Genomic DNA, 144179 nt, shown 5'->3' on the forward strand with positions numbered 1-144179 from the left:
CACCTTCCACCTAACAGACTGCTCCAGATGACCACTGGCTATTTCCATGGGGATGGTGGTGGAGCAGAACAGAGTTTCACATGTCTGTGCTCTGAGCTCCAGTTCCTAACCTCACAGTTAATTCTCCAGGGTGTTTTGTTTTGTTCTGTTTTGTTTTGTTTTTGGGGGGGGCGGGAGCAGAGATTTAAACTATTGGAGCTGTGGATATTAATATAATCTGAGATTTGAAAGATGAAAGAGGTAACCAAACTGATTTAGAACTGAAGTCTGTTCAAAGGGAAAGTATGTGGAGACAATGCACTGAGAAGAAAAGAGGAACCAACAACTAGAAAGAGTCACATGTTGCCACTTTCCCTGATAATTTTCCACTTCTAGTGACTAAATCTAAAGGCATGCCCCCACAAGTTAAATTTCAGAATGGTGTGTTTCTGTTGCAAAATTGCAGCTACATTCCTTTAAAGGCAGAGTTGCCATTCAGGTTGCTCAAATGTTTTGATTGGGTTAAAATAAAAACTTTTGGAAACAAATCTATTTACAAAGTCCATGGAATCCTTCAGATGTGTGTTCTTTTTCTCTCTCCCTCACTCTGCTATTTTTTGAAAGGCAATGCCTTGTAGTGCCTTTTTCTGAGAAAAAAAAAAAATCAATGATCAACAACACTCCAGCACTCAAGAACAACCTAGGAATAACAGATCAGTCTGTGTGTGTGACAGAAGAGGAGAGTGTATGTGGTGAGAAAAGCAGCTCCTTTTTCAGACTTCCACAGGGCAATTTTAAGGAACAGTGCAGAAAATATGATTGGAAAAAGGTGAGGGAAATGCCAATTCCACATAGAGTTGTGAGGACCCTGGAATGTATATGCAGCTGACATGAACTCACTCTCTCTTTGTGGACAGCTCTGCTATTCTCCTAGCCTCACTGACACTGAGCAGACCAACCTGTCTCTCTACTATAGCATGGGGCAGGGGTGGGCAACCCCTGGCACGTGTGCCAAACATGGCACTCCAGTAACTTTTGCTGGCACGCAAAACCCTCTCTCATAATATTCCATTTACAATTTTTTTCTTAATATTGACTTTTTTATTTTTCAGATAAATTCAGTGTAGGTGCATCTTAGATAAATAAATAATTTTACATAACAAGTTATCTTAAAGACCATAGACATGGATTGACGAGAGAGGGGAAGAGCAATTTCTATGCCTCTGCCTTAACTCTCCCTGCCTTCCTAGATCTGACCAGTGTTTTGGTTTCATCCACATACACTTGTGAATCTTTGTTCTCAGTGATGCATTTTGTTAAGTCTTGTAATAGGAGTAGCCTGACGGATAAAAGTAGTAGCTCGTGCATATCTCTGAAGGTCACGAAATATAAACCGGATGTAAAATCTCTGTCATCAGTGATGCAGCAGCAAAAGTCCCACTGATAATATCAAACAGAGTCATAAAGTTTTCTGTCGGACTATCAGTGTACATGTATACATTAAAAAATAAATGTATTTTTCATCATCATATACTGTTTTTGTCACTTGAATGAACTTTATTATTTCTTCAAGGTTCTTCACATACGTACACCTTAAGAGATATCAAGTAGGCATAACATGCTCTCAAAAAATTAGGGTTGGCACGCAGAAGAATTTTGAGTCAGAGATTTTGCTGGTTTTGGCACGCACTCACAAAAAGGTTGCCACCCCTGGCATGGGGGCAGGAGGCTGGCCTGCTAAGAGATAGGAGGCAGCAGCTACTAATGCTTGACTTGAAGTTCTTCAAGTATAAGTGGCTAGACACTATGGTTTATAACAAATAGCAAAACAAACCCAAGTTCTCTTCAGACAATGAAAAAGACCTAGACTTGAAAGTCAAATAGCTGTGGTTTGTTTATTTATAAACTATTTTATTGCTTGATATTTAAACAGTTGTATATATTTGATGGCTACAACTTGATGAGTTTGGAGATAAGTATCTATCCATGAAAACATGATCAAAATCTATGCCATAAACATATCCATCACCTACCAAAATTTTCTCCTGCCCCCTATTTTATTCTTGTTATTATCTGTGTGTGGCGGGAAGCAGAACCTTAAGAAACTGAGATAATGCTCCAGGGAATGGTGGGCTACATTTGTATTTATACATTGCAATCAAAGGACGGATGTAGGTGGGTTACATGAAATCCATTGGTGATAGACTAAGGAGGTGGGATAAAGCAAAGCAGGGGAAACCCCTGGGATTAGATAAAAAGTAAAATGATGGACACATACTTAGGTGGGTGCAGGAACAATTAACATGATAATGAAGGAATTTGTGGTATCTGTCCTGGCGCCCAACACATTTGTTTGTGCCCCAGGGGCTCCAGAAAAAGGGAAGTTACAAGTTACCCAGACATTTCAAGGGTATGTTATCATAGATGCAAAAAGACAGATAGGCTCACAGTTAAGGTAAAGGTTGACCTTGTCAGTGAAGATACAGACCTAGGACGTAACTACCCATCATAACTGCTTTAGTTAAAATTTAATTTCAGGATGCTTTGTGGTTACTTTAGGTCTCTGAGTTTGCAAGACTGCCATACAGGCCTCCCCTGAGCTTGTCAGGTCAGCATGTGGCCCTTTTTGTCCACAGTTTTGAGATAAGTATATATCCATGAAAACATGATCAAAATCTATGCCATAAACATATCCATCACCTTCCTAAATTTTTTCCTGCCTCCTATTTTATTCTTGTTATTATTTGTGTGTGGGTGACTTACACTTGACATAAGATTTACACTCTTAGCAAATTTTAAGTATACAATACAGTATTATTAACTACTAGTAGCCTGGTGCACAAAATTTAGGCACATTAAAAGGGAATTAATTGCCCTAACCGGTTTGGCTCAGTGGATAGAGCATCGGCCTGCAGACCCAAGGGTACCAGGTTCGATTCCGGTCAAGGGCATGTACCTTGGTTGTGGGCACATCCCCAGTGGGGAGTGTACAGGAGGCAGCTGATCGATGTTTCTCTCTCATCGATGTTCCTAACTCTCTATCCCTTTCCCTTCTTCTCTGTAAAAAACCAATGAAATATATATTTTTTAAAGGGAATTAATTAGCAGAGATATTTTATATTGCTATTTGCACTTTCTGTATAATAGAAGTGTGAGAGATGAAAGGAAATTAGTAAAATGTATATGAAAATAATATATAAATTTTATTAGTAAATAGTAACAAAAGGATAAACAACAGAGGCATGATATAAAAATGGCAAAAACATGATTGAAAACAACGAAAGCATGATATGAAAACAACAAAAACATGATATAAAAACAGTGATGCAAACAATGACTGATAAAGTGATTAAACTTATTCTAATATCTCCCTGTACACCACTTTAAGAGTGAAAACACTTTCAGAGTGCTTAACTAATTTTCCTTGTGATGAAGTATTTAGAACTTAAACTGTAATGTCACATGCTCTTCAAACTCGAGAGAAAGCAACTTATAACTGACAATGTGAGAAAAGGGGTCAGGTAGGAATATTCCTACTCTGTCTAGAGTTTGTCCTTGTAATTTATTAATAATCATCGCAAATGCTGGCATCATGGGAAACTGTCGTCGAATTAATTTAAATGGGAGGCCAGTATCAGATGGGAACAAATCAATTCTTGGAATCAGAACAACCTCTCCCTCTGCAGATCCTGTTAATACTTCAGCTTTGATAATGTTAGGTCGTAATCTTTTGATAATAAATCTGGTACCATTACAAAGACCCCATTTACTATTAAGATTTCTCAATAGCATGATGATTGCATCACTTTCAATTTTAATTTATGACACAGCATTCCTGAAGGAGTAATACTATTAAGAAATTTGATGGCAAAATTTTCCTTTTCAGCATCATCTGTTGAATCAATGGAATCATCACTCAAATATGTGTGAAAATCTCCATTGAGTATATCCAAAATTTCTTCATTTAATTTTTGAATGTGCTCATTTTTTGGACAAAGAATTGCATGTTTAGATATATTTTTAATATTATCTATAGATACACTATTTCCAAAGGTAGCTTCAATGATAGATCCATTACAAATCATTTCACAGGGGATTTCAATAATATCCATTCCTAAATGAAAACTGCTATCAAGTTTGCCATCTCCAAGTTTTACTAACTATTCACTATACGCAGAACCCTCTGATCTCACATTTGCTTTATGAGACAATTTATTGAAACATCCCCAAACATTACAGTACTTTAAACTCGTTTGTACTATGGCTGATCCCATAGCATGCGGTATAATACTGAGACATTGTCGAAAATCCTCTCCAAGAAGGAGAACTTTCCCACTAAATACAACATTCAAATTCATAATTTCTCTTAGTAATCTGTCTATGGCATTTATAGCATGACTGGATGCCATGATCCATTCATCAATAATGAAAAGTTGGGCCTTTTTAATAGTTTTAGCAACTTCACTGTTTATATTGAGTCTAGAAATTAAAGTTTCATTTAATGGAGTTGATCATTTATATTGGGAATGAAAGGTTCTTCCACCGAGAAGTAAATTTGCAGCAATTCCTGTAGACGCTGTGGGTAAAACAGTACCACCACAACCTCTAATATAATGTATTAAAACTTTATTGTGGGGAGCTGCTACAGTGTTTTGGACAGGTTCAAGCCTTGGACTGATGAGAGGGCACAATCCTCTCACTGCCACGTGCAAGTCCCAGCTTACTCCCAACTAAGCCAACAGCTATAGTTGTAAGCTTGAACCTATGGTCCAAACACGTGGCCCCACGTGCCTGAGTGATGTAGGCTTGATAGAGTTCAGGTGCATGTAGTTGAGTACGATTGAAATCCAGGAGAATGTTGTAAATATCTTGGTCACACCCTTACTTTGCCTCGTGGCATCTGCTATAAAGACACAGCTGTGGGCGTGGTCACGGTCTCTCAGAGAAGCAGCGTCCCACGGAGAACCAACTTTCATTCTCGTCTGTCTTTTCTAAGCCTTTCAGCCACCCCCACTCAGGTTCACCCTTGACCATGCTGGTGCAGCATACTTTATAAAGATATGCCTCCATGCTCCGAGGGCGGGTTCCTGCCTCAAACCACACCCTTACAGAAAACAGCTCCAGGAAACAGCTTGGGGGAAGGGTGCAGCTGTTTCCAAGACAACCCCTGCAAGACTGACTTCCTTCCACTTGGTCGCGCTTCTGGCCATGATGTTACACCCAGAATTTTTATATAAGTAGATAGCCACTATGTTATACAGTAGAGCTTTAGGATTTATTCATATGTAGAACTGAAACTTTGTAGCTGTGCTTTGTAATCCAAGTTTACTAGCATAGCCTTAGTCTAGTGTCTGAACTCCTCTGTGTCTATAGTCTCATATGTGGGAAAGAAATTAATCACACACATATTCTTGTGAGAATCACATCAGGTAATGTGCATAAATAATCTAGCAAGATGGCTCGTACAAAATAGGTACTTATCATGCCAGTCACCAGCCCCTCAACTCTTCCCCTCTAACAACTGTCAGTCTGTTTTCTGTATTTATGAGTCTGTCTCTATTTTACTTGTTTATTTTGTTCATTAGATTCCGCATATGAGTGAAATCATATGGTACTTGTCTTTGTCTGACTGGCTTATTTCACTTAGAATAATGTTCTTCAGGTCCATCCATGCTGTCACAAAAGGTAAGCGTTCCTTCTTTTTTACGGTTAAGTAATATTCCATTGTGTAAATGTACCACAGGTTTTTAAATCCACTTATATACTGATGGGCACATAGCTGCTTCCAAATTTTGCCTATTGTAAATAATGTTTCAATGAAGATAGGAGTGTATATATTCTTTTGAATTAGTGTTTTGGGTTTCTTCAGATATATTCCCAGAAGTAAGGATTTCTAGTGGATAGCTTCTATTCACCTGGCTCCTTGGCCTACTCCAGCGGTTCTCAACCTTTGGGTCGTGACCCCTTTGGTGGTCAAACAACCCTTTCACAGGGGTCACCTAAGACCATCCTGCATATCAGATATTTACATTATGATTCATAACAGTAGCAACATTACAGTTATGAAGTAGCCACGAAAATAATTTTATGGTTGGGTCACAACATGAGGAACTGTTTTTAAAGGGCCAGAAGCCTGAGAACCACTGGCCTACTCTGTCTTTTCTTCCTTAATAATTACTCTCTAATGCTCCTGGGAAGCCTGTACTAATTTTCCTTCAAAGTATTAATCACACCTTTCTTCATTTACCCAAAGCACACTGCCTATATTTCTGTCATGGCCAGCCAGAATAGTTTTTTCATATTTTTAAGCTGCTGGAAGATGGTCAGATCTCTTCTGAAAACTTGTGAAAGATAAGGACCAGAGATTATCACTGTTCCTTTCACAGTACTCAATATGTGCTTGGTAGACAGCAGGTGCTCAATAAATGTGCACCCAATTAAATGGAATGATGATGATTATTTTATATTTAAAGTTCCATCATCATTCCAATGGAATTGGCCATCTACCAAGCTTGCTTTATAGTTTATAAAGCTATTTTTTTCTAAATACTTGCCATATTATCAAGTTATTTGCATTTCAAAAATAGATTAAAGGACAGAGGCCATAATGAGTTTAGATAAAATTTATCTGGCTTATAAAAATAAATATAAAGCAACTTATGACTGTGATTTTAGTTACCATTGTAGCACATTAATACATTAAACCAATTTAGCCTCTACAACAGACACACTGAGATTGTTGGTTCTTGGCATAAAATTCTTCTGGTTACATAACAAACAATTATCTTCTTAAAACACTTTGAACTGACATAAAAAAATAAGAATGTGGTTAAATATAGGGGAATGTTCTTGGTCTTTTAAGGATTAAAGGACCACCAGGCAAAAGATGCCTAATGGGAATTTATAGTATTTCTCTGGCATGTTTAGGAAGAGCTGTAAGAAGAGTAAGCTATGATGACTATGGGAAGAAGAAAGGAGAGGTGACATTGCAAAAAGAGAAACAATTAAAGTCTCCCCTGAGTCTTCAACAGGAGGCTGTGAGGGAAACATGAAAGACAAAGATAACTCAAGGAACAGAGAAGATGGTGGCAAAGGGCACTTGCCTGTGGTTCTACTAGTCTTCACTCAGATTATGGATGACCCCAGAAAAAGTATGAACACTTTATTCATGTGAGTGAGGTACCATGCAAAGATCTGATTTCAGACCATTTGGTATTACGTAAAATGCAAACATTATTTTAATTACAAATTATTTTGTCATGTTACAAGTTTTTGTTGAGATGACAACGCATTCATAAGATCAGTCCTGGATTTTAGGTATTTCCCGGAATGTTGCTGGACTGGGTGGTTAGGGAAAAGAACTAAGAAAACAATTACAATATTATCTGAAAATAAATCCCATGGAATTGATGTTGACACAAATGCTGTGCTAGTTTCACAAAGCACCATGGATAAGTTGAAGGAAGGACTGACTTTATTTTGATGCTCTTTACTCTCCAAATTTGCTTTAACTCTTCTACCAGAAGTGTCCTCTTTATTTTATGTCAGTCAGATTGTCTCAGTAGTTGTGCTCACACCTCTAAATCATCAACAATTCCACATCACTGTGGACATATTTTCCATTTGATATTGAAGTATTTCCTAAGCACAGTAGTAAGATACATCCAGGGCTCACAAATGGCAGAAATTCTAAATAAAACCAGCAAAGTATATCCTGGATACTTTGTTCCATTTCAATGACACTTGGTTTTTCAGGTATTGCTTCATTCTTCTACCACATCTTACTTTCAGGATAGGATCTAGAGTTAGACTTTAAAAATGAGTTTGAGACTATGTTCATGGACATCACTGATTTTTAGGTATGGAAATGATTGCAAATGTATCCTAGTTCAATCTCCATGTTTTAGATATAAGGAAACCATGCCCCACAGATAAATTTCAGGTGCCACAGCAAGTTAATGGCAAGCCAGGGAGCCTGGAGTTCAGGTTAGAACAGTTATTTCATTATTGAGATTGTATTTGGTTATAAACAAGGGAAAACTCCATGTAACCTCATTTAAGAAAAAGAAAAAAGAAAACATGTGCTGGGGGATAATCAGCTAGCTACAATCATTGACTAGGAAAAAGTGGGAAAGTATATGGTGTAGTTCTGGGCATTTCCCTTACAAGTAAATTCTAAATTCCATTCCCAGTGTTAGCGATGGCTTCTTGGAAACTATTAGAGCATTACTTGATGAAATATATGGGGCTATTAAATTGGTGAGTTAATTCAATAAAGCAAGATTGACCACTCAGAAAGCAGGACTCCTCAGGAACCAGAAACCATTTATGATGGTAGATAAACCGCAGGAAGCAAATGAGGGAGGACAGATGGGAAGATTATACTTTGAGGTGGAGCTTTGGGCCAAAATATAAAAATGAAGAAATTGTGATAGAATGTTACCATAGAAACATCAATATTTCTGATAGTTACCTTAAATTCCAGTTTTCCAGAACAGTATAAAAAATAAGCCAAAACAATAAATTACTTCTTTCACCAGTGATTTTAAAAGGGAGAGCCCTGGGTACACTGAGAGGATGATCTCCACTGGTTACAGAGAGATATTGGGCTGGTAACTATAACTGTATGCTTATTGCAGACAATGAGGATGGGCAGGATTGACACCCAAATCCCATTTTCTGTAAAGCCCTGTCACCCACTTAGACAGTGACCGTAGCTCCCAAGGACTCCAAGCCTGTGTGCCTCTTTGGGCTGCACAGTGCACCCACTGCTGCCTTCAACCATTGTCGCCTCCCTTTGATGTTTTGTGTGCTGTTAATCAGAGAACTAGATTCTATACCCAGGTTGGCCCACAGGTCAGGTTGCTCTCAGGGTTTCCCATTCTCCTTCTAACTTGCCCCTCTTTTCAAGCCTCTAGGCCAGCGGTTCTCAACCTGTGGGTCGCGACCCCTTTGGGGGCCGAACGACCCTTTCACAGGGGTCGCCTAAATACATCCTGCATATCAGATATTTACATTATGATTCATAACAGTAGCAAAATTACAGTTATGAAGTAGCAACGAAAATAATTTTATGATTGGGGGTCACCATAACATGAGGAACTGTATTAAAGGGTCGCGGCATTAGGAAGGTTGAGAACCACTGCTCTAGGCAAAGGCCAGAGGGTGAAATCAAAAGTAGCAAAGTACTTGCTGTTTGAATTACTTCTTAGTCCCTGGCTCTTCCTGGGCTTTTCACAACTGCTTGGACCCTATATCTGTGAACAAAATCCCAAAGCTATGCACTTGTATCTCCATACCTGAAACACACAGGGTTTTAAATTACATGCACTGACGAAGTCCTCACTCTCCTGTCCATTCCAAAAGTCTCTTGATTTCCACTTACCCAATTGTTTATTATTTTCCCCCCTAATCCCCAAATTTCCCACCCAGAACTATGCCCTACAGTACTACCATTTGTGGTTCCAAATATCCTTTCAGGAGTCATTTCTTCGAGGCATATATCTCCTGCATTATCGTTATGGTCACCTACCTAATTCTGTAGACAAGGATGGTGAGACCCAGAGAACTTAAATGACTTCTCTAAGGACATATGCCCAGTAAGTGGCAGAGCTTGCTAAGTCTCTAAATGCTAATTGTTAGCTTAATACAAAAATAAGAGAAACGATTCTTAAATTACTAAACCACTTAAAACCCAGCACACATTGATTGCTTTGATCCTAGCAATACTTAGCATAACTTCTAAATACACGACTTAGAGCAATGGAGGAGAAAGGGTGGATGTTAGTCACATGATACAAAACAAGAGAAAGTTGATGATCTATTATCCTGAGTATTTGCTTTTTAGGGAAACTGTCATGAAGTCAGATAATTACAACAACATTATGAAAGTGTGACTCAAAGTATTTTTCTTTAAATTTAATAAATAAAAAAATCAATTATACATCTCTGACTTCTCCTTTGTTTTCTTGTTTCAAGAAGTAGTACATCTTTGGGGAAATGTTCTATATTAGGAGTGACTGACAAAAATTTCCCAATGAATTAACTGGCCCCAATGTAAACATGTTCTTACAGAAAGGAATGAATGTCAATGAAGACTGCACTATAATGAAATAAGAGTCCGATTTTAACTGGATAACAAATTATGTTTAAAAAGGTGTTTTCTGACCCTGAATTTAGTATTCAGGAGCTCAAACATCTAATTTTGAGTACTAGAAAGACAGTCTCATGCAGATCTGTAAAATATCTTATTGGAGAAATCACAAAGTGACCTCTTCAAACTGAATTATTTTTATTTAAGTTCAATACTGGAAAAAAATGATTTAGGTGAAGAAATGGTCCTGGTTTATTATTACATTCCATTCCACTCTAAATCAACCCGATTTTTCAGTTAAAGACTGATCTTTGGAAGTTTATCAAAACCACTTAAAAACCTCCCCCTTCACTTGGGCTTTAAATGTTTCTTAGTTGTATTGCACAATGGCTTTGATTAGCTGATATTTAGTAATTCTTAAAATTTTGACTTGAAAGATGATAATTGCTAGCATAATACTGCCATTAGTTTATCAGAAAAAAATAAAGTCAAAATACTGTACTTTGGATTTTTCTAGAATATTATTTTTTTCCACCTTGGCAAAGCTTTTCAAATCCTGTCTTCAAGCTGATCTCAGTAATTAAAGGAAGATTTTTTAAACTTTCAAAAAGGATTATGCATACTAAAATTCATTAAAATGCAATATTGATGAAACAGGATAATTTATCATAACTGTATGTGGAGAAAAATTTAAAGTATATTAGGTGCTTCCTCCACAACCATTGCCCATGTGTGTTTTTATTGCAATTTAGTTGTAGGACTGAAAACCTGACACATTAACATGACTATTAGCTCAGTTTTTCTTTTGAGACTTGAGGAAAGGAGAAAAGAATGAAAATCAAGAGGAAGAAAAACCTTATCTGCTAAACTTCTCCTAGAACAATAGCCATTTAATTTTCATGAAAGTGGTATGTTCATGGCTAATGCAGCTATTGCACTGGTGAACAAAACTAGTCCATTGTCATGATCTGATACAAAACCATTTAATTAAAAAAAAAAAAAAGGATTACATCTAACCTTAAAAGACGTTGTTGTAATTATGCTAAGTGAAATAAGTCAGTCAGAGAAAAATACATATAACATGATCTCACTCATATATCGAGTCTAATAAACAAAATAAGCTGATGAACAAAATAGATCTAGAGACATAGAAATATGGAACAGACTGATGAATCTCAGAATGAAGTTGGGGGTGGCAGGGTGGGTGGGAAATAATTAACCTGGAAAAGTATTTATGCATGTATGCATAGCCCATGGACACAGACAAGTGTGTGGTGTAGGCCTGGGAGGGGTGAGGATAGGGAGGAAGGGGTTATTGGGGGAAAAAATGGACATCTGTAATACTTTCAACAATAAAAATAATTCTTTAAAATATATTTTTATTGATTTCAGGGAGGAAGAGAAAGGGAGAGATAGAAACATCAATGATGAGAGAGAATCATTGATCGGCTGCCTCCTGCATGCCCCCTAGGGGGGATCGAGCCCGAAACCCAGACATGTGTCCTTGACGAGAATAGAACCTGGGATCCTTCCGCAGGCCGACATTCTATCCACTGAGCCAAACCAGCTAGGGCAGGATAAATTTTAAAAAATAAAAATACATTAAAAAAAAGAGGTCACTGTAATCAAACAAGTAGGAGAGTCATTCATATAAGTCACTGGGCATTATGGAAATATAGTAACTGGATAATTGATGGAATATCCCCCAGTCTCAGACAGTTGTCATGGTGATACAATCAAAGTGAGTCTTCCTGTAAACTTGGCACAAAACATCCCTTGCTAAGCCAGGCTGCCAAAACCTGGGTGCCACCTGTCTGTAGCCACCCCTGGGAAATGATGAAACAGGTAAGAAATTCTCACTGAGACCTATTTCAGAAAAACTTGGATAAAAGTAACTGTAAGAGGAAGGAGGAATTAGGAAGGGCATCCCAGGATATCTCATTTTAAAAATGCTACAAAGTACATGATAAGTTACTTAGTAACATAAATGGAAATCATGTTAATAGTTGATCATTTCTCCTAGTTAATATTAGTAATAATTTTAACAAATTAATGTTCAGTCTGAAAATTCCATTTGATTTAAAACCAAATCTTTTAATCATGTTCCAGCTTGTGACATATCTTAGCACTTTACCTTAATGAAATTTTTGTGTTGTTCTGTAACATTTTTTACTATTTATATCTTGTCTTCCCAAATTGACTAATACCACCTAAAGAATAAAGACTCTATATAATCCTTCTTTTGTCCCCGAGATATCTATTTCTCCTACTCTGTAGGCTAAGTAAACATTTGCTGATTTAATTGTGTTTAATTGTATGAGGCATTTCAGACATGTCTGTCAGTACCTTTTTCTCTTCATGACATACACTTCTGATTTCCGTATTGCCTCAGCTGCCTTCAGACCAAGGACCTGCCATATTCTTACCAGTCACCCATATACAAATAGAGCCTGGTCCAAACCCCAACCTCGTGACTGAGTTCCCACGGTCTACTCAGCATTTGCTGACAATGATTCTAACTTTAATAGTAACCTGCCCTGAACTGTTGTTTTTTTTCAATCTCTGGATCCACCATTCATCTGAAAGACACTATTCTCTTTAGACTGGCTTTACACACACCCTCACATCAAGTAGCTGGAACTACATAAGAATAGTCCATACTATTTCTTCTTATTGGAATGTTCTTCTTCTATTCTTTATCGAGCCAAATTTTCCACAGCCTGTGTTAGCTTCCTCTTTCCTAAGCATTCTGTACCTCTTAGTCCAAATTTGGCCCACCTACAGTTCTTTCTCATAGCATATTATTCTTTCATACTTATTACAATTTATAATTTTACTAGAGGCTCGGTGCACAAAATGTGTGCACTGGACGGGGGGGTATCTCTCAGCCTGGCCTGTGCGCTCTTACAGTCCGGGACCCCTCGCTCCTTACCACCTCACTGCTTTGTGCTCCTTACTGCTCACTTGGCATGCTGCTCTTTAGCACTGCTGCAGAGGCGAGAGAGGCTTCTCCCACCGCGGCTGTGCTCGCCAGCCGTGAACCCGGCTTCTGGCTGTACGGTGCTCCGCCTGTGGGAGCACAGTGATCACCAGGGGGCAGGTCCTGAATTAAGCGTCTGCCCCCTGGTGGTCAGTGTGCATCATAGAGACTGGTTTTTCTGCCATAACAGTTGCTTAGATTTTTATTATATAGACTAGAGGCCTGGTGCACAAAAATTTGTGCACTCGGGGTAGAGGGAGGGTCCCTCAGCCAGGCCTGTGCCCTCTTGCAGTCTGGGACCCCTCGGGAGATAACGACCTGCTGGCTTAGGCCTGCTCCAGGGTGGCAGAGGGCAGGCCCAATCCCTAGGTGCAGCCCCTGGTCGGGCTCAGAGCAGGGCTGACTGGGGAGTTGGGGCGCCACCCCCTGTCATGCACAGAGTAGGGCAGATCGGGAGGTTGCGATGCCACACTCCGTCACGCTCAGGGTAGGGCCGATTGGGGGGTTGAGGCACCTCCCCCGTCACACTCAAGGCAGGGTCCATGGGGAGGTTGTGGTGCCACCGCCTGTCACGCACAGAGCAGGGCCAATCAGGGGGTTGGGGTGCTACCCCTGTCACACACAGAGCAGGGCCCATCAGGGGGTTGGGGCTGTGTACCCTGTCACGCACAGAGCAGGGCCCATCAGGTGGTTGGGGAGCTCCCCCCTGTCATGCACAGAGCAGGGCCCATCAGGGGGTTGGGGCGCCGCCCTCTATCACCCACAGAGTAAGGCCTACCAGGGGTTTGGGGCGCCGCCACTCTCACACTCAGGGCAGGGCCGATGGGGAGGTTATGGCTCTACCCCATCACACACAGAGCAGGGCCCGTGGAGGGGGAGTTGGGGCGCCGCCCTCTATCACCCACAGAGCAGGGCAGATCAGGGGGTTGGGGCGCCTTCCCCTGTCACGAACAGATCAGGGCTGATAGGGAGGTTGTGGCCCCGCCCCCTGTCACACATAGAGCCGCAGGGTGATCAGGGGGTTTGGGCGCTGCCCCCTGTCACACTGATCCCGGTGCTGGGAGGCCTCTCAGCTCTGCTGATCCCTGTGCTGGGAAGCCTCGCGGCTCCACTGATCCTGGTGCTGGGAGGCATATTACCCTTTTACTATATAGAATGGAGGCCTGGTGACGGATGGGGGCCGGCTGGTTTGCCCTGAAGGGTGTCCTGGATCACGGTGAGGGTCCCCATGGGGTGCCTGGCCTGCCTGGGTGAGGGGATGATGGCTGTTTGCAGCTGGTCACACACCCTTCAGGGTGGGGGTCCCCATAGGGTGCCTGGCCAGTCTGGGTGAGGAGCTGAGGGCTGTTTTCAGGCTGGTGGGTGACTGAAGCTCCCAAGTGCTCCTTTTTTTCTTTTTTTTTTTTTTATTCTGGGCCAGCTTTAGCTCTGGCTCCAGCTCTGAGGCCTGTGCTGCTGAAAACAGGTATCTGGTTTGTTTGGGTTCTATAATCGAAACACTGTATCAACTCCAACTCTGAGATCCCGGGCGGGCTGAAAGCAGGTTTCTGGGGTTTTGTTTAACTTCTATATTTTTAACAATGTTTCAAACTGCAAGTTCAGAGGCCGGCAAGACAGGTGGGGAACGTTGGAGTCCTCCGTCACTGAAGCAAGCAAGCCTCATGTTAGTTTCAAGCTGCCTGGCTGCCGGCACCATCTTGGCTGGCAGTTAATTTGCATATCTCGCTGATTAGCCAATGGAAGAGTAGCAGATGTATGCTAATTACCATGTTTCTCTTTTATTAGATAGGACTAGAGGCCCGATGCACAAAAATTTGTGCACTCGGGGGGGAGGAGGCGGTTCCTCAGCCCGGCCTGTGCCCTCTCGCAGTCTGGGACCCCTCGGGAGATAACGACCTGCTGGCTTAGGCCTGCTCCCGGGTGGCAGAGGGCAGGCCTAATCCCTAGGTGCAGCCCCTGGTCGGGCTCAGAGCAGGGCTGCTTGGGGAGTTGGGGCGCTGCCCCCTGTCATGCACACAGCAGGGCAGACTGGGAGGTTGCAATGCCACCCTCAGTCACACTCAGGGTAGGGCCGATTGGGGGGTTGGGGCACCGCCCCGTCACACTCAAGGCAGGGTCGATGGGGAGGTTGTGGCGCCACCCCCTGTCACTCACAGAGCAGGGCCAATCAGGGGGTTGGGACGTTCCCCCTGTCACGCACAGAGCAGGGCCCATCAGGAGGGTTGGGGCTCTTTACCCTGTCACGCACAGAGCAGAGCCGATCAGGGGGTTGGGGAGCTCCCCCCGTCACGCACAGAGCAGGGCCCATCAGGGGGTTGGGGAGCTCCCCCATGTCACTCACAGAATAGGGCCAATAGGGGAGTTGGGGCACCGCCCCCTGTCACACACAGAGCAGGGCAGATCAGGGGGTTGGGGCGCCGCCCTCTATCACCCACAGAGCAGGGCCGATCAGGGGGTTGGGGCGCCGCCACTCTCACACTTAGGGCAGGGCCGATGGGGAGGTTATGGCTCTACCCTGTCACACACAGAGCAGGGCCCGTAGGGTGGGGGGGTTGGGGCGCCGCACCCTGTCACACACAGAGCCACAGGGCGATCAAGGGGTTGGGGCGCCTTCCCCTGTCAGGAACAGAGCAGGGTGGATAGGGAGGTTGTGGCCCCACCCCCTGTCACACACAGAGCCTCAGGGCGATCAGGGGGTTTGGGCGCTGCCCCCTGTCACACTGATCCCGGTGCTGGGAGGCATATTACCCTTTTACTATATAGAATAGAGGCCTGGTGCATGGGTGGGGGCTGGCTGGTTTGCCCTGAAGGGTGTCCTGGATCAGGGTGGGGGTCTCCACTGGGGTGCCTGGCCAGCCTGGATGAGGGGATGATGGCTGTTTGCAGCTGGTCACGCACCCTTCAGGGTGGGGGTCCCACTGGGGTGCCTGGCCAATCTGGGTGAGGGGCTGAGGGCTGTTTTCAGGCTGGGACTGAAGCTCCCAACTGCTCCTTTTTTTCTTTTCTTTTTTTTTAATTCTGGGCCAGCTTTAGCTCTGGCTCCAGCTCTGAGGCCTCAGCTGCTGAAAACAGGTATCTGGTTTGTTTGTGTTCTACAATCGAAACTCTGAATCTACTCCAGCTCTGAGATCCCAGTGGACTGAAAGCAGGTTTCTGGGGTTTGTTTAGCTTCTATATTGTTACAATGTTTCAAACTGCAAGCTTAGAGGCCGGCAAGGCAGGCGGGGAACGTTGGAGTCCTCCGTCACTGAAGCAAGCAAGCCTCATGTTAGTTTCAAGCTGCCTGGCTGCCGGCACCATCTTGGCTGTCAGTTAATTTGCATATCGCCCTGATTAGCCAATGGGAAGGGTAGCGGTCGTACGCCAATTACCATGTTTCTCTTTTATTAGACAGGATGTTTTTTATGATTGTTTTAAAAAAACTTGATTTCCTTATCAGACTAAAAGAGAACCTAAATATGGTTTATGACTACTGTGTTTATTTCAATATCCACTGTGCCTAGGGGAGTATCTAGCACAGGCCTGGTAAATAGTTTTTATTCAATTAATTGATGAATAAGGATGATTTATCAATCAATAAATAAATAAAGTAAACCATTTTTACTCTTATTTATTTCATGGCAAAGTTTTGTTTAAGTTGACCTATTTTTCAGTCTAAATCTTATTTTCCTTTATATCCTCCCAGCTTCTGACATCATTATTTTTTTCCTGCATATGATTTTCAAGTAACCAACATAAATCTAATTATTCCCCATCTGAAATTTTTCACTGCCTTGACATGCCCTCCATATTGCAATTACTGGATCTCAAGTTTGAATGAACCATATCTAAATTCAGTACGATCTCTGACTCTTCTCTGTGTGGGTTGCTAAATCAACTGCCTTTACCTGGCATGAGAGTGGTCAACAGATCAGATTTTCCAGCTGCATACTATGCTTCAGCACATTTACATGCCTCCAAGCCCTGTGTTGCCCAGCCTCCGCTTTGCCCAATCCTGATCACCTGCCACGGTGACACAGGTGGAAGATGACTTTTCAAATGAAATTCAAGAAATCACCAAACCTTTGGAAAAATGCGTTTCACAGCAGAGGGAAAAAGAAAAGCTACATGAGCAGCAGTGATGGAGTAGGAAACTCCAAAAGTCTGTCCTTCAAAAAGCAGCAAATAAACTAGCTAAATTGTCAGAATCAACTATTTCTGAACTCTGGAAATTAGCCAAAAGTCTGATACTATCTGAAAAATTTTTAGTCAAGGAAAAACAACAGTTGAATCTAAGTAAGAAAGCTTTGTGACTTTCTAATTTATCCTGAATTCATTCCCCTAAATTACCCTTCAAAATGAAGAAAAATTAAGAAATTTACAGTTTGTTCCTAGTGGATCTGTTACAAGCAATGCTACAGAGAATCCTTCAGGCTGAAATACAAGAACACTAGACAGTAACTTCAATCCACATGAAGGAATAATGAGCAAAGGGAAGGTACCAACATAGGTAAAAATCAAAACTAATATGCTTTGGGGATGTACCATAACTTTTTGTTTTGTATGACTTAAAGACAACTATATAAAATAATATAAATCAATATTGATGGTTTTATAATGTATAAATATAATTTGTTACAATCACAACATAAATGGGGGTAGGATTATATATGATCAAAGTATTTGCTCACCATTAAAATGAAATTTAAATGAATCTGAACTAGATTATTATAAAATAGAAAAGTAACTTAAATATTTATAAAAAAATTTAAGTTGTTCGCTAGGAAATATTTATTTTACACAAAGAAGGCCATAATAGAGACAATGAAGAGCAAAATACCTATAAGACATAAAAAACAAATAGCAAAATGGCACAAGTAAGTACTTCCTTGTTAGTAAGTGCATTAAGTGTAAATAAACTAAACTCTCCAATTAAAAGGCAGAGATTGGCAAAATAAATTTAAAAATATAGTCCAACTATATACTGTTTACAAGACACTCACTTTACATGTATAAACACAAATAGGTTAAAAGTGAAAGTCTAAGATATTTCAAGCAAAAAAGAGAATAATGTCTATACTAATATCAGACAAATTAGACTTAAAGATAAAATTGTTAAAAGAGATAAAGCAGATATGGACATTATATGATCATATATGATCAATCAACTTAGAAGATATAACAATTACAAACATACATACCTGACAACAGAGCCCCCAAATATATGAATCAAATAAAGACAGAATTATGGGAGAAATAGGCAGTTCAACAATAATAGGTGGAGACTTGAATTCTCAACTTATAATAATGAGCAGAACAATATCTACAATAATTTATAATAATAAAAGCATACTATGCTAATTAGACTGGATGTTCTTCTGGATGACCTTCTGGACAAAGCCACGGCAGGCAGGGGTGAGGCCACCGCTGCAGCAGCGGGGACTGTGCCCCTTGCATGAATTTCATGCACCGGGCCTCTAGTAGAAGATAAACAAGGAAGTAGAAGACTAGAATTAGACAATAAACCAGATAGCCCTAACCGAAATATACAGAACACTCTACTCAATAACAGAAGAATACACTTTTTCTCAAGTGCATATGGAGCATTCCCCAGGAAAATCTACATTTTACAGCACAAAACAAGCCTCAATAAATTTAAAAAGACTGAAATCATACAAAGTATCTTCTCTGACCTCAATAAAATAAAATTAGGTATCACTAGCGAAAAAAATATTAAAAATTTTTAAAAATGTGAAACATTAAGCAATTTAGTAGTAAATAAACAATAGATCAAAGAATAAATCACAAGATAGAGTAAGAAAATATTCTGAGATAAATTAAAATAAAAACATAGCATAACAAAACTTATCAGATGCAGAAAAATTAGTTCTCAGAGGGAAATTTAAAGGTATAAACACCTACATTAAAAAAAGAAGACTATAAATCAATAGCCTAAACTTTCACCTTCTAAAACGAGAAAAAGAACGACATCCAAAGCAAAGAGAAGGAAAATAATAATAAAGATTAGAGTGGAAAATAACTGAAATAGAGACTAGCCAAAATAGGAAAAATCAACAAAACCAAAATTTTTTTTAAAGTCATAAAAATTGAGAAACCTTTAGCCAGAATGACCAACGACAAAAGAGAAAAGACTAGTAATTTGAATTATGTACTAAAATTAGGAATTCATTGGGGGATGTTACTAATGACCTGATGTAAATTTTAAAAAAAATCAAGAGAGTACTTAAATAAGTGTATCCAAATTAAAAAAAAAAAAAAGAGTGAATTCCTAAAAAAGCACAAACTATCAAAAACTGACTAAAAAATAAAATAAAATGTAAATAAGCCTTTAACAATAAAAATATTTGAATCAATAATCTTTTTAAAATGCCAAACAAAGAAAAGCCCAGAACTAGATGGTTTACTGGTAAATTTTACCAAATGAAAAAGAATTATCACCAGTATTTCTGAAATTTCTCAAAAAATAGAAGTGAAAATACTTTCCAACTCTTTTTCTATAAAGCTGATACTAGAGCCATAAAACATCACAAGAAAACTACAGACCTATATATCTGATGAATATACATCTAAAACTTCAACAAAATAATACAAAACCAAATACAGCATCATATACACTGAGTGGCCAGATTATTATGACCACCTGACGTTTGTAGGCAAATGAGCTATAATTTCGCGCTGAAGTTGCTAGAGGGCCAGATCGTTATAAACATCTGAATAGCACAACATACCTAAGTATCGCTGCTGATCAAGTTCATCCTATCATGTTCCAACAAGACAATGCACCATGCCACGGTGCAGGAGTGGTTTCAAGAACATGAGGGAGACTTTACCTTGCTTAGGTGGCCCCCACAATCACCAGATCTCAATCCAATTGAGCATTTGTGGAACGAAGTTAAAAGAGCCATCAGGCAGCTGGTTCCACAACCATCAAATCTCATAGAACTGGACAGTGCTATTCATCAGTCATAGTGTCAGATTCCTTGCATCACCTTTCAACAACTCATGGAGTCAATGCCAAGAAGAATCGCTGCAGTACTGAAGGCAAAAGGTGGCCCAACGAAGTACTGATGGGGTGGTCATAATAATCTGGCCACTCAGTGTATAAAGAATTATATACCATGACCAAGTAGGATTCATCTAAACAATGCAAGGGTGTCTTGACATATGAAAATCAATCAATATAATCCACAATATGAATATACTAGGGGGTGGGGAAGCACATTATTATCCCAGTTGGCACAGAAAAAAAGCTTTTGACAAAATCCAATACCCTTTTGCTATAAACAACTGTCCAAAAAAACTAGGAATTGAACGTGTGCAGTAAAAGGTTATCAACATAGGCCTAGATTGATCAAACTCTGTACATTCTTGAGTAAGGTCTGTCTTCAGGATTAGTTCTTTGATTACTGAGATGAGCTTTAGCACTTGGAATATTCTGTCTGATAAGAGTGTGTTTGTATTTCTGAGGCTTTGGGCCACACAATGTCAATTTAATGAGATAGTTTATACTAACAAATGTGATTTATAGTGAATGCCTATTTTTTTTACTAATAAATTATGATTTTTATCATTTGTATACCAAAAGACAAAACCTCACTTAAAATTTAGTTCAGTATAAACAAAAAGGATGACAACAATTATCTTTCCCCTTTATTATCTTGACAACAGGGAAAATTATAAATTTGTTGGGAGACGATCGACACTTTAGTAGGTTATGACATCACCACAAAGTTTCCTAAACAGTGTTCAGTCAGTCAGGTTTTTAACACTGATGGCTTGACTTGGAAGCGGATGTCTTCTAGAACTTGGCTGTGTTAAAATATTTTAATTCAACACTTTCAACTGTTTTTCTCGAACTCTCTTTCCAATGAGCCCTTGACTGCAACAACTGCTATTTTGTTAACCTTGCTGTCAAAGGATTACTGTACCTGAAATTGGAACGAAACTGAAAAATCTAGGTTGTTACCTCAGTTAACATTTGAAAGTCAGCATTTGGCTTCCTCTAATTACATTTGTTAGGACTGACCACTAGACAGGAATATATCTTTTTTTTCAAACTAGTTCTTCACTTTAATTTATCTCCCTTCCCCAATCAATCCCCTCAGATAAAAACAGGCTCTTCCCATTCATATAATTTAAAATCTATATTCTATACAGTAAATACCTAAAAAGAAGGAATGTTATTAAATCCAGTTGCCTATTAAGTAATTCCAGTATAGGCTAAGATTGGGTAGGTAAAAAATATTCAGTTTTCTTCACAATCAAAACTGAGAAATTCTTCGTATCAAAATTAAGATACAAAGGTGTAAGGGTGTAGATACAAAGATAAAGGGGAGTAGGTACAAAGGCAGGAAGGTATGGTTTTAAAGCCCAGAAAAACAATACCACCTTATTTTGAAATTTCTAAAATTGATGTAAGTTTAGTAAACATTTATAGAGTGCCTACTGTGAGTCAGGTACTGTGCTGGGAGCTGAAGCGACGAAGATTAAATGAGAGATGTGAATGCCTATTTTTGCTCTGAGCTCTGGAATCTGAGTAGCTGAGGTCAGTATACGCAGGAGGATGTATGCAGATATAACTGACCCTCAATAAAAACTCTGGAAATCAAGTCTCGAGTGAGCTTTACTAGTTGGCAACACTTCTTACATCTTGGCAACAGTACACATCATTGCTAGAAAAATTAATCATGTTTTTTTTTTTTTATCACTACAAAAGAAGACCTAGAAGCTTCTTCCAGGTTTCTCCTATATTTTTCCCCATGTAACATGTTCCTTAGATGATTTGAATTTGTACTGAAAACTGTAATAAACTAACTGTGATTATACCAGCTCTGAGCCTTATGAGTCTTGCTAGCAAATTATCTTGCATAATAGTGGTCGTGGACATTGGCACAATTGACATCAGAAGTAGGAAAGAGTAGCAGACTCTGACTCACTTAAACCTTTGTTGGGAAAAGTATCAGTTGGGAAAATGAGAGCTAATGGGATGGAGAATTACCCTTCTTCATATTGCATGACTACTGAGTTACCCTGGTATGAGACAACAGCTGCCCTGTAATCAGTTACAGGAGTAAAAGTTACCAATGGAACTTAAAAATGATAGACTCAACTCATAAGAAATTGTTCACTAGATACATAAGAGGATGTAAAATAATGAAAATTATGTTGAAATACACAATACCTTGATTATGCTTATCTGCAATAGTTAAAATTAAAGTGAAGAAGAGCATTGGGACACATCCTGGCACTGTGCCAAGCTCAGATTTCAGCCAGTCTAAGCTATAACCACTAGCCATGGGCCACTACCAAAGGGAAAACTTATGCTGGAACAGCAGATAGTGCCTTTATAATCTCTGATCAACAAAAATGTAGTCTAACTCATGGGAGCACAAAGCCAAGGAACTATTGAAACCAGTAGTTACACTGTGATGGAGTTGTCTAATTTTGTGGATTGATATAATCAGTTCCTGAATAATCTTTATCAAAATGGATTGTGAGAGTGACTAACTTAGAAACAGTCTTCATGATTTTAACTGCAGCAGATTGGAGAGAAGCATATTTGGGTTGATTGATGCAAGTTGTACAGCTTACTACTGACAATTACAGATGACTGTTCATGATCCAAACATACAGCTGCTTTTCTTTCAGTGACTGCTAGCTTGGTGAACTAGATAAAAAGTTAATGTAGTTTTTGTTTTGTTTTTAACCCTGAGAAGGGTAATTGTCATTGTAATGCCACGTGGAACTTTCCAGAAAAATGTGGCTGATATGTTGCATATGACAGCCATGCTGGATTTATGATAATATAATTTTCACCCACCTAATATGCCTCTTACGAAGGTCATAGTAAATGCTTTGGTTAAGGCATCCCTTTGCAGGAATATCTCATATCACCTTACTGCTGAAAAACCAACAAGGATTCAAGAAGTCATATCAGCTTCATTGTCTCAGATTCCCCTTATAGGTATTACAGGTGCTAAGAAAATTAGAGTAATTTAAAAGAGTATATGGAAAGAAAAAGTGGATATCAAGTCCCTTGATATCGTACAGTTAAAGACTTTAAACTGCTATTAAAGAATGGTGAATAATGTGGATATTGATGGAATCAATACAAAGGTCTTAAAGTAACACTATCAGAGGTTGGGTACACTGATGGGAGCCCCTGATTGTTGCTCAACATTCAGCTCTAAACAAATCCACTCTATTTGTCTTAGTTTGGAAGAATGTACAAAGTTGGACAACTAAGTAACAAGGATAAACCTAACCTTGAAATGCTGGTGTCAATGATCTGGCAATTATAATTAAGATGGAGACTGATGAAGAGACCAAGGTCTATGGGTACAACTCCTGGCTGAGGACCCAAAGTCATATGAATGGATAAAGTGGCCAAGAGTGAAGAAGAAACCTTTCCGGTGCTCCTTAGCACAGAAACATAATGCACTGTATTCCAAAACTGATGGTGTCTTCCAAAGGGCTACAATTACAATGGGGGATACAGGGATACAGTAGGTGATGGGATTTAGGTAAAAGTTTGGATAAAAATTGGAATCTTTTCACAGAATTTATGTGAGGTGGTTGTGTCTCATTTATTTAAATATAGTATTGATATGGAAATTATGTCTGACTGGTGAACACTTCCCCTACCCTATTATTGTAATACTTTGGTCAGTATTAATTGGACATGCTAATTGGGAAGCTTTAGAATTGCCTGAGTCCACACAGGTTGTTAATTTAAAACAGTATTGGATAACTACTGGGCAAAAAGGGATTATCACTTTAATTAATGACATGTTAGAAGTTGGAGTAATGGTACCAACAAATTGCTCTATGTAGCCCATGGAAAAGGAAAGGGGCTCATGGAGGCTAACAGTATATATTCAAAGCTTGACTAAAGCAGTACTTCTAGAGCATTTGAAGACAATGATGTGAATTCAATAGTGCAAAAAAAAAAAAAAAACCCACAAAAATTTAAGAGACTGGTACTCAGTTATTGGTCTTACAAATGATATTTTCTCAATTATGATCTTGGAAAAGAGCCAACTGCAGTTTGCCTTCATGTGTAAAAGATCCCAATTTACATTTAATACATTACACAGGATTATTTGAATTCACCAATTTCTATCATCGTTTTATTAGAAGGGATCTGAACTTAATGCAGGTCCCCAGTGTGATAATTCACTACATTTTGATGCTATCATATTAGAAACTGAAGAACAATAGATAATTGACTTAAATGAAATAATGACACACATGACTAACAGCGGCTGGTTAATAAGTTTAGTAAAAATACAAGAGTCTGCCCAAATGGTGAAATTCTTAGAATAACCTGGCTAGAAGCCATCCAGGACAGAAAATCCACAGGCAACTAAAATTAAACTACTGTCATTGTCTGTCCCTGGACCTAAGTAAAAAGGACTTGGTCAGGTTGTTTGGATTTTGAGGATATATATTTCATATCTGGGGATATTGCTACCTCTTTCTTATCCATAAAACAACCTGAAAGACATATTTGAATGGGGACCTGAATAACAGGAAGCTATGTCAGAATCACAAAAAGTGGTGATTCAGTCAATTCCTTTGGGCCCTTATGATTAACACTCAAATTAATGTGAAAGAATCTGCAACTCGCACTTATAATAATTAGCGCTTATGGCAAAAATCTGTGAGTGCTGCCCAGCAGTGACCACTGGCATTTTGGTCCAGAGCATTTTCACATGTGGCAGTATGGTACACACCATTTGAGGGACAATGGCTTGTTACTGGGTGGGCTTTAATTCAAACTGCCCATATGACTAAAGGCCAAAAATAGTCTTAAAACAGAAAATACCCATAACATCATGGATAATATTTCAGAAAACACTCTAATAATAAAGGAAGTGCCAAGAAGAGTTCCATAATAAAATGTGGGGGTTTATATAGGAACATGGCACTGGAAGAATGCAAGGTGGTACTCATAGTACTCATGAGTATGTAGCTTTTTCTCTTCTAGGACTGATTTTTAAACCACCTGAGGTGCTTTCAGATCCATTTTCATATGGGCAGTGTCCTATTAACAAGCCTTGATTGACCAAAACAATTGATTGATTTATAGATGGAAGTTCTAAAGTGGACAAAAAGCATCCTATTCAGAAGAAGGCTACCATACTATCAGACTGATGGAAAAATTCTGATTGGTGAAGGTAAGAACAAACCATCTCGGTGGGCTAAATTGCATGCTGTTTTCCTCGCAGTGATGGAAGAATGAACAATAATAACAGTTCTAATGTTGGGGTGTAAACAGACTTATGGATGGTGAACAATAGTCTAGCCATATGGTAAGGCAGATGAGCAATGGAATACTGGATTATGAAAGACATGCCTGTATGGGCACAGTCCTGATTGAAACTAATATGGGAATTTAAGAGACTCATTCAAGTAGAACATATGGATGCCCAGCAGATGTATCCCCTTCCAGGATCGTTTGGAACCAGAAAGTGGATATTCTCCCGCACTTACTTCAGGCCACCTGAGTCCATGCAGTGAGTGTACCTGGGGAACTTCAGCAATGTCAAGATGAGGGGATCGTCGACATATGCTTCCTGCACTTTCTAAGGCCAAAATATGAACAAGAGAGACAGAAACTGCAGATGGCTATGGGACAGATTCCCCAGAGGGGAGGGCGCTACACATGGCTGGCACATAGATGCCATTGGATCACTACCAGTAAACCTAGGAAATTATAAGTGGGTCCTGACAGTAAACAGACATTTACTCTGGGCTGGAATTTGCATAGTCAGTGACAGATTAAAATTTTATTAGTTCGAGTTGCTATAACAAAATATGACAGACTGGGTGGCTTAAACAACACAATTATTTTTCACTGCTCTGATATATAAGCAAAGGCTGATTCTGTTGGAAAGGGATGACAAATCCCTCTGTGATTCCTACTGAATAATTCTTTATTAAAACTAAATTGTACCCTGGCCAGTTTGGCTCAGTGGATGGGGCATCAGCCTGTGGACTGAAGGGTCCCGGGTTTGATTCCGGTCAGGGACATGTACCTTGGTTGCGGGCACATCCCCAGTGGGGGTGTGCAGGAGGCAGCTGATCGATGTTTCTCTCTCATCGATATTTCTCTCTCTCTATCCCTCTCCCCTCCTCTCTGTAAAAAAAATCAATAAAATATATATTTTTTAAAAAGCCTTTAAAAACAAACAAAACAACAACTGAATTGTACCATAACCATATTGTGATATGGCATAACATTGGTGTTTTGGTAAGACTCCACTCATGTACATAAGTTAAATGGAAAAGTGGTGATCAAATTTATTGAGAGATTGAGATAAAGCCTCCTCAGATGTCGTGCTAATGGAAAATAAATCACCTGAAGAACTAAGATTTAGCTTACCAACATCTAGTTTCTATTTTAAATAGCTCTGCACAAGTTTATCATGGGGTACAAATAATAGTAAATCAAGAGAGAGATAAGTATCAAATTAGTACAAAAACATGAAAACATTTGTAATAGCTTTTCAAGGATGGATTATTTGTTTCCTTAAGTCTGTCTCCACACTGACTCTTCCAAATGTTAGGAAATACTCATGCAAATGCTATTGGTGTATTAGATATATAAATGCTATGTCAGAGAAAAATATAATCATTTTGCTTTAAGAGAATCTAAGCCAAAGCCTAAGAGGGTAGACTGTGTACAAATGGGTTAAGTTAGCTGGCATGGATTGCTCAAATTCTGTATATCCCCAAGTAAGGCCTGTTTTTAGGACTGGCTCTTGGCTAACAAATGTGATTTATAGTGAACATTTGCTTTTATATGCCTGAGGCCTTGGGCTATATGGTACCAGTCTGATGAGATAATTTATGCCAATAAATGTGATTTATGGTAAATTCTTGCTCTTCTCTGAGGGGCTAGAGCCTTAGTAGCTGTAGTCAGTCATGTAGGCATTACAAGCCTTTGTGAATGCCTGCCCCCAATAAAAATCTTAGGCCCAAGGCTTGGTTGAGCTTTCCTGATTGGCAACACTTTGCGCGTATTGCCATTCATCATTGCTGAGAGAATTAAGTATGTCCATGCTATACTACTAGGAGAGGACAACTGGAAGCTCGCATCTGTTTTTTTCTGAATATTGCCCATGCATTTGTTCCCTTGGCTGATTTTAATCTGTATCATTTCGATTAATGAACCAAAACTCTGAGTATAACAGCTTCTGAGTCTTCTGAGTCCTCCTAGTGAATCATGAAGCCTGAGTGCAATCAATGATACAGACAGGAACTTCCTAAACCTAATAACGGGAATCTGTGAACACCACAAAGCTAACATCATAATTAATGATAAAAGACTGAAAACTTTCCCCATTAATTAAGAATAAGATAAGGATATCTGCTCTTGCCACCTCTATTCAATACTGGAAGGTCTAGCCAGGACAATTAGATACAAAAAAGAGAAACAAATACATACAGGTTGGGAAGAAATATTGGAAAGAAGTGCAACTATTTTTAACTGCAGATGACATGATCTTATGTATTGACAATCCCAAAGAACCCTCTTACCCATCCCCCACAAAACTATTAGAGATAAATTCAGCAGTTTCTGTATACTAGATCAATATACAAAAGTCTTTGTATTTCTATATAATATCAATGGCCAGTCTGAAAGAAAACTAAGAAAATAAAACCATTTACAATAACATTAAGACAAATAAAATACTTAGGAATAAATTTATTCAAGCAAGTTCAAGACTTGTGTAGTACAAATCTTATTTAAAAACTGAAAAAAAATATTGAAAGAAATTAAAGGAGACATAAGCAAATGAAAAGACATTATGTGTTCATGTATGGGAAGACTTAATGCTGTTAAAATGGCAACACTCTCCAAATCAATTTACAGATTAAATACAATCCCTATTAAAATTCCAAGTCATTTTTTGCAGAAATGGACAAGATGATTCTGAAATTGTTTTAAATTGCAAGGGACCCTAAGTAGTCAGAGCAATCTACAAAAAAAAGCTATCAAAACAGCATGGTATTGGCATAAGAAAAGACATTCAGATCAACAGGGTAGAATTGAGAACACAGTAATTAAATCATATGTCTATGGTCAATTGATATTTTATTTTATTTTATTTTTGCTGAGGCTGTCATGGGCAGACAATGGGGTAAAATTGGCCCTTTCAACAAATGGTGCTAAAACAACTGGATATTCACATGCAAAATAAATAAGTAGATAGATAGATAAATAAATCCTATCTAATAAAAGAGAAAGATGGTAATTGGCGTACGACCGCTACCCTTCCCATTGGCTAATCAGGGAGATATGCAAATTAACTGTTAGCCAAGATGGCGGCCGGCAGCCAGGCAGCTGATGCGAACAGGGAGGCTTGCTTGCTTCAGTGATGGAGGACTCCAACATTCCCTGCCTGACTTTCCGGCCTCTCAGCTGCAACTCTAAGCAACTATGTTGCAAAAATAGAAGCTAAAAAAACCCCAGACCTGCTTTACTCAGTCGGGCTTCAGCCAGCCAGACCGCAACATTGTATCAAATACAGACGGTAAACAAAGGCCAGAAACCTGTTTTCAACAGCCGAGGCCTCAGAGCTACAGCTGGCCCAGAATAAAAGAAAAAAAGGAGCGGTTGGGAGCTTCAGTCACCTGTCAGCCTGAAAACGGCCCTCAGCCAGACTGACCAGGCACCCCAGTGGGGATTCCCACCCTGATCCAGGACACCCTTCAGGGCAAACCAGCCACCCCCACCTGTGCACCAGGCCTCTATTCTATATAGTAAAAGGGTAATATGCCTCCCAGCACCGGGATCAGCGGAGCCGTGAGGCCTCCCGGCACCGGGATCAGCGTGACGGGGGCAGCACCCAAACCCCCGGATCACCCTGCGGCTCTGTGTGTGACAGGGTGCAGCACCCCAACCCCCTGATCCGCCCTGCTCTGTGTGTGATGGGGGGCGGTACCCCAACCCCCCTGATGGGCCCTGCTCTGTGAGTGATAGTGGGGAGCTCCTCAACCCCCTGATCAGCCCTGCTCTGTGTGTGAGAGGGTACGGAGCCCCAAACCCCTGATGGGCCCTGCTCTGTGCATGACAGGGGGCAGTGCCCCAACCCCCTGATCCGCCCTGCTCTGTGTGTGACAGGGGGCGGTGCCCCAACCCCCCAATCGGCCATACCCTGAGTGTGACTAGGGGTGGCATCGCAACCTCCAGATCCGCCCTGCTCTGTGCATGACAGGGGGCGGCGCCCCAACTCCCCAATCGGCCCTGCTCTGAGCCCGACCAGGGGCTGCACCTAGGGATTGGGCCTGCCCTCTGCCACCCAGGAGCAGGCCTAAACCAGCAGGTCGTTATCTCCCGAGGGGTCTCAGACTGCGAGAGGGCACAGGCAGGGCTGAGTGACCCCCTCTCCCCGCCGAGTACACAAATTTTTGTGCACCGGGCCTCTAGTAAATAAGTAAATAAATAAAATGAAGTTGGACATATATCTCACATCATATACAAAAATGAACTAAAAATGGATCAAAGACCTAAATGTAAGAATTAAAATTATAAAACAGAAGGAAATATAGGAGTAAATATTCATAAACTTGCATAGGTAACATAACAACTAATGTATGGTAACATGAAAAAACAAGGTGGACTTCATAAATTAAAAATATTTGTGTTTGGAAGGACACTATCAAGAAAGTTAGCCTTAGCCAGCCTGGCCCAGTGGATAGAGCGTTGGCCTGTGGACTGAAGGGTCCCGGGTTCGGTTCCGGCTAGGGGCACATGCCTGGGTTGCAAGCTCAATCCCCAGTGGGGTGCGTGCAGGAGGCAGCCAATCAGTGATTCTCTCTCATCATTGATGTTTCTATCTCTCTCTCCTTCTCCCTTCCTCTCTGAAACCAATAAAGAAATATATATATTCTTAAAAAAAAGGAAGTTAAAAGACAGCACACAGAATAAATATTTCCAAATCATCTATAATAATAAAAGCGTAATATGCTAATTAGACCGGACAGCCGAACGACATTCTGGATGTCCTTCCAGACGAACTTCCAGAACAACTAGTGGGCTGTGGATGGGGCAAGCGAGCCTGCATTGCCAGGCCAGCCAGGTGGTCCCAGCGCCCCCCTTTCCACAGAGGCAGTGGGAGAGGCGGCTTGGCATGGGCCTGGTCCTGGTCCGGCACCACCCCTTGCATAGAGGCAGTGGGAGAGGTGACATAGGGACTGGTCTCACGTCACCGCCCATCCCAGCGCCGCCCCTTCCACAGAGGCAGTGGGAGAGCCTGCTGCGCACCTGGTCCTGGTGTTGCCCCTTCCCCAGAGGCCAGAGGTGGCAGGAGAGGGGGCTGCAAGGTCCAGGTCCTGGTGCCATGCCTTCTGCAGAGGCAGGGAAGGGCAGGGGGCAGCACTATCCCACAGCCTCCGCAGAGGCAATATGGGGCACAACCATGGTGCCTCAAGTTCCCATGGCCTCTCCCTGGCCAGCCTGGCCCCAGATTGCCACCACCACCAGTGGGCAGGGGGAAAGGCCAGTGCTAAGGAGCAGCAAGCCCAGCTTCTGGTTGAGCGGCATCCCTCCCCCCCCCCCCCCCCCGACCCTCTGCTCAGACAGAAGCTGGGCTTATGGTTCATGAGCGCAGCTGAGGTGACGTAAGCCTCTCCTGTCTCCGCAGTAGGCGGGTAATAAGGAGCAAGGGGTCCTGGACTGCGAGAGCCCCAGAATGCAAGAGGGATATCTGAGTGCCAGCTTAGGCCCGATCCCTGGGGAGTCCTGGACTGAGAGGACACAGGCCAGGCTGAGGGACCTCCCCCTCCAGTGCATGAATTTCGTGCAATGGGCCTCTAGTATATCTAATAAGGATCTAGTATCCACAATATAGAAAGATTTCTTGAATCTCTTACAACAACATCAACAAAAAAACCCAAATAAAAAATAGAGAAAGGCCTAGCCAGGCTCAATGGTTGAGCCAGGAGGTCACAGTTCAATTCCTGGTCAGGGTACATGCCCAGGTTTCAGGCTTGATCACCAGTAGGGGGTATGTAAGTGCAGGAGGCAGAGATTGATGATTCTCACTCATTACTGAAGCTTCTATTTCTCTCTCCGTCTCTCTGAAGTAAAAAAAAACATATTTTTAAAAAATAAGAAAGGACTTGAATAGATATTTCCTCAAAGAAGATGTACAAATGGCCAAAAAGCACATAAAAATAAGCTCTCCATCACTAACCATTAAGAAAATGCAAATCATAATTAAATGCCACCTCAAACTCACTAGAATAGCGATATTAATCCACACTAATAAAAGGGAAACATGCAAATTGGTGTCACTCCACTATGCCCACCAGCCAATCAAGATGAGTATGCAAATTAACCCAATAAAGATGGCAGTTAATTTGGCAGGCACAGAGCAAAGACTGAAGACTGAAGAGGCTTGGCTTCTCTGCTGCGGCCACAGGGGAGAAGTCTAGCCTCCAGGCTTGGTTTCTCCACTGCGGCCGGACCAAAGGCCTGGGTCCTGAGTGCTGGAGGAAAACCGGTGCTGGCAGCCAGGGGAAGGAAGGCCTACTGCACAAATCTTTGTGCAATGGGCTTCTTGTCTCTCTATATATAAAAGGCTAATATGCAAAGTGTCCCCTCAGGAGTTTGACCAGGAGATAGGAGTTCAATTGCTCGCTATGACGTTCACTGACCACCAGGTGGCAGCACAGAACGAAGGAAGTCCCCGGCCGGCAGCCAGAAGGCCTTGATTGGCCCTGACCTCTGGCCAGGCTTAGTGACTGTTATAATAATGCTATGGTCATAAGGAAACCCCTCTAATGTGTGATATAATTATTGTGTGAAATGTTTGCTGTGTGGAGACCCCAATACTTTGTAACTTCCAAATTGGTGAACACCCCACTATCTTGATGTGAACACTCTAAGCCCTTAAAGTGTAAAGGCCCTGCTCTTAGCATAAGGCACACCATCTGGCCCACACCGATAAGACACAAGTTGTTTACGACCGGCAATATAAGCACCGGACCTTCCTTAGTCGACATCTCCTGCCTGATGAGAGGACGACTCCACGTCACTCCGTGAGACAAGCCCCTGACTGACTGCTCTGCTGTGCGAGCCTCAACCACCTGTGGCCGCCTGTCTGTCTTCGTCTGCGTCGTCCTTCTTTCGGTGTGCATTGCCAGGTGGCCTTTGCTGGAGCCTAGGACCCACTAGGAATAGGTAAATAAACCCTGTGTGATTGCATACTAATTCTGTCTTGTGTGTTCATGTGTTCTGGTTGGCTCAACTTTCTAGACATTGAAGTAGCAGGGGATAGGCCGTTATTGCTGACCCCTCGTCACCTGCGTATGTCCCACTAAATCTAGGGAGAAAATTAATTAATTGGCACAAGTGTTGGCAGGGATGTAAAAATTGGAACTCTCATATTGTTAGTGGGATTGTAAAATGGTAAAACTGTGGAAAACAATTTGGTGATTCCTCAAAATGTTAAACGTACCATGTGACACAAAAATTCCACTCTCGGGTATTATCTCCAAAAGAATTAAAAACAGAGAGTCAGATATGTTTTATACTAATGTTCATAGAAGCCTTATTCACAATAGCCAAAAAATAAAAACAACTAAGAGTTCATCAACAGATGAATAAATTAAACAAATGTGTTATATACATACAACGGAACATCATTCAGCCATAAAAGGAATGAAACACTAAGATATTCTACAACAGGAGTAAATTTTGAAAACATTATGGCAATTTAAAGAAGCCATACACAAAAAGTCACATATTATATACTACTATTCATATGAAATCACCAAAATAGGAAATTCATTGAGACAGAAAGTAGATTAGTGATTGCCAGTGCTTGGAGGGAGGGAGATTAATGCATCACTGGGTAATGGTAACAGAGTTGTGTTTTTTTTTTGAGTGATAAAAATATGCTGGAATTAGATAGTGGTGGTGGTTTCATAATACTGTGGATGTACTAAAAACTAGAGTTGTATAATTTAAAATGGTGAATGTTATCTCAATGGAAAAAAAAATAGAAACAAGGAATCTGGCCTATTGTAAGTAAGTGTTCTGGTGAAGCCTAGTAAGAATCCAGCAGGGTCAGGTGGTGTTTCTGATATTGTTATAAAGACTATAGGTAAGTTATTTAGAAAATCCTTAAGGAAATTAGAGACCATATCAGTAATTCCCATGAAATCAATAACAACAATGCAAGAATGTATACTCCAAAAGCAATGACAACAACAGACTTGTAGTAACAATAACTTCTTTTGGTATTACCTTTTATCTGAATCTCATTCTATGTTTGAGTCTATGACCTAGCCTCGGTACACCAGTCACACTTGGTCTGGGTTTTGAAGCAGGATTCAGGGCAGGATATATCCTGCCTGGCAGCAGTGGCAGTGATGTCATCAGGCTCTGATGGTCACAAACATGTGGTATGAGTCACAACCTAGTGTTCAGCAACTGAGGTGACATTTCCCCAGGGGATGATTTCTGCACTGTTGATGTTGGCTACAGTCTCGAGTTTTCACTTTATTCCTGATCATTTTTCAGAATTGCCAGCAAATCCATGAGATATCTGATATCCTTTCAAAATATCCCTTTGCTGCTTAAACCAGACAGCAATAGTTTGTTGTTTCTGACAAATAACTCTGGCTGTGACAAAAAACTTTATTCAAGCCATCTAATAATACTAGATGGACTCCTTGAACCCTAGTCTGGGGCTAACTTCCTAAAGCTTTGAGGCCGTTGGTCTGGCATCCAGTGTCCCAATCAAATGCTTTCATCCTAGGAATTTTCCCCACAGTCATTTCTCACTAACATCTGTATGGGTCATTTCTTAAAGCAAATAATTCAACCAAATAATTTGACTCTATATATTCCACAAATACTTTGTGTTTTATTTATAATATTTACTTTCCCCTTTTATCTTTACTGGTCACATCCATCAAAACCCAAGTGAAATTCCTCTTCTTCAGAAAAATCTATTTAGTCCACTCTTTAAACTTGTCCTCTCCTATCTCAATGTTTGTTATAGATGCTGAATCCAATCTGAATCTACATTTCTACAGAACTGCTCTTATATGTCTTTATCTTTCCAGCTAGCATATTAACTCTGGAGTTTCTAAATTTCTTCAACAAGTTCTTCTTTTAACACTTTAGTGTACAGATAGACCTGCGCCCTACATTTGATATTTTTAATTTCCAATTATCAAGGACAATTGTTTTATTTTTTGGTCAATCCTCACCCGAGGACATTTTCCCATTGATTTTTTTAATTTCTTTATTAGTTAAGGTATTACAAATGTGTCCTCATACCCCCATTAACCCCCAACCTTCCCCCCGCCCCCACACTCATGTTCTCATCCCCCTGTTGTCCATGTCCATTGGTTTGGCTTATATGCATGCATACAAGTCCTTTGGTTGATCTCCTCCCCTTACCCCCACCCTCCCCTCCTTTCCCTCTGGGGATTGATAGTCTGATTGCTGTTTCTCTGTCTTTGGATCTGTCCCTGTTCATCAGTCTATGCAGTTCTCTATATTCCACAAATGAGTGAGATCATGTGGTATTTATCTTTCTCTGACTGGCTAATTTGACTTAGCATAATGCTCTCCAGGTCCCATTGATTTTTAGAGAGAGTGGAATGGAGGAGGAGAGGCAGAGAGAAACACATCAATTGGTTGCACCCTGCACGGGCACCAACCAGGGCAGGGATTCTAGGGATTGACACACTGAGGTAAGTGTCCTTGACTGGAATCAAACGCATGGCCCTTCAGTTCAAGGGCCCACACTCTATCCACTGAGCCAAACTGGCCTGGGCAAGGATAATGGTTTCTGTATGAGCAAAACTGTGTGTAATGATCTATCCAAACTGAAATCTAATTATGTCCCTATTGCCCATGAGATAAAGAGATAATCCTTAGTGTCACTTGAATGTCCCTCCATGTCTAGTCCCAAAGACTTCTGTAGTCTTTTGTGGCCACTCACCCTCTTTACCTTGATGGGTTCTTGGAAAGCCATCTTTTAGCACATGTCTCCCTTCACCTATGTGGTTTTACTTTTTCACATATTTTCCTTTTCCTAATCATGGATATTTATTTCAAGACCTAGCTTAAAGTTCTCCTCTCTGAAGTATTTTCTTAACTCAAATAAAGTTGGTCAAATGGAGAGCAGGAAGCATACGTTGTGGTCCCAACTTGGACACTGTTTGTACCCAGGCTGGTGCCACCTAACCTTACTGGGTCTGTGTCTCTCCTCAGTATCATGCTTGTTCACATCACTCTAAACAAGTCACAGTGGGGAGACACTAATACGACAAAGAGCTCAGAAATATCTCTGTCTATAACTATTGTTTCTAAGTTTACTCAATATTCTTCATTTTTTGCAGTTAGAACCACCAACTAGCATATAACTTTGTAAGCCCTGGGACGCAATTTAATTCTGAAACCATGGGGAATGCGTCCCATAATACTCCCCCCACCCCCTTTACACACACACACACACACACACACACACACACACACACACACTGGAAAGTGAACAGTCACAAGGCTAGAATGATCATGGGCCCCAGAGACTGGAAAAGAAGCTTATGTCTTATGGCTCTGACCAGGGAGAATAGGAATTTGGCAAAAGTAGAAAAGACAGATGACAAATTTGGAAGCTGTGTGCATGAGTGCTAAGTGCCTGTGGGGAATACACAGTAGCATATTGCCTGTGTACTCTTTCTGGAGCAGTTGTTGCCAGCATGGGCAGACAAAGCCTATTTACGAAGAGCATTGTTTCAGCTTCCCTACAGCTCTGTGACAGCACATCCAGGCTTCTGAGTCCACCTAAAGCTATCTATTCAGGAAGAATGGTCTGCAGCCTTCAATACACACCCTTTTCAGAACATGGAAAGACAAAACACAAAAGACTCTTGCAGAATAACCTCTGGTAAAATGAGACTGAATTCTGCTTTAAGTAATCGAATATGGCCTTTGTTACTGCAGGTTGGATGGATGCTGGGTATCTGGAAAGCAGAATAGGGGAGAAGATGAGAGAGGTAAAAATTTCTGATTAGGCAGACCACTATATTTAGCTTGGCAGGGGGCAATATTAAAATAGTTTGTGAATTTTGCAAAGCATGCTGTAATATTTTTCATTAACACTCCCTTTAGCTTTAATGGTAGGTAATAACTGCTGACAGATGACAGCCATTGTAGTTGTCTGCTAGTACAGTTTATTCCATGGAAAGCAGAGTAAATGTGAGAATTCATTCCACTTAAAGTGGAATACCTGGGGTGAATCAATTTGGTGGGCAAAACATGAGCTCTGGAGGCTGGTCATCCAGTGGTCCCTTATGCTTTGTTTTTAATAACCTAGGTAATTTATTAACCTCAATAATTAGATGAAATGTTTCTGGGACTGGAATTCCCTCAGTGGTTATGGCATCTGTCTATCTGATCACTAAAGGGAAAGTGAACACACACTCTCTGGCATACAGCATCTCTTAAAGCTTTTTCACATCATGCTATATGCTGGCATCTTGAGATCAGGGAAACTGACTACTTAACCAGCTCCCATAACTATATTCACAAATTAGTATAAATCAAATCTCTTTTAATATAAAAATATCATTTTTATTGTTCTCCAAGGTCTCTCCCTCCTCTGCCATCACAATGACCAACAGAACTAGAAAACAAGAGCCGAGAGAACAGGAACCTTGCCTGCTTCGCTGTTTTCTCTTTACCTGATGGCTAACAGTCTCTGGCACATTAGAGGCACTCTATAAATATCAGTTGGATGAAAGAGTACCCCATAATAAGCAATGTGATATTCTATAAATGGACATGGAAAAACAACTGTGCAAAAGTGATCTTCCCCAGATTTGAAGGTTGTTTGACTTAATTATCTCCTCTGGTGGTGAAGTCTTTTTTCTTCTGGCCTCTGGCCAGTTAGATCCACGTTTTCACTAGAGGTAATTCTCAGAATCATGTGTCCTCCCAACGACATTTCCATATGTCCAATAAGATGAACACTAATATACAGAAAAACATACCAGAATAATATTGAAAATTTCTGTATCTGTTAACTATATCTTATTTTTGTTTGGGAAGAAACTTTTGAGATCTCTACTGAAGTAACGTGCCCCTGATCAGGTTTTCAGCCATTTAGTTCCTTCATATCCTAGTTGAGTACTATGCCTTTTAACTTTTTAGAATAACATAAAAACAAGGAAACAGCAGTAAAAACAATCTTTTTATTTAAAGTAAAAATATTTACCAGAACCCCCTTAACCCCCTTAAAAAAAAAAGCTGCTGGAAGAATGAAATATCTGGAAATGGAGTAAAATCTGGGAAATTAAAAAGACTTAGCTATTGTTTGGTTTGGGTGGGAGTGGGTAGATTATCAAACTTTAAAAACATTGCAGCCCTCTGAACTTCATCATTCAGATCATGGGCCAGACATCAATTAATTCTAAACCCTGTGATCAAAACAAAAACAACTGACACATTGTCTCAATTTACTTTTTGTTGTTGTTGTTGTTTGGGGACAATAGGTAAACCTTCTGATGCTCTGTGGGAGCAGGCAGGCTGGGTAAGGCCTGAGAGGACAAAATTCAGCCTCTAGGTTCCTGGGCCAGTCTTTGCTGTAGAGGCCTGGCCTAAGTGCATAGTCCTGCAAGCCTAGATCTCCCAGTGACAGACAGAATTTTGCAGATTCTTAAACCACACTAGCATTCATTGTGAAAATTTTACAAGAGACAGAATATACAAGAGCCCTGATACAAATGAAGCAAAATCATGTCTGTCTACCTGGTTGATTACATTGACAATAGACAGCAAAATGACTCCATTTATAGCTCTCCTCATTCTACTTGAAATTTAGTCCTAATGGTCTATGCTTTTTGGAGCAGCTCTTCAAAGCAGAAAGAACAGGAAATAATCTACTGAGCATACTTCCTTTTTATTTTTTTTCCTGCTTTATGCCCTTTGGTAGCTATGCTTACTTTTGTTTTCCAATAGTGATAACCTTGAAAAAGATAAAAAATGACTTCTCAGACTGAAGCCAAGCCAAAGATAAACTGAGGCCACAGACTGCATGATTCATCACTCTAATTGCCAGACTCCTAGAAAATGATATTGTGGGTAAGTTTTGAGGAAGTGGCCAGTGATGGAAATCACAAAGCTTTCACGGCATGTAACAGAGACTTGATCTAGAGCAGAGCTCCTTAAACTTTGTTGTGCAAAAGACTCACCTGGAGTTTTGTGAAAGTACAGGCTCTGATTCAGCAGCTCCGGGCCCAAGAGTCTGCATTTCTAACTTGCTCCCAGGTGATGCTGATGTTGCCGGTTCCCAGACATCCTTTAGTTAGCAAGAGTCTAAAGTAGCAATTTTCAACCGGTGTGCCACGAGAGTTTTTAAAACATGCAATACCTGATTATTTAGTGAGGGACATTGACCTCTTTCCCTTAGATTGTCAAATTAAAAAAAAAAAAAAAAATGACAACAGCCAACACAACAATAGCCATCCAGTGTGAATGAATCAACATTATACCTATTTTTGTCATCAGTTCATTAAAAAATATATTTTTGGTGTGTTGCAGAATTTTAGTAATTAGTTTATGTGTGCCATGAGATGATAAAAGCTGAAAATCGCTGGTTTAGAGACATACCTCTAGGATTTACTAATCTGTGTTCAAAGCAAGCACTTAAACTCTGGGAAAATCAAGTTTATTTATTTCTAAATTAGGGTTAATAATATCAATAAACTGAATGCCTATCTCATAAGGATGTTGTAAAAAAATCAAGAACTACATGAGTTTACATGTGTATGTACATGTATATAGCATATATTATAATGCTTTATATAAATACTAGAGGCCCAGTGCACAAAATTCGTGCACGGGGGCGGGGGGGGCGGTGTCCTCAGCCCAGCCTGCACCCTCTCCAATCTGGGATCCCTCTCGCAATCTGGAACCACTGGCTCGTAACCGCTCACCTGCCTGCCTGCCTGATGCCCCTAACTGCTCCCCTGCCAGCCTGATCTAACTGCTCTCCCCTCCTTGCCTGATCCCCCTAACTGCCTAACTGCTCTCACCTCCTGGCCTGATCCCCCTAAGTGCCTATCTGTTCTCCCTTCCTCTCTGCGCCCTTCGGATCCCTGGCACAGGCATGCTGAGAGCGCTCTCTCCACTGCCCCTGTCCTGATAGGTAATTATGTGACAGCATCCCGGACTATTTGCATATTCCTCTATTATGACTAGAGGCCTGCTGCACAACATTTGTGCACTCATGGGGGGGAGTCCCTCAACTTGGCCTGTGACCTTTCACAGTCCAGGAGCCCTCAGGGGATGTCCAACTGATGGCTTAGGCCCGCTCACTGTGGGGAACGGGCCTAAGCCATCAGTTGGATATCCTTAGCATTGCTGCCGAGGTGGGAGAGGCTCCTGCCACCGCCGCTGAACTCGCCAGCCGTGAGTATGGCTTTTGGCTGAGTGGCGCTCCCCCTGTGGGAGCACAATGATCACCAGGGGGCACCTCCTGCATCGAGTGTCTGCCCCCTAGTGGTGAGTGTGCATCATAGCGACCAGTTGTTCTGCTGTTTGGTTGATGTGCATATTACCCTTTTATTATATAAGAAGATTACGGATTAATCCCTACTCCATATCTATTCTTTATCACTATCATAATTATGAAAAGGGTAATTGGAATCCCTTTCCACACTTAACCTTTTGTGATTTCTCTTTCTCTCTAAAACAGCCTCTACTGTTCCCATTAACAGGATTTTTATCTGACAAAAACCCAGGAGGAAAGTGATTGGCAGATGAGGGGCAGTGGACACAAGCAGACTTTCCCTGACCACAAAGACCATCACACTTCACATGGGAAATTTCAAGATACAAAGCTCTTGGGAAATCTTAACTTTAGTGACATTGGAATTGCCATATGATTGTTGTTGCAAAAGAATGACTAGATAAGACTGGAGATTTTAAAAACAGCTGAGAAGCAAATGAAAGTAAAACAAAATAGCACTCCCTTGGTATTAAGATGTTATAAACTGAACAAGCACCGCTGTTGTGTTCAGCTGAGCTTTGTGCTTCTATCTATTTCTCTAACTTCCATGAGCAGAATCGGGTTCTGAAATCATGGTCATCTGTCCAAGTTTCTGATTTGTTTTCTCCTTGAAACTGAGCATCTAGTGTGTGGGTTATGTTGACAAAGATCACTCCTTCTCTCCCTCTCATCCAATGTGGTTAGCTCCTAACTGAAAATCTTTCCTGTAAGAAACCAGAATGCATAGTTGAAAGAAATCCTGAATCTTTATTTTTCAATTGCAAAGAGATTAAATATTTTTCCTTCAATTATCAATTCAGTTTTTAATTTAAATTCTTTATTGTTTAACGTATTACGTAAGTTTCCTTTTTCCCCCATTGACTTCTCCCCAGCTGCCTCCACCCCCCAGCACATATCCTCACCTCCCCACCCTCAAGTCTGTGTCCACTGGTTATTCTCATATGGATGCATGCAAGTTCTTTGGTCAATCTCTTACCCATCCCACCCCCAACCTTCCCTCATGGGTTGGACAGACTATTCGGTGCTTCTATGACTCTGGTTCTATTTTTGTTCATCAGCTTATGTTGTTCATTATATCCCACAAATGAGTGAGATCATGTGATATCTTTCTCTGACTGACTTATTTCGCTTAGCATAATGCTCTCCAGTTCCATCCATGCTGTTGCAAATGGTAAGAATTCCCTCTTTTTTACAGCAATGCAGTATTCCATTGTGTAGATGTGCCACAGTTTTCTAATCCACTCATCTGCTGATGGGCACTTAGACTGTTTCCAATCTTAGTTATTGTAAATTGTGCTGCTATGAACATAGGGGTGCATATACCCTTTCTGATTAGTGTTTGTTTTCTTGGGATATATTCCTAGAAGTGTGGTTACTGGGTCAAATGGAAGTTCCATTTTTAATTTTTTGAGGAAACACCATACTGTTTTCTTTCCACAGTGGCTGCACCAGTCTGCATTCCCACCAGCAGTGCAAGAGGGTTCCTTTTTCTCCACATTCTCACTAGTACTTGTCGTTTGTTGATGATAGCCATTTGAGATGATACCTCATTGTTGTTTTGATTTGCATCTCTTGGATGATTAGTGACTTCGAAGAATTATCAATTCTTTAAGAGAACTGCAATACTATTGAAGGCTGGGCAAGTTCAGACAGTAAAAGGAACTTAGTCATTGACTTGAATGTGACCAGACAAGAACAGATGTTAACAAAGCTCTGAAAATAATGATAAGCTTTAGATACTTTGATTCAAAAGAGTATGTTTGGAGATATAATGAACAAGTTTGAATTATCAATAGGGTTAAAACAGGAATGACCTTCTGTGTCATGTTTCAGGGCAAAATCTTTATGAATAGAGAATCTCCTGAATCCATATAACTATAGAACTATTAGCGGTGAAAAGGTACCAGAAGGTTACCAGCAATTGGACCTCGGTTCAGCAACCTTGGTACTTGAATTCTGGTTAAGAAATAATTCAGAGGCAAGACTCAAATACAAGAAAAAGTTTATTTAGAAAGCCACGAGGTAGAAGAAGTGAGCCAGCTGGGCTGCATGGGCTCAGGAAACAAGTTACAGGGGCAAAAAAGGGCCCTTGGAACTTAGGGGAAAGAAAACAAGGGTCTATGTGCCTGGAGTGAAGGAGGGGGGGGGGGGAGGCCTGGGCATGCTTTAGAGCAGTGGTTCTCAACCTTCCTAATGCCTCGACCCTTTAATACAGTTCCTCATGTTGTGGTGACCCCCAATTTCATTGTTACAAATTGAACATAATGAAAGCATAGTGATTAATCACAAAAACAATATGTAGTTATATATGTGTTTTCCGATGGTCTTAGGCGACCCCTGTGAAATGGTTGTTCGACTCCCAAAGGAGTCTCAGCCCACAGGTTGAGAACTGCTGCTTTAGAGAGAGCACTTGTGCTGGGAAAAGAAGGGGGTGGGGATTTTAGAGGAGGTCCCAGGGGAAGGTCTCAATAGACTATTCATCAGCTTCCAGATTTCAGTGTCATGGTCTGCACTAGGTCAGGGGGAAGAAGAGGGTCCAAACTGCATGACCAACAATATACTAGGGGATGGAAGGTCACCCTGAGGGTGAGGTACCCCTCTACAATTTGTTGGGAGGCACCGGGGCTTTCCTCCTGGTGACCTTCAATACCTGGCCCACAATCCTTGCTCTGCTCATGCCTGTCTAGCTGCCTACTTAGAATTAAACAGAGGCCAACTGTGTCAAACTGACTTAACTCTTGACCAGAAAGGTAAGGCTGTAAAGCAATAAAAGTTCACTATTTGCTTCAGGGAATTTCTGTGAATCAATTTATGGGAACAAATAATTTGCTCATCTGGGTAAATAGCTTTTCTATCAGGATAAATAAATTGTTCCCTTGGGCAAATAGCTCACTTATCCAACAAAGAATTTCCTTATCAAGATTGACTTTAAAACCATCACCTCACAGTGCTCATCAATCTTAAAATATCATGTAAATATACCTTATGCAAATCTATGATTTCTTGCCTTGAAAGATCTTCCTTAACTGACAAAACCCTTCAAATATCTTTCCCTGAACTTTCTCTTCTGAGACACTATTAAGGCTTTTTTAGGGTTGTATCCTCCAGGGCTGAAGCCAGCCAAATAAGCAGGCTTGCTCCATCTGTACATTTTCTGTGTTCTCTAGGGCAGCAGTCACCAACCAGTGGTCCGTGGAGTCTGAAAGGTTGGCAACCGCTGCTCTAAGGGAGTCCAGGCTTGACTCTCTCACTGTTCCTCCAGGTGCTGCTACTGACACCATTGTAAGGTAATTTTTCCACTGCTGAAAATCTCCAAGATAGGCAGGACAGATGAAAGACTAAGCATAATGAATGGGTCAAGTGAGGGGTGGCATGATCCTGTTATCCTTGTCAGATATCCTTCTGAAAAAGTCGGTCTCAAATTAGAGAGTGATAATTCCTCCAACTTATTTTTAAGGCAGCTCAGACAGGTGTTAATGTAAATAATATGTAGGATTTTCTATAAAATAAAAATTTTCATATTTTTACCCTATAATTGACAGAACAAAAACCTCAAAACGTCAGATTCCTAAACATTTAGCCATGCTTACTGTAAATTTACAGAGCCCGAGTGTATGCCTTCTCTTGAGCTAGCATGTCAGTGAATGCTGTCATGGAACCCAGGCCAGAGAGAATTGTGATCTCTGAGCCTGACATGAAGCCTTGAGAACAGGCATTGCTGTCTCTTACACAGAAATGAAAGCCAAGCAGCAATGGAAAAACGACGTCAGCTGATCCTGACACTATTGTTTTTAAGACCAGTGCCTATCATTATTTTTTCCTGGCATTTTAAGACGCTCCACAAATATCGTATAAATACTACCTAATGCAAAGCCTGACCTTCTGCTTAAAATACAACTACTTATGAGATTTATTTTTTCTGCCCCCATTTTCCCTTCTTTTGTGCTGTCCATGTATGGTTATTTATTTAGACCACATCTACTTCCATCAAAATGATTTGAGCCAACTTACAACAGAAGTAAAAATAAAATGAGGCCAAAATGTGCATCCCATTAGGAGTAAAATATGGGCTGCATACACTTCTCATAAAATTTGTGGCGGTATTTACTGCCCCTTATCTCTCCAGTCCAATATGCTTAGCATCTAATTGCAAATCTTTCTTCTTAGAACATTCTGCAGAGTTGAAGGAAATCCTGAGTCCAAACTTTCCAAATCCAAGGAAGCAAAACTTTTCTTCTTCCTTTGTCAATTCTCTGACAGAACTTCAACTCCACTGAAGGTGTCAGACTATTGATAAGGACTTTAATTCAAAAATGCAAAACACACACACAGTCAATCAATTAATCTATGTAATTATTTTTCCCTATTTCCACTTAGAGTAGATCATTTAATTCAAAGTGTGGCAGACTTTTCTGGAAAGGACCAGATAGTAAATATTTTAGGCTTTGCAGACCATATGGTGTGTGCTGCAACTACTCAACTCTGCTGTCATAGCACAAAAACAGCCAGAAAATATGTAAAGAATGGATGTGACAGTGCTCAATTAAAACTTTAGTCACAAAAAGAGGTGGAGAGCTGAATTTGGTTCTTTGACTTCAGGTTGCTGACTCTTTTTTCTGATGTTTTCCATTACTTCAATCTAGGGTCAGAGTAAAAGGGTAAGCTGAAATGAAACAGACAAGAAATATTCAAAGTGGACAAAAATAGTTATTGGCTGTACTCTTTCTTTGCTGTTTGTTGGATAGACTGTGTTTTCATTATTCCTGTAGTAGTAGGCTAAATAGTAGCCCCAAAGAAATGTTCCATTCTAGTCCCTGGAACCTACAAATAATATTTTGTTTGAAAAAAGGGTCTTTGTATTTGTCATTAAGTAAAGGATCTTGAATTGAGGAGATAGTCCTGGATGGTCTCTGTAGACCTTAAATTCCATCACAATTAGCCTTAGAAGCAGAGGGAGATTAGACAGACACACATAGGACAAAGTGATGGAGGCAGAAATTGAAAGAATGTGACTAAACAAGCCAAGGAAGTGCCAACAGTGACCAGAAACCAGAAGCAGCAAAGAACAGACCCTCCTCTGGAACCTCCAGAGGCAGTGTGGCCCTGTGAAACTGATTCAGCCCAGTGAGGCATGTTAAACAACTGACCTTCAGAACTGTGAAAAAATACATTTCCATTGTTTTAAACCATCCAATTTGTGGTATTTATTTTGGCATCCACAGAAAAGTATGTGTATGTGTGTGTGGTGGGGATTAGGGGAAATGTGCACAATGTCCTTTGAGATTTTACAAATAGAGCAGTATGGCATGCACTTCTTCTGGAGGTCTCATGTAATTTGCTGAATTAAATTTATATGTTAACTCATCATGTTGGGATACTTGTAGCATGTATGATATTAAAACTTCACATCTGTCCATGGTGAAATCTTGGGCTCTTGATTTTCACAAAAGATTTTTCTTCCTTCTCAAAGATCCTAGAAAATGATTTTTTTTGTTTTTAAAAAAAATATATATTTTTATTGATTTTTACAGAAGGGAGAGGGGCAGAGAGATAGAAACATTGATGAGAGAGGAAGTCATTGACTGACTACCTCCTGCAAGGCCCCCACTGGAAATTGAGCCCACAACCTGGGCATATGCCCTGACTGGGAATGGAATTGGTGACCTCTTGGTTCCTGGATCGATGCTCAACTGCTGAGCCACACCAGCTGAGTGATGATATGTTGCTGTTCATGACAATGACTAGAGATTTTCTACCTCTTTATCTTGGAGGAAGCAAGTCTTTTAGAAACTTTAGTTGGTACATTGTTCTTAGTTCTAGCATTGTCTCTTATGTAGTCTCTCAGGATACAGCTACTACTCCTGGATGGATGTTAAATAACAACGCCCCCTAAAGTGTTCAGGCCTTTATCTAGGTCTAACACCCCCTTGCACTGCCACTGAGTTAGCTTGTACAATAACCGTTTTGATTATGCATTCTCTGTTATTTCTGAGAAAGTAATTTCACCATTTTTTTTCAAATCTGACTATATGTTTCTGATTTTCTATTTTTTTAAATCCAGGATTACTCTGTGTTAAGAGCTAGAAGGGGGTCTGTGCTACTTTAAATCTTTCATGTTGCTTAAGATATTTCATAGCAAGTCTAAATTCAAACAGCCAAGAGCTAAAGAAGTTCTCTCAGCTAACATTTGAAAATGAGCTGTGACTCACAGGCAGCCTAAGCACTGGATGTCAAGGCAGGATGATGAGTGAGAAACTGGGCAGTGGGAAATAGTGCAGCTGAGAAACATCTGGAGGGAAAGCAGAACCATGATATACACGAGTGGTCTGTGCACAGCACCAGCATTGCCTGGGAGGTGTTACAAATGCAGAACCTGTGGCCCATCTTGGATCCACTGAATCAGAATCTGCATTTAACCACATTCCCAGGTGACTTTTCTAATTCATATTCAGTTTTGAAAAACACTTGTATAGCATCCTGCTTGAAAGTACAGACTTGGGATTAAGAAAACTGAGTGAGAATACTCAATCAATACTTATTAATCATGTAAACTTTAGAGAAGATACTGAAATTCTAAAGCCTTAGTTTCCTCATTTGTTAAATTAGACCAATAATATCTACTTCATGCAATTTTGCAAAGATTAAATGAAATGATATATGTAAAATACTCTAGTACATAATTAGGAAAATGTTACTTTGAAAAGAGAGTTAATCTGTCTGAAATTAAATATACCGGTTCAAAAATAAATAAAGCCTTCTTTAAAAATGGGGGTGATATAAACATTTATTTTATTATTAACAACTATTGTTTTCATGACTCAATAATTTATTATAATTCAACAAACTTGTAGTAATCACCTACAGAATGCCAGATATTATAGTAGACATTAGGGTAGTTAAATATTAATAGAATGTGGTCCTTGCTTTGGGGAGCTTGCTATGTTAGTGGAGAAGACAGTCAATTAGGATTGTGGATGCTTAAATTGAGTCTTAAAGTATTAGTAGGACTTTACTGAGAAGAAAAGGGTAAACCCATCCCAGGAAAAGAGAAACCTATTTTTACTATCAAATTTAGGAAGGGAATGAGAGTCTATGAAGATCCTCAAACAACATAGAACATAGGGATAGCCAATGTATCAAATTTCACTAGTAAGTAAGAGTAAAAATAGAACACATTTATGGAGTAACTACTATTCTGTCCTTTGAAACTCTGATGTGACAGAGCCACTTCTAAATATTACATAGAAATTTACACAGAATTTACATTTCATCCTCCCAGTTACTATATGAAAGTGATACTATTAGGGTTTCTTTTCACAGATGAAGACGCCGACTTAAAAAAAAGGCCAAGTCAGAAGCAGTCAGGCTCCAGGGTCTATTCTAGGAAAACTATGGACACTGCCTTTTTATAGATAATATAGCTTAAAAAAACTTAAACCTTTAACTGATACATGTAGACATTCTTAAGGATTCTTAAACCCTTATTTCTCCTCACTGTCCCCCTTGCTCTCCAGTGAAGCAGAGGGCATTTATCGGCAACAGCACTATGTAAGATTTTACCAACAGTCTTATAGTCACGGGATCGATAGCAATGGGAGTCTCCCAAGAAAACTATTGGGAAACAACATGTAGGCTATCATCTGGAGATTATGTTAAGATGGAAATTTTAAACCATGTCTAATTCCAAAACAAGAAAAAGCTGTGAGTTTAGCCCAGAAATGTGAGGGGATAGTAACAGTTCTTAGAAATCTGTATACTTTTCTACTGAAGAAGTTGATACCTATTTATGACATTCAATAAATTAGATCCAGGAAAACAAGTAGAAATTCTCTCTCTCATTTAATAAAATTTTAATAATCAAAACTATCCAGAAACTAGAGTAATTCCCTAAGGAAGTATTCTTGCCAGCATGTATTGGGTGCCAAATGGACACACACAAAAAAAAATAAAGTCAAATAGGGCATTCAAATACCTCTTACAGAAAATCTTTTAAGATCCATTTATATCGCTTTTTATTATATTGAATTATATACAATTAAAAATTGGCTAAACAGATATAAGTTTGTTTCTGTCATTTAAAAACATCTCAGACAGCCAGCCAGCCTGGAGCATGTATGACAGCTCAGCCAGCAGAACCCCAGACTCCCCTCTAATCTACTATCTTCAAAGTCACCTCCTGTCCAGTATGAAGGCTGGAGCTGCTGCCCTTGCATCCACACAGCAGGAATCAGGAAGGAGAAAAGACAAAGGCAGTGTATCCCTAGCAGAATCAGGTCCCTTAGGGATCCTTCCCGGGAAGACATCCTCAACCTTTCTGCCATTTGTTATAATTTAGTCACATAACCATACCCTAGCTGCGGGAATCTGGGAAACAAACTCATTAATAACCTCAATCAAATCATGATTCTTCCACTGAATAACACAGGCAGACTATATATTGAGCAAGCAACCAGCAGCCTCCACCATGCCCTTCCACCTGAAAATTCTCCCACTCAGCCCTCTCTTTTCTTTCCGCTTTCCTTTTGCTCCATTCACTCAAAAACCATGAAGTTCACTGTGCCAAGCACAGTGCACGGCATTCGTGGAAACGCATACACAGGTAAGTTATAATTCTCAGGGGTGTTTGATTCTGAGGGATTCTTAGTCGCACCACAGAATTCACGAGGGAGAGTACTTCCTCTCCTGGATTTTTTAGTTCTCTAATTTTTTTTAACCGTCCCTACTATATTAAGAGTTTCAAATAAACATCTCAGGCTCCCCTATGTTTTCTCCTTTGAGTTTCAGACTCATAAAACCAACGACTTGCTGGACTTACCAATTTCATCTGAATAGGGCATCTCAACCCCAGCCGGACAAAAAAATTAAGTAAATTCTTCAACTCCGAGCCCGAAGGAGCCCAGGTCGCGTCGGGAGGGTGCACCACGCACCACAGCAGAGAGATTTCAATAGAGTAAGGAACTGGCTAACCTGAGCTGAAAAGGCCAGAGGAGGGCACCGAGGAGACCGAGGAGACACACAGACAGTACCTGCCGGGAGCGGGCCCACCGGGCCGGAAGGCGAAGGCAGGCCGTGGGCCCTCGGAACTTACCAGCTGCGACCAGAACTCCTGCAGCTGGGAGGCCAGGCGTGAAGGGGGGCGCGGGGCCTGTTAGAACCCTCCGGTTGCACAGAAGAGGGGCCCAGCGGGACCCAGGCGTCCGAGGCAGAGCGCTGCCACTGCTGCCTTTCAGGGGGTAGGAGGAGGCTGCTGTTGTGCGGCAGCCCTCCCTCAGCCACAGTCCTGCCCTCCGCGGGTTTAGTGACCCACAGTCCGGAAACACGACATGGAAAAATCCAGAAGGAAGGAATTCATGCGTTTCGAATTGCGCGCCGCGAGGTGTAGCGCGCTCAAATCTCCGAGTCCCGTTCCCTCCCGTGAACGTGACGTGGTGCGACGTGACGTGGCGTGACGTGACGTGACTGGCGCCTGCGTCCAGCATCCTCACGCTCTAGCCACGCCCCCTGCCTCAGTCACCTGCAGCTGTGCTGGCAGCCAATTGACCACTGTGGTCTCGGGGTGCTTCTGTTCGAGTAACTTGTGTTTTACTTAGTCATGCCTCACCTCCCGCAGTCTCATCACGCAGACATCATCTCACGTCATCGCAAGAAGGGTGAGTACAGTTACAATGAAATATTTTGAGAGAGACCACATTCATGTAACTTTTATTACAGTAGAGTGTGGTAAGGATTCTGTTTTATCATTAGTTGTTAATAGCTTACTGTTCCTAATTTATACAAGTATCATAGGTCTGTATTTAAAAGAAAAAAACACACACGTGTATATAGCGTTTGGTACTATCTGAGATTTCAGGCTTCTACTGGGGATTCTTGGAACATATCCTCTTGGGCTACATGCTTCAGAGAAGGAAAAAAAGAGAGTGAAAAAAAGTGTGCAGACAGAAACAGCAAGCGAGTCAGGAAAGGGCAAGGCTCTGATTCCCTTCCCTGCCCTACTTTTATTTTCTTCCGGCCCCTCGTAGAGGGGGCCAGTTGACAACCGAGAACCGTAGGTAGCAGAGTTGCAGCCCAGCTCCATGAACCAGCTCAGAGGATCGAGTTAGAGCTGAGAGACAACAGCTTAAAGTTTTATGCGTTAAACCAATGCAGTCCACTTGTTTGGCTAGTCAGCATGCACACACACTTCTGCACACATTGCACTTACATACATTAGCAATCATACATTTTTGCTTTTGCCTAATTGGATGCACTATTACCTTTTATAAAATGAAGACTTGGAGCTCCAGTGGCGCAATCAGCGCGCGGTACTTATAAAATGAAGACTTGTTTATCCTCTTCCAAAAAATGGAAAACAGAAAACTCTGTCCCAGTACTAGTTAAATCATTTTAATTTCCTCCTAGTATTATACCCCTCAGTTCTGATGCATCCCCAAATCTCTCTTTTCTCTTTTTCCTCCTCTCGGTCTTGACCGCTATTGGCTCTGCTCAGGTGGGAATCAGCTTTGATGTGAGCTGGTTCAATAGTCTTCAAATGCTCCTTCCTAACTCTGTCATTTATTTTATAATATCTCTAAACCATGTGGCAGAATAATCTACAAGCACTGCAAATTAAGCTGTTTTTTTTTTATTCAGACCCCCAACAATGCCTGAAAGGTTAATTTTGGTGGTGCGTGGACAGGCTGAATAGCCATGTCAGATGGTGAATAAAGAAAAATTGAATGTATGTAAGGAAAAGGGGTTGGAGGACGGAGATATCCAAAAGGAAGGGCTCAATAGCACTGAGCCAAAAGGTATTGGGTCCATGAAGGCAGCAAAAATATATTTAGGACAGTGAAACAATGAAGGGCGTAGAAGAAGCAACAGGGAAGCCTAGACTGTGCTGCTTTGGTTCACTGAAAAGACAGAGAAAAGGGGGCCTTAGAGACAGGGACGGGGTTAGGCCGGGATGAGCTGCCACTGCCCCTTGCTCCGCTGGCTGCGAGTCTCATTGGGTCCCTTAGAAGTTGAGGGGAATACATGCCTGTGGGGGAAAGAGGGGGAGAAGGAGAAGGGAATGGCATGGGTATGCTCTTGGAAGAAGAGTGTGCACTATGTCCTTTGTTATGAGTGTATTTATTATCTCTTTCTTGCAGGTAGAAATCTTAGGAATCTTAGAATATTCATCAACTTTCCAGGTGTGCTCTTTCAGGGTCATGGTCTCCACTGATTGGTTGGTGCCAGGGCAGGGGATCATTACTCAATGTAGCTGGTCCTGAGGAAGCCACTGCGTCACGTGTTTGATTTTGGGCCTGGAGCTGAAATACAACTGAAGCCTAGATGTTACTGTTAGGGAGGAAAAGGTCCGGATGTCTAAACTGCCTGACCAGTGATATGAAAGATCAGGGGTCCAAACTGCATGACTGATGATATGATTGCCCTGAGGTGAGGTTCTTGTTTTCCCAGTTTTGCCCCTGGCTAGGCATCCGGGGCTTTCTGCCCTGGAGAGTTTTTGTACCTGGCCCATCGTCCTTGCTCTGGGGGTTCAACTCTGCCCCTTTGCATCCTTCAAAATAGCATTGTACCCCTAGTTGGCCTTCAAGGCTTTTCATTAGGTGACCACAGGGAGGTTTCTCAGCCTCATTTTAATGACCTCAGGTCTCACAGTTAATATGTAGGTATTGCAAAATTCCTCAGAATTGTTACTCTCCATCATATTTCACTGCTCCACGGCTTTGCTTTTGTTTCCACCCTTCTCTGTGTGGGAAGTCCTTCCTACCTCTCTTCCCCTGGCTACTGTTTTTCAGGACAGCTGAGGCCTTTTCTAACCCTCAGCCACCAGGTGCAGCTCCTTTATGCTCTCCTCACATCTCCATCCTTTCACTTTCCTTGTTAACTAGTGATACAATGTGAGGAGTCTTTTATTCCCATTAGACTGTAAGTGCTTTCAGAGCAGAGGTGATCTTTTTTTTTTTTGCCATATGTTGCTGGCAGGTAACTCAGAATTTGGCATAAAACATGTGTTCCATTTGTTTATCTGTGGGCGTGAAATTCGTTCAACCGATCCCCCATGCAGGTGACTGTCTCCCTGAAAGGCACCTTACATAATGTTAACTCATGTTCAAAAGTCAAATAGTTTGTCCCCTTTCCCTGAAGTGCAACATAAACGGGTTTGGCTTAGAAGTGATATGGAAAGTTCAAACATTTAACCTTGACTTTGAGCAGGAGGCAGCATGCTCATTAGTAAAGGTGCCCCTGGGGCTCCCGCTGAATGCCCTTTGCCTTTTGGGAGAGCAGAAGGTGTTGTCCAGCATTTATTCCAATGGAGCCAGAAACCATAGCTTTCCTTTCTCAGCCACAGTTTGAGTCCATTGTGCCTTTTTCAGTGATTGAATTGGAAGGAGGGGCACTTTACAAACAGGAGGAAACATTTTCCCATGTGTCATATAATACGGAGCAGTGAGGCTAGGGTGCGATTTCTGGACCAGGAACTGGTTTACCTGGGTCTGCTTTTCATCTCTGCCCTAAACTAGCCTTCAGTCATTCCCTCTACTTTTCCAAGCCCCCTTTCAGGTGAGAGGAAAGAATGATCGCTAAGGCTGATGAGTGACTTTACGTTCTTTGTTAGATGCCTGTTAATTTTTAAAATGTGTGTTTAATTGAAAGGTCCAGAAAGTCACAATCTGCAGAACTAAATTCTAGTGACTGAGTTCTTTGTTCAATTAAATCTTTATTGTTGAAAAAATTACATGTCCTCCCCCCCTTCTCTCCCCCCGCCCCCCGAATTGACCCTTTCTAGCCCGCCCCCACTTCCCATCCCAGGCCTTCACCACCCTATTGTCCTCATAACCCATGGACAAAAACAGTAGGGTGACTGTGTTTTTATGTTAAAGAGCAACAGGAATTAAGGTCATTGACTTGGACCCTAGGATTTATTAGGTTGCTCAGTGTAGCCTGAGTTTTCTCCAAACAAACAAACAAAAAATTACTATTGGGCTTGTTAGCACCCTGACCGTATTCTACACCTGAGTACTAGAAGTTCACTTTCCCTTTTGCCTCTGGAATAATGAGAGGTTAGCACTGTTGACCAACCTGCTAGAAACTCTATTGAAAAATAGACTCACTTTAAACAATAAAAAAAGACCCTCTTTTTTATGGTTGCAATTTTACTCATTTGCAGATGCATTTGCAGATGTGCTCAAAGATGATTATATTTGTCACCTGCTAAGGGTTCTTAAGAGCGGAAGCCAGCCTTCACTCCCAAGCTTTCTTCCTAAACAATAGTTTGTGATCTTCTTAAAGGCCAGCTGGCTGGCTTTACGTGCATAGTTTCAAATTTTGCCATTCACAAAGAGATCAATTAAATACCTATATCTCTCTTCAAGTCTACAAAAGACTTAATACAACAACAAAATCTTATCTTAAGTTAATAGTCATAAAACCCTACAGATCACGGTGTGTGTGTGTGTGTGTGGGGGGGCTCTTTTTATTTGATATAGGAGGACAAGAAGACAAACTTTCAAGTGGCTCACAGGCATAAATAAATGCTATTAACAATGTGAACCAAGGATTGCAGATGCATTTTCAGGTGTGCTCAAAGACAGTGATCGTATTTGTCACCTGCTACAGGTTATTAAGAGCAGAAACCACCCTTCACCCCTAAGCTTTCTCCTAAACAACAGTTTTTGGTCCCCTTAAAGGCCAGCTGTCTGGCTTTACTTGCTTAGTTTCCAATTTTGTCATTCAGAAAGAGATTGATTATATTTTTATTTCTCTTTTTAAGTCTACAAAAGGCTTAATACAATCACAAAATATCTTAGATTAATACTTATAAAACCCTACAGATCATGGGGCTGGGGAAGCTCTTTTTATTTAATGTATGTAGGGGAAAAAGACAAACTCAATAGTGTTTCACAGGCATAAATAATTACTCTTGACAATGTGAACCAGGGTTGCTTCTATCACCTTTGAAAGGAACCAAGAGGAGGGAATAGCAGAACTGAAGCATGAAAGAAAACTGAAGATCAGATGCAAAGCTGTAATGGGGGTGGAGAGGCCAGAAGTATTGGCTGGGGTGGTTTTGATATTTCTAAGTAATTTTTTTGGTTGAATTATAACAACTTTTTAGAATGTTCAAAGTAGATCTGAATAGACCATGAGATGAGTAAGTTATTTCATGATTATATATTGTGTGTGTGTTTGTGAATGTGTCCTGTATACATTTCTTCTCTCTTCTTTTGTTTTCCCTCCACTGTTGTTGTTGTTTTTTTTTTCCTTAATCTTTACCCAAGGATATTTTTCCCATTGATTTCTAGAGAGAGTGGAAGGGAGGGAGAAGGCGGAGAGAGAGAAAGAGAAACATTGACATGAGAGAGATACATGGATTGGCTACCTGCCCTTCCCCCCAGCCCCAGCTCCCATCAGGTTCCCCCACCCGGGGCCTGGGAACCTGCAACCAAAGCACATGCCCTTGACTGGAATAGAACCGGAGACCCTCTGGTTTGAGGACCCACATTCCAACCACTGAGCAAACTGGCCAGGACTCCCTCCACTCTTTTGACACTAATATCTACCTGTGCAAACTATTTTCTTCTCTTTCTCTCTTCATTTTTTTCCCAGTTACATTCTCTTTTCTCCCTGTTTTTGTCTCATACTTCACCAGCCACAGTATAGAAGTATACATTGATAAACCTTCATTTTGCATTTTTAAAAATATAGGCTAATATTTTATAATACATATATAATGTCAGTGAAAATGGTAGAAATCAAGTAGTTTATATTGCTTTTTATCCTTTGTCAGTGATCTTTCATAAAATAGTTACCTCTATACAACACAAGAAAACTCATCTAAGAAAATATCTTGCTAAGAAAATATCTTTCAAGCTCACTGAGTGTCACTAATGTTTTATACATTACAGAAAAGAAAGAAATATAAATAATTTATATTATTGGGATGTTTTACCATATTGGATATTTGTTCTCATGAACGCTTCTAACACTTGAAACTTTTACACACACACACAAAATATGTTACTGAAAATTGAAGAATGGACTAAGAGATTCTCCAAATGGTCTTGAAGGTTGTTTCATAACACCATGAAATGTTTGGACTGAAAGTATCCTTACAATAATAAATTGATTGACTTGAAATATAATTTTATTTTATCAAACCTTTTTTTAACTAAAAAGAATAAAATTGTTCATGAACATAAAATAGTATAAACATGTAAAGATATAAATAATAAAAACCAATCTAACACCCAGATTAAAAATTAAACCTTGCTAACACTAAAAACTTTTGCTTTCCACTACCTGATATAACTTTCCCAAATGTTTTCACCATATATAACACATATTTAATATAAAGACAATGCATATTTTATATACAGGAAATATCTAGTACACATAAAATATATAATTACCATACATAATACATAGAAATATATGTCAAATATATATAATATGTTAAAATAATATAATCTATAATATTAAAAGTGTAATATGCTAATTAAATCAGACTTCCAGACAACCTTCCAGATGAAGCTGGGGCTGTGAGGGAAGCCTGGGTCCCAGGTGCCAGAGGGGAGCTGGTGCCAGTAGCCGGGGGAAGGAAGGCATACTCTTGCATGAATTTTGTGCATTGGGCCTCTAGTATATTATAAATATAAATACATTCTTAAATAATATTTTATTTAATTTTGTAAGCTTTTAAACTTTATGTAAGTAATGTAATGCATATATTTTTTCTGGGACTTTTCACTCATCTTTTTGTGCTTGGGATTTAATTATTGAGATGCATAAAGTTTATGTGTGTCTCTAGATCCTTATGTGTGTACAAAATACTATCCTATTATATGTACATAGGACAATCTATTCGTCCATCCTCTTGATCATGGACATTAGGTTTCTTTCTGGTTTTGGGCTGTTACTGCTAAGATGTCTTATAGTGTGCAAGTGGTGTAAGATGTTTTCTGAGATATAGACCTAACAGTAACATTTCAAGTATGTGCATCTTTAAATTGATTTCCTACAGTCTATAGGATGCTTCTATTTTTACTTTTTATTGTTTTAGAGCTTTCCTAATAATTGTTATTGCCAAATTTAAAAATTCTTGTCATCCTGGTGAATAAAATGGTTTCTTATTGTGACATTTCAATTTTCATTTAAGTAGCCATCCTAAGGTCCTGTAGCTGTCGAGTAGCAGAGCTAAGATTCAAACCATGTCTGGCTATCTCTAGTGTTCATGTTATTTCTACTTCACTGTATTATCTATTATTCATCTTGATGTATATAGCAAGGCATTATTTAGTCTGGGAAATCTTTTTAAAAAGATACTCAGCATTGAATAAACATCCACATATACTTATGCATTCATACTCATACATATATATGTATGCATGAAGTTGGGGACAGGAGACAACTAAATATAAGACTTGAGTTTATATAAGTATAGAATGCATAAGACTTAATGATTATTTCATAGTATTTGGCAGAACTGAAATGTGGCCCATGTTACTACACTATTAGTAAGGTCACATGTAATAGGTATTATACTATATTTACGAACCTTAGCTAAGTTGCTCTGGTAAGTCTAGCTGAGAGGCCTATCACAGAAACAATTTTCTAGTTCTGAGATGCTAGTTCCCTTCTGTTATTAATTATATAAAATTGGTAAAGTATATAAAAACAAATAGAGATACCACCTCTTGCATTCATTTTATTATGAAAAGAAAAAAAAGTAGTTCACATATTTTTATGCTTATGAGTATACCTAATATCTTCATAAGATGTTCCATATCTTAATACAAAATATTGGGGAAAATGTAAAACTGGTTGGGGAAATCTTATATGTCCTGTGAACCTAGGTTGGTCAATGTTCTCCAAGAAAAAGAATCAATAGAATAGATAGATATAGATATATAGGTATAGGTATAGATAGCCTATATAATAAAAGGCTAATATGCAAATAGACCAAACAGTAGAATAACTGCAACGACCGAACAACCAAACAACCGGTCGCTATGATATGTGTTGACCACCAGGGGGTCGGCCCCGATCACCCCTCAGGTTCCAAGATCTGCAATTAAAATGCTTTGTTGTTTTATCTATCAAACTTACTTAATAATAATGATAGCTTTATGGTTTCTAAGAATTTAGTTAATTCATATCAATGTCTTAATAGTGCTTGACATGTTTTAAATGCTTGACAAGTCTTAGTTATTTTTATTATTTATGCTAAAAACTAGAGAACATGAAATATTTGACCCTAGTCAGAAACACTAATGATAGCATCTAGAACCATATTTTAGAAGTGAATAAGCCAAGGCAGTAAGGGGTAACAATAAGTGGTGTAGTTACTTGTCTCCAGGAGGAGATGTAAAGATGTGTAGAAAATAAAGAAATTAAAGGAACACAAGAGAATCAAATTTTTTTAAAGCAAATTTATTAAAATCACCTGTGATAATCTTGTGTCCCTACCACATTCTTTTATGGAGACTCAAAACATAAATCTGCATATTGTAATTATAAAGAGGTAATTTATCCTTAGACTGTGCCATGGAGTGGGTATTTATGTGTGTTGTGAGATGGCATAACATTTTATTTATTCTGAAAGCCAATTTGGACTAATAGGGGAGGTTGATTTAAATTGGTAAGAAATCTGGAATACTTTTGCAACATTCATTTACATTATGCTTATTTAACTTGCTTCACATACTTGAAAGTAATGAAGTATAGCTTAGTAAATAGCCCTTGGGGACTTGCTTTAAAGACTAAATAACAACATTTTATTTTTGCATATAATTTGGTGTATATTTTAAATGCAATTAAGGTAGGTGTATAAGTGGTGTTTGATTTCTTAAATATATTAAAAAATTCTTCCTAGAATCTCCATTACATTGTTTATCCTTGAAGTAGACTTTACTGAGAAAAGGTAAATACAAGGCTGATCATCATCACACTTATGACAAACACTGAATCAAGCTTGACTGAATGAGATGAAAACCTGTTGTGCAGTCCTTTTCCTTAGGCCTCACCATGACCTAAATATTTTAAACCTGAGAAAAAATTCAAAGCCTCTATAGTTGCCCTGAGTTCCACATTTCATATCAACGTGTTTGGGTGGAAATTTTTATAAAATTTGTATAGAAGAGAATAAATTCTTGCCATGTAGAATGTCAACGATGAGAAACTGAGGAACTGAGAGTGTGGCACTGAGGGTCCAGTTTTGATTTCTTTGGAAATTCCCAGAGTAATAGTAATCAATGGCTAGGAAGAAAACTAAACACTAAGCACTTTGTGTACTAGGTACTGTGCAACATCTCTCTGATATTCATTGTCACTATTATCAGCTCCCTTTAACTGATGGGAAAATTAAGGCACTGAGCAGTTGTATTAGCAGCTAGTAAGTCCTGAACACAGGATTTGAATTCATATCTGTCTGATTCCAAAGTTCCTTCAACTGCATTATGCCATCTGTGTTCCATGTTAGTTTCCATCAGCTGTGTATCCATCACAACTGTATATTGCAAATGTTGTCTGATAAAAACCAAACCCCATTGTTATAGAAGGAATGTTTGTACCCCCAAAAAACTACATGTTGAAGTCTTAGTCCTGTGTGGTGAAATTGGGAGATATGGCCATTGTGAGGTACTTAGGTTTATAGGAAGTCATGAGCGTAGGACCCCTATAATGGAATTAGTGCTCTTATAAGAAGAGGATGATAAATCAGATCTCTCTCTGTCTGGCTGTTTGCAATCCAGGAAGAGGGCCATCACTAGGAACCATATATGCCAGCACCTTGATATTGGGTTTCCTATTCTGCAGAACTGTGAGAAACAAGTGTCTGTTGTTTAAGCCCCAATCTGTGGTATTTTGTTATAGCAGCCTGAGCTGACTAATATACCCATCTTCCAAAAACTTTGTTACTACTATAAAATAATTAGTTTTCAGAAAGTTAACATGACTTTCATACCAATATAGACTGAACATGCATCAAAGATCCTAATCAATTCCTTTATTAATGAGGAATATGATAAATTTGTAAAGCTAGTTCAAAGAGCATATTGAGAAATATGTTATTTATAGTCTAGGTAGGTAAGGCATTTTGAAATAAATTTGCAAAGCTAGAGACAAAATTAATTAAGGTCCTACAGAGCAATAAAATTGTAGACTTCAGAGTAACATCTCTTCTACATAGAAATCTACAAGTTAACATGTAACTTCATGGAGTTTGAACTCCACTAGTAAATAGCAAAGTCAAACACAGGTACATTTCCATAGAAAATTATGTGCAGTCACCACCCCCCCCCCCCCATAATCCTCCTTTATCCAGGGTTTTGTTTTCTACAGTTTTGGTTACTATGGTCAACATCAGTATGAGAATAGTAAATGGAAAATTTTAGAAATAAACCATTTGTAAATTTTAAATTGCAAGTCATCCTGAGTAGCATGATGAAATTTCCTACCATCCCACTCTATCCCGCCCTGAACATAAATCATTCCTTTCTCCGTCCCATCCACACTGTATATACATCCCCTGCCCACTAGTCACTTAGTAGTCATCTTGATTATCAGATCAACAGCCATGGTATTACAGTGCTTGTGTTCAAGTTACCCTTATTTTACTTAATAATGGCCCCATGGCACAACAGAGCTGATGCTGGCAATATGCTATCCCAAAGAGAAGCTGTAAAGTGCTTCCATTAATTGAAAAGATACGTATAGGAAAAACATAGTATATATAGGGTTGGGTACTAGCTAAGGTTCCAAGCATCTACTGGAAGTCTAGTAATGTATCCCGTGCAGATAAGGAGGAACTACTGTATAAGCCTTATTAAACAACTAGGGGCCTTGAGCATGAATTCATGCACTAATGGGGTCCCTCAGCCTGACCTACGGGATCGGGCCAAAACTGGCTCTCTGAAATCCTCTGAGGGGTTCTGGATTGCGAAAGGGCGCAGGCCAGGCCAAGGGACCCCACTGGTGCATGATTGGGGCTGGAGAGGGACACGGGAGGACTCCAGGGCATGTCTGGCCCATCTTGCTCAGTCCCGATCTGCCTGACCCCAGCAGCAAGCTAACCTACCAGTTGGAGCGTCTGCCCCCCGGTGGTCAGTGCATGTCATGGCGAGCAGTTGAGCGGCCTTAACATATCATTAGCATATTACACTTTGATTGGTTGAACGGACGACAGGACACTTAGCATATTAGGCTTTTATTACATAGGATGTCCCAGCGAACACTGAAAAGACATGCCACCCATTTTTGTCCTATTTCCAGTAAATTTTCATTTGCTTTCCTTACCATAGATTTATAGCAGTCTATGTAACAGTTTGCCTTTGCCATCTTACTCTCTTTTAACTACAAGCTATTTGAAGATAGAGTCATTATCTATGTTCTCTTCATGAGAAGCTCAGCTCCTAGGTAGAACAGGGCCTATAAAGAATGTTTGATCAGTTATAATTGAATAAATAAATGACTCTGAACTATCTGTTCATGAGTAGGGTTGCTCAGAGGGTGTTTTGATGGACAGAAATCCCAGGGGCAACAGATCATCAGCTCTTTCTGTCAGCAGCAGTGACAGTTTCCCTCAAAACAATGACATCCAACATTGCCAAACTCCTATAGGTTGTTCTCATGGGGTCATTTCATTTCTCAGGTATCAGTCTCCTTACATCTGGAAAAAAATCATTAAGTCCCTCAGCAGCTGGGAAGCCCAATTGTATTCTCTTAGCATCATTTTTTTTAGCACTATTCACAGCTGAGCTCTAGGACCTTCAAGTGCTATGCAGCTTTCTTAGGAAATGTATCCAACAATTCTGAGGACAGCATTAAAGAAACAAGCCTCAATATATAGAATTTCAGTTCCTTCCTGCTATTTCCTCTTTCTTCCCCTATACATCATGAGAAATATAATTTGCTGTATTATTGTCAGTTACTTGCTCCAACCCTGATGCCCAGTAGAGTATTGGTGGCAAGAATTCCCTTTAAGAAGGTGCTCATATCAAAACCAGCAGGGGCAGGATGACCTGTGAACTTTCTAGGCCAGTGCAGAGCTCCATTGACTGCAACGTAGAACTTAACACCTGGCTGTGTCAGACTCTAGCAACAGCCCCATGTTACCTCTGTAAATGCCAAAGGACTCATAATTACTTATGTAAAGAAAGTCACGGGAACATTTGGTGGACATCTCTGAATGCATTCTTTTATAAACTCTGCTTTATATTTATATTTGTTTCACTGGTTTTCATTTTTATGGTTACTTTGCTGGGTCTGCCACCTACAAGCTTTATAACCTCAGAACCTTAATTTTTGGATCTGTAAGATGAAGGAAACAGTTACAAAGTTGTGTAATTAGCAAAAGAAACAATATATGCAAAGAGCTTACTGCAGTGCCAAGAAGATAGTAAGATGTTGTAAAAGTATTCTCTCTCCTCATCTTCCCCACTCTCCCTTACAATCAATGAAATTCATATTTAAAAATATATTTGGTAATGTTTCTTTCCTAAACTCCGGTTCTGTCTGGTTAGACATTATGGCACTTATATATGCCCTATTTTCTTTTTTAAAAAAATATTTTTATTGATTTCAGAGAGGAAGCGATAGGGAGAGAGAGATAGAAATATCAATGATAACAGAGAATCATTGATTGGCTGCCTCCTACATGCCCCACACTGGGGATTGAGCCTGCAACCAGGTCATGTGCCCTGACAAGGAATTAAACTGTAACCTCCTGGCTCATAGACCAACTCTCAACAAGTATTAGATTTTCTTGTCTGCTTTAATGTAAGCTTCTGTAAAAGAACTTTAGCGAGAAAACAGTATTCTGGCTTTGAATTCAAATAGGCAATTGTTGGTTTACATGAAATGAAATCTCTGTAGTGGTACCCTGCCTAGATGCTGTTGGATTATTGTACTGGCTCTGAGAACCCCATCTCCCAAGCCCTGTTTGTTGCACTGATAATTGCCCACATCCAAGACACCTCAGTTCTGTGCATGAATGGAGATAGAGAAGAGCCTGTGAAGTTGTGTCCCTTCTTTCCCCTACCTTGTAGTGTGTGTACAAAAGCCAAGATCCTTTGCTTCTAGGCAAAGCAGATAATTCTGGGGTGTAATAATAAGCCTCAGGATGCCCAGGCATGCAGCACAGTGTGCTCACTACCTCCCGAGCAAGGCCTATCTTCATTTAGTAATTTTGTGTGACCCAGCCAGGCATGCCTCGTCTCTACTCTGCACTTACCAAGAAACGTATCTACCCCAGTTCAGCCTTCCTATTTAATGGAAAACCCGAGAAAGGATATGGGTCTGAAAAAGAAGCACGCCATTTGGCAAACTAATCAGTGTAATATTTCATAAAGAGAAAAGTACAATAAAAACTCATTAGATATTTGAAAGAGAAGTTTCAAGATTTATTTCAGAGGAAACAAAGCTGATTCAGAGAACAAAAGAAAACATAAAAGTCCTGGTTGATTTTCTCAGAAAGGTATAACAGAACACAGTGTTTTATATGTAAAAGGGAGTAGTAAGGGAATGCAAAAAGGGTTCCTGAAAATGAAATGTACATACTAGAAATAAATTATTTTTGAGGGGCTGCCGAACCAAGTAATTTAAAGCTTCAAATAGAGATATGAATATTTAAGAATAGCCCAATAATGTGAAATAAAGAGAAATGAGAAATTTTCTTACTGAATTAAAAGTAACAACACCTATAAAGCCACTGTCAACAAAATACTCTAATAGAATATTGGAATCAGCGTGGATAATTTATCAGACATATATCCGTGTGTTCATATGCATGAGCATGCACGTGTGTGTGTGTGTGTACAGATATAGGAACTTAACGTGTATTATTTCTATTCAGTGAGAAAATGATGTATTTAATAAATGGTATTATAATAATCATCTAGCTATATGGAAAAAAAAAATCTAAGCTTCTACCTCATACCATAATAAAATAAATTCTAGCTCTGTTGTTTAATTGTAATTTTAAATAAAGTATAGCTGTTTAAGAAAAATTCTATATGAATAACCTTGGGTGGAAAATACATTTCTGTTCAACATAGGAGACTATCATAAACAAAAATAGAGACATATTTAATGTTCAGCCATCATAAAAATAGAGACATATTTAATGTTCATCATATTTTGGGGGTAGGAATGTTGTGCACTGGGCCCCTAGTACTAGCATAAGTAAAAAGTGCAATAGAAACATTGGGAAGTGAAGATCTTAAGACCTTCCAAACATACAAAATAGACACATGAAGAAAATTAGTTTCAATTCAGCACTCATACAATCCTATATAATAAAAGCCTAATATGCTAAGTGTCCAGTCGTCCGTTCAACCAATCAAAGTGTAATATGCTAATGATATGCTAAGGCTGCTCAACCGCTTGCTATGACATGCACTGACTACCAGGGGGCAGATGCTCCGACTGGTAGGTTAGCTTGCTGCTGGGGTCTGGCAGATTGGGACTGAGTGAGATGGGCCAGACACGTCCTGGAGCCCTCCTGCGGTCCCTGCCCAGCTGGCCAACCTCTTGTGTCCCTCCCCAGCCCCAATCGTGCACCAGTGGGGTCCCTTGGCCTGGTCTGCGATCTCTCAATCCAGGCTGAGGGATCCCCCCTGAGGGTATAAATTTTGTGCACCGGGCCTCTAGTAAAATAATAAGAGTTTCAGATACAGAGAAGAGAGAAAATGAAGACAAGTTATCAAAGACAAAAGTCCAATATATTTCAGCATTGAAAGGCCTAGAAAATAATGACTTCTAAACACACACATACACATACCACTTCCTAAGAAAAGAAAAGCTAGAACCTGAAAGATATTAGACTTCTCACCATCAATTGACATTACAACCTGGAAGACAATGAAGTATCTTTGAAATTCTGAGGGGAATGATATCTACTCAAAAATAAAGTAATTTAGATGTTATGGGAAAATAAAGACATTTTAAAATATTTAAGTTGTCAAAAAATCTACCTGTCATGTAACCTTTCATTCATAAGAACTACTGTAGATTGTCCTACATTAGGACAGAAAAGTAAACCAAGAAAGATGAAACAGGATCTAGGAAAAAGAAATGCAATAAAGGAGAGAGAGAAGGGATTTCCTAGGACACTGGTAAAAAGGAGATTCTAGGATGATAGCTCTATGGCCACTGAGAAATATATATTAGGTATATAACTTAGCCAAAATATGAGGGAAGTACTGAATGGGGTGGAGTGGAGGAAGTTATAACAAATGAAATGCAATCATATAATACTGTACCGCTTAGCTGTAGATAATATTTAAATAATCAATATTAATAAAAATACTAAATTTTGAGTTAACAATAATTGTGTTATATCTACATAGGAAGTATGGGTACATTGTGGATGCATATGTAAATATCTGTATATGTGTGTGATTAAATGGAGAGAAGGTATTGGAAGGATACAGAGGCTGCTGAAAAAGGCTGACTCAAAGGAGAGGGATTGTTTGTAAAAAGTAATAGAAAGTAGTACATTTACTTAGTTCCTGTGGCATTTGGATAATTTTACAGTGTTCATGTGCTAAATATCTGATGATGATGATAAGGTAACATTTTGAAAAATGAAAGAAGAATGACAAGAGATTTTCTCAAGTGGAGGAAAATAATTTGAGACAATAACCATGAAAGTTTTCAGCTCAATCATATGCTATCAAGGGCTATGATACTAGTTATCTCTCTGTAAGATTGGGAAAGTGAAAAGGTAGGCAGATATAAGAATTTTGAAATTCAGTATTTCTTTCCACTTTTCACTCTGGCTTTTATACAATAAAAAATATCACTCCCCATAATGTTAGAATAACACTTTATCCCCAGTGCTTCACCAAATACTTAATTTTTACCTGTGCTCTGCTCAGCCAGCTTTGATCTTTGGAGGATTAGAAAAGCCCACAATATACATAAATGAGTTCTAGACCTCCCTCCCAGGAATTTTGGAGCCCTCCTAAGAGTGAAATCCCTTTAAATTACGGACCCAAATTAACTGGGCAGGTGGTTATGCTTGTTTCCATGGGAACTAGTGAGCCCTTCCTCCTAACCACTTCTCCTCATTGCTACTCCTCAGACACACATGCTCCCTAATGAATTTCATACTGGGTACTTTTCCTGAACAAGGTGATATTTCTCCACAAAAAGAACTACTGGAGCTTTCTTACATTTCTTAAATGCAGTAATATTCGCAAGTCACAAATCATCTGAGCCAACTAAACAGGGAAATGTAGCTGAAATTTCTGCTAGCCATTTGATTCATCTGTTTTTATGAGGAGAACTGGAGGCAAGGGAGGCAGAGGGTGGTGGTTGTTACATAGACAACAGCTAAAGAGTCACTAAATAGCTAAGGCAGGGTCCACCCTCCACAGGCCTGTGTGCATTCCCACTGAGGGCTGAAACGTTCAAGATAGGATTCAAGCAGTAATTAGGGATCTTCTGTGGCCAAGTAAGTGGCCATTAATGCCATTAAAAGCATCATTTCTCAAGGCTCAGGCAGAATTCAATGTATACCCCAGGGCCAGGCTGAAGAGAAGGAGGAGAGGAGCCGTGGTGCAGTGTTAGCAAGGGGCATGTATTACATGTGTTTGATGAGTCAGGAGCACTTTAGGGTACACACACTGAAATCTCACACAGGCCTCTGAAGTAGGAGTCCTTATGATACCCTGTAAATAAGGAAACTTGGTTACAGAGAGGTCCTCTTCCTAACCCACCCTCTACTTCTTCTATAGCCACAATGTTAGCCCCTTTGTTTTTATGGGAATACTAGTGGCCTGGTGCACGGATTTGTGCACATTGAAAAGAAATTAATTAGAAGAAATACTTTAATATCACTGTTTGCCCTTTCTCTGTAATAGAAATGTGAACCAAATTCATGATCAACAATGACAGATAAAAACACACGTGTGCAATTGGCGCCGAGAGCTTTATACGTATCTTGCATGCGCAGTCAGCATTTATTTTTAAATTGCCAGTGTGTGCCATATGTACCAGTGGTTGGTCGGACGGTCACTTAGCCATATATATATATATATATATATATATATATATATATATATATATATATTTTTTTTTTTTTCTCTGTATATAGGCCTATAGCTCTGTGTAACAGTTTGTTTTCTATATGATAGATTATACAGAGGAAGTTAAAAGGACAGAGGATTTATCAATACTGAATTTTGGCTTGTACACCGTACATAGAATAATATATAGTATGATTTTGAGAAAACTATGAAATCCCCCTGGTGTGTGTGTGTGCTAGTCTGTGAAGAAGATGTTTTTATGGCAAATTGACTCTACCCTCTGGTTCTGTAAGGCCAACACTTTCTGTGTGAGCTAATTGGTGGCATAAATATAAACAGGAAAACCCTCTAAAATTGAAGCCATAGAGGAATAGTGACAAAGACTTTTCCCTGGATACTTAATTCTTATCAGGCATGAATAGGTTCATATGGCAAATAGAAGATTGTCAATTGGTGCCATGTTGCCTGCTAGGTAGCAGCACAGGGTTAGGAGCCAATGTGCCTGAATTTGGATTGCAGCTCTTCCACTCCCCTACATGCCACCTTGGACAAATTAGTGAATCTCTGTCTACTTCAATATTTTTACATGCAAAAGAGGGGTAATAGGAGTAACTAATACATATATTTTTAAGGGGATTATAAGACTTGATATTTGCAAATAATTAGAAGAGTACCTGATTGCATTGTTATAATTAATATAATCACAACTATAATTTTTCTAGACATAAGAGAAGTAACTCAGTCTGAACATAGATGGATACTTCCTTGGATTTTAAGTAAATTTTTAAAAATAAAAAGTTCACCCAGCCAGCATTGCTGAGTGGTTGAGTGTCAACCTATGAAACAGGAGGTCACGGTTCAATTCCTGGTCAGGGTACACGCCCAGGTTGCAGGCTCTAACCCAGTATGATAAACATCATCATTGATGTTTCTATCTCTCTTTTCCTCTTCCTTTCGCTTTGAAATCAATAAAAATATATTTAAAAAAATAAAAAGTTCACTCTTCTTGTCCACGTTCTTTCACATTGTCTATTAGTCAGTCTTCTTTGATATAATAATATTTTGAATGTGTATGGATATGCTTATTCTCAGGGTTTAAATAAATGGCTTATTTTCCATAGTGAGTGAAAGAATTTTAAATGTAATGTGTATAATTATGCTGTTTGCAAATGTGACAGCTCTGGATACTTAGCACACTGCAAGACCATGCTGTGACATTATAATCGTAATGGTCATTATTATTCTAATTTGTACTTTTATTTGTGGTTTGTTTCCAGCACAAACTTTCCCTAGGATAACATTAGTTACTACCCTTGACTCTGATTGATCACAGACTTATAATTTACAAGCAATATGTAGAGCTCAAGAAAAAAATAGAAAAGAAGTAAAATTGGAGGAAAGTGAGAAGAAATCCCTGTAGGCTGATACTGATAAACTGATAATCCATAGGATTTTTCATAAATAACTTGCATGCTCTACCTACTTTTAGGTATTTAAGTAGTCACATGGTAAAATGTTTAACATCAACCCTAGGTGATCTCTCTCTAAGTATTGTTAGCATTGTGAAGTCCTCTACACTGATGTGAGAATAAGGCATCTCTAGTTGTAAAGCAAGCGAGTAAAGCACATAGAAGGAAAGAATTATTAGGTACCAACTAGACCAAGAGGGTGAATTCTTCACCAATGCATTAGAATAAATAGCTCTATGTATCTGCAGAGGGTGTGTGTGTGTGTGTGTGTGTGTGTGTAAGAAAGAGAGAGAGATTTCCTCTAAAGTGTACACAAATAATGAGCATCAAAAAATGGCATAATCTTACACTGACCCTTGAACAATACAGGGGTTAGTTAGGCAGTCAAAAACATAACTTTGACTCCCCCAAAACTTAACTGCTAGTAACTATCATCTGGAAGCTTTGCCCATAACATAAATGGTCAATTAACACAGGTTTTGTATGTTATTATGTACTGTATTTTTACATAAAGTAAGCTGGAGAAAAGAAAATTTTATTAGAAAAATCATGAGGAAGAGAAAATTCATTATGGTGGTTACTGTCTTTATCAATGCCATAAGTTTATGTCTGTCTACAAGATGAATTGTTTGTCAGTAACTGCATCAATATTGTCTTATATGTTACAAAACACAGTAGATGTTATACATATTACTAACACTAGACATCAAAAATGAAAAGATAATGTGAAAAAGAAATTCATATTTATTTACAGGTATAATGATTCATGCATGATAATGAAGAAGTAGCAATATGATTGCTTTATGGTAGCTTAGTATAACCAGTACAATTGCTCCACAATAAGGAAATAAGAAAAAAATTTAATACAGTTATTGAAAAAAATTCACACATTAGAGTATCTGCAAAGTTCAAACTCATGTCAACTGAACTTATGTTTTGGTGCCAAATTTACCTGTTAATATTCCATAGATATGAAAAGACGGCATCAATAATATGTAATTTCCTCTTGAAAAATAAATCAGTCTTAGTAGCTCCCTACCATCTGTCAGCCATATATGGAGACTTTCTAATAAAAGAAAACTTCTCCTTTTACAATTATTCTTCGTTAATTTATTTTCTTTTATATAAAATTAATTTTATTAAAATAGAATTAATACATGTTTGGGGTAGATAAGGTGGAATATGTAGATGATTATAAAGACAGAAACAACCCTGACCAGGTGGTTTAGTTGGTTGGAGGGAAAATAAAAGGCTGCAAGTTTGATTCCTAGTCAGGGCACAAACTTAGGCTGAGGGTTCCATCTCTGGTTGGGGCATGTGTGGGAGGAAATCGGTCAGTGTTTTTCTCTCATATCAATGTTTCTCTCTCTCTCTCTCTCCCTCTCTCTCTCTCTCTCTCCCTCTCCTCCCTCCCTCCCTCCCTCCCTCCCTCCCCCCTCTCCTTTCCTCCCCCCTCCTTCCTTCCCTCCTTCCATCCTTCCCTCCTTCCTTCCTTCCCTTCATTTCTCTCTAAAAATCAAGACAAACATATCAAGTTTTGCTCAGTGGATAGAACGTTGGTGTGCAGACCAAAAACTTCCTGGGTTTGATTCTGATCAAGGGCATGTACTTGGTTGCAGGCTCCTCAGTACTTGGTTGCAGGGCCCTCCCCAGCCTTGGATCCTGGACATTTTAAAGTCGTTTGGGAATATTCCTGATAGATGTCATGTGATAATGGGAAGTTTTGTGTCCTGAGGCCATTTTGTGACCAAAAGAGGATACACTGTCCACTGACTAAAAAAACACATACCAAAAAAACAACAAAAGAATAAAAATTAAAACACACACACACATACACACACACTAAAGGATGGGATGTACTGGTATTAAATGTCTGTATTATTTAATTAATCATTTATTGATTATTCTGCTACTTCAGTGGAGAAACAGTTGTGCTTTATCACTGACCACCAGGGGGCAGACGTTCAACACAGGAGCTGCCCCCAGGTGGTCAATGCGCTCCCACGGTGGTGGCTCTGCTCAGCCACAAACTGAGCTGACAGCTGCAAGCACAGCAGCAGTGGCGGGAGCCTCTCCCATGGGGAGCGGGCCTAAGCTGTCAGTCTGACATCCTACAAGGGCTCCTGGGCTGCCAGAGAAATATCTGATTGCCAGCTTAGGCCTGTTCCCCAAGGGAGCGGGCCTAAGCTGGCAGGTGGACATCTCCTGAGGCTCCCAGGCTGCCAGAAGGATGTCTGACTACCAGTTTAGGCCCGATCCCCCAGGGAGCAGGCCTAAGCCAGCAGGTGGACATATCCTGAGGAGTCCTGGACTGTGAGAGGGTGCAGGCCTGGCTGAGGGATCCCCCCGTGTGCACAAATTTTCATGCACCAGACCTGTAGTTCTTAATAAAACATGCTGACAGAAAGTGGAGAAAAAGGAGATGTGCTTTGAGGACTCCAGGTGGTACTTCAAAAGTTTTGCATTTATGAGCTTGGGAGATATCACCCTTAGGGTTGACCTAGCTCTATCCTGGTGGACAGTGATGCAGTGGGAGACAGAGGTGCCCTTAAGAGGCTTCAGTGGAGGAGACATCAACAGGGGATCCCAGAGTAGGGCAGGATTGACATTACATAAACAACAGTTTAAGAACTCCTATGATGTATTCTGAAGGACTTCCAGAAATACAATGAAGTTAAGAGGATGGCTGGATGACCAGCATTAGAAAGCAGAAGTTAGAGCCATTGAAATATGTGTTTGATCTTGTAATACCCAAGGAAATCCAGGTTGTACAATTATTTTTGATGAAGATTTATTTGTTTTGCAATGAAACAAAGGTAAGGTAAGTTACTTGTTGGCAATTTTGCTTTGACTCTTGAACTTTCTTAATACAAGCCTTTCATGATTTTCATACTTCAAATTTCTCATTTTAGAATTTACCAAATAAAAGCTCAGAGAATAGAATTAGTTTGTTTTCAGATTTCTTCTGGATCTAACATTATCTCTTTATATAGTTCTGCCCAAGTAAAATTAGTTATCCTCTCATCTGAGCCACCCACAGGAGGACTGAGACTTCCTAAACAGCAAGAGGCCAAGGCTTGGCAGTTTAGTTTAAACTCATTTTGACCAATCAAGTATGCATTTGAATAAAAATTTAGAATAGAATGGAGACTCTTTTCCCTAAACATTAATAGAAATGGCTAATCAGCAAAATAAATGGGTTTTGCCAAATGTTCAGAGATTATCAATTGTATTTAACACTCATCAACAAATTAAAGCATTTCTGTGGGATCTTTCTTCCAAAGCCTTCTTTCTTCATCAATAAATTTTTGCAATGAGATTATTCTGATGCTTTATATTTATTATGCATTTTTATGTGGGGGTTAATTTCAGGGTGGTGTTGTTGAGGTCATTATTTATAAAACTAGAGGCCTGGTGCATGGATTCTTGTACACTGAAAGGAAATTAATTAGAAGAAATATTTTCATGTCATTATTTTCCCTTTCTCTATAATAGAAGTGTGAACCAAATTCACGATTGACAATGATAGATCAAAATACACGTGTGCAATTGGCACCAGTGAGAGCTTTATATGTATCACGCATGCGCAAGTCAACTTAGCCTTTTATAGATATAGAATAAACTTGCTTAATTAGACCTGCTTTCTGATTTAGTTAAACTCTTTCCATCCCAACTTCTCTTTTAGGTAATTGTCCAGCAACACAGCAGTAAATATCAATACGAAGCAGATTATTATTGTAGATCATGCAGTGAGAACAAAGGGTAAAATATTTAACTGCAGCAGTGTTTGACTATATTCTGTGCAGGGAGAAAACCTGAAGTCATTTTCAAGGTCCACCATTTCTTACTTCTTTTCAGTTGGGTCAAGTTTCTAAACTTTCTAAATCTCCATTTTCTGGCTAATGAAAAGAAAATAGGACTCAATCGAGTCTCCTATCTACCTACTCCAGGACTTCTGTGAGGATCAAATGAGATGAGGAATGGGAAAATGCTTCACAGACATTTGGTTACTGTGTGAAATGTTTCTACTGGGCTATAAAGCAACTTGTGTTCCTGGGCTGAAGAAACTGCAAGGAGACTAGTCCCTAGGGAGAGGAAGCCAGGCATTGCTATATGACATCATTACCTGGACAGACACTTAGAATATTAGCCTTTTATATATATTAGATGTTGACTGAAATTCCAATAAAGATATCTGTAGGAAATTTGAGTGAAGGTAGATAGCACAGGCTTAAACTGATAAAGCCCAATTTTTAAATTTAAAATCAGAAGAAACAATGGCCTGCTAGTCTTATCTAATCTAGTAGTCAAATTTTTACACATATACAATAGTGTATATGTAATAAATATCATCCAATTTAATTCATTTTGTAAATATACTGAGGGTTTTTTGAAAGAAAAAAGTGTGCTAATTCCTGCTGGGGCCACTGAAGCTGAGTTAGAATTCTTTAGGCTTCTAAGAAATGTATAATGTGAAAGTGGTGTATGTGTGTGAAGTGTAGAAAATATAATTACACAAAATTATATTATTAGATAGAGATGAATACAAGGTCCTCTTAGAATTGTAAAAACAGAGAATTTAGAAGCAGTTGAGGAAAGCCAAACAGCTTCACTGGATAAGTTTTCTTATAATGGGATTTTAAACCATTTATAGGATTTGCACTATCAGAAATATTAGAAGAATCCATGCCTGGAATTCTTAATAGCATTAGTTAAGACATGAACACAGGTTTGTATGGACAAGGTCAGGAGAGCAATAATATCAATTTGTTTGAACATCAAGTCAAAAGATAAGTTGGGACCATATATTGATTGTCATGGTGAGTAATGTGAGATAAATCCAAAATGTCTGTGGGAACCAATGAGTATTTTGGTACAATAGAATCATCACCTCAAAGAGATGATTCTGTCCAGGATAAATTTCTTTTAGATTAGGAAAAAAACAAGGAGCTTAGATGAGAAGTGTTTTGTTCACATCCCATTTCATTGGCACTTAATTTGTTATAGATAACTAGAGGCCCGATACATGGGATTCGTGCACTGGTGGGGGACATGGCCTGCAGGGATTGGCCCACAGTGGGAGCAGCCACCCATCCTGGTCAACCACGCAGTGCTCCCACTGTGGGAGTGCACTGACCACCAGCGGGCAACTCCTGCATTGAGTGTCATAGCAACTGGTCAACAGGTAGCTCTGGGCATTACACTGTTCGGTCACTGGGCTTTTATTATATAGGATGTTCCTTTTATTTCTAAATGGCTTCACATCTTCTTAGATTGCTCACGATAAAGAAACCAAATTAAAGTTAAGGTATTTTCTAATAAAGAAATTAAAACAAATGTAACTATGGTCACTTCTATGACTTGATTAATTGTTGAAAATTTGGGTGTTTTATGCACCTGATCTGATGGTACTATTTGCATTCAGAAAACACAATAGTGAAATTTTTAAACTAGATTTAATGGCTCATGAATTAAAGTAATTATTTGTAATAAATGTTTTATATTCACTAATCAGTAGTCTTCAAATGCATCCATCATTTGTCATTATATACTCCTAAAATAGTCTTAGATATAATTGTGATTTCAAAATAGAGTAGAGAAAACATAAAGCAGTTGTCCCCTCTTATCAAACTTTTTAAATGACGGTAAAATTTTTAAGTGAATACGTATTTATGCTAAAAAATAGAAGTGGGAATTTTAGAGCAAAAAAAATTGTGAGTAAACTCCGAGATAAAGATAGAATTGGATTGAAGAATTGGCAGCTATTAAGCATGTGGGTGTCTTTAGCAGAGTTTTATTTTAAAAGTTGAGAGTAGCATACTCTAGTTAAAAAGAAAAATGATAACAAGTATGTAAGATGACATGCTAAAAGTGATAGTAAGGAAATCGATACATGAATTTTACAGTATTAATAAAGTATGATTTGTTTAAATAAATGATTTATTTTTACCAACTAGAAGAAACATTATAAATTGCATCAACATTGGAGGTGAGGTAAAGAGAAGAGAATAGAGATATTAAGACAAATTTTACTATAAAAAATGTCAATGTAAGAAGTTGTGTTATATTAAAAGTGTTTTTAGAAGACTAGAAATAAACCTTTAAACCAATATAGAAAAATAATGGAATAGAAGAAAGCTAATCTACTCAACAAAGAAAAAAAGAGAAAGCATGTAAGTAAAAACTAACAAAATAAAAATTTGTCCAAAAATATTAGTAATCACAATAGTTGTAATTGGGCTTAGTTAATCTACTAAACTTTTCAGTAATAAAAACAAAGCCTGCCATTGTTTTTTGTGGGTTTTTTTTTTTTACAAAAGATAGTGGGTAAATAATTTTTAAAATAATTATAAACAATGTAAATACTCACAAAGTTCTTACTGCATGCTAGATGTAATTATAAACTTCACAACAATGCCAGAAAGTTGACCTATTATTATTTTCATTTTACAGACAAGGGAAGTGAGGCACAGAGAGGTTTACCTTGCTCAAGCTCACATAGGTAGTAAATAGCAGAAGCAGATTTTGAACCAAGACAAAGACAAAGTATGGCTTCAGAACCTTGGCTTCAATTTCTTTGTTGAAAATAATAAAAATCAAGCTTGTGCAGTTACATTTTAAGATAAAATTTAAGGAAAAACCTTAAAAAGGGACAAAGTAGGATATTTTCTAATTACAAACACAATAATCCACCAAGAAGATACAATAGTCATGAAACAACTATGCATTTTTACAACATTTCTTTGAAATGTATAAAGAGAAACTAATACAATTAGATGAAATATCCCACAATCAAATTTTAATACATTCCTGTCAGAAACTGACAGATCAAACAGAAATAAACAATGAAGTATATTGAACAGAATAGATTAACTTATGCTGCATATCTTAGAGTTGATTATTCTTGAAATACTTGCTGCTTTCCCTACTAGGTCTTCCCTCATAGGCCAATCCTAAAGAACATGTAATCATGTCTACCTCATTGAAACCAACCTTGGCTATATATGATGTACTCTTTGGCCAAGCAATGTGAGTGCAAGGGACATGCATTTCTCCTGGACACAAGCTTTAAGGGACATCATGTGTATCAACATCTCTGTTTTTCCCTCGGCCATGGCATTAACAACGTCTTAGGGACTGTTCTTTCATCGTAGGTCCTAGGTGAACATACAAAGATCCACAGGCTGTGTCACATAAGTAAGAAGTAAGCTATTGTTGCTACTAGCCACCACAATCTTGGGGTTATTTGTTATGATGACATAAATTGGTTCGAGCTGATTGCTGGTACATTATACTAACAAATAATTTCCAAATCTCAGGGCTTAAAAAAAGAAGTTATTTTTTACTCATGCCAGTGGCTTAGCAGGGAGTCATGCTCTGCATAGTCAGTGCTCTAGGAATCAGGCAGATTGAGGCTCCACCATCCTTTGATACTACCATCTCAAAACAAAGTTCCATGGATTGCAGCAGCAAGGGAAGACTGCGCAGGGAATTAGGCACTAGCTCTTTCTTGCTCCCATTGAGAGTAACACCTGCCACTTTCACTCACATTTTATTTTCTCAAACAAGTAATGTAGCCATGACTGAGTTTAAAAGGGTGGGAAAATTCAGGCTTCCGATGTACCAAGGAGGAATAGAGACTCAGAAATATATGCAAAACTACCCATAACAGTTTGTTGTCTACCAAACTTAATAATCACAGCATACATATTTTCAAATACACTTGGAATACTTGAAAAACTTGAGCAGATTTTAGCAAAACTGGGCATGTCATCAAATTCTAAAATATTGGTCTCATATGGACAAACATCAGAGATATCTAATAAAATATAATTAAAAATCCACCAATAGATGATACCTTAAAATTTTCATATTAAAAAAGTTTTAAGACACTATTCATCCAAGAGTTGACGAATAAATGGAAAATGAAGCGTAACAAATACTTAAAAGTGGATGAGGGATAGAACATGTAGAATGAAAACAAAGCAATACTCAGAAGAAAATGTATAACAATGTTTTCAATGAAAGGGGGAGAATAAATGATAATTTATTAATTTTAAAATGCTTAGTGAAATAAACCCAAATAAAGAAGAAAATTGCAAATAAAAAAATTCAGCAAAGGAATTCTTGGGAAATAGTCACACATACACACAGGAAGAACAAAAGTAAACAACAGCAAGAATAGAAATACCACTATGTGCATGCACAACAGATATGTAAGAATATGAGAATCTACTACTAATAATTGGTATAGTCAACCTTTTTATTCTTCTTAGATCATCTCTTTAAGTGGAATATCTACTCAAAAGGCACCAAAAATTCATAATTTATACATGAACTCTGTCTAATAACTTCAAAGAACAGAAAAACAGATAATTCTAAGCTTTACAATTGTTTCAGAAAACACAAAAAGATGGACTACCATTCTGCTCATTTTATAAACTAGCATAGCCCTGATACTAAAACAGATGAAAAATTAAGATATAGTCTTTAGGTGGTAAAAAATATATTACAGACAACATAATCATCTACCTTGGAACTTCAAAAGAATAAACTAACAAATATTAACTTAACATGCAATCAACGTGCAAAACCAAAAAACTCTGTATATATTGTAGAAACTAATTCAAAATTGAAGCAAGAAAAATAAAAGATTTTATTCACTGAAGCTACAAATATGACACATTATCTTTAAATTAACATAACAAGCCCTAGCTAGTTTGGCTCAGTGGATAGAACCTTGGCCTGCGGACTGAAGGGTCTCAGGTTTGATTCCAGTCAAGGGCACATGCCCAGGTTGCGGGCTCGATTCCCCAGTTGGGGATGTGTAGGAGGCAGCCGATCAATGATTCTCTCTCATCATTGATGTTTCTATCTCTTTCGCCCTTCCTCTCTGAAATCAATAAAAGAAATATTTAAAAAAATAAATTAATTAAACTAACAAAAATTATTAGGCCTTTATTCCTTATTGAGAAAATATTAAATTTACTGAAAGAATTAAGATATCTTAATAAAAGGAAGAAAAAGAATCATAGTTCGGTATTCAATATTATGATAGAAGTGGCAGTTCAAGTCGGTGGGGAGATAAATTATTCAATAAATGTTTCTAAGATAATTTAAAATGTCATTTAAAAATAGATTCCTACAATACACCATTCAAAACAAATTTCATGGAAATTAATGACATAAACATAAAAAGAAAACAATTCTAATGTTTGTTTTTAAAGAAAAGATAGGGAACTATATGCCTCTGTGTAGGGAATACCTTAAGTAATAGAAAGTAAAACTTATAAAGGATAAAAAATGTATATCACAGGATTTCCTTTGATACTAATGATAATTAAGCTTTAACATAAGTGTATGCTGACTTGCACTCCCTCGAGAGCCAAAATGAGCTCACATGGACAGATATTTATGTGAAATGTTCACTGGCATGGTATTTTCATTTCAATTGGTTTAGAGCAGGGGTGGTTTTAGATCAATCTACTATTTTTATTAATAAACCTTTATTAGAACACAACCATACAGATCCATTTTCCTATTGCCTATGATTGCTTTGGTGCTACAGTGACAGAGATTAATAGCTGGGAAAGAGGTTTTCTGATCCCAGAACTCTAAAACATTTACAATCTGACCCTCTGCAGAAGTTTGCCAAGTCCTCATATATATTCCCATCTTTTTCTGCTGTCTTTCCCTCTGTTACATTTGCTTCCATATGATGAGGCATTGGATTTAGACCAGGGACATTTTGGGGTTTGGCTAAAGAAGATTTGGTATACAGTGGGAGATATATTTAATTTAGATTTAGTTGCATATATTTAGGTGATTGGAAGCAGAACATTATTGAAATTAAAGAACCAGAAGCTAGCCTTCAGAAAATTCTTCCACACATCAGACACATAACATTACAGAGGATTTGGTTTTCACTAATGTCTAGTCAAAGTTCTCTCCTGCCAGAAATATATTGATTAATTCAGCATTATAATTATAATCACACCACACATTTAAAAAAATTTTCCCTTGGCAATTCAGTGAAGTAAAATTTATCAGAATTCCCATGCTGGTATAGCCTAAATTTGTAACAGTACTTCAAAAGGTGAGTTTCTTTGTGAGTGAAGTCTCAGGTTTTATACATCTCACTTTTCAATTATAAAATATAAATTTTAATCAAGCTATTGAAAATACTAAATTAACTTTCTATATTCTCTATAGAAAATGCTACAAAAAATTTGAATAAAATGACAAAACATCAAAGATTTGTTATACTTATGATATTTATTGTCTCATATTTTCAGTTTTTTTGTGATTTCTTTTAATATATTTTATTGATTTCAGACAGGAAGGTAGAGGGAGAGAGAAACATCAACGATGAGAGAGAATCATGCCCCACACTGGGATCGAGCCCACAACCCAGGCATGTGTCCTGACTGGAAATCAAACATAGGTCAGTGCTCAATCACTAAGCCATGCTGGCTTGGCTGTGATTTCTTATCTCATTTAAAATTTTTACTTTCATATTTAAAATTATTTTTATAATCATAGATTTTTAAAAGGGGGCCTTGGAGATAGTACAACTTTTTTTTTTTTTAAATATATTTTATTGATCTTCCACAGAGAGGAAGGGAGAGAGACAGAGAGTCAGAAACATCGATGGGAGAGAAACATCGATCAGCCGCCTCCTGCACATCTCCCACTGGAGATGTGCCCGCAACCCAGGCACATGCCCTTGACCGGAATCGAACCCGGGACCCCTCAGTCCGCAGGCCGACGCTCCATCCACTGAGCCAAACCGGTTCCAGCGATAGTACAACTTTTATGTCCCACAAACCCTCTATGAGTGAAAAAAAAAAGTTTCCATAAACCAAGTTAAAAGATAAATGGTAAACTTTAAAAACACATTTTTACATGTATAACAGGAGTAGCATCAAAGGATCCTAACTAATTTATAAAAACAAAACAAATTTAATTTATTAAAATAACCTTCAAATCAAGAAGAGAAAGAAAAATCATGCTTTATCATTTTTATCATCACAAACAAAATAATTGATTCCAAATGTCTTAAACAATAAGAAGTTCAACATAAATTGGCCTCCAATACAGTTTTATTGGGCTCTGGCTACTTTTCTTCTCATTTTTGAAGATTTCCAAACCTTGGGTTCATTTTCTTCCTGAGTTCAAATGATTACCAGAAGTATCTGGGGTTACATGACTCCTTATTCACGTCCTGAGCTTTGTACTGATTTGGAAAAAAGTCCTGAGTTTTGTACTGACTGGAACACCCAGGCGTTTACTGTCTGGTTTATACCTGTTACCTGAGTCAATTATTGCAGCAGAAGGGATGGGATTGCCCTAATTGGCATTGGCTAATCCCCTTAGATGGAGTTAATTCTATCCAAACTCCTTTACTGTGGCACAGTGGGGAAGAGTGAAATGAGTATTGTAGCTAAACAATTTGGATAATTGACAAAGGCTATTCTCCTCCTATATAATAAAAGCCTAATATGCAAATCAACTGAACAACCAAACAACTGAACAACCAGTTGCTGTGACATGCGCTGGCCACCAGGGGTGTGCACGGAACATGGCTAGCATCAGCTATGGCAGGATGGTGGAGAAGGTGAGCGGGGTTGCTAGACCAAGGTGGGGCACCAGTTGCTGCCATCAGGGCGAGCCTCTGGTGGTTATTGAAAATTCTTCGCTCCCGCATGCTGTGGTCCCACCTGGTGCGCCTACCTACTGCTGGCACTGGCCCCACTTGCACCTGCTGCTGGTGCTGGAGCCACTACTCACACCTGCCAGCGCTTGCCCCACTTGTACCCACAGCCAGTGCCTGGTGCCGGTCCTGATCACTCCCGGTCATCAGCGGGTGCAAGCTGCAGCTGCTGGCCTTGATCACCCCTGAGGGCGTTTCCACCTCCTCTTGCTCCTGAAGGGCAATTGGGGCAGCAGCTGCTGCTTGCACCCACTTACGGCACTGGACCCGCTCACACCTGCTGCTGGTGCTGGCCCAATTGCTCCGTGCCTTCAGCGGGTGTGAGCGGGGCCGGCTCTGTCAGTACATGGGAGCAGGGCTGCCGGCAGACAGGAGGCTGGGGAGGAAGGGGGACCGTGGTTGGAGAGGCCGGGCGGGGGTGTGGAGGATGGGCTGAGACCCATCCCTGTGCCTACTGCAACCTTGTGGCCCACAGTTCCTTTCAAGTTGCACGGATTTGTGCACTGGGCCCCTAGTAAATAGATAATTTCCCCAAACAGATACAAATAAGCACTAAACATCAACAGAAAGCTGAGTGATGGGAATATACTCTTCTGTTCAGTTGTGTATATATTAAAAATGTCCAGAGTAAAATATTAAAATTTCCCACCATGATTGTAGATTTTTCTATTTCTCCTTTGCCTGTCAAAGTTTATTTTACATATTTTGAATTATAAGTAGATAAATGATAATAATTATGATATTTTTATGGTGAATTGAAACTTTTATTATATTTTGAGGTTTTTTGTATGTTTTTTTCTAGTAATGGAGTAATGGTTTAGGGTTCAGTGTATTGGCTAGTATTTGCTTGGTATATATTTTCCATCATTTGACTTTTAGTCAGCTGTGTCCATATGTTTTCATTTTCTTATCTATCCTATCTAATAAAAGAGAGATATGCAAATTGACCATAACTCCACTACACCCACAAGCCACGCCCACCAGCCAATCGGAGCGACTCACAGCAAATTAACTCAGCCAAGATGGTGACTGGTGACAACGGAACTGGAGCCAGCAGGAGGCTTGGGTTGCCCCGGCGATGGAGGAAGCCAAGCTTCCCGCCTGCCCTGGCCAGCATGGCCTCCACTCAAGGCTACGAAGTTTCAATTATAGAAGACAAATAAATCTCAGATACCTGCTTCCAGCTGGCCTTGCCTGTGCTCACAGAGGTGCTGAAAAAAAAAAGAAAGAAAGGAGAGGCTGGGAGCTTTGGTCGCTGGGGGGCTTGGCCAGCGTGAAAACAGCCACCAGCCCCTCACCCAGGCTGGTCACACCCCATGGGTGAGGATCCCTGCTGGGGGGCTTGTCCAGCCTGCAAACAGCCACCAGCCCCTCACCCAGGCTGGCCAGGCACCCCAGCGGAACCCCCACCCTGATCCGGGACACCCGTCAGGGCAAACCAGCTGGCCCCCACCTGTGCACCAGGCCTCTATACTATATAATAAAAGGGTAATATGAAAATTGACCCTAACAGCAGAACGATTGGGAATGACTAGTCACTATGACACACACTGACCACCAGGGGGCAGAAATTCAATGCCGGAGCTGCCCCCTGCTGGTCAGTGCGCTCCCACAGGGGGAGCTCTTCTCAGCCACAAGCCAGGCTAATGACTGCCAGCACAGTGGTGGTGACGGGAGCCTCTCCCACCTCCTCAGCAGTGCTAAGGATGTCCAACTGCAGCTTAGGCCTGCTCCCCACTGGCAAGTGGACATCCTCCCAGGGCTCCTGAGCTGCCAGAGTGATGTGTGACTGCCAGCTTAGGCCCGATCCCCTGGGGAGCAGGCCTAAGCCAGCAGGTGGACATCCCCCAAGGGGTCCCAGACTGCGAGAGGGCACAGGCCGGGCTGAGGGACCCCTCCCCGAGTGCACAAATTTTCATGCACCAGGCCTCTAGTATATATATAAAAGGCTGATATGCAAAGTGTCCCCTTGGGAGTCCAACTGGGAAACCGGAAGTTCAATCACTCACTATGATGTGTGCTGACCACCAGGGGGCAGCGCAGAACAAAGGAAGGCCCCAGCTGGCAGCTGGGGAAGGAAGGCCCTGGATGGCAGCCCAAAGGCCCCCATTGGCCCTGATTGCCGGCAAGAACTAAGGACCTTACCCATGCACGAATTTTATGCACCGGCCTCTAGTATAACATAAAATTGGATTACTTTAGGCTAGCTTAGCACTCTTTATTTTTTATCTGGTAATTTAATCCGTTTATAGTTATTGGTAAAATAAGAAAGCTATCCCTTGGACTCTGCTGTTTAAACTATGCTCTAATGTTTAAATTTCATTACATTTTTCATAATAGCAGTTTTGCTTTTTCACATAGGCTTATTCTCTAATCATAATTTCAAACTCCTTTGTTCTTTTTAAAGATCTTAAACATAGTTATTTTGAATTTTGTGTCTAAATCCAACAGTTGAGGTATTTGTCATAATGCATCTACTATCCCTCGTTTCTGCTAGTTTCCATTTGTGATGACTTTAGTCCTGATCTATTTTTATAGTTTTTTTAATGGTAAAAGCCTTTTACTTGCAACTTTACCTGTGGAATTTTTTGAAGCCTTAATTAACTTTTAATCCCTCCACAAAATATTGCATTTCCTTCTGCTAAACATAATCACTACAAACTTGAAACCACTTCGACCTAAGTTCTCTAATTGAAAATTTTCAAACCATATGGTAACATTAATTAGACTGAAATCCTAGCATATAAATATGAATTCTTAGGGCATATATTTTTATCTTTCTTTCCAGGACCAGAGTCCAAACATAAGCAACTTATCTTGCTATTTCCTTCTCTATGAGAAGTGTTTGTTTGTTTGTTTGTTTGTTTATGCTTAAATTGAGGGCAGAGCTCTGTGCTTTCCCAGCTATATTCATAAATTTTCTGTTGGATTCCTAATACTCATTGGAATCAATGAAGTCATCAAAAGAAGCTTTAAGGTCTCTAGAGTGTTGCTCAAAACATTTATATCAAAAGTGCATGTTGGTATTGGCTTACCTCCCAGATTTCTGTAGATTTCTTATTTTGTGTCAACTTAAAAATACATTTTAAGCTTAATTTATCTATAAGTTTGGTTCTTTTAAGGTCGGCAGTTTATTCAGAATACCTAATCTGTCATACTGCAAGGCTCAGAAACCCAACTTAATGTCTCTAAGACTTAAGTTTTCTCACTTGGTCCTTAAAGAACCAAATATATGATGTGTGTAAAATGCAGCTGCCTCGCATTTAGCTATATCAAGGACTCCTGAGTTAGACAACAGAAAGTTTTACTGATGGGTTTAGGATGGCATCTTTCAAACTGGATTCTTTGGTTGCTAGTACCTTACACAGTGTTGATTGATGTCCTGCTAGAAAGTATTCTGTTGGCAAAAAGTTGGGGAAACTTATTATGTATTCTCCCCTCTTAGAGAGATTTATGTATATTAACATAGGGAACACACTGAGAAATTCTATAATAAAAGACCTGATGGAATTTGTTTAAATATTTTTAACCATATTTTTATCAAAGAACCAAATATTTTTCACCATATTTTTTTTTTTTTTATCAAAGAACCTATTTTTTTTCTGAAGATCCCTGTTGTTCATAGAATATAGTTTGGGAATATAATCATTAATTCATTTTCTCTTTGAAGAAACAAAAGTCTTCCATGTAGAAGCATATCATCTATGAGAAAATAAAGGTCATGGAAGAAGAGGTGCTAGGGAATGTGCGCAAGTTCTGTGGAGCAAGGAAGGAATTACTGTTGTGTACTATTTTGAAATTTTAGTATTATTTTGTGGAGAGTGGCTACAGAGTTTGGACAGGATCAATCCACAAACTGACGAGAAGGCACTGTCCTCTTGTGGCAAAGCCACATACAAGTCCCAGCTTGGAGGGAAAAGCCCTCCCAGCACAATTGTATCCAAAGGCTGTTGTTGTATGTAAGCTTGACCTTATAGTCTGACCTTGTTGTCCTAGGTAGCTGAGGGATGTGGGCTGTGGGAATACAGCAAGTGCTGCCAAAACAAAGCTTGATAGAGTTCAGAGAATTGCAATAACAGGAAAGAAGCAGATTTGAAACTCGCAAGAACATTGTAAATATCTTGACCACTCCCTTGTTTTGCTTTGTGTGATCTGACTATAAAATAAGGATATGGCTTAGAGTTGGGGTCACTGTGTCCTCATCCAGGTACAGTAATTCACCTGCCTCCAACTATATTTCTTTAATTCTTCACCACCCCTCCTCAGGTTCACCACTGGCCTTGCTGAACACAGTTCATTATTTATCTACAGGTGCTACTCTGGTGACCTGGAAATCACACTGAAAAGTTGAGAAAGAGCAAGGCTAGAGGGGAGGGGGCAAGGCAAATGTTCAAAAGCAATTGTCTAAGAAATTTGGACTGATAAGCCTGTTCTACATGATCAAGTATTTCTTCATCTCCTTATTCAGTGATTAAGAGCTTGGACTATGAGCCTTGAAGACCTTGGTTTAGTTTCTGGCTCTGGCTCTCACTTTACCCTCTATCTACCTGCCTCATCTCCACATCCATAAAGTGAGCTAATACTTTACTGCTCCATCTACCACTTGGTTTCTGTGACAATCAAAGGAGACATGTAATAATTACATTGCCCCAGCCCAGATATGTCTAGAGTATTCAATTTGAACTAAATCCCATGGGGCTAATTCACTGGGAAACTTTTACATAGAAGTATAAAAGAGTGAGCTGGAGAAGGAATATAGCTGGCAGGTGCCAACATTTCCCTCCATGCCTTTCTTCTAGGATGTACAACTCATTCTGAAGCTTCCTTAAGTGTACATTGGAGGAATTATAGAAAAGTGGCAGAAAATTAGAGGTTAAGAAAAGCCATCCATGAGTAAATAGATAGGGTTTGAAGTAGATCCCAATAATAGCTCATTCTCACAGCACGAAGAAGCTCTTCAGATTGGAATGGCTGCATAGACTATGTAAGAGTAAGAGCTGAGAATAGGTTATGATGAGTATCTTCAGGCAACTGTTGTGTTAAAAATTGAGTATATTTGTGGTGACTAATGTGGACCAAAGGCCAGGAAAACCCAAAATATGATCCTGAATTATTTTGTAGTTCCTGGGAGTCAAAAAGTCCCAATCAAGAAAACAGAATAGTAAACTTTTGGCCGTGTAGAAAAAATTATTTTTGGAAAATTATTATTGCCTTTTAAATCCCCATATGTTCAGGAGTATAATTCATACACTCTACAGCTGTTGTAAAATAATGTAGATCAATTCTGACAACAATTAGACTGAAAGCATAGGAGCCAGAGACAATGTAATTATATGTTTTAACCTGTTATTAACCTGTTATTTAAAATTGCATGTTTTCTTTTAGTTATTTACCCTTCTTATTTAGTTGTTTTTTTCCCACACTTTCTAACATTTTATAAAATTTAAACCCAATGTGCTTATTGTATATTTTCCCCAACTAGAAAGTATGCTACATAAAGCTGGTATTTTTGTTTATTTTGACCTTTAAATTACCTCCAATGCCTAGAAGATTGGCTGATATTTGGCAGGGTCTCAATAAGTATTTGATGAATAAATAAATCATCTTATAGAAGTGTAACTTCACATTTTGTGAGACATGGGGAGAATTTGGCTTTGTTTAACCAGATAAATAAAATATCCAGGCTGATTTTAAGCACAAGCAGTAGGATTTGCAACTCATGTCAATTTATGTGAATATAATAAAATTCCTCAGGGATATAAAATCCCAGGTAAACAAAATAAAACAAAACAAAAACACCTTCCCATTATTCTTCTTCACACTTCATACTATTTACACAATAAATCTTCCTTAGCTGAGATCTTGTGAAAATGTGAAAATGAAGAGACAAATAATCCCACCAAATTAAACAAATATAAACAACGTAGCAAGTTAAATTGAGCTTTGTGTATTATTTTGATTAAAAATAATTCTCTTGAGTACAAATGAGAAAAATGTAATCACTGACCAACCTGTAAATTACTTTAAATGGTGTTTCTAGACCGTTAATGTTGATGGCATATTCTGTTTGTTAATAGTCCCCTATTTCAGAGAAAATTACTCTACCATTTGCTTAATTTTCCACACAGTACACATTGACTTATTTAGATTGAATATTGTTGAGTTTGAATATTGTTTAGTAAGCTATAAACTTTGAACTTTTTTCAGTTACATTACTAGTATTCCTTCTGTGGAAAGTTATATCCTTAAGAAAATACAGCTACTTTTCCCCCAACATTTTTTAAAAAATCAGATACACATTATACACTCACACATTCATCAATTTGGATAATGTGTGTTTTCTACCCAATTTTATATTCACAAGTACTTAAGTACTGTGAGATTTTAGTTTGCAATTATTCTTAGCCATCTGTTAAAAACAGTTATTTACAAAAAATATATTGGTATTATCTTAATCCATCCTACTTTTAAGAAAAACTCTAAACCCACAATTTAAAAAAAATTATTGCATTTATTGAGGTGACATTGGTTAGTAAAATTATATAGGTTTCAGGTGTACAATACATCACCTGATATTGTATTATACATCATCTGTATATTGTATTGTGTGTTCACCACCCAAAATCTTTTCTTTACATTAACATTTATCGCCCCTTTATCTCTTCTACCTCCCCTATCCTTCTTTCCCTCAGGTAATTACCAAACTGTTGTTTATATCTATGAGGTATTTTTGTTTGTTTGTTTAATTGCTTCACCTTTTTCACTTAGTTCCCCATAAACCCACAATTTTGAATTCCTGAGGCTCTAAAACTCACAGACTTAAATGACTCTACAGTCCGTGCTTTACTGAACCCTGGAGGAGAAGGAGGAGGAGGAGGAGGCAGTAACTGCCCATGAAAAAATAATTCTAAATCAAGATTTTCAAAACTTCAAAAGATTGAAAACAATGATTACAAAATAACTTCTAAGTGTGTGACAAGCTGCCCAGTTTAAGAAAATGAAATGGTATTAAAGGTTTTTTACAGACTGAGGTTACCGTGCTTATGATATCTCTATAAAATAATATTGGTGCTGTGGAGTGGTGAAAATAATATTTGCTAATTAATATTTGGCTGAATGGCCATAACGAATTAAGCAATAGATAAGAGTAATATTAGAAAAAAAGAAAACATGCTTCATCAAAAAGCCTAGGGTAAAGAATAAAATATGTTTATTATTGCTTTATCTTAAATACACAGATTCTTTCTGAAGTCAGTTTTTTTCAGATGGTTATCATTGTTTATTACTATCTTTATTCAAATTTGAGTGTCTTAAAATTATAACTCCACTAATTATTTGTACTAAATTCAGTCCAGAATGAATAGGAAATGGAAGTGGACCCCTCCTGTAGACAGAGGGATTCAATGTTTTTTCTCAAATATCCTTGAGGAAATAAATTCCACTTTACACCTAACAAATTAGCCACACTTTAAATGAGAAAAAAAATATAAAGACACTTGATTGAGAAATTAGCAAATCCTGAGAGCTTAAATTGGTTAAATCTGTTTGAAACAAGAAATGATAATAAAATCAATTTACACTGAATAAAACAGAAGTGATAGAGAGCTGGATACATCAATATGGGAGTGAATGTGCAATGGAAATGAGATCGTTTATTAAATTGCAATCATCTTAGAAACCCAGGTTATGTCAGTTTTGCAATAACAATAATACATTTTGTGTTGTCTTGTGATAGTGATGTGTTCAAATTGAGATTATCCATTCAACATTTTGCCTGATTCTCCTTGAGGCTAATGTTACATAAATGTAAGCAGACAAGTAGGAGGGAAACAAGTTAAAATCTTCCTAGGAAAAACCAAAAACTTCATTATTTTTCTTCAATTTTTACCTCTTCACCAATATTCTTGTCTCCAACCTTCTTTAACATTATTCTTGTCTAGTAACCATATCCCTCCATAATCTGAGTTCAGTCATCCATTCTCTGACCTCTACCTCCAGTCTTTTCAGCTTACTTCCTTTGATAACTGAACTCACAGTGGCTTATAAGACTTTTAAGTCCACGGCTACCTTTCAGGTACCAGCTTCCTCTTTTCTCCCTCTCAGTTTACTCTGTGTCAACTCTAATAGCTTCCTTGCTTTACTCAAACACCCCAGACTTCTTCCATGAGATCTTTGTAACTTGCCACCCTGCTTGCTAGATTGTGCTTACTCCAGATTTACCCATAGCACATGAAATAGTTATCTATTACCCCACAATTTAGCAGCTCAGAACAATCAACATTTATTATGTTGAAGATCTAGAACATAGGAGTGGTGTAGAATCTATGAGACAGAGAGTCTGTCTGCGGGTCTCTAATGAGGGTGCAGTTAAACTGTTGGCCAGGGTGGTAGCCTCTGAAGACTTGACAAAGGCTGAGGATCTGCTTCCAGATCTTGTGGGCAAGAGGCTTCAGTACCTCCCAATAAAGCAGTGGTTCTCAACCTTCCTAATGCCGCTACCCTTTAATAAAGTACCTCATGTTGTGGTGACCCCCAACCATAAAATTATTTTCGTTGCTACTTCATAACTGTAACTTTGCTACTGTTATGAATTGTAATGTAAATATCTGATATGCAGGATGTATTTTCATTGTTACAAATTGAACATAATTAAAGCATAGTGATTAATCACAAAAACAATATGTAATTATGTATGTGTTTTCTGATGGTCTTAGGCAACCCCTGTGAAAGGGTCATTCGACCTGGAAAGGTGTCGTGACCCATAGGTTGAGAACCGCTGCAATAAAGGCTACTTGATAGGCTATATGTTCAGGCTGTGTTCTGTGAACCACTGAGTCCAACCTGTTGTTCAGAAAAGGAGAGAAATCAGCTCTACTTGTTCAAGGAAGGAATATAGAAATATTTGTTGGCATATTTTAAAAATCATCTAAGCTCATCTCTCACATCCTTCAAATCTCTATTGTCTTATCACCTTATTAGCAAGACCTTCCCAGTCCACATTATAAAAACTAGAGGCCTGGTGCACGTTTGTGCACTTGGGGAGGGCGGGTCCCTCAGCCTGGCCTGCACCCTATCACAGTCCGGGATCCCTTGGGGAATGTCTGCCTGCCAGCATATGCCCACTCCCCCTAAGCCAGCAGACAGACATCCCTCAAGGGGTCTTTAGTGAGGCCACGGAGGTGGGAGTGGCCCCCGCCACCGCTGCTGCACTCGCCAGGTGTGAGCCCAGCTTCTGGCTGAGCAGCACTCCCCCTATGGGAGAGCACTGACCACCAGAGGGCAGCTTCTGCATTGAGCATCTGCCTCCTGGTGTTCAGTGCGCATCATACCAACCGGTCGTTCCGCCATTTGGTCAATCTGCATATTAGGGTTTTATTATATAGGATAGAGAGTTTTTCTCCCTATGTACTTTCCTTATGCTTCATTTGTTTCTGTAATCTATACTACCATCTAAAATACAAAATGCTTATTTAATAATTTGTTTATTTTGTTGCCTCCAACTTCTAGAATATAAGCTCCAATAGGAGAGGGAATTTATATATTTTGCTTACTACTGTATTCCCAGGTCTTATAACAATGCCTGGCATATAATAGGCAATATCAATATACATATGCTGAATGAATGAATGAATAAGTAATAAAAGAATATATGCTCTGTGGCTATTGAAAAATTCTAATTGGCTTTGGTTGGTCTACCTTAGCTTTTCTCGTGTTCTGTCTTTAAGAAACCCCAAAGAGGTCAGGAAATCGGCCTTTGCATTATTCAGGAGTATATATAATTATGAGAATCCAGATTTTCCCCTCAGCCTGAAAATAGAAACTTTCTAGTTCTTACATACAAGGACGAAAATAAACCTCAAACATGCATGAATAGCTTCTGCCCAAGGATCAAGGGTTTCTTAGTGATCTGACTCCTTGTGCTCTCTTATCAGCACACTTGTCTAGGCAATTAAAATCTGCTAGATTTCTTTTTTTTTTTTTGCTTCAAATACTCCTCTTAAATGAACAAATTTTATGCCTATTTCTTGCCCATCAAACTTCTAACCTTATCGACCCCCCCTCTCTGACTCAATATCTCAACTTGGTAGCCTACCACAGCCACCTGATTCTTATAGCAGTAACTAACTGTGCAACTCATGATATCTTGTTTATTTATGCTTTGTGAGATACCTTATGTCCCTGAGTAGGTTAAGCGTCCCAGAGTCAGGATTCATGTTTTAAAATCCTTTTCTATCTTCTTCATTCACTAGCCCACTACTAAACAGCCTTTATCCCAGTTGATCTACAAATACTTATTACTAGATTAAGATACAGAAACTCATTTTTATTAATATTAAGTGTCTGATTCAGTGTAGTAGAAATATAACTTTTGTTAAAAGTCAAAGTGAGCCCTAGCTGTTTTGACTCAGTGAATAGAGTGTTGGCCTGTGGACTGAACGGTCCCAGGTTCCATTCCTGTCAAGGGAATGTACCTAGGTTGAAGGCTTGATTCCTGACCCTGGTCAGGGTGCTTTTGAGAGGTAACCAATCCATGTATCTCTCTCATACATTGATGTTTCTCTCTCTGTGTCTCTCCCGCTCCCTTCCATTCTCTCTAAAAGTCAGTGGACAAATATCCTCAGGTGAGGATTAACAACAACAAAGTCAAAATGAAAAGCAGTATTAGATATTGCTATGTGCTTACTACTTGACCTGTTTTTTTAAAAATTACTTCCAGATAAACAGAAATACCTAAGAGTTTTAATGTTAGTGCCACAAATAGATAGAAACATAATAAATAGGATCATGAAATTGTGGAAAGTTTCATCTTCGTTCCTTTTTTTTTTTTTAGATACAACAGTGCCACGGCTTTTGATTAGGCTATCTAATAAATTTCTTCATGAATCTGTATTTTCCTGCCTTATGATTTTGTTGAAAAACTTAGAACAAAATTTACTAATGCTTTCAAAATAGAAAAAAAATGACTAGTAAACATTTATCATTTTAACAAACTATCCCTATAGTACACTTCTCTGAAAAAATCGTCAGAGGATGAATTATCAATGCATTCAGTTTTATAATTTGGTTGTAAAGTTCTTAATTATAGACCAAATTTCTTAAATTAAATATTACTTGTATATTAATATAATTGAAATCTGGTGATACTACTAAGGGCTTTCAGATTTAACATTTCTACTCTAGCCATTTAAGCTCATATTAAAGGTATCCACTCTCCCTACCTGGATTTCATAAGAACATAATACCTCATATAACTGTCCATGTAATCTTTCAGTTATGACCATGTGGATAAGTAGACTATGTTTGAAGTTTTCTAATAATAGAGAATTCATTATCATCTGAGGCAACCCAGTACATTTTTGAAGATATCCATTAATTTTTACTTCTTTTAGTATAAAATTTATCTCATTTTGCTTTCATTTATTAATTGGTCCTAATTTTATCTCTTGAAATAAAAAGGAAAAAAAAATTACAGCCAATCTCTGTTTCCTTATGAAGACTTTCAAAATATCATTCCTATACACTCCCCTAGTAGGTGTTCTTCAGTTTTTCCTGCTCTTGCTCCTATGACTTGGTTTTCCTTCCTCATGAACGGTCTCTGAATGAACTCCAGTTTTATTTGCCCGTATTGGTTTTCTGATGCTGCCCTAACAAATTATCATGAAGTAGGTTACTCAAGGAGAAAGCTTGAACTTATTTCAAAAGTTGGAAAATAAACTTCCTGTAACTAATGTGAATAATAGCAATAAATAAACATGGGTAGAAATAAATATTACATTTAGGTCACAAAACATATAGAAGGAATAAAAACCAACCTGAGGAGAATAATCAGAAGATTTATTCCTATGTCATATCAAAATAAGGTTGATATTTTAAAGATAAATCATTGTGAAAATACATGAATGGTTGTTTTTTTAAGAAAGAAAACTTGCAGTGTGAACACAGTTAAAACGTAATGTTGAAGAGTTCAGGAAGACAAACTCTGTTTCGAGATGTGAAAAATCCTATATAATAAAAGCCTAATATCCTAAGTGTCTGACCATTCTTTCAACCATTCAACCAGTCGCTATGATGCGCACTGACAACCAGGGGGCAGATGCTCCAACTTGTAGATTAGCTTGCTGCTGAGGTCGGGCCTATAAGAACTGGGCGAGATGGGTGGGACATGCCCTGGAGCCCTCTCATGATCCTGCCCCAACTGGGCAAGATGGGCTAGACGTGCCCTGGAGCCCTCCTGCAGTCTCTCTCCAGCCCCAGTTGTGCACCAGTGGGGTCCCTCGGTCTGTCCTGCAGCCTTTCACAATCCAGGATCCCTCGGAGGATGTTGGAGTGCTGGTTTTGGCCTGATCCCCGTAGGCCAGGCCGAGGGACCCCACTGGTGCACGAATCCATACACTGGGCCTCTAGCATGAAAATTCGTGGACTCAGGGGGGTCCCTCAGCCCATCCTGTGCCTTCTCACAGTCCAGGACCCCTTGGGGGATGTCCACCTGCTGGCTTAGGCCAGTTCCCTGGGGGATTGGGTCTAAGCTGGCAGTCAGACATTCCTCTGGCATCCTAGGAGGCCTCAGAGGATATCCAACTAATGGCTAAGCTGTTAGTCCAGTGGTTCTCAACCTTTCTAATGCCGCAACCCTTTAATACAGTTCCTCATGTTGTGGTGACCCCCAACCATAAAATTATTTTTGTTGCTACTTCATAACTATAATTTTGCTACTGTTATGAATCGTAATGTAAATATCTGATATGCAGGATGTATTTTCATTGTTACAAATTGAACATAATTAAAGCATAGTGATTAATCACAAAACGATATGTAATTATATATGTGTTTTCCGATGGTCTTAGGCAACCCCTGTGAAAGGGTCGTTTGACCCCCAAAGGGATCACGACCCACAGGTTGAGAACCACCAGGGAGCAGCTCCTGCGTTGAGTGTCTGCCTCTGGTGGTCAGTGTGCATCATAGCGACCAGTCGTTCCCGGTCATTCCTCTGTTAGGGTCAATTTGATTATTACCCTTTTATTGTATAGGATAATATACAAGGATTGAACTAATATCTCATAGCAGGTGCTTTCCTTGACATTTTATGCCTTTTAGCAGAAATGCTATAGACTAAGTATTAGAAAAATGATTGAATATAATACATGCTATTTATATCTGTTATTCAGAATATTTATTATTTTATTGTCCACAAAAACACAGATGCCATATTCTCTGATGGCTTTCATTTCACTCAGCATAACATCTGAAGCTCTTACCGAGGTCAACATGCTCTAAAATCTGGTCCCTTGTTATTCTTTGACATAATTTTTGCCACTTCCCCTCATTCTCTCTAATCCTGTCATTTAACATTTATTATAAATGTTTGAATATGCCTGCTATTTCACCTTCTGTTCCTTTGTCCTCGAATATTATGTCCTCAGCTATCCATACCCACATGGCTCACTTTCTTCATTCAGGTCTCTGCTCTAATGTCATTTTATCAGAAAGGTTTCCATGACCATTCTATTAAAATAGAATCATTCTTTATCTTTTTTGTTTGCTTGTTGTATGTTTCTTTATAGAAGTTGTCACCACCTTGTGTTAATATTAGTAACACTGCTCATACTGTAAAGTTTTGTCTAATATCTCCTTACACTATTTGGAAAATGATGAAGTGTACCTGCTACTACAAGTTCCCAGTTTACAGGTGGGGAAGAAGCTGTCTTCTCAGCTTTAAATAGCAAGTTAAACTACATGTTGGTAGCCATACTCCATTACCCTTCCCTTGTAGACTTTTCATGTACAATTCTAAACAATAGAAATTACAGCAACTTGAGTGTATTTAGAGATGTTTCCATATGAATGCTGCATCTTATACTTGTTACATGCTCAAACTTGTAGCTTAATAATCTGAAAATCACAAGCTTCAGAACATGCTGTTATCACTTTGAAAGCTGTTGAAGACTCAGTGTATGTCAGCCTTCTTTAGGACAGCCTAAAGAATACAAAGGCAATAGGCCCTCACTCCAGAAACAGAAGAGAAGTTCCCAGGATTCTATCAGAATAACTCACTTTCAAGAAAGATTTATGAAAATCAGGAGAGTAGAATTGCAGACAGAGTATAGCATATTAAAACTAAAAGCAGCTTAGAGTCTATGTAGTTCAGTCCCTTCATTTCACATCTTTGGAGAAATGTATATCATTTCTTTTTCCCATTTTAAGTTGGATTATTTGGTGGTGTTTTTTTTTGTTGGTTTTTTTTTTTGCTATTGATTTATATGAGCTCTTTATATGTTTTGGCTATTAACTCCTAATCAGACATATAGTTTGCATATATTTTATCCCATTCCATATCCCATTCCATATATTTTATCCCATTCCTTTTCATTTTGTTGATCATTTCCTTTGCCTTGCAGAAGTTTTTTTAGTTTACTTATTTATGTTTGCTGTTTTCACTTGTGCCTTTGGTGTCATATCCAAAATATTATTGCCAAGACCAATGTCAATGATATTTTTTCCTATTTATTTTCGGGGGCGGGGGGTTGTCTAACATTTAAGTCTTTAACCCATTTTGAGTTGATTTTTGTATATGGTACAAGATAAAAATCCCATTTCATTCTATGTGGATATACAGTTTTCCCAACATCATTTATTGAAGAGACTATCCTTTCTCCATTGATTATTCTTTAGTCCTTTGTCAAATATTAGTTGATTGTTTATGAATAGGGTTATTTCTGGGCTTTCAATCCAATTGATCTATGTATCTGTTCTTATGCCAATACTATACTGTTTTGATTACTATAGGTTTATAATATAGTATTAGCTTTTAAAATATGTTTTTTTCTCTGTTTGGAATATCCTTATTTCCTTATCTTCAATGGATGTTTCTGCATCCTGTAAGTCTTTATTTAAATTCTCTCTCTCACCCTAGCTGGTTTGGCTCAGTGGGTAGAGTTTGATTCTGGTCAAGGGCAGGTACCTCAGTTGCAGGCTCCTTTCTGGTCTGAGCCCTGGTCAGGGTTCGTGCAGGAGGCAGTCAATTGATATGTTTCTCTCACATCAATATTTCTCTCTGTATTTCACTCTCTCTTCCACTCTCTTTAAAAATCAGTGGATCCCTAGCTGGTTTGGCCTGCAGACAGAAGGGTCCTGGGTTCAATTCTGGTCAAGAGTACATGCCCGGGTTGCAGGCTCCATTCCCAGTAGGGGTGTGCAGGAGGCTGCTGATCAATGATTCTCTCTCATCATTGATGTTTTTCTCTCTCTCCCCCTCTCCCTTCCTCTCTGAAATCAATAAAAATCTATTTTTAAAAAGAAACTACTAAAAAAAACCACACTATTTTAAAAAATCAGTGGAAAAATATCCTTGGGCTAGGATAAAAATAAATAAATAATAAATAAATACATTCTCTTATCCTTTCCCAATAGCCAATAATATTCCCTATGTCTTTTTTATTCTTTCACAGTTCTTTGTACAAGCCTTTTACAAGTCTCATCACATTTACTCTAATTATTTTTCTGTAGGTTTGGATAGGAATGAATCTATTGTCAATTTTATTTTTGTAGTTATAATAAATAAAAATCAATAAGCAGCCCTTGTCCTCTTACCCCTAGTTTGTCCCTGTCTTCATTTGACTTAGAAATTTAAAATCACTTAATATAATATATCCTATTTCTATTAGTTATACATACAGAGCAGTTTCAAGCATATATAATTATATCATGACACATTTTTCTTTATGAATAACAAATTTTATATAATTAATTTATGACGTATAAGATCACTAAATTTTTTATCTCTTACATTCTTCTATTCTAATCAGTGTTCCTCATTAATTAGTGCCCCTTTCATAGGATTCTTGCAGAGATCATGAGGGAAACTTTTTATAGGTCCATGAATTTCACAGTAACCAGATTGCTTTCTCTGCTTCATCCTCCATGAGTTAAGGTTCAGAGTGTCTTCACCGGGCTGCACATCCCAGCTTTGGTATTTCCTCATCGCTGCACCACGATGCCTGAGACATTGGAGTCTATGTCTTCCTTGTGGTGCATTGAGCCATCCTCACTGACACTAGCAGGAAAACAAATGACTCAACTTCCTTCCTATTTCTTACTGTAGATCCAAGGCAGCTCTTCTAGATAAAGTACAGGATGGTGAAGGGATTTCTGTATCCCTCTATGGTTGAAGTAAATGGATGAAGAAATGATACCACGTAGATGTTTTCAGATTTGGGATTAGTGAGATATTGTAAAAACATTTTAATATCATGGAGCAAGTACCGTGTCTCTAGAAAATTAGATTCCTTGTATTGGGGGAATGTCCCTAACCAGGCCAGATCAAGACAAAAATAATGTTTAAGAAGAGAAATAAGGAGATGGGATTTAGAAGACATACATCCCATAGCAAAGTGCACTAAAGAAACCAGAAGTCATCTTTTTCAAAGAGGCATTTCCTAACCAAGCCCTGCTGGACTAGAAGTCCCATTCCATGATCCCACTGCACCTCTGCTTGCTTCCTCTATAGCAGTGGTTCTCAACCTTCTGGCCTTTTAAATACAGTTCCTCATTTTGTGACCCAACCATAAAATTATTTTCGTTGCTACTTCATAACTGTAATGTTGCTGCTGTTATGAATCGTAATGTAAATATCTGATATGCAGGATAGTCTTAGGCAACCACTGTGAAAGGGTCGTTCAACCGCCAAAGGGGTCGCGTCCCACAGGTTGAGAACCGCTGCTCTATAGAGCTTACTACTTTGTATTGGAATTAATTTTACATATTTATAGTTTCAGCTACAAGTGGCTTATTGAGGAGTGGATCAGATATATAGCAAATACTTAAGTATTTTCTGAACTAAGTAGAATAATTAATGCCTACTGGATTGGCATTCTGATTTATATTTATATTAGTCTTTCTCCAAGAGAACTGTGTGAAGGCCTAATTAGGGTAGAATTAGAGGAGCCAATGATGTAAAACCCAGTCTAAGGACCAGAAAAGATGAGATGAAATGACCCAGCTCAAGCAGTAATACAGGAAAAGAGGGGACAAAGTCACTCTTCCTCTGCCTTTCGTTCCTTTCAGACCCTCAGTAGATTATGTGATGTCCACCCCCATTGGGAAGGGCAATCTATTTTATGGAGCCCACCAATTAAAATGCTAATCTCATGTGGACACACTCCAGAACTAACGTTTAACCTGGGCACTTCATGACCAGTCAAATTGACATGGTAATTAATCATCACAAATACCCTCAAATCATACCAGTTGGTCAGTTCCCAACTCTACCTCTCATAATATTGGACAGCATGTCAGAGACAATATGACAAAATGGACACCTTCATGATAAGTATAATCAGGTTGATTTGCTGGAATGCTACCTCTGCAATTTATTTAAGCTTAGAATATTAGAGAAATTCATACCCCTCAAGCCCCAAATCAGTCTCTGTAAATTAGGTTTAATAATGCAGTATTATAGTACCACAGCATAATAATAGTTATCATTGTGAGGATAAAATGGGGTAAATAATGTAAATCATATGGAAGCATTTGAAATTCCATTTGACTAAAAGTAATTGATTTGTTCCCTTTATAATTATTCTTTAAATTTTTTATCAGTGTACAAGTCTGCAGGTAACTGTTCCAGCCCTATGTAGCAGCAACTCAATATCACCAGAAACTTCCATCTTTTTCTCAGCTATTCTTAGCTTTTACTTGTTGCTATATCCTCATAATATGGCTACTCCACTTCCAGCATTATTTCCACCCTTCCTGGAAACAAAGGAGAGGAGGGAGAGAGGGAAAGGGAGGGAAAGAAATAGAAAGGGAGGTAGGAAGGAAGGAAGGGAGGAAGGAACAGAGGGAGGGAGGGAGGGAGGGAGGGAGGGAGGGAGGAAAGAGGTTCATGCCAGCTATTGGTCCTTTGTAAAGAGTTTCTAAAAGTGACTTCTACTTACATTTCACTAACCATGATTGTGTCACACAAGCACTTCTTGTTTTAAAGGAGATAAGTTTTTTGGTTGTGTGTATGTTGGCATTTTTCTTTTTTTATTTTAAGCTGACCCATTGCCATCCTGAATAAGATTCAAATTCAGTTAGTAAAATAAAGAGAACAGTTATTGGGAGAACTATTAGCATTAGTTGTTTCTACCACAGGAACAAGGTCTCTCAAGGTCTCACAACAAAAATCTAGTTTTTATTTTACAGAGGGAAACGAAAAATATAGAAGGAACAGAGATTCTTTTCTCTTTTTTTAAGATAAATATTCCAGGCAATTATGTGCATTTGTGAATCACTCTAATTTCAGCTTCAGAGTTCAGCTGAGTGGCAGGACAATCTATGTTTCTCTTGATTCCCTTCCCCAATAAAACATCTGGCTACATACTAGAATTTTCATTAAAGGAGCACAGGGAGCTTTAACATAATTCATCTCTACATCTTTTACTGGCAACTTCTTGTATAAAACAATCTTCCCCTTAATATGAATCTGATACTCTTTTTCTGGCATGAGAATTACATTCATCTGGTATAATGAAGGTTTGTTTTTCAATACAGGGACCTTTTGCCAACAAGATGAGAGAGAACGCGGGAGAGGATGGAAGTTATATTGTTATAGGATGATATATTATTATTTTCAAAGCTCTGAGGAGCCAGATTCAACCTTGTCAGCCTTGATTTATGTTTGTTCATTCTGTGTTTCAATAGGGAGGTCAGGTAAGCTTTACAGAATTTTTTTTTATCTGTTTTTCTACTGAGTGCAATGAAAAGCATCTCCAACCTCACTCCCCGTTTTCAGAGTTAAGAGTTAAGCTTTTATTGAATGGGTGCTGCATACCATTATGACTTAAAATCTACTCACATATCTATGTATATGTATCTGAACTCTAAGTGACTGAACAAGCTGAAGGACCCTTGAAATCAGATTATTAATGGAGAGATTAGGATATATGTTTGGAAAATTTTAAAATACATAAGGGCAGCTACATTTTGAGCAAAATCTCAAAATATTTTACTATTTAAGTAGGTTTCTTTTTTTTTTCCTTATAAATGTGTGAATCACAAAAATCTCCGACTAACTACAGATATGGAATATTCTATTTGAGAACATAAAAATAAGTCCTGAAATGTAACTGGATCCCTTTAGTGTTAATTGGGCTTGTAAAATTGTAGAGCAGTATGTGAAAAGACATGTAATTATATAGTTTTTAAAAGTTTGTAAATTATCTCTAATACATATGGGAAGAAAGTATATGATAATATTTCAAAATAGAAAAAAAGATAGTGAACAAATTAGTGTTGGGAAGACAGTTTAGTAGTAAGGAAAACTAAAGCTAGATATGTAAATCATTCTTTAAACAAAAGATTAGTGGCCTGGTGCACAAAATTTGTGCACGGGGGGTGGAGGGGATCCCTCAGCTTGACCTGCACCCTCTCGCAATCCGGGACCACAGGCTCCTAACCATTCGCCTGCCTACCTGATTGTCCGTAACCACTCTACCTACCTGCCTGATCACCCCTAATCCCTCTGCCTGCCTGCCTAATCGCCCTGCCTGTCTGCCTGATCGCCCCTAACTGCCTCTGCCTCAGCCCCTGCCACTGCAGCTTTGTCGAGAAGGATGTCCGGAAGGTCGTTTGGCTATCTGGTCTAATTAACATATTATGCTTTTATTATTATAGATAGTTCCATAGGTCATTTGTTTCAATAAGTTAAGGTCTTCTTAATAAGAATATATATAACCTAAGCACCATAAAGAGTAAAACTAATATATTTGATGACATAAAAATCCTGGTGTGTGTGTGTGTGTGTGTGTGTGGGTGTGTGTGTATTACATTCTCTTACTTTGAGGCTTGTCTTTTTTCTCCCTTTGTTTTTTTTTGATAAACAAAACTTCCTAATTTTAATAAGGATAAATTCTCAAATGAGTGTGTTTATGTCCAAATATGATACATACTCTTAAAAGCTTTGCCTACTCCAAGGCTATGATAGTGATGGTATTTCTGCAGAAGCTTTATTACTTTCCATTTTACACTTGTATCTGTGATCTTACTTGAATGGTAGTTGTGTCAAGATTAATTATTTTTATGATTATCTTTTATTGATAAGATCATTCTTTGTCTATCACACTTCAATGCCACATTGTCACAAAATAAATGACTGCATATGTGGGTCTGTCTACTCTTTTCATTCTAGTCCCTTAATCTGCTTAACTAAAATTGCACCAATACTACATTGAAATCTTCTTCTCTTATTGTTGTAGCAAGGACTTGTAGTATAATACTGAGTAGAAATTCTGATAGCATTTCTTCTTGTTTCATCCCTAACTTCAATAGAGAAGTTTTAATATTTAATAATAAGACATTTCTTTTTTTAAATTGAATTTATTGGCATGACATTGATTAATAAAATTAAATAGGTTTTAAATGTACAGTTCTATAATACATCATCTGCATATTGTATTGTGTGTTCACCACCCCAAGTCATTTATCCTTCCCTTTACTCTCTTCTGCTTCCCCAAACCCTCTTTCACTCTGGTAATCATCATATTGCTGTCTGTGTCTATGAGTTTGGGTTGGGTTTTTTTTTGTTTGTTTTGTTTTGTTTTTTTGCTCCTTCACCCAGTCTCCCAACCCCATTACCCTCTGACAGCTGTCAGTCTGTTTCATGTATCCATACCTCTGTTTCTATTTTGTTGGTTAGCTTATTTTGTTCATTAGATTTCACATATAAGTATAATCATAGGGCACTTGTCTTTCTCTGACTGACTTATTTCACTTAGCATAATATTGTCCAGGTCTATCTATGCTGTCAAAAAAGTAAGATTTCCTTATTTTTTTACAGTGCAGAAATACTCCATTGTGCAAATGTACCACTGTTTTTTGCATTTACTGATGGGCACTGGGCTACTTCCAAATCTTGGCTATCCTATCTAATAAAAGAGAAACATGGTAATTAGCCATAACTTCGCTACCCTTCCCATTGGCTAATCAGGGCTATATGCAAATTAACTGCCAACCAAGATGGCTGGCTGCCGGCAGCCAGGCAACTGACGCAAACAGGAGGCTTGTTTGCTCCAGTGACGGGGGAAGCCAAGGTTCCCTGCCTGCCACTGTTGGGCTCTGAGCGGCTCCCTAAGAAACATTGTTGCAAATATAGAAGCTAAACAAAACCCAGAAACCTGCTTTCAGCCAGCCGGGATCTCAGAGCTGGAGTCGCAACAAAGTTTCAAATACAGAAGGTAAACAAAGCCCAGAAACCTTCTTTCAGCAGCCAAGGTCTCACAGCTAAAGCCGGCTCTCAGCTCCAGTGACAGCCATAGAAGGTAAATAAATCACAGAATAAAAAAAAAAGGAAAAAAGGAGGCGTTGGGAGCTTCAGTCACCCGCCAGCCTGAAAATGGCCCTCAACCCCTCACCCAGACTGGCCAGGCACCCCAGTGGGGACCCCCACACTGAAGGGGGTGTAACCAGCTGCAAACAGCCATCATCCCCTCATCCAGGCTGGCCAGGAACCCCAGTGGGGACCCCCACCCTGAAGGGGGTGTGACCAGCTGCAAACAGCCATCATCCCCTCATCCAGGCTGGCCAGGCACCCCAGTGGGGACCCCCACCCTGAAGGGGGTGTGACCAGATGCAAACAGCCATCATCCCCTCACCCAGCCTGGCCAGGCACCCAAGTGAGACCCCCACCCTGATCCAGGACACCTTCAGGGCAAACCAGCCGGCCCCCACCCATGCACCAGGCCTCTATCCTATATAGTAAAAGGGTAATATGCCTCCCAGCACCGGGATCAGTGGAGCAGCGAGGCCTCCCAGCACCAGGATCAGCGGAGCCGTAAGGCCTCCCAGCACCGGGATCAGCAGAACAGCAAGGCCTCCTGGCCTGGGATCAGTGGAGCCACAAGGCCTCCCAAACCCAGGATCAGCGGATCCGTGAGGCTCCCCAGCACCGGGATCAGCGGAGCAGTGAGGCCTCACTGCCCCTGTGTCAAGCGGAGCCATGAGGCCTCCCAGCACCGGGATCAGCAGAGCAGCGAGGCCTCTTAGCACCGGGATCAGCTGAGCAGTGAGGCCTCCCAGCACTGGGATCAGCAGAGCAGCAAGGCCTCCCAGCACCGGCATCAGTGGAGCAGCGAGGCCTCCTAGCACTGGGATCAGCAGAGCCACGAGGCCTCCTGGCCCCTGGAGCAGCATGACAGGGGGCAGCGTCCAAACCCCCTGATTGCCCTGCGGCTCTGTGTGTGACAGGGGGCGGGGCCACAACCTCCCTATCCGCCCTGCTCTGTTCATGAAAGGGGAAGGCACCCCAACCCCCTGATCGGCGCTGCTCTGTATCTGATGGGGGGGAGCTCCCCAACCCCCTGATTGGCCCTGCTCTGTGTGTGACAGGGTGCGGCACCCCAACCCCCCATGGGCCCTGCTCTGTGTGTGATGGGGTAGAGCCGCAACCTCCCCATCAGCCCTGCCCTGAGTGTGACAGGGAAGTGTGCCCCAACCCCCTGATTGGCCCTGCTCTGTGGGTGACAGGGGGCAGCGCCCCAACCTCCCCATCGACCCTGCCTTGAGTGTGACGGGGGCAGCACCCCAACCCCCCAATCGGCCCTACCCTGAGCATGGCTGAGGGTGGCATCGCAACCTCCCGATCAGCCCTGCTCTGTGCATGACAGGGGGTGGCACCCCAACTCCCCAATCGGCCCTGCTCTGAGCCCGACCAGGAGCTGCGGGGCAGGCACCTAGGGATTGGGCCTGCCCTTTGCCACCTGGGAGCAGGCCTAAGCCAGCAGGTCATTATCTCCTGAGGGGTCCCAGACTGTGAGAGGGCACAAGTGGGGCTGAGGGACATCCCCCCCCCCCCCCGCCAGTGCACAAATTTTTGTGCTCCGGGCCTCTAGTTCTATATAATAAAAGGCTAATATGCAAATTGACCAAACAGCACAACGACGGGTCGCTATGATATGCACTGACCACCAGGGGGCAGACACTCAATGCAGGAGCTGCCCCCTGGTGGTCAGTGTATTCACAGAGGGGGAGCGCCACTCAGCTAGAAGCCAGGCTCACAGCTGGCAAGCCCAGCGGTGGGGAGCGTGCCTAAGCTGTTAGACATTCTCCGAGGACTCCTGGGCTGCCAGAGGGATTTCTGACTGACAGCTTAGGCACGCTCCCCAAGCTGGCAGGTGGGCATCCCCCAAAGGCTCCCGGACTGCCAGAGGGCACAGGCCAGGCTGAGGGACCCCCCCCTCCCCCCCGGGTGCACAAATTTTGTGAACTGGGCCTCTAGTTGTAAATAATGTTGCAATGAACAAAGGAGTATATATACTCTTTTCTGAATTAGTGTTTTGGGTTTCTTTGGATATATTCCCAGAAGTGAAGTCACCTGGGTCATAAGGCAGTTCCACTTTTAATTTTTTGAAGAAACTCCATACTGCTTTCCACAGTGGCTACACCAATCTGCATTCCTACCAACAGTGCATGAGGGTTTCTTTTTCTTCACATCCTCACCAACATTTGTTGATTTATTGGTGATAGCCATTCTGACAGGTGTGAGGTGATATCTCATTTTCGTTTTAAATGGCATTTCTCTAATGATTAGTGACATTGAGCATCTTTTCATATGTCTATTGTCCATTTGTAAGTCCACTTTGCAGAAGTGTCTACTCAGTCCTTTGCCCATTTTTTTAAATTGGATTGGTTCTGGTTTTTGGTGTTGAGTTTTATAAGTTCTTTAGAAATTTTGGATATTAACCTCTTATCAGATGTATTATTAATGAATGTTCTCCCATTCAGTGGGTTGTCTTTTTATTTTATTGATGGTTTTCTTTGCTGTGCAAAACCTTTTTAGTTTGATTTAGTCCCATTTGTTTATTTTTTCGTTTTTTTCTCTTGCCCAATGAGATATATCAGAAAGAAAAAAAAAAATACTACAATAAATATCCGAGATTTTACTATCTATGTTTCTTCTAAGATTTTTATGGCTTTAAGTCTAATATTTTAGTCTTTTATCCATTTTGAGTTTATTTTTGTGTATGGTGTAAGAGGGTGATATAATATCACCTTGAATGTATCTGTCTAATTTTCCCAAAACCATTTATTGAATAGACTATCTTTACCCATTATATGTTCTTGCCATCTTTGTAAAATATTAATTGACCATAAAGGCATGGTTTATTTCTGGGTTTTCTGTTCTGTTTCATTGATTTCTATGTTTTTATGCCAGTACCATGCTGGGGTACTTTTGTTTTTAACATAAGCGATAGTATTTTTATTGTATTACTAAATACCATATATATTTTTTTTCATTGTTACAAATTTGTAGATACTTTAAGAATGATGACACATAATTTATATTTTATAGTTTGCTGGTATGATGTATTTACAAATGCAGTTAGTACCGATCATGCTGTATTTCTTTAGGAGATGCTCATTCAAAACAAAATATGAACAAAATGTGAGCAGCTTATTTACTATGGGAAAATACTTCTGGGGGGTGGAATGTATACCAACCTGCACTTGCAAGTTCAGAATTATCAATGTTAGATTTAATTTAGACTCCTGGGTCACATTTCTTTTCTGAAAAATACACACAATTTAACACATTTATATCAAAAGAGTTTTTTCCTTCTTTTCATTCTTTGCAAGTGTCCCCATTGTGGTAATTAAGAAAGAACATAGACACACCAGTATCCACCTACCAATTATAAAGGGCCACAATAAAAAAAAATGGTATTGTTTAGCAGTGATACCATTTAAAAAGCAAAACATTATTAAAATATTGAAGCTATATATATAAATCAAAGTTCAGTACAGTGATTTTTCTGATTATTAAATTTAAGAAGATTGAAATTATATCAAGCATTTATTCTGACCACAATTATATAAAACATGCCTTTTTAATTGACATTTTTAATCAGATTAGGAAAGTCTTCAAACTTTGTTCTTCTTTGCAATTGTTTTAGATATTTTGGACCATTGCATTTCCATGTACACTTTAGAATTAACTTATTAATTTCCACTAAAAATCATATTAGGAAGTGGAGGCAATTGGATTGAATCTATTATAAGTCAAGTTGGGGAGAATTCATATCTTTACCATATTGAGTCTTCTTATTCATAAACATAATATGCCCCTTCATGTATTTGTTTAAAAGTTTTTCTTAATCATGTTGTTTTTAGTTTTATGTTAAGGAGTCTGATATATTTTTAATTATATTTATTTCTAAGTAGTTTATTTTTAATATACTATTTCAAACATTTGTCTAATACATGAGTGAAACAATCTAGGCCTGGAGTTTTCTGTGGGTAATTACAGAATTTTGAATAGACTTTAGATAATTCAGATTTCACTTTGTTTTAAATTATATTTGGTCAGTCTTCATCTTATAGAAAATTTATAATATTTTTACTTATTTATCTTATTGATAGTCATAACATTTATTGTATTTATGGTATAATGTTTTTGTCAGATTTGGGACATTCTAGATCACTGTATCTTTTTATACTGCATCTGTACTATTCTCTTTCTTCTTCCTTCTGTGACTCCACCTGCATAAATGTTATATATGCCCCATATGCCTTATATACTAATTTTATATTTTACATACTTTTATTCATGCTTCAGTCTGGTTACTTTATATTAACCTATGTTTTATTTTACTCTTCTTCTTTTCTAGCATGCATTTTTTAAATTTTATTTTAGCTATTACATGCCAGTTTTAAAACAGATTCCATCTTGTAGACTATTTTCTTCTCTGTTATTTGTTACTCTTCTAACAAATTATATGTTACAGTGCAGAAGTACTGATAGCATTTCTTTGTTCTCCATGAGCTGAATATTACTGAATATCTCATTACTGAATATTACTGAACATTACTGAATATCTCATGTTCCCAACAAGGCTTCTCCACTCTGGCTTTAGTAGTTTAGAAGATGCTTAGATCTGCATGAGTTGTGGAATATGTTTGGCTTATAGTGGCCCAGTAATTTGCTTCCTGATGTCATTATTTTCCTAGTTTCATGGAGTATTCCCCTAGAAAAGTAGAAATTGGCATTCAACAAAAGACTCACGGTGTTTCTTTTACAGATTTCTGGAGCTCTTTCTCTGTTGCCTCCTTTCTGGCACCCTGAACTACAAATTCCAGTCCTTTAGTCCCCCTGAATTTAATAGCTAAGCTCTGTTTGAGTTTCCCACACTTAACTGCAAATCAGTGATAGGAGCAAAAGCAACCATATGTTTCCATTAATTATAAAATCAATGTATCATGTCTGTAAAATCCTATATAATAAACGGCTAATATGCAAATCAACTGTACAGTGGAACAACAGGTCACCATGACACACAATGACCACCAGGGGGCAGATGCTCAATGCAGGAGCTGTGCCCTGGTGGTCAGTGTGCTCCCACAGTGGGAGCACCGCTCAGCCAGAAGCCGGGCTCACTGCTGACAAGTGCAGTGGCGGTGGCAGGAGCCTCTCCTACCTTCTCGTCAGCGTGAAGGATGTCCGACTGGTGGCTTAGGCCCGCTCCCCACAAGGAGCAGGCCTAAGCCACCAGTCGGACATCCTCCAAGGGATCCTGGACTGCTAGAGGGCACAGGCTGGGCTGAGAGACCCTTACCCCAGTGCACAAATTTCATGCACCGGGCCTCTAGTATAATATAATAGAACTGTTATAAGGTATATCTTATGCATTGATATGTGAAGGTATCTGTAATACATTGTATTAGTTTGTGAGGACTGTCATACCTAAATACACAGAATGAGTGTCTTAAACTAGAGAAGTTTATTTTCTCAAAATTCTAGAGGCTGGAAGTTGAAGATCAAGGTGTCAGTAGTATTGGTTTCTCCTGAGGGCCTTTCCCCTTGGCTTGTAGAGGACCTTCTTATTCTAGTAGTCTTCCTTCTGTGCTTGGCAGTGTTTAAATCTCTTTTTTCTTTTTTTAATATATTTTTTACAGAGATTTTTTACAGAGAGGAAGGGAGAGGGATAGAGAGTTAGAAACATCGATGAGAGAGAAACATTGATCAGTTGCCTCCCGCACACCCCCTATTGGGGATGTGCCCTGCCCGCAACCATGGCACAAGCCCTTGACTGGAATTGAACCTGGGACCCTTCAGTCTGCAGGCCAATGCTCTATCCACTGAACCAAACCAGTTAGGGCTTTTTTTTTTTTTTTTTTAAGGACACCATTCATACTACAGGAAAGCCTCCTCTAGCAGCCTCATTTTAGCTTAACTCTTTAAAGACCTATCTCCAAATATTGTCTAAGGTACTGAGGATTAGGACTTCAGCATATGAATTTTGAGGAGACACAATTCAGCCCCTAACATATATTATAATGTAAATAGGGCAAGGTATGAATAGTATGTCTAATAATATTTCACATACTATTAAAGAATTTACATATATATTTGCATAAGACTTCAAAGAAAGTATTAATAGTGCATTTCTCTGAGAAATTGGACTCAGGGTTCATGGGGACAGAGGAAAGTTAAGGGTATGACTATCTTTAAAAAATTTTTATGCTATTTGCATCTTTTGACTCTCATTTTACTGATGAGTAAGCAAAGGCTCAAAATTGCCTGAGATCACTCAATAATTTCATGATAAAACCAGAACTGCAAAACAAGTTTTACAACTGTAGTAATCTTTTATGCTCACCAAATAGCCATTTTGCCTTAGGATTTGGATACATAGATTTTATTTTCCATTTCACTACTTAGCTAAATTTCTACACATTATTTGAATCACGTGGTAATCTCTTAGTGTATGTTATATCAAGCACTTAGTGATGCTCTTATATTTAGATTGCATTGCTTCTCAGCTTGATTATTTCACATTCCCAGGTGTAAATTGAATTGAGTTTATCATAGGATTAAAGATCTTTACTGTGTAACAGGTCATTCTGTTCTGAATTTTCAGCTTCTGTCCCTAAATATTTCATTACAATCTCTCCTTACTGTAGGAACTCTGGCAACTCCAGGCTTCCCTGATTTTTGGCTCTTTTGGTAAAATCCCTTTGTTCATCAGGCTTCCAACTTAACAACAGGTCCAATTATTGATACATTTTCATTCCCTGATACTTCTATAATAGTTGCCCCAGTCGATCAGGCCTCCATTGACATCCTGTGATGGACCAGGCTCAGCTCTGTCCCACCTTGTGATGCCCAGAAATAGATGTAAGGCTTCCAGACCCTTCATGTAGTGTTTTCTCACTTGAACAGAACTGAGGAAATGCAGTTTTGAATACTACTCTCATGGGAGAGACTACATAATTTACTGTGAACAGTCAAATGTCACTTCATTAGGGGATCTCCACTTGAAATGCAGGAGTTCTTTGGCTGGAGTTAGAAAGGGCCTGATGTAGTGGAAACAGCAGCAGGGTTTCAAAGAACTTCACTTTTAGGAGGCTTGGACAGTTTGTTCTGAAACTGCACATGGTTTTGAATTTATTCCCTTTTAACTGACTCTCTCATCTGGTTCTGTGAAGATGGAAGACTCAATTAAGAAACCACTGTGTAGCAGTCACAACTGGGCTCTTTATTCTGCTCAGTATGGAGGGGGGAAAAAGACTCTCCAGAACAAAATGTGCCATCGCGGTTTCACTTGACCTTTCTTTACTGACTCAGCTCATTCAGAGTTTGTTTCTGTCTTTATTTTTTTTTAAGGCAGAAAACATAAAAGGTATTAAATGGCTTAGTTGTTACCTTTTAAGTATAGTAGCTGTAGAGGGAAGAGGTCGCTATATTGTGGGTTTTTGGAAAATGGTTAATCTATCTGTTATCTCCCCAGGAAATTGTTGAAGCCTCCCCTTCTTCAGTCATTGCCTCATCCCCTCTCAGTTAAACTCATTATTCTTGCCTGACTTTATCAGCAGAGTCAAAAATTGATAAATCAGTTTGACCTGATGTTCCCTGTTAAATAAGTCTACATAAAGACCTCCAAAGTGGGGTGGGAGCTTGCTAAGCGCACAAAGCAACCATGCTAGATGCTGAAATAAGTTATTAAAAGTTTTATTTACATTGATTTTCACCAAAAATGACAACAAAATTAATCTTCAGAATACTTAACTTCTGGGTTTATATCTAGGCCCTTCTAGCATGTCTCAAATAGGGGGACCATGTGTTCTGAAGAAAAGGCGAAAGGATATGGTGGAATTGAAAGTGGCAACTTAGCAAGTTCATTTGCTTTTAGCTGTTGTGATTATCACAGTTTATACACATGTGGATAAATTGATTTATTGAGTACATTACCCACATTGTACTCAACCAATCATCATAAATGGTTTATTAAAATTTTAACAAATGATAGAGAAAACATGAAACAAAAATGCAATACAAGTTCTGACCTGTGTGGCTCAGTTGGCTGGGCATTGCTCTGACTGCAGACAGTTCATCAATGTCTCTCTGATCAATGTCTCTCTCACGCATCCATATTTCTCTCTCTCTTTCCCTCTCCCTTCCTCTTTCTGTACAGCTCAATTAAAAAAAAATATTTTAAAAAGTGCAATACAAGGAAATATATAACACTTTTAACCTTTGAATGAGCTTATTAATTATATTAAAAATTAAAGGCAAATATAATTTATATAATTAAATGTAATATAATTATAAAGATAAATATAATCATATCTACCACACTCAATCCGATGATCAGATTTCTGTTTTAAATAATGTGTTTGCAATAACACCATAGTTTTTATCCTATTAATTAAATTATTAGACAAAATTATTTTTAAATGTTTATTTTATTTTACCTCAGCCTCTTAAATATTTTCTTTTCAGTAGATTTTATAATGTGTATTATAATAGTACAGTAGTAAATGTACTACATAATTTATAACAAAACAAGCATGCAACTTTTAGGAATAAATGGTTCAGATATTTTGGGTAAGATTTTTGCTTCCTTCTGACCAGTGGGAAAAAGCACTGTGCTTTGAGGCAGGGACATCCTTATTAGTCACCTTTAGGACAAACCACATGCCTTTTCCATGCACACACACTGGGACCACGTGCTGTGGGTCATGCACATTTGGATAAGCAAAGAAGAAGAGTGTGCTCAGGGAGAAGTGAAAACCTTCCCAGAGTTGTTTTTAGGTTATTCTTGGGCATAAAAATTCCCCAAAGACTACAGATTTCATGTGGGTCAATAAGGGATACACTAGATTAAAAATTTCCCAAGTAAAGTCTAAAAATGATGTCGTACCCATTACCCCCATCACCTTGCTGACCCCAGCCAGCCTCAGCAAAAAACATCAGCAGGAAACTTTACATAAATCACACACATTTGTTAGTGCATCAGACCAAAGTGCCATTCCTCAGAGATAAGGAAACTCTCAAGAAAGAGGTGAGGCTTTGTTTTTTGGTGAATTGTGCATCCCATAGCTCATACAACTTTGTGATGATGTGGACTTCTACTAATAGACCTTGAGGGGGGCCAGGTGCCTTGGAAAGGCTAGCATACTTTAATATCAGCAGACAGTTCCCATTAGCCAATAATTCCTATGATACTCCAGGACAAGATGGCAGAAGGTGAGGCCTCATTCTTTCGGTTCTGCTGCTGCCAACAGCATTGGGTTGGTGCACTGATTACCTGCCGGGAGCCGGTCCATGCTTGCTGTTTCAAGGGACCTGGCATATATGGCATACTGTTCTTAATATGTTGGCACTATGTGTTTTAACCAAGGTCTCTGAGAAAGGTTGTTTCCCCAGGTAGGGATTTTCCCCTGAAGTTAGGGAGGGAATAAAACCTCTTAACTAAGTGCCAGGTGGGTAATTAATCACTTTAACTATGAACAATCATGCTTAAGCTACATAATCTTTACTCCCTGGAATGGAGATAAGAAACGCCCTAACCTTTGTAATAGAGATTGATAGGATTGAATCAACTGGTATAAATACAGATGTAACAAGACAGCAAGACACAGAACTTAGAAGACAGAACCAAGAGACACAGAACCTAGACACAGAACCTACACAGAACCTAGAGACAGAAGAACTTCGCTGGAGAGAACATGGCAAAAGATCCTGGACAGAAACCGGCCACAGAACCTAGAGACAGAACCTAGCGAGAGAACCTGGCTGAAGAACCTGGATAGAACATGGCAAGAGAACCTGACTAGAACCTGGTGACTGAACCTGGCTGGAGAACCTGAGCAGAACCTCTCTGGAGATCCAGACCAGAACTTCGCTGGAGATCCAGACCAGAACTTTGCTGGAGATCCTGGCTAGAGATCCTGGCTAGGCTGCTGATCAACTGAACTCTGTCTCCGTGTCATTCCTTCTTCGCCGACTCCGTCCACACCTTTGGGGACCCCTGGACCTGCTGGGGTTGGACCCCAGCAATTACCCTTCTCTGAGGTTTACAATCAGGTTTCCATAGCCCTTCTCTTGACCATCCTTTGTTTTGCTTCATGTCTCTACTGTAAAATACTCTGGAAACTACTTATATGTTAATTGATATCAGGGACTTTTTAATTTTCTTAGGTGTGAAAATAAAATTAAATGTGAAAATGATCTTCTTTTTAGGAGTTGTATACTGAAATATTTAGAAGTGTCATATCTACAAATTATTTCAAAACCTTCAGTAGACACACAAACACAAAGAGAGAACTAAAGAACTATAAAATATTAATATTAACTATAAAATAATAATCTACTTGGGAATGTGGGTGTTTATTGAACTGTTCTATCAACTTTTGTCCATGTTTACATAATTTTATACTAAAATTTTTGAAAAATAGCATCTTTTCAGGCTTTGACTTACATGATATTTTATTGTTTTAGTAACAGCTATAAAATTTAATCTCATTAAGAAACATGAAATTAAAATATATTAGTAACACTTCTGCTTAATTATTTTAGTAAGCTTTCAGTTTAACTTTAGAGAAATAACTGATAAGTTAATGTTTACATTTTGAGGAAGTAAACATTCACGTAAATTATTGTGTCTGTTAAAAACTGCTGAACAGTAAATATCTCTAGCTGGTGGGAGGGGATTCTGTATAATTTTATTTTCTACTTCGAGAATTTTCTAATTATTGAATAACAGTAATGGTTAACCTTTATTAAATAATTGCTCTGCTAGGCACCATGCTAAGTTATTTATATACAATGTCTTATTTATTCCTTATTCAAATATTTAAACTATTAGAGTGGTAGGATTAAAGAAAAAGAGACAAACTAGGCAAAATAAAAACAGTTTATACGTAACCAGTATAAAAAATGGAATAAAGTCTAGTATTCAGGGATGCATAATAGGATTTTCAAGTATAACTGAGAACCTAGCTGAGGGTGGAGCTGTAGGTTAGATCATGAAGTATAGGGACTCTAGTGTGTACAGTAGTGTTGTTTCTTTCTTTCTGTATCATAGCCCATATATGGAGGAGCAGAGAAGGTAGATGGTCCAAAAGTGGGGTTGGCAGGGCATGCAATAAAAGGATAAGGAAACATGATTTTCATCATATTAACAAAAGGGGTGATTAAAGTAATGTACTGCATTATCCAGGTAAGAAATTAATTCTTGGTTGGGAGGTGGTGGGTCAGGGGCTGAGGCTTTGAGTACATAGGAGTACATGTACAACAAAGCAATGATTTCTCTGTAGGCAAGGACATTAACTGAAGTCAGAATCTACTTATCAAGACCTTATATAATGTACAAACTATGGACTAAAGAGTAGCAGAGTTTTGAAGCGATATCATATTCACAGGTTTTAGATCTGTCTACTAGGTAAAGGGACCTTTGTGTAGGACAGAGTTCGAAAACCTGGAAGATTAAGGCTTCTGAAGATGTTTGAGATGGAGGCTAGTGAGAGAAAGATGTGATGAGCTCCTCTCTTAGAAGTATAGAAATGCATCTGGCTTCCAGGTGCCATCTAAGCTGGGAAATCAGGATGAACAAAGGACCTAATACGTGTATGCGGAAAGAAATCCTCAGTATAGATAGTATGCTTATTACTGTCTTTTTACTGTATTTGCTCTTAAAGATTAGCTATAACATTTTCAATAAAAATATGATATATTAAGAAAACAGCAAAGAAAAAATTTTCACAATGTTAGTTTTAGGAGAGGAATTCAGAGAAACAGAAAAGGGCATTTTTTCAGAAGGAAAGAAGACAAGTTCTGTCCCCTTGTCTTATGAAAAATATGGAAATTCAAGTCTGAGAAATTGAGGTATGACATTGGGGGATTAATAGTTAATAGACCCGTATAGTTTTCCCTACCCATGTTCACCAAACATGCTGTTGGTACAACTGCCACTAATTATGGTTTTTGTAAAAATTATATATATATATTCCCTCTGGCTCTCTTTTCCTAATTGAATATCATATTAAGTGTATTTGATTGATGATAGTATACATTAAAATGCTTTGCCTAGCACTGGGGTCAGGTACTATAAGAAATATCAAAGAGGCACAAAGTATGATGCCTTCTAAAAAGAAACTAACAAATTAGATGTAGAAGACTTACACTTAGGAACCAAATAATAAAGAGATGATTGCCCTGGCTTAGTTTATTGGGAATGGCCCTATACAACAAATGTTGTGGGTATGATTACCTGTCAGGGCACATATCTAGATTACAGGTTTGATCCCCCAGTAGGTGCGTGCACGAGAGGCAACTGATTGAGTTTTCTCTCTCACTTTGATGTTTCTCTCTCTTTCTCATAATCAATTTTTAAAACTACCATATCCTCAGGTGAGGCTTTAAAAAAAGAGAGGTGGTGTGAACAGATATTTGAGTTTACTTACAAACCAATAAATAATGAATGAGACAATCATTGTAGTTGATGAAAGTTTAATAAAGTATTCAAGTGCATTTTGAATGAAGTACAAGATTGATTGGTAGATGTTGGGACTATTCCTTGGTTTTGGAAACAGTAATGTGGTGAAAACAGGTATGGATTATATTCGTGTATGTTTGGGAGTGGAATTCAGGAAGAGGGAGAATATTTATAAATTGAACAGCCACAAACTGCATACAGTAATGATTCAGTCAAGTTTTAAAATATTTGCTAAATACCTGAATATAAGCTATGTCTTTGGATGTTAAGAGTAGGAGAATTATTTCAAGTAGAAGATATTTAACAGTATAGTTAAAACTATGGTTATATAATCAAAGCTAAATATAACTATTACAATTTTTAATTTGTGTACAGGAATATTAAAAATTCCAGATGTTCTAAAAGAAACAGATAAATGTCTAGTGTTTTCCAAACTAAAAAATTGAAAGATTGTAAAAGTGAGCCATATTGGCCATTTCGTTGGTGATTTTTAATAATTATTAAACTTTGCTTATGTCTACTTTATTTTGTGATGTTATCTGAGTGTATGGATCTGTCCACTTCCCTCATAAGGCTTCTTTATATGGACTGGGAAGTAGGAACTATTACAGATTCTCCCCCCAAAAAACTTCTACACCAGCGGCTTCAGGTAGTGAAGATGACATAATATGTAAACTAATTTTCACACACTAAGGAGTCTTTTCCAGATTCTATTCAGGCTGGAAATTGCTCCTTAACTGCCAACAGGTAAGATCACCAAGTACCCTGACCACTTCAGAGGAGCACAGGCAAAGTCAGAGTGGAAAGCCAGAAGGGGTTGGAGTGGGGTGGGGTGGGGGAGAAGCCACTCCTAGGTGATACTAAACCAGCGTTGTTCAGAGAATAAGCTATGAATGAAAGTAAATATACAAACTTGTAGTAGTTTTCTTTAAAAATTTGCGCAATAGAATTCAGAGGATCTGAGAATTTTTTGTGACTAGCATGAACAGGGAAGCACCCATTCCCATATAGTTTGCATAGGATGGAAATGTAAAAGGATGCGAAACCAGAACAAAAACAAAGGCCGAGTTAGGAAAGACATGTCCTTTCATCATACCTGCCTAACCATCCCCAAGGAGGCAAAATTGAAAGACAGCACAAAACCATATCTTATGACTTTTTATACTTTATTTTATAAATATCTCTGTTTATGTCAATTGCTTAATAAAATGTATGTCCTTCATACTGTAGTAAAGCCTCAGGTATTATTAACTGAATTTCATATTACTACTTAGGTATTGAAGGGCTCTTCTCATATTATTGACTAATGGGTTTTCCTATCCAGCAACTCCAGTCAAAAGCTTGTTGCTTTTACCTGAGAAAATACAAAGCATTTCTTATAGAATGTACCTGGGGAAAGTTTATAGCTGTTGGGTTCATCTGTTTATTCAACAAGTATTTATTCAGCCAAGTTATTGAAATATGCCTGCCACCCTGTGCTAGGAAATGGAGCATGCACTCAAACACGGATCTTCCCTGTATTAGTTATCTATTGATGTGGAACACATTACCCCAAACTTAGCAATTTGAAACAAACATTTATTATCTCATATAGTTTCTGCTGGTAAAGAATTCAAAAGTAGCTTATCTGAGTCATTCTGATTCAGGGCCTCTCATGAGGCTACAATTCAAGTTGTTGGCCAGGGCTTCAGTCACCTGAAGGGATGGAGAATCAGCTTTCAGCACACTCATCTGGCTGATGGAAGGTGGCTTCAGTTCTTTGACACTCAGGCCTCTCTGATAAGACTGCTCAGTATAGGGCAGCAGGCTCCCCCCAGTGTAACCTGTGAGAGAAAGAGAGGGAAGCGGGGGCACACCCAAGTCAGAAGCCATTTTCTCAAAATCTAATGTTGGGAATGACATGACATGCCATCATTTCTGTATTTTCTTGGCCACAGAGTCCAGTCCTGATGCAGTGTGGAAGGTGACTACACAGGTTGTGACTACCAGGAGGCAGGGGATTTTGGGAGCCATCTTGCAGGCTCTTTTTTAGCACCCTGTGTTATGTCACTTACATTGTAGATGTACTAGTAGATACAGACCATAGAATAGCAAACAGATAAAATTACAGAGGAGGCAGTAATGATTTAAGCTGAGACATGAAGAATGAGAAGGAACTACTTACTCATACCATGTATCCAGACCCCACCTTTATATTTCACATTACTTTCATGAGAATAATGTGAAGTAGAAATGTAATTAAGGGTGTAGGCATAGCTCTTCTAAAAATGGAACTATTCCTGGGTAAACTCCAGCTACTTAAATGCATGTGATTGTCAAGACTGGCTGAATTCACCTAAGTCCCAAGGCCAAAAAGAAATAGCAAGCTTTTGAAACCAGTTGAACCATATATACAAGGCAATTGGACTAGAGATTTCCCTGCTTTATGTAATTATGTCTTTGTGTCCCTAAGGTCCAGGCCTGGGTTCATGGAATGAGCTCACAGAAGGAAAAATCCAGAGAAGACAATTGTCAAGCCTCGTGATGATTCTCCCACATTCACAAGTGAAGGTATGAACAGATTAAACATCATTTCTTATACATCCCAACCAGGGATTCATCTATAATGTGTTCTTCCATAAGACAAATGCTGCTTCTCTTTGCTTAAAATTTTGTAATTTAATCACAAATTTTGTTGGCTCTGCTTCAGGCCTCATAACAAACAAAAACATTCTCACTTAGTTGGGTTAGTTGTGACAACAGTGTTTGCCAGATCTGCCGACTGCTCTTCAAAAAGAAGCAAACACTTTCTGAAGCGCTCCAAAAACATCAGTCAGTCTGTCATTGGCATATTGTTTCCCATTTGTAGGAAATGGAAATTGAAAAGGCCGGTCATGTTTGGAAATGGCCCACCTCCTACCCAGTTTTCATGACAGATCTGAAGGACTGGCATCAATCATTTTAGTATTACTTGCTCTGCCCATAGACAGGAGCACTCTTTATCCTGATGAGTAAATAATTATAGAATTAACTGGACAATGTAAATTCAATGACCAATGGAATTTGAAAACCTTTGGAGTTGTAGCCAAATTAACAACATTCTGTAATTGTTGGAGGGAGAAAGTGGAAGCCTGCATCTACAGCTCACTACAATCACTGACCCTCTCAGGGTAAGAGGAGCAAGTCCTTCTACCATTCTCAATGCCTCTTGCTATTGCATAATTACTTCATCTTATTCTCACACACAGATGATGGCTTCAGCTAACTCTGACCTTTCAAACTAAACAGAAACCCAGGCATTAGCAATGTTCACATAAAACATGTGCCCAGGTCCTTATTATAACAGGTGTGGGCCAAAGTGGACAGTCCAGAGTTCAATTAAATGCACCCATTAGCTGCTTTTATAGCATATAAGTAGAGCTTCAGAAGACAAGATTGTGCCCTAACCGGTTTGGCTCGGTGGGTAGAGCGTCGGCCTACGTATTGAAAGGTCCCAGGTTTGATTCTGGCCAAGGGCATGTGTACCTTGGTTGCGGGCACATCCCCAGTAGGAGGTGTGCAGGAGGCAGGTGATTGATGTTCCTCTCTCATTGATGTTTCTAGCTCTCTATCCCTCTCCCTTCCACTCTGTGAAAAATCAATAAAATATATTTTTTTACAAAAGAAGACAAGATTGCTCTTAATTGCAGATGGCCACCAATGACTAAGTCCCTCAGCATGTTGAGCACCAGAAGATGACATTGGAAGCACCCATGATACACTTAGCTTACTGAATTCTTTAATTAATTAGAGTGTAGTCTCCTCATAGTGCTGCCTAATCAGGTTCATCCTCATTGTTTAGCTATCCTGAGGAATTTGTATTAGGTGGCTGCCATATGTTTATACAGCTTAGGTATAGATTTAACCATCAAAATAAAGTACCCAGATATTTAATATTTAAACACAGTGCCTTCTATCAGAAAGGCTTGCTTTCCTCTTAGGGCCATACTCAACATATTTGAAATTTCTCTCTAATGAAAAGTTGTATACTTCCTCACTCCACAAAGTCAAAGCTGGGTTGTTCCTATGTCATCAAGTCACTGAAGCAGCTGAGTTATTATATTGGTGAAATTAATTATTGAAATGAAGATGTGCTTTGTTCTGCTTTAAAGCAAAGATAAAAGCCTAAATAATTAAAAATGGTTTCCTATCACAGCTAATGTGCACTATGGATTCTAACATAATTAGTTGAGTTTGGAAAATTATTTATACATGTATTATCAATGCCTTCTTTAATACATTTACACATTTATTTATTTATTCAAAAGTATTAATTGAGCGTCTTCTGGGTGCCAACACTTGTGAAAGAAAATGGAAATACAAAAATAAACAAAACACAGGTTCTGTCACTTGAAAGTAAACTTAATAGATCTATGAATTTCTCTGGTTCTGGGAAGTCAGCAGGGTGTTAAGAGCTGCCTTCTTTCCAAAAACCTAATGTTTTTCTGAAAAGCATGTTTTACCAATGCATTCTCTATTTTGCCCTGCCCACAGCCCCAATTTTTCTTTATAAAATTTAATGTTACTTAATTGAAATGTTTTATCTGGTATTTAGGGTGCTATAATGGACATAAATTGATTTATTTAAACCAGAGGTACTTTAAATACTTCTGTTTGTTTTTGTGTTTAGTAGTTCTATTTTATTTTTGTCAAATTAGTAGGAATAATCTTCTTTAAAAATGAATTATAATAATATTCCTCTACAATTATATTTGAGAAGAGAGAAAGAAAATTGATGTTACATAGTACAAGGCTATACACTTAATAAATCTCAGTTGATTGGGCAATATCTTCCATTTAATATAAATTGACTCTTGGTTTGGAACTTTCCTTAGTGACAGTATTTTTCAGTAGCACCTTCATGTACTGAGAAACAAAGCATTAGTGATTTTAAATGAGAGGTTAAATAACATCTCACTGTTTCAAGATGGCATTTCCAGCAAAGAGTGGTTGCTCAGAAGTGAACAATATAGGAAAACAGCAGCTCAAAAGGTGAAATGTAAGGAAATCTCCCCATGATGTAGAGCTGATATTTGCATGTCCTATCAGGCTCATTCTGATAGCCTTTTTGTTGTCTAAGCTTGAGGGCTCACCCCTTCACAGCACTGGGATTCTGTACTGCTTCTCTTTATCTTCTTATCACTGTCACTCTCTCGGGTGGCTCAGCTGGCAAAGAGCTCAGGTATTTTGTGAAAAGGTTAACACGGAATACATCTAAAGGAATAATTCCAATTCTTTCACAGCCAGATTTGAAATCCATAGGCAAAGCCAAGTCTCTCTGGACTCATAAAGTTATCAAAATATTTGTTCTCCTTCTCTGTTCCCCTTAATAATTTTTACTGATTTTTCTTTCTTCTTTCTCTTCCTCACTTTATCAAATTTTCCCAAATGACCTTAAGTTTTAAAATCTTTGTAAAAAACACCAGTATTTGAATAGAGAATTACATCTTCAAGGCATGTTGGTTTACCATAGCTCATTTAGTATTAAGACTAATAATATTGTCAATTGTTGCCCTAACTGGTTTGGCTCAGTGGATAGAGCATCGGCCTGCGAACTCAAGGGTCCCAGATTTGATTCCGGCCAAGGGCATGTACCTTGGTTGCAGACACATACCCAGTGGGGAGTGTGCAGGAGGCAGCTGATGGATGTTTCTAACTCTCTATCCCTCTCCCTTCCTCTCTGTAAAAAAATCAATAAAATATATTTTTAAAAAAATATTGTCAATTGTTCATTTATTCATTCGTCAGTCAGGTTCCAGAGCTAAGTTTGCAGCAGTAGGAGAGTTTAAAGTATTTCAGTAACTCCCACAGTAGCAATGGGTGTCTTTAGTGATCAGGTCTCTGTTTTCGAATACCAGTTTCATCTAAAATGATCCAGGGTTTCCTGGAGAAATAACTGATTCTAGGTAAAATCTCAAGAGAAGCTCTAAACACCTTGTGTCAGAAAGCAAAGGGGTATCCAAAGACTTTTGAGTTGTGTCAAGAGAACGCAGGAGCTGACCTAAAGGGGCTCACATTAGTTACATAGGGTACCTTGAGAATTAAAAGAAAACCACACACATTGACAATAATAGATTATAACACATTTTTGCATCATCAACATCATCACCATCATTATCATCATCAAATATCCAAGGCCATAATAATATTTGAAAGAAAAAAAGAGGAGTCAATGTTCTCCTTTAAACAAGAATGCCAAATAGTAATGGCAGAAAACATGATATAAATAGGAAACTACCATTTTTAACTCCAAAAATAATGAATTCATGAAAGGATCACCAATAGAGGTTATAATCATTGTGCACAATATTATGGAGAAAACAGATACTGAAACAATATAAAATATCACTCTCCAAATTATTTACTAATTTTAGGCAAACTGTACTGTGATAGTAAAGTGTTGGCAGTCCCCGGGAACCATGTAATCAAACTGAGTGGTAATGTGATATACTAAAGCATATGTAATATATCAAATGGTGGATTCTTGCCCACATTTTTTAACCTAAATATAATAATGACAAAACAATTACACATAAGCAAAATATGGGATACTCTACAAGATATCCCATGGTCTCTTCATAAAACTCACTGTCTTAAAAAAAGTGTTGTTGGAAGGCTTGGGAAGAATTAAGGAACTGTTCTAGATTAAAAGAAAATGAAGAGACATTAAAACCGAATGTTTAGGGTGGGGGGATAAAATGGACACATATGTAATACCCTTTGTAATACTTTAAGCAATAAATTAAAAAAATAAAATAAAATAGAAAAAAAAACGAATGTAATATGTAAATCTTTATTGAAGCTTAGATTGAGGCATGAAACTTATTGTGGTAGGCGGAATAATGATCCCTCAAAGATGTCTATGCCCTAATGCCCAGAACCTATGAATATGTTATGTTACAAGGAAACAGGAAATAAGATTATTAATCAGCTTGCCTTAAAATAAAAAGATTATACTAGATTATTCAAGTGGGTGTGATATATTCTTTATATATGGAAGAAAGAGGCAGAGAGAGGAGTGTCAGAGTGATGTGATATAAGAAAGATTGACCTGCCATTTCTGGTTTTGAATGGAGGGGGCTATGAGCCAAAAGATGTGTGTAGCATCAAAGAATTGGAAAAGCTAAGAAAACAGATTTCCCTGTAGAGCATGGCCCAGTGGATACCCCTATTTTAGCCTTGATTTTATACCCATTTAGCTTTTGAAATTGTGAGGGACTGTAGACTTCTTTACACCCTTTGTATCCTTTTTTGAATGGGAATATCTATAACTGCTATCCTATGCCTGATCCAACATGCCTTTCATTTTGAGAAAAGATAACTCATGTTTGGAATTTCACAGGTCTACAGATCAAACTGAATTTTGCCCCAGGTGGTATGATAGCCAGAGCCTCTTCCATATCTGATTTAGATAATGAGATTTGGGGCTTTCAAGTTGATAACATTTGGGGCTTTAAATTGATGCTTAATGCCTTAATACTTTCAGGGATATTGGGATCTGGTCAATGTATTTTGCAGGTGGTACAGATGTGAATCTTTCAGGGTTGGAGGGCAGACGGTGGTAAGCAGAATAATGATCCTCTTAAAGATGTCCACCTAATTTCCAGGTCCTTTAAAAAGGGGAGCAACAGAAAGAAAGTAGATATGTAAATTTACAAAGTAATTTAGGAAAATCAGCCTAGTAGCATGGCATGTGATGTCAGCTGGCTAGTGCCTTCCCCAGTGAGGCAGGAGTGAGAAGCCCTAAAGGGCCATTTTTCCTTTTTTTTTTTTTTTTTTTTTTTTTGAATGAAGGGGTTGTGGGGGTGGGATTTGTATTTGTTTTGCTTTAATTAAATACTCTAAGGATTTGTCTTCCTTACTAGTTGGCTCTGTGTACTCATGTTTACTTTGCTGGAAGTGTTTGAGGTCCTCACAGAGAAAGAATTTTGAAAAGCAAACCATGTAAAGCATGTGAAAATGTGTTTTTAAGAATCAGCTACATATCTCTGAGCTGACAGGACCTGATTCCTAGGACATTGAATTTTTCACAATTAACATGTTCACAATTAACTTTAAGGATTAGCAGCCTTTTAGAAGTGGCATGGTACCCCTTAAGTCAGTGGTTCTCAACCTTGGCTGCACATTACAATCACCTGGGAATCTTTTTAAAATCCTGATTCCTGGGCCTCCTCCTCCAGAAATTCTGTTTCTTTGTTATGGGGTGAGGCCACAACATTAGTAACAAAGAAACAGAATTTCTGGAGGAGGAGGAGGCCCAGAAATCAGGATTTTAAAAAGATTCCCAGGTGATTCTAATGTGCAGCCAAGGTTGAGACCACTGCCTTGAGTGATCCACACCAACTTAATGTTTAGGTGTGGCCACTAATGACATTCCTCTCTTCCAAGTCTTTGTGGTTTAAGACTTTCCAATGGAGGACCTGTGTGAACGGTTAAGTAGTGTTGGCATAAATATTCCAGCATTAGTAAAAAAAATAAAAATAAAAATAAACAAACAAAAAAAAACAGAGCCCAGAAAATGAATACCCAGGAGGTTGTTTGTTGATGTGGGGGTGAGAGAGACTGTTGATAGCAAACCTTAGAGCTCTTAGAGAATGTGTAGCTTAGAAATATGTGAACCGACACAAAAGCCAAAAAATCAATCTTGAAAATTATTACCCTCTGAGAAAGGGAGGGTGAAAATCATCTTCCTCTTCAATTTATCCTGCCTGACAAGACTTCCTGAGTAAAACATAACCCATGGCTGAGATTTTGTTTCTCTGAGTGGTGGGGTCCTGTTTTTTCTCTGCTATATACCCAGCAGGACCTGTCCCAGTACTCAAAAATTAGACTCAATAAATGTGAAAAATGTTTGAATGAATGAATGAATGTGTTCAATAATTCACATGTCTACCAATCATACGGCCCAATCAATCAGTCAGATGCTCTCAGAAAACTCACAGTCTTGTGGTAGAAAAACAAAAATCAAACCACATGTAAAACAATAAAACACATGTACATCAGATAAAAATCTCAGATCACTAGGAAATATAACTTCCTTTACTTTTCTATAACTTAATCAAATGTATAGTTGAGCCCCCATTCCACCAGTATAAGAGAAAACTTAGTTAATCTAGAGTTTTCTTACAACCTTAGTTGTTTGGTGGGGAGGGTAAGTGGATGGGGTAGGAGTGGCTCATATATGCTGTGCTATGCTGCGTTGGCCACCCAGCCCCTCTGGGTCTTTATCTGGGCACACTGCCATTTCCTAGATGTCTCTTTTTCTTATCTGGTTCTCAACTATTTGTGTAGTTCATTGCTACTCTAGGTACAAGGCTTGTTAAGATTCAGCACATTATCAGCTATTTCTGTGACCCTCACTAGGGTCATTCTGCTCTTCCTGTACCAATCTGGAACATAGGAATGCTCAGTGAAGCTGTTTAAGGCTACTTAAACTAAGAACAGGATTTTTTCCTCTTTTGTTTATTGCTATTTACCTAGCATCTAGAATAGTGCTTGGTACAGGGTAGGCACTCAGTAGTAGAGTAGACTGAATAAAGTTCACTTGCTCTCTAAATTTCTAAACATGGTGAGGATCCCACTTATCCAGTCTTGGAGTTCCATTTGGGTTGGGGGAAGAAAGATGCCTCTATCCTCCCTTACCCCAAATTCATAAGTCAATCTATTAACCTCTCCAAAGACTTTCCTTATCGCTATCCAGGGATGTTTACCTAGTTGAGGAAGGAAAATGGAACTATTGCTCTTCAGATGGATTCCCATCTCTCTTGTTCAAATCCTGGTTCTTTTCCTTTTTCTCTAGCGGGTTAGGTTCTTGAAAGTCAAAAGTCAGATATTGATTCATTTCTTCCAATGTATCTCTCTATCTCTGAGGCACTGAATGAAGGCTTGCTAATGGAAAGAAGGAAGAACAAGGACTGTAATAGAAAACAAGGGAAGAAAACAACATGGATAGTTCCCCAAAATATCATTACACCAAAATTAGAATAATAAAGATAATAAATATTTTACCGTATGTAGGTATGAAGTACTTTGAGAAAACAGAGAAAATGCCCATGGCAGTGGCCAAAAGAAAGTGGCAAGGAAAGAGTCGTATATGTAGTGACTATTTTATTTTACTTTTTTTTTTACTCTAGAATTAATCTTTTATTTTATTTTTATTAACTACCAAATTTCTTATTTAGGCCTAATTACTAATAATTCTTTTCTTTTTCAATTGCAATTTACATTCAATGTTATCCTGTATTAGTTTCAGGTGTACTATTTGATATTACTCTTAAAGAATACATAGGCATTCACCAATAATGTATAATGTGGAAATTAAGAAGGCAAGCTTTGCAATCAGATAGGTTCAAATTCCAATGGGGAGATCCTGGGCTTAACTACCTCTCTGAGCCTCATTTGTAAAATGGAGGCGATAACACATACTTCATAGCTTGTTTGTGAGGATTAGATAATGAACATAAAACACTTAGCACTAGCACAAAATTGGCGTTTGTTGAATCCTAAATCTGTGCTAATTATTATCCGCTACTTTTAGAGGGCAGAATTAAGGCAGTGATAGTGGGAGAGAGAAGATTTGAACTGTATTTTGTACATGTAAAGGAGTTGGTGACTGACTAGATATGAGAATGATAGGGACTGGGAGTAGATTAAAGATGACCTGTACTCTGGGTAATGGCAGAGACCAAGTCAGGCCAGGAGGGCCAGTTTCTTGGAAAGGAGTAACATCACTGATTTTCATACAAGATTGAGATACTGTAGCACATCCAGGTGTAAGCACTCTGCTAGCTGCTGGAAATATGTGTGGCAGGATTATACCCCCCCCCCCCCCCATAAATACCAATAACTGCTGAATTGGTCTTCCAGATTCAAAGCTCATACAATAAAAAGACACTGATCACTGCCAAACTTAAATAACTCCAAAAATGTCAAAATGCAGAGTTAATTAAAATAGTGAATCATTTTTAAACATTATCTCTGCGTCAAGAACTATACTAGGAAATTGTACATTACAGTGCCAAGAACTGTACGTTATTTCATTTTTTAATACTCCCCATGTTGAACAAAGGACATTTTAACATAAAAATACATTGAAATCATACTGTGAAAAGTGACAAACATTATCAAATGGGGAGTACATTTATCTTGTTGATGCTCCATTCTGAAGAATTGAGATCCACTGTATGCCTCCAGAACGGAACCATTAATGGGTCTCTCTGTCTAACTATACCAGGTGCTGGTTAGATAGAGCTGGGAGCCAGGAAAGGGCAAAGAGATAGAAAATGAAGAGGAGAGAGGATGGGCTTCCAGGAGCCCCATTGATGTGCACACACACAGAGTGATTGAAACTTCATGGCCCATGCGCAGAAGTCGGTATTTTGTGAAAGAGACGGTATTTTGTGGAAGAGTCACACTGAAGGGGCCAAAGAGCCGCGTGTGGCTCGCGAGCCGCAGTTTGCCGAGCCGCACTTTGCCGACCACTGTCTAGAGCAGGGGTGGGCAAACTTTTTGACTCGAGGGCCACAATGGGTTCTTAAACTGGACCGGAGGGCCGGAACAAAAGCATGGATGGAGTGTTTGTGTGAACTAATATAAATTCAAAGTAAACATCATTACATAGAAGGGTACGGTCTTTTTTTTTTTTTTAGTTTTATTCATTTCAAACGGGGCCAGATCCGGCCCACAGGCCGTAGTTTGCCCACGGCTGGTCTAGAGGGAAGCATGTGGGCCCAGGGAAGGCACATAGGAGGCACACCTAGTGATTCTAAGGAGAGGTAGGGAAGCCTTCTAGAGGAGGTTTGTGTCACAGTGACTTCTTATATTTCAGCAGCAGTATTAAAATGCATTAACAGAATGGAATGGCCAAACATTGGAATTTACAACCCTGAGACAAGTTGGTAGGTGTTTTGTTCTTAGGGATCTCTAGGACCCAGTTGCATTGAGCCCATCAGATGGCTGCTGCCTGGTTGGTGCCTGTCTATAGTCTGCCTGGTTGCTAAGATAGATTACATTGAGCAGAACATTCTCTTTACAGAAACTGATGCTCCCTAGAGATAGCACCATGCTCTGATGAATTTCACTCTACAGGGATTTGTAGGTTTCATACTTCCCCACCCCTTTCCTATTGAATTTACTCCAAAGGAAATGTAGAACAAAAACTACAAATAAATCAGCCTTTTTTTTTTTTTAATCACAGCTGTGACTTCCACCAAAAGGCAGAAGTCTCTAAGAAATAACCTTGATTCATAATCCTATGCATACTGGGTGAATGGCTTAATAAAACACAATATTTCAGATGGATTGCTGGGCCAGGGTGACATCACGGGAGGGGAGGAACACACACTGCTTCATGCATAATGATGCAGAGCACTGTGTAGAGAAATGAGGACTTAGCAATACGCTGTCTTCACGTGCATTGTGTCTTGATTGATATAAATGACCTTTGAGACATGTGTGATAGGAACATATTTGTGAAGGAACACAAATAAAAGGCTTTGCTTCTCACACCAATAATGTTATTTTATCAAAAAAGAAGTAATTATAAGTCCAACTGAAACTGAGAAGAAATAGTTCTTTTTAGAGGCACATAGCAAACAACGCAAAAACCTGGAAACAGAAGAGCAAAAAGAATTAACATTTCAGAATTACTATTTATTTATTCTTTAAGTTAGTGGTGTGACACTGGTTAACAAAATTACACAGGGTTCAGGTGCACAATTCTGCAACACATCATCTGTATACTGTATTGTGTGTTCACCACCCCAAGTCAATTCTCCATCCATCACAATTTATATCCCTTACACCCTGCTGCACCTCCTACTTCAGAATTACTTTCGGTAGGGAAGAGAAAACACCCCAATTGAAACTGCCTTACTGTTTCCTGGTTCTCTATAAAGTAAAACATTGAGAAATATGTAAAATATAAGTAAACTCTGTCTTTAGAGATTTCTAGTTTTGCTAATATTGATCCACTGTTTTCTCTATAAATGCTAAATTGATCTTTTTACTATATATATATATATATATATATATATATATATAGTAAAAATATATATATATATATTTATATATATATAATTGATTTCAGAGAAGAAGGGAGAGAGATAGAGAGATGGAAACATCAATGATGAGAGAGAATCATTGATTGGCTGCCTCTGGCATGCCCCCCACTGGGGATCAAGCATGCAACCCGGCATGTGCCCTCACCAGGTATCAAACTGTGACCTCCTTCGTTCATAGGTCAACACTCAACCACTGAGCCACACTGGCCAGGCCTAGACTGATTTTTTTAATTCATAACTTATACATTGAAAAGTCATTGTTCATTGCCAAAGTCAAACAGTTCCAAATGTCAAATTACGGACTAAATAATAATGACTGGCCACTTATTAAACATTTTCTCTGAGCCAGGAACAGTACCACAGTTCTTTAGAGCGTGCATTACAGTGCCAACTGGCATATATTATTTCATTATTTAATCCTCACAAAAACCTTGAATGTCATTTACCAATGAGAAAACAGCAATACTGATTATTAAGCAATTTGCTTAGGATTACACAATTAGGACAAAAACAGAACCAGAATGAACTCTCAGGCAGGCCACTTGCCAACTTGTGCTGGATGCCTGAATGGAATCTGGCCATAGATAAACATTTCAATTATTCATTCAGTCAATTTGATACCCAGTTCTATCGCATGCACTGGGTTTAAGAATGGACAGGCTGTGTGCATAGGGCATGGGAGTTTCAACATATGGGTCTGTCCTCTGACAGGTTATAATAGCATGTTTGATGCAAGGCATACATATATTAAAAATTTAGAGAATGAGAAGTATTTTTAAAAATTGAAATATTGTACATTCACTAATGAGGAATTCATTCTCCTCCTCAACCAACACCAAGTTAGAGTTATTCCTCTTTTCCAATGTGCAGACCTCAGTTTCAGCTCTTTCAACTCCATGCCTCATTCATAAGATTGGATGACAGAGAGCTGGACCTCACCGAAGCTTGCAGCACTCTTTAGGTTCTGTGCCTTGACTTGCAGAGTGATTGTGGCTGGGCCAGCCCCTACAGTCAGTTTACCTGACTCCACTACAACACACAAACTCCCCCTTTCTCCAAATCGTAGTGCTGCTCTCTCTCACCATGCCTTCGTGTTGAGTGTAACATTCTTATGAGAATCTGAAAGAAGAAGAAAAGTAGCAAAGTGTATAGAGACAAGAAGACTCAGAGAATGTGAGGTGCAAGGCTACTGAAGGAAAGGAATGCTATGTGTGGAAATATGGATTTCATTAAGGAGTTTCAAAGAAGAAAATGATTATCAGAAGGAACACAAAATAATTTTAAAAAGTTATTTGTTGATTCAACAAATGAACCTGCCTCCTTTGAATAAGGGTGTTCTAGTAAGGAAGAAACATGAATTAGCCACGGATTCTTTTATCCTCCATGAGCTCTTAATCTGTCAAAAGATATCACACATGGCTATAGAAAACTACAAAATAAGGAATTTCAGGAAGGGTATCCTAATATATAAAAATCCAGGCTCTGTAACAGCCAAAACGACTAAAGGCTGCACCGACTGGAAGTCAGTCCTGCAGTCAGTGCTGGGTAGCCGTGGTGACCCAGCACTGACGGCCGAAGGGGCTGTGGATCAGGCCCGAAGAGAGGCCTGGAGAGAGAAGCAGGGTCTGATCTGTAGCCTCTGTGGCAGCTGTTGATCATCCCTTGCCTCTCTCTTTCTTTTGGGGCCTGGCCAGCAGCCAGTCCTCTCTTTCTCTCAGGCGTCCGCTGGGGCTGTTGATCAGCCCTGCCTCTCTGATCAGGCCCATTGATAGGCCCGAAGATGCTGACTGGCATAGAAACCAACCAATCAGAACTAAATCTGGGTGAAGTGCGAGGAGCCAATGGCTGCCTAGGAGGTGGAGCTTTTGACACTGACTGGCATAGAAACCGACCAATCAGAACCTAATCTGTGTGAACTGTGAAGGCAGAACCTAAGGTGGGGGCTGAGGAGAGGGATTTTAAGGGCAACAGCTGTTTGGTGTAAGGTGTAAGAAAGCGGTTCAATTTTTTAATGACCCTTTTTGGCATTATAGTACATATGGCTGGCTATCAGTCCAGATAGAGGGAATATGTATTTTTGTCTGCCAAGAGCATCTCCTGATGAAAAAGGCTCCCCCCCCCCCCCCCGCTCCATTTAAGCAATCCTATCTTATATAATCTATCTATACTACTAAAAGGGTAATATGCTATTTAGACCAGGTCGACTGGCCATCTTCCGGACATTCGACTCTTCCAGACAAAGCCATGTGTTGGGGGCCAAGGCAAAGGCTGTTAGGGGCGATTAGGTTAGCAGGGGAGGGCCATTGGGGGTGAGATCCAGCTGGCAAGGGAGGGCAGTTGGGGGAAACCAGGCCAGCAGGGGAGGGCAGTTGGGGGCAAGATCAGGCTGGCAAGGGAGGGCAGTTAGGGGGAGATCAGGCAGGCAGAGGCAGTTGGGGGTGAGATCAGGCCAGCAGGGGAGAGCGTTTGGGGGCGAGATCAGGCTGGCAGGAAAGGGCAGTTAGGGGTGATCAGGCAGGCAGGCAAAGGCAGTTAGGGGTGATCAGGCAGGCAGGCAAAGGCAGTTAGGGGCAATCAGGCAGGCAGGCAGAGAGCTTAGGGGCAATCAGGCAGGCAGGCAGAGGTAGTTAGGGGCAATCAGGCAGGCAGGCAGGTGAGTGATTAGGAGCCAGCGGTACCAGATTGCGAGAGGGATGTCCGATTGGAGAGGTTGCAGGCTGGACTGAGGGAACACCCCCACTCCCCTGGCACAAATTCTGTGCACTGTGCCACTAGTCCATAATAATGGTATAGGTCAATGGTATAGGCATTCAAGATCCAGTGGAAGTGCTATAATACTTCCACTACCTGGAGGGGATTCTCGATCATCTGAAGGATGGGTAGGATTGAATATGTGAAATTATAACTGAATGGGAAATTCAGGTTGGAAGAAGTAACAAGAACAAGGATGAAATAATCTGGCATATGAAAAGCAAGTGGTTCCATTTGGTTGGTGCAAAAGACCGGAGAACAGGAATTAGAGAAAGCCAGATTGAGAGAAAGCCAAGTCATGATCCCTGGTCTCTAGTTCGGAGTCCCTTAGTAAGAATACAAATAGGGTCTATCAGTTATCTATTGTTTTCTTGTATTTGAAGAGATAAATTTATTAGTTGCCTTACCTTCACCCCCAAAACAAAGATACAGGCTATGCTAAACCTCATGAAGATTCTCTTCCTGGGCCTGATGACAAGTTGTCTTATAATTGACTCAGAGTTACGAGCATGACCCTAGCAAGGCCAATGCAAGTTATTCAGAGCAGTTTGTTGGGACTTCTGGACAACCTCTCATTGGGATTGCAAAGCCAGCAAGATATAAGCCTGGAACTGTGGGTACAAGTTCAGAGGAACCTGCTTAAGAGGGAAGCCAACACAAAATGAAGTATTGCCAAGAGTTGGAAACAGAGAGGAAAGAGAGAAATAAAGAGAACAAAACACAGTCTTGGTTGAGCCCTTGAGAACAGCCATGCCTGAAAATAACTCATTTCCAAGCTTTATCAATTAAATCAGTCATCTATCTTTTTTTTTTATTATTATCTACATTTACATTAATATTTATATTTTGCTTAAGTCAATTTGATTTGGATTTCAAAAGAAAAAACTCTAATGCAGACTACTGGATAATTTGCATTTCTAAAAGCCTTTAGATAAGATGACCTTTATTAGAAAGACTCCATATTATGAAAAAGCATTGTCACTTTAAGACTTTCTTAACTGATATCTTACAAGTCATATTTCTGTGTCCCCTAGCCTATTGAATTAATATCCTGTAGACAGTAGACTCTTGATGTCTGCTTTGTTGTTTGGTAACAATAAAGAAGTGAGTACTAGAAGGAAGTGAAATAGCAGAAGTATAGCTTATTAGGTTGAAAGGCACATGATGGCTTATATTGATAAGAGACTAGGGAAAGCTTCATACTGTGGAATGGTAGAAAATAAGTAAGTAATATAATATGTTACTTTTTCCAGCCCATCTCAGCTGGTGCCATTGATTCCTGTCATCCACGGGTTCGGCAACATTCCATTTCACAGCCAAACCTGACTGGGGCTCAGTACAAAGCCTCAGCTTCACTGGCTGTCAGCACTGGGGATTAGCCTTGCCTCCTTCCAGCCAGGTACCCAGATGACTGGAGTCATGACTGAACATAGGCTGGCGCACCAAATACTAGTCTTTGAAAAACTTCCCTTACTTCTGTTTCACAAATTCAGATTTTTTTTCACCTTAGTTTCTCTCCGGAACTCTAGTTTCTCATTGCATTCTCCTGAACCTGAGCTTAGCCATTGCTGGCCATGTCTGGTGAGGGGTAGGATCCTGCTTTGTACATATGCTCTGGCCCCTGTGAGTTCAGTGATTTGGACCATTTCTGGAGACAAATAAATAATACTTGTTTTTTCTCTTCAATAGCCTGCTCAAACTTTTCTTAGGATTCTTAGATATTAACTCCTTCCCAAACTAGACACTGGTCTCACCATGTACCTTTGGACATAGAGTCCTAGTTGGTTTAGCTGCTTTTGAGGGAAGTCCATTTTTCCACCTGCAACCTGACCAGCTCATCTTCTCCCCTCCCCATCATTATGGCTGCTGAGCTCAAAGTGTCTGACATTTGTTCTTGACTTATCATGGACAGGAGGCAAATGAGCTTACACTTTCACATGAGATCCCATTGACAGAATGAGAATCACTTCAAAAACTATGCTGCCATATTTAGTTTTTATTTTAGTGAGAAATGGGGAGTTATCATATAGTCTTAATAGTGTAGGGAAGATGCCGAAACCAGTTTGGCTCGGTGGGTAGAGCGTCGGCCTGCGGACTGAAGGGTCCCGGGTTTGATTCCGGTCAAGGGCATGTACCTGGGTTGCGGGCACATCCCCAGTAGATGTGCAGGAGGCAGCTGATTGATGTTTCTCTCTCATCAATGTTTCTAACTCTCTATCTCTCTCCCTTCCTCTCTGTAAAAAATCAGTAAAATATATTAAGAAAAAATAGTGTAGGGAAGATAAAGGCAATGGGTTTACCCTTAACATAGCAGTGATAATTCATTTTTTTTTTCTTTTGCCTCCTTTTCTTAGAGGTATATCCCTTTACCACAAACTCAGCAAGATATTCCTGTGAACAACAACAAAAAAAATGTCACATCTGCTTTTTCTTAGGTGATTGGACCAGTCATAGAAATATGACCAGAGCTGAATCTACCTATTGGTATACCTGCATTTTGAAGTTGAGAAGCAGAGAGATTGAATTAGTTAGATAAGTGGAGTGGTCAGCAAACTTTTTCTGTAAAAGGCCAGAGAGTAAATATTTTGCTTTTGCCAGCCATTTGCTCTCTCTCATATCTATTCAGCTCTGTCATGGTAGCCTGCATGCAGCCATAGATAATACATACCTGAACGGGGAAGCTTTGTTTACATAAAAAGGCACCGGGCATTATTTGGCCCATAACCTTTAGCTTATTGAGCACTGATTTACATCATGGTGCGTGTTTAAACTGAGAGAGTGGGCAGCCACTTGGGGTCACATGCATGCTGCATTAACCAGAGAAAGCCTATAATCAGAGAGAAAATGATAGAGGGGCAGATTGATGAAGAGGAACAGAGAAGAGAGGTCATCAAAACTGAAGCATTGTGTGGAGAGCCTTGGATCTCACCTTGGTCCAAATCTTGTGGCTGATTTTTATTACCTAAGCTTGGCTAACTGTAAAATTGCCTTTTGTTGTTTTTTTCATAATTAGGTCAGGGATAGAGTGGCCCAGCGTGTTAAGGGCCAATATAGAGGGTGGGCTTGGCTATGAACTCCTGTTGGTTGGTTTGTATATGTAAGGTGTGCTCACAGATGAGTCATTTACTATCTATAGGAACTGGCTAGCCCTGGAAGGCACAGTCCTTCCAGGGTCAGCAAGGCCTGAGATGTCTGAGCATCAAATAAAGAAACTAGAAAGCAGGGTTATTACATCTGGATAACTTAAACAAAAAACAAGGAACCTGCTGAAACAGTATTGGGTAGCTCAGAAATCTGACAGGAAACATGTGAAATTAGATTGGAAAACAGGCAGATTTCCAGAGAGGCTAGGCAACAGAACACACAACCAAAATCTAATCCCAGATTGTCCTGGTCAGGAGGCACTGTTGGGCCCTTCCCTGGGTAGTCTTTACACTGGCCCTGCCAACACTGATCTGCCCTGGTTATCTGTGAACTCTGCTTCTGCAAATTATCTTTAACTCCTCCTGTGCCTTTTTGCTGCTCCTTTAAGATTCAAATTGCCTGGTAGGGCTATAAATTTGGCCAGGCTCAGGGCACATGCCTATGACTAGCTTCCAAGAGGCCAAAAAAGGGAGAGAGAAAGAGATCCTTGTTTCCTTTCAGCACCTATGCTATGGTGAAAGGTCAGGTTCCACCTCCCATTATTGTGGAATTTCCTATAAATAAGGGTTTTCTCATTCTGGGAGTCAGGGTGGACAGGGCAAGAAAGCCAAATGTGTATGAGAGCTGTCCAGGATCGATTGAAATATGAAGGAATTAGAGGTTAGATAAGCCAGGAAATCAGGCTACATACATATTTGGCCAAGCAAGAGGCAAAGGTGTTAAGAATATCCAGGGCAGTGGCAATGGGAATGGAAATGAAGAAAGATTCTAGACATTTTACAGAGAATATTCACCCAGCATGGTGACTGGTGGAAAAGTTGATAATACAGGAAATAAAATGGAATGAGCATTGCTGAAAGTCACTTAAAATGGAGTCAGAAGGCCACTGAGGAAGTGGGGACTTCTCATGTTTTATGTCTCAGTTCTCAGAACTGCTAAGTTTTTGACTTGTTGCTAAACTCAGCTCAAGACTGAGCTCCAAACGTCTTATATCAAGGACTGCTATATAGGTGTATATGGACTTTACTTCCACCTCACATGGCAACCACGGAATCTACATTTCGCATCTTGAAAGAAGCCAAAGCATTTCAATAGCCAGCATCCTGCATTTCCATAATGGGCCTAAGGAATCTCTTGCTGATCTAGCCAACATCCTTCATTTGCATGGAGGATCTAAATGGAAACAGCACTTGTAGTTTTTGCCTTTATGTACCACTGGTTTATTTACCTCTTTGGAGGAAAATTTAGGTTTCCACTTGAATCTGTGTCTCCCAAATTACAATCACTTTTTGCTCAAATAAATTTTTTTTATGCTTTTTAATAGCCTAATCCTTTTTTTTTCTTTTTGGTTGACATAGTGAAGATATAAGTGAAAGAAGAATCAAAGGTATACCTGAGACTTTGAACTGAAGAAAATGGTTTTGCTAACAGAAGTGTGCTGAGTTTTATTGATTATAAGATATCTAAGTGCCAATACCCAGGGAAGACATAGAAAGACAGGACCAGAGCTAAGGTGATTGATAGGGCAGAGAAGGGGATGTGTAAATAATCTGAATATTTGTGATAATTGAGTCACAAGGGAAGGGATTCTCTGAGGTGTTGAGTGCAGAATTTAGAGAGATGCTAAGAAAGTATTAGAGAATTGCAGGCTGAGCTTTTGTAAAAACCCAATGAGTTCATAAAAAGAGGTAGTGACGCAAGGGGAGGGGAGGATGAAATTAGGAATAGTAACAGCATCTGGAATGGAATGAAATTTGAAAAAACAGGGAGCTTTAAGGAAATGACTATGTTCTTTGGGTGGGGAAAGGTTTTAGGATTCAGTTGATAAAGAATCTGTGAGGGAGCAAATTCAATTCAAGCTGTGTCCAGGGGAAGTGAAGTCAATGGGTGGATGGCACTCACACAAGACATTTGGCAGAGAGCATATTTTCCAAAACTTTTCTAATGCCCCTCCCCATTGTTCCTGTCTCCTTTCCTCCCACTTCAGCTTTGGCTGTTGGTGACTATAAACTTGCAAAGACCCCACACAGTTCACAGGAAGTTGATTCCTTAGCTTTCTTTTCTTTCTCACTCTCCTTTGTTTAAAAGACTCACTAAAGTCAAGGCAGAGATAAGATCAAATATTGACTGGAAAACTAGAGTGGGATGGAAGGAAATGTGTAAGGTCCCAGCTGACCAGGCAAGGGAATCCAGGCCAGAGAGAGCTTGGAGGGCAGCTTTGAACAGCAAGCAGCTGTTTTTATTTAGTTATTTTTCATTATATATTATTTACTGATGTACATATTTTTTTTGTTTTGAGTCAGGTGGAATTTCCTATGTTCTCAGATCTGATACTCATTTTCCTTAGGAAAAGATGAAGAATGCACCCTGAGTTGATAAGGGAGGAAAAGCATATACACTGAGTGTCCAGATGATTATGACCACCTGACATTTGTAGGCAAATTAGCTACAATTTCGTGCTGAAGTTGCTAGAGGGCCAGACCATTATAAATAGGAAAGCAATTTGTTTACCACGACAGTAGAAGTGATTTTTTTCTGAAGATATGGTAAACAATGCAATTAGCCTTTGAAAATGGGATATACATATTTTTATTTCTGTATTTATATAAATAAATAAATAAATAAATATATATATATATATATTTATATATATAATCTGGTCACTCAACATATATATATCCTATATAGGAGTTAAATATATATATCCTATCTAATAAAAGAGAAACATGGTAATTGGCGTACCACTGCTCCCCTTCCCATTGGCTAATCAGGGCAATATGCAAATTAACTGCCAGCCAAGATGGCGGCTGGCAGCCAGGCAGCTTGAAACTAACATGAGGCTTGCTTGCTTCTGTGACGGAAGACTCCAACGTTCCCCGCCTGCCACTGCAGGCCTCTGAGCTGCAACTCTAAGCAACTATGTAACAAATATAGAAGCTAAACAAAACCCCAGAAATCTGCTTTAGTCCGCCGGGCTTCAGCCAGCAGGATCGCAACATTGTAAGCAAAGGCCAGAAACCTACTTTCAGCAGCGGAGGCCTAAGAGCTGGAGCCAAGCCTCAAAGCTAAAGCTGGCCCAGAATCAAAAAAGAAAAAAGAAAAAAAGGAGCGGTTGGGAGCTTCAGTCACCCCCAGCCTGAAAACAGCCCTCAGCCCCTCACCCAGACTGGCCAGGCACCCCAGTGCGGACTCCTACCCTGAAGGGTGTGTGACCAGCTGCAAACAGCCATCATCCCCTCTCCCAGGCTGGCCAGGCACCCCAGTGGGGACCCGCACCCTGATCCAGGACACCCTTCAGGGCAAACCAGCCTGCACCCATGCGTGCACCAGGCCTCTACCCTATATAGTAAAAGGGTAATATGCCTCCCAGCACGGGATCAGCGGAGCCATGAGGCCACCCGGCACCGGGATCAGCGTGACAGGGGACAGCGCCCAAACCCCCTGATCACCCTGCGGCTCTGTGTGTGACAGAGTGTGGCGCCCCAACCCCCTGATCTGCCCTGCTCTGTGTGTGACAGGGTGCGGCGCCCCAACCCCCCCACCCCCACGGGCCCTGCTCTGTGTGTGACGGGGTAGAGCCATAACCTCCCCATCGGCCCTGCCCTGAGTATGACAGTGGCAACGGCCCAACCCCCTGATCGGCCCTGCTCTGTGGGTGATAGAGGGCGGCGTCCCAACCCCCTGATGGGCCCTGCTCTGTGTGTGACAGGGGTTGGCGCCGCAACCTCCCATCGACCCTGCCTTGAGTGTGACGGGATGGTGCCCCAACCCCCCAATCAGCCCTACCCTGAGCGTGACTGAGGGTGGCATCACAACCTCCCGATCGCCCTGCTCTGTGCATGACAGGGGAAGGCGCCCCAACTCCCCAATCGGCCCTGCTCTGAGCCCGACCAGGGGCTGCACCTAGGGATTGGGCCTGCCCTCTGCCACCTGGGAGCAGGCCTAAGCCAGCAGGTCGTTATCTCCCGAGGGGTCTCAGACTGCGAGAGGGCACAGGCTGGGCTGAGGGGCCCCCCTCTCCCCCGAGTGCACAAATTTTTTGTGCACCGGGCCTCTAGTATATATATATTGAGTGACCAGATTATTATGACAAACCCATCAGTACTTCGTTGGGCCACCTTTTGCCTTCAATACTCTGGCGATTCTTCTTGGCATTGACTCCACGAGATGTTGAAAGGTGATGCGAGGAATTTGGCACCATGCCTGATGAATAGCACTGCCCAGTTCTGTGAGATTTGATGGTTGTGGAACCAGCTGCCTGATGGCTCTTTTAACTTCATCCCACAAATGCTCAATTGGATTGAAATCTGGTGATTGTGGGGGCCACCTAAGCAAGGTAAAGTCTCCCTCATGTTCTTGAAACCACTCCTGCACTGTACGAGCACCGTGGCATGGCCCATTGTCTTATTGGAAGAAGCCATCTCCATTGAGATACGCCATCAACATGATAGGATGAACTTGATCAGCAACGATAACTTGGGTATGTTGTGCTATTCAGACATTGTTCCACACAAATTAAAGGGCCCAGATCATGCCAGGAAAACATGCCCCAAACCATAACACTGCCCCCACCAGCTTGAAGGGTTGTACTCATGCATGTGGGGTGCATGCTTTCATGCTGTTTCCGCCAAATTCTCACTCTAACATCTGCATGATGCAACTGGAAACGTGATTCATCGGACCACATGACTTTTTTCCAATGCTCGACTGTCCAATCCTTGTGTTCCTGTGCGAATTGGAGATGTTTTATCTTGGTAACTGCAGACAGCAAAGGTGTTCAAACAGGCCTTCGGCTTCCATATCCCATACGATGCATTGTAGGGCTAATTTGCCTACAAATGTCAGGTGGTCATAATAATCTGGCCACTCAGTGTATACTCCCTTTAAACTATTAAGATACTTCTTTATTGCAAACATCTAAGTATGCTCAGGGCTTAGTTATTCTCTCCCTCCTTCCTCCATTTCTAGTTCTAATCAAACATGGAAGAAAATCAATAATGAACAAGTCTTATCTTTTGAGCTGCTGGAACCTGCTGAGGTTGTGTATCAGTAAAAAGTTCTCCCTCCCTCCCTCCCTCCCTCTCTTCCTCTCCCATGCAACTACTTCTAGCTAATTCCAGGGTCTGAAATATTTACCTCCCCTGAGAACTAACTGCTGCTGACCTGTTTCTCCTCCTTCCCTCCCCTCTGTTAAGCCTCAGTCCCATTCATCTTCAGTCTGATTAAACTCCACTGCAGCCCCACTTGCCTTTTGGCTGGGCCACTCAGTGTCAGGAGAGGTGGAAGGAATGCAGAAGGCAGACGAGCATGGTGAGGGGAATGCAGCTCCAGCACCCAGAGTGGTGGGATGGTCCTGAAAAGATTTATGGGCACTATATCACAGCTGAAAGTCTGGAGGTGGTAAAACAGAACGCTGGCAGTAATTTATAGGAGCTTGTTATGACAGAATTCTGGATTGGGGATGACAAAGATGCCATTAAAACAAAACCAAGCTATCCAGGATGTTGTTGTAAACAACAGGCCTCTCCACACAGCCCAGCAGCAAGAGGATTTGTTTCTCAGGAAGCTGAGAGGATACAGGGTCCACTGGAAGAACTTGGTCTTACTACCTTCATGTAAAGAAGGGAACAGAGCAGCAATGAGGAGAAGACTTGGCAATGAGGAGCTGCTGGATTCCCCTCCTCCCCTTGTCCTTCAAACATGAGTCAGCATGCCCTTGGAGAGCTGCTCTTGACTTTCTGGCAGCCTTGACACACTCGCTAAAGATGACTGTTGGTGTGATGCATGCCCATGGGATCTGTTCTGGGCTGCTGTGTGAATATAAAAGCCCAGAGTATATACACAATTTCAGATTCTAAGTTTGCCTTTATCTCTTATTCAGCTATAACCCACAAATATTCAGACTCAACCCCTGTTGCTTTAAAGGAGCTCTGTATACTAGTAGACTTGGATTTCAATATCTTGGAGTTGAAAGAATTAACTTTCAAAGGCAAATTAAATCTATAAGAAATTTTTTCTGAAATCTCTAAAAGTGGGCCTCATTCATAAACCACTGCTACTTAAAATGTTATTTCACCATTCAGCCACTTCTGTTTATATCTCACCTCCAGTAAGCTACAGGCAACACGCTGTTCTACTCTGCAAATACCCAAATCCTCTCCTGTATTCTTGACCATATAGATGCCATTATCATTCTTCTTTCCTCCACTCATGCCTCTTTCCTTTCCTTTGTTTAACAAAAAATTTTCCCAGCTGTAGTTCTTTGCTGTTCCCAAAATAATAGACAAGTAGCCACTGGACTTTCCTCTTATTGCTCTTCCTCCAAATTACATGCTTTACTTTAATTTTGAAGCAAAGAAATAATCAATGGAGTCAGGAAGAATCCTTCTTATGGAGCCTAAGAAGAGATCAAGTCATCAACAGACTTCTCTTGGGTCTTTTCTGGCCTAGGGATGGAGTTCAGGTACAGGGTAGGGATAAGGGAGAGAGGTACTGAATCACTATAAATTAAAACTTTTGTCCCTATTTCTGAGGAACACAAATAAGTGAGAGAGATCTTATTATGGAGATTACCTTGAATCTACTCTATTTTGTTTATATGTTTAAGATAAATAATTTGCAAAGCGTAATGCTTCATAGGTAGTGTTAGTGTAGGCAGCCAGGAGTTAACAAAAGAGAAGGGAGCTAGACTGGCTGGGCCTGATTGAGTCTGAAAATTACAGCTTCAGCGAACCAATGGATAGCTGAATTTCTGCCGAGGGGATTAATACCCCTTTGTTTCCCCACACACACCATGTAAGGAGAAAAGACTGTCTCTCCATACTCCTAGGAGGACAACTGGTCCACTCAGAACATGATAGGGGCAGGGGGAAGAAAAGACAATAAAACAACAGGAAAAATTATTTTGCTGGACACATGCACTATAGAAACCAAGAGGGTGCAGAGGGAGATAAACACACATGTAGTAGGAACCAGATGATAGCAGAACTCTGGGTCATGTGCAGTGGGAGCCAAAATGGTGACACAAAGGGAGGTGGCTAGTCTGGCTAAAAGATCGGATTTGATAAGGGACATAGAACCCCGGAAGATCCTGGAAATGGATTGGGAGGGCCCAGCAGGAGCCTGCAAAAAGCCAGGAAAGAGATTGGTTAGTTTGAAAGAAAACTTACTCCTTCCCATACCCAAGGTAATACAATCAAAACTTAACAAAGGTTCATTTGTTCCTTCCTGAGCATTTTCTCTCCATAACAGCCTTGTGGCTCTAAGCACAGGCCCAAGGCCTACAACAATGGCAGCCAGGGCACCTCTCAGGCCTTGGCGGACATGCAGATGGGGAAATGAGGCACAGAGAAGGTCTGCATCTCTGGGCCCTGGTCCTTTTGGGCTTGATGAGGACAAGCATGGGTTTGCAGCCCCAGAGGATGAACTTCCCCCACAATGGGATGTAGCTAAGCCACCTGGTCGTTGATGAGACACTGGGCACCAGAAAGCAGTCCTTTATTTTTGCACATCACCCTCCAATGTGTGGGTCCCTGAGATGCTTTTCTTTTGACTCTGTGGAAGGACCCTATTTCCACTAGCATTTTCCCCCACAGTGAGGGAAAGCATGCTGCCAGGAGCTCGGTCACGTCCCAGCTTGCTCCCTGCTGCAGCCCTTCATTTCCTTTTTCTATGAGTGCCAGCTTTGATCTCTGCTTTCCCCAGTCAGATAGCTCTGGGCTCTGGGGGGAGAACAGATGCAGGGAGAAGCCCTTGCTGTGATGCAAAGGTAAAAATAATGTTTCTTAATAAGCAGCGTCTGAGATGAAAGAGGTTCATTCAGCTTCATTTGGCTTAAAACTGCCTGGCTGCAAAGCATTGATGGTATTTGTGCCCTTTCCCCTCCGCACAAGCTCATTCTTTACAGTTCTGCAATGCAGAGACATTCTCCTTGTTTAGCTTCTTCATGGCATGTCCTTGTCCCCACCCCAGCCTCCACCCTCCAATTTTCCAATTGTTTAACATGGTGAAGTAGCCTCTAGATAATCTGCCCAATTCCTTGTGCTTTCTGCCCTGTGGCGATTAAACCAAAACTAGTGGTAGATGGAATGGAGTCCAGGTCCAGATTTCCATAAGGGAAACATCGCTGGAACCATTTATCCTTAGCCCCTGGATGACAACCACTGAGCATTCAATATGCATGGTGCATGCAGTTTGTTCGTGGCACACTGTGTGGTGGTACCATGTCGCACTGTGTCTGCATCTGTACTTTCTAGTGGAAGATGTATGACTTCCACTCCATAAACTTAGGTGTCCCAGAATGATATATATTTGTTTTAAACAGCAGTCTTTGTATTAAGACCATGTGCTCTAGTTTTATTATAGACTTAATAATGTTGGTTTGTGTCCACCTCCCTGCCCCAATTTATATGTTAAAGCCCTAACCCCCCAAGTGATGGTATCAGGAGATGAAGCCTTTGGGAGGTAATTAGGGTTAGACGGGATCAGGACAGCGGAGCCCCGGAATGAGCTGAGTGTGCTTATAAGAAGAGGAAGAGGCACCAACGCTTGCTCTTACTGCCACCTGAAGACACAGCAAAAAAACAACCATCTGTACTCTATGAAGAGAGCTCTGAACAGGAACTGAATCAGCCAGCACCTTGATCTTGGACTCCCAGGCCTCCAGAACCATGAGAAATAATTATCTGTTATTTAATACTATACTTAAGTCACATAGTATTTTGTTATAGCAGCCTGAAGTCCTGTGCATCTGGTGTTTGAATCTTAGCTTGGCCACTTGCTAAACACCATAGAACAAACTTTTGCCCAAAGGGAGAAAGGACAGCAGATTCTTCTGCCTCCCTTCCCACCAAGTAGACTTTCCTGAGAGAACTCATACCACCTCTCAGCAGAGATCCTACAGGATTTAGCAATCAGATAAGCCTGCCACCAAGCAGTGGTCAGCTCAGTAACACACCTTTACAATGATTCTCCTCACCTGCCTTGCCACCCTGTTTCCTCACCCCCACCCCCCTTCCCTGGCTTGACTTACCTAATAAAGTGGCAGCACAAAAGGTTTTGCCTCAGGCCTTGCTTTCCTGGAAACCCAAGTTAAGACACAGCTATTCAGTAAACCAATTGACCCAAATCTCTATAAATGTTTTAATCAAATTGCTTTTGGTTACAAGTGGATAAACAAGCACTACTGAAAATATCTCAGAAAATGTATAAGCTTATGCAGTAAGAAGAGCTGGCTTTAGTTATAACTGATTCAAGTATAAAGATATTGTTGGTTCATTTACTTCTATTGGCTTCCTTTTTATCAATGGGCCCAGAACAGCAACCCTCCAGTTTATTATTCTCATCAGAAAAGGGTTTTCCCTCTTGAAAATCCATACATTCATCCAGAGGGGTATGTACATTCATCCTTGGGGCATGTACTACCCCTGCAGTAGAAAAAAAATGGTAATGGTGGTTAGATAAGAAGTCAACCCTATAATTATCACTCTCTCCGGGAGTGCATGCAATGGAACTGGAGAAGTTTCTTAAAGAAAATATGGATGCAGAGCAGGCAAAAGCAAGAGATTACATGGCAAAAGTAATTTCCATAATTACAGGGTTCAGGTTCCACAAGCCAGACAACCATAAGCTCTGTGCTCAATTTTCCAAGATTCTAGAGCTGAAGTTAATTATTTCCCGGACCAAGCTTTCTCTCTCTCTCTCTCTCTCTCTCTCTCTCTCTCTCTCTCTCTCTCTCTCTCTCTTCTAAGTGCCATCTTTCCATTGCTTTTTACTATGTGGTGTGTCCTAAAATTTTGCAAGGCAAAGTGTGGCCCACAGACCAGCCCCATGGGCACCACCTGGGAGCTTGTTATAAATGTAAAATTTCAGACCTCATGTCAGACTCACTTAATCAGAATCTGCATTTTAACAAGATCCCCTGTTGATTTGTATGCACACTAAAATTTGAGAAGCACTTCTGTGTGGAGACAAACTGAACCCCTGAAATATATGATGGGAAGGGATCCATTAGGTCTGATGAGGTTTAAAAGGGGAATGGTAATTTTGTCTTTGGGATAAGATACTGTCATATTTTTAATTAATCCCAAAGCTGATAGTCAAAGTTATTCATTTCACAGAAGAGCAACTGGCATTTTCCAATGGGAATTTGTTTACACAACCAAGAAGATTATAAATTAAACACCTACACTCTTTCACAGAGATTATATCACAGTAGGATTTTTTTTTAAGAAACAAAATGTAAAAAAGAAATCACTGTAAAGTAAAACTATAGCCACTCAATGTGTTGGATAATATATGCTTAAGGGAATTAAAGTGTTATTTAAAGTGAAAACTAGCCAAATATTTATTTGTAGTGCTAGAAATAATATTTCCATGTGATTTGGAGGTTATAAGAAGGTGTGTGGTGAAGTACCACCTGCAAGTCTAGTAATGCCTTATTTGTGGAAATACTGTTTTCACCAAACTGCGTTCACATTAGTAAAATCCAAGTCCCCAGTACAACTACCACAACTACCACCTTTTTTTTTTTTTTAATCCTCACCCAACAATATTTTTCCATTGCTTTTAGAGAGAGTGGAAGGGAGGGAGGGCAGGAGAGTAAGAGAGACACATTGATTGATTGCCTTCTGCATGTACCCCTACCAAGCCGGGGATCAAGCTGGCAACCCAGGTACATGCCCTTGACCAGAAATCAAACCCATAACCCTTCCGTGCAAGGGATGACACTCTAACCACTGAGCAAAATTGGCCAAGGCACCACTACCACTTTTGACAAGAAAATATTATCCCTTTCTTTGACATCAGAGAAAAATTCACATGGGACAATAATGGGTTATATGGCTGGAGAAATATAAAATGCTGAAACTTCAACATTAAAATCCAAAGGGAATAAAGGGTATCCAGTTTTCATATTATCATCTGTTCTTATATTGTCTTTTACTGTCATCCATCATGATTGACTGCAACTCACAGCAACACATTGTGAGACAGATATGCACTTCCTTATTAGATGATAAATTTTCAAGTCATTCCTTTAACAGTCTAGTGCCTGGGGTTTAATGACACAAAGTAATAGCATAGAGAAAACAATGTAGCCCATGAGAAATCAGAGCCATTGTAGTGTGCTGACTACTACACCCCTCCATGCACCCTCACAATGATAGGTTATCTGGAACCTGTGAATGTGATCTTATTTTTAAAATGAGTTTTTGTTGGTAAAAGGAAATTTCTAGAACAGTGGTTCTCAACGTTCCTAATGACGCGACCCTTTAATACAGTTCCTCATGTTGTGGTGACCCCCAACCATAAAATTATTTTCGTTGCTACTTCATAGCTGTAATTTTGCTACTGTTATGAATCATAATGTAAATATCTGATATGCAGGATGTATTTTCATTGTTAAAAGTTGAACATAATGAAAGCATAGTGATTAATCACAAAAACAATATGTAGTTATATATGTGTTTTCCAATGGTCTTAGGCGACCCCTGTGAAAGGGTCGTTCGACCCCCAAAGGGGTCGCGACCCACAGGTTGAGAACCGCTGGTCTAGAATCTTGAGATCATCTTAGATTAGAGTAGCTCCAAATCCAGTGACTTTATACGAGAATAAAAGGAATCGCCCTGGCCAGTTTTGCTCAGTGTTTAGAGCAGCCGTGGCAAACTATGTCCCGCGGGCCAGATGCGGCCCGTTTGAAATGAATAAAACTAAAAAAAAAAAAAAAAAAAAAAAAGATCGTACCCTTTTATGTAATGATGTTTACTTTGAATTTATATTAGTTCACACAAACACTCCATCCATGCTTTTGTTCCAGTTCTCCGGTCCAGTTTAAGAACCCATTATGGCCCTCGAGTCAAAAAGTTTGCCCACCCCTGGTTTAGAGCATCAGCCTGCAGACTGAGGGGTCTCAGGTTCAATTCTGGTCAAGGGCACATACTTTTATTGCAGGCTAGATCCCTGGTCCTGGTTGGGGCACATGTGGAAGGCAACCAGGTGATGTGTGTCTCTCACATCCATGTTTCCCTCTCTCTGACTCTCCCCCTCCCTTCCATTCTCTCTCTAAAACATCAATGGAAAAAGTGTCCTCGGATGACTATATATATATATATATATATATATATATATATATATATATATATATATATTCAAACACAGAGAAGAAAGCCATGTGAAGTCAGAGGTAGATTGGAGTTATGCTGCCACAGCCAAGGAAAAACCAGCAGACCTTACAAGCTGGAAGAGGCAAGGAAAGATTCTCTCCTAGACCCACCAGAGGAAGCACAGCCCTGCTGACACACCTTGATTTCAGACTTTAGCCTCCAGAGAAGTAAGACAATCAAGTTCTGTTGTCTTAAGTCACCCAGTGTGTGGTAACTTATTATGGCAGCTCTAGGAAACTAATACCCTCATTTGGGGTACTATATCTTTCTTCTGTTTTGGGGGGATAGTTTTCCTGGCAATAAGCTTGTATAAGAGGACTTTGAATATATCAGCTACAAGCAACCTAATGCTTTCTCTGCCTTGTGATATAGAGAGGCTTGCTGCTGATAAAAGATGTTAGTGACAGGCTGTACATAAGCCATGAAATTTGAATGACCTTTCCAAAATATATGATAATTCACCCAATGTGCTATAAGTCCCCTTGTGATCAAGGCATGAAAAA

The 144179-nt window shown here is 39.5% G+C and overlaps 1 long non-coding RNA gene across 1 annotated transcript; it reads left to right on the forward strand.

Annotated features, from left to right (window-relative positions):
• The first annotated feature begins 32083 nt into the window (after window positions 1-32083).
• LOC118651455 lies at window positions 32084-115091 on the forward strand. The gene is made up of 4 exons (XR_004966246.1): window positions 32084-32247; window positions 42766-42885; window positions 48377-49248; window positions 114994-115091. It is a non-coding gene; the product is annotated as an uncharacterized LOC118651455 (long non-coding RNA).
• The last annotated feature ends 29088 nt before the right edge of the window (window positions 115092-144179 follow it).

This window comes from Myotis myotis, unplaced genomic scaffold, assembly GCF_014108235.1.
Source record: "Myotis myotis isolate mMyoMyo1 unplaced genomic scaffold, mMyoMyo1.p scaffold_m19_p_3, whole genome shotgun sequence".
NCBI classification, from domain to species: domain Eukaryota; kingdom Metazoa; phylum Chordata; class Mammalia; order Chiroptera; family Vespertilionidae; genus Myotis; species Myotis myotis.